General features: G+C 38.8%; 1 protein-coding gene across 4 annotated transcripts; it reads right to left on the bottom strand.

Moving 5' to 3' along the window:
• On the bottom strand, positions 14,773-120,863 carry RAD18 (RAD18, E3 ubiquitin protein ligase). 4 transcript variants are annotated; one of them, NM_001142833.1, is given in 14 exon segments: positions 14,775-15,408; positions 15,519-15,660; positions 28,344-28,406; positions 51,217-51,391; positions 55,099-55,236; positions 73,832-73,892; positions 75,162-75,238; positions 83,005-83,189; positions 87,799-87,898; positions 91,696-92,036; positions 100,169-100,239; positions 101,408-101,469; positions 118,810-118,891; positions 120,370-120,499. In NM_001142833.1, coding segments are annotated over 13 exon segments (1,509 nt in total). In that variant the 5' UTR covers positions 120,421-120,499; the 3' UTR covers positions 14,775-15,408; positions 15,519-15,557.

Consider the following 126,818-nt stretch of genomic DNA (forward strand, 5'->3'; position numbering starts at 1 on the left):
CCACAGCACATGGAAGTTCCCAGGCCAGGGGTCGAATCGCAGCTGTAACCACTGGCATACACCACAGCCACAGCAACCGTGGGATCCGAGCTGAGACTGCAAACTATACCACAGTTCATGGCAACACCAGATCCAGGTTCAAGACCAGGTATTGAACTTGCATCCTCATGGATACTAGTCCATGGTTGGAATTTCTAATGTGAGGTTTCGGTGGCCTTTTGTGAAGGATCCCCAAAGACTTTGTGCCTCCAGGGTCCTGCTCCCAAACTGCCAGCTCTACACCTCTGTCACCTGTGGCACCTTCACAGGCTGCCACCTTTGTCAGCACCACAAACCCTTGACCTTGGTCCAAATGTCTCCACAGGTATTACATTATCTACTCAGTCCATGGAGCTCCTCTATAGTGTCCTTGCCAAATACTCAGTTTGTTTACAACTGGTGATGGGGAACTCACTACCTGTAAAGGCTGCCTTTTTGTTTGTTTGTTTGTTTGTTTTGCTTTTTAGGGCCACCCCTGTGGCATATGCAGGTTCCCAGTCTAGGGGTCAAATCAGAGCTGCAGCTGCCAGCCTATGCCACAGCCACAGCAACACCAGATCTGAGCTGCATCAGCAACCTTTGCTGGACCCTTAACACACTGAGTGAGTGAGGCCAGGGATTGAACCCTCATCCTCATGGATGCTAGTCAGGTACTAAACCTGCTGAGCTACAACAGGAACTCTAAGAAATATACTCTTTATATTGAGTTGAAATCTCTCTGTAGTTTTTATCTGTTGGTCCAAATTTTATCTCTTGGTCCCACAGAAAAATCCAATTGCCCAGATATGGCGGAGACTGCAGGAATTAGAGGCAGACAAACCCAGGTTCAGATCTTAGCCCTGCAGCTCTTGGCTCTGTGACTTGGCTCTTCACCCACCCATTTTAGCCTCCATTGGTGGATCTTGCCTGTGGAAATTAGTCCTGGGGTAGACTGATGGTGATTTTCTATTTACCTGTGCTTCTGTTTCCTCATCTATAAATGGAATCCCGGGAAATTTTTAAAAAGAAAGTATGTAATGTAGTACAGTGCCTGGCACACAGACTCTCCAGTAAATGCTAGTTTTTATTACTCAAATACCAATGTCTCAAAGGATGTTCTTTTCTAGGTTAAATATCTTTGATTCATGGAGTTCCCATTGTGGCTCAGCGATAGCAAACCCAACTAGTATCCTGAGGACTTGGGTTTGATCCCTGGCCTCACTCAGTGTATTAGGGATCCAGCGTAGCTGTGAGCTGTGGTGTGGGTCGCAGATGTGGCTCAGATCTGGCATTGCTATGGCTGTGGTGTAGGCCAGCAACTGCAGCTCTGATTCGACCCCTAGCCTGGAAACCTCCATGTGCCACAGGCGTGGCCCTAAAAAGACAAAAAAAAAAAAAAACAAAAAAAAAAACCAACTTTGGTTCTTGCCATAGTTCTCAGGCCCCTCACCCTGGTCTGCAGGTGCTGAATGCTTTTGTGGCCATGGCCCCTCTGGTGGGACTTCCGTTGCCAATTCCTGCTGTTGCGCTCCACTTTGGAGGGCTAACATGCACCGTTGCTACTTAGATAGAGAAGCCAGAAGGGCTGTGCAGCAGGAACGAGCTGTGCTTTCACGTCTGACAGGAACAGGGAGGTGCCCAGGGAAGCTGAGAACAGCTATCCTGGAAGTTAGCAGGGAGATGGCACCAGCTGGTAAGGGGTGGCAGGGGCAAGGGAAGGGCAGGCATCTGAATTTCATACCGTGGCAGCTGCCTTGGCCGATGCCCAACCCAGGGCTCGCTGCTCACTTCAAACTGGCAAGAAGCAGCCGAGGGAGATCTTCAAATTATAAACTCTCCACAATTCCCTACTCCAGGCCTCCTTGACCTAGAAAACCAGGCCAACAGAGAATGGCCCCTGATCTGGAGTCACAGAGAGCACTTTATCCAGCTCTTCAGGAATCCACGGGGGGAGAAATGAAAAGGGCAGAACAACAAGGCCATGTACACTTTCAATCAGTCGCTGGCTCCTGGAATGTTCTAGCAGGAGGTGGGGTCTGAAGACCATTTTGCTGCTGAGAAAACTGGGGCCCAGAGAAGGAAAACAGTCTGCCTTGAATCACACAGGTTGTAGCAGAACCCAGCTTATGGCCCAAGTCTGCTCTGCCTCTTGCAGTCAAGCTTCTGCACTTCCTCACCCCACCCAACAAGGAGTGTGTGTGCCTATGTGCTGGACACACACTCATACATATGTATGTACACAGAGGCACACACATGGAGGATTCGCATAGACAATTTAGAAAAATGTAGAAATAAAGAAAAAAAATGAAAATTCATCCAAAATACCAAAACTTAGAAAATACATGTTGGGGTATTTTCTTTTCTCTATGCATACTCATAATGCTTGAATAATACATGTTTAAGCACTGGAATTTACATAGATATGGATTTGCAATCTCTTGTTTACTTACTATATTATCAAGTTACATCTACAAATATTCTTCAAACATTTAATAGCTTTAAAATCTGACCTCACACACATGTACCACATTTATTTAACTATTTTCCTATGGATGATCTTGAGATTATTTTTATTTTACAATGTAAATAACAAAACAATTTGGGCAACTTTCACTTTTAGCCAAAGTGGAGTCAGAGGGGTCAGATTTACCCTCTCACTTAAACAAAAAAAGTGTTAAAAACGTGCAAAACATTTTGAAAACATGCAACATGTGTAACAAATGTTTGTGAAACAGCAATTTTCAAGAAACCTGTTCAGGCAATGAAGATGGGAAGCCACCAGGTGAGTGAGCCCTTCAGCTGCCCCAGGTAACTGTCTTGGGAGAAATTCCAGGGGGCGAAGGAATGGGAGACACAGGCAGAGTTTGAACTCCCTGACTTGAGGAGATGGAGCTGGGGGTCCAAGGAGATGAACTACAAAGACAGAGAGGAGATTTCTGCACAGAGAGGAAACCCTGGAGACCTGCAGAGGGTCCACCTTGAGTCCTCAGGAGATTACTGATTAGCATATGGAAGAAACTACTGGTGGCTAGGAAAGAAGTATTTGGAAGGATTAGAGGTAGCAGTGCCCAGGATTCACATACAGCTAGAAAGGAAAACTCCTAATTCACAGGGCAGTCAGTTGAGTAGTCAGGAAAGTCTTGCCTCAATGGTAGGGAAAAATCAGCCCTAGACTAAGCCTTGTCCTGAGCCCACCAAAAAAAAAAAAAATATCTTGGAGTTCCCGTCGTGGCGCAGTGGTTAACGAATCCGACTAGGAACCATGAGGTTGCAGGTTCGGTCCCTGCCCTTGCACAGTGGGTTAACGATCCGGCGTTGCTGTGAGCTGTGGTGTAGGTTGCAGACGCGGCTCAGATCCCGCGTTGCTGTGGCTCTGGCATAGGCCGGTGGCTACAGCTCCGATTAAACCCCTAGCCTGGGTACCTCCATATGCCGCGGGAGCGGCCCAAGAAATAGCAACAACAACAACAACAAAAGACAAAAAAAAAAAAAAAAAAAAATCTTAAAAGCAAGAACCAAAAAAACCAAGTTGTTTCCACATAACACAACTGTGTCCCAATGATCAAGACTATTTATAAGGAAAGAGAAACATTTAGCACCCAACAAGGTAAAATTCACAAAGTCTGGCATCCAGTAACAACCACCAAGCATGCAAAGAATCGGGAAAAACAACCCATAATGTGGGAATGAATTAATTGATAAATATTGATCCAGATCCAATACAGATTATTCAAATTAGCAGAAAAGGACATTAAAACAGGTATTCTATCTGCATTCCATGCGTTTAGATAATTAAGTAGAGTCTGAAGATATAAAAAAAGATCCAAATCAAACTTACAGAGATGAAAACAATGTATGAAGTGAAAAGTACAGTGGATATGATCAAAGGCAGATATTTCAGGAAAAAAAAAAGATGAAGTAACCTGAAGTATAGCAATAGAAAGTATATGAAATGAAATATAGATAATTTATTTTTTTAATGAAAAGGACATCAGTGAACTATGGGACAACTCAATGGCCTAATGTAAACATAATTGGAATGACTCCTCAAAGGAGAAGAGAGGGGAGGACAGAAGAAAATAATGGTCAAAATTTTCCAAATTTGATGAAAATTATAAACCCACAGATCCAAAAATCTCAACGAAACACAAGAAAAAGAAACATGAAAAAAGCAACACCACCACATATTATTATTAAATTGTTCACACCTAATAAAAAGAAAATTTTAAAAGCAGTCCAAGGAAAAAACAGGCATATTACAAACAGAAGAACAAAGATAAGCATGACAGAAACTTTCTTACAGAAAACAAAGCAAAGGAGAAGACAATGAGATACTGGGGAAAATGTCCACCCACAATTCTATACTTAACCAACATTTCTTTCAGAATTGAAGGTGAGATGAAGATACACAAAAGCTAAAAAAAATTCATCACCAGCAGAAGACCAATAAAATTAATAAACTTCTAGAGTCAGACGAGGGGAAAAAAAAAAGAAAAATACCAATAAAAGATATGAAAAAGATAAGGATATCACACAAAAACTTTTACAGAAAAGGGAAAATTATTAAGAACTTCTGTCTGTAAATCTGATAACTTAAATGTAATGGATGAATTTGAAATATACAAAACAAAGTTCACCCAAGAAGAAACAAATAACCATAATAGTCCTATATGAGCTAGTAAAAAAATGAAGTATGTTATTAAAAACTTACCCAAAAAGAAAATTCCAGGCCCATGTGGTTTCAGAAGTTAATTCTACTAAACACTTAAGAATAAATAATACCAGTTCTGCACAAACTTTTCTAGGAAATTGAAGAGGAGAAAATACTTCATAGCTCCTTCCAGGAGGCTGGCATTACCCTAATACAAGAACAAGTTACAAATGTTTGCTCAGGTCAATTCTCCCAAGGCAACAGAAATAAAAGCAAAAATAAACCATTGGGACCTAATCAAACTCACAAGCTTTTGCAAAGCAAAGGAAACCATAAAAAAAAAAAAAACCCACAAAGACTGGAGTTCCCCATTGTGGCACAGTGGAAACAAATCTGACTAGGAACCATGAGCTTGCTGGTTTGATTCCTGGCCTCCCTCAGCAGGTTAAGGACCCATCCTTGCTGTGAGCTGTGGTGTAGGTCGCAGATGCGGCTCGGATCCTGAGTTGCTGTGGCTGTGGTGTAGGCCGGCACCTGTAGCTCTGATTCAATCCCTAGCCTGGGAACCTCCACATGCTGTGGGTGTGGCCCTAAAAAGAAAAAAAAAAAAGGAAACTTACAGAATGGGAGAAAATAATTTCAAATGAAGCAACTGACAAGGGCTTAATCTCTAAAATATATAAACAACGTATACAACTCAACAGCAAAAACCAACAACTTAATTTAAAAATGGGCAAAAGACCCAAACAGACATTTCTCCAAAGAAGATATACAGATGGCCAACAAGTACATGAAAAAATGCTCAACACCACTGATTATTAGAGAAATGCAAATCAAAACTACTATGAGGTACTACCGCACACCAGTCAGAATGGCCATCATTAATAAGTCCACAAATAACAAATGCTGGAGAGGTGTGGAGAAAAGGGAACCCTCCTCCACTCTTGGTGGAAATGTAATTTGGTACAACCACTATGGAAAACAGTATGGAGGTGCCTCAGAAAACTAAATACAGAACTACCATATGACCCAGCTATCTCACTCTTGGGCATATATCCAGACAAAACTTTCATCAGAAAAGATACATGCACCTATATGTTCATTGCAGCACTATTCACAATAGCCAAGACATGGAAACAACCCAAATGTCCATCAACAGATGACTGGATTAAGAAGATGTAGTATATATACACAATTTAATACTACTCAGCCATAAAAAAGAACAAAATAATGCCATTTGCAGCAACATGGATGGAACTAGAGACTCTCATACTAAGTGAAGTAAGTCTGAAAGAGAAAGACAAATACCATATGCTATCACTTATATCTGGAAAGGCACAAATGAACCTTTCCACAGAAAAGAAACTCATGGACTTGGAGAACAGACTTGTGGTTGCCAAGGAGGAGGGGGAGGGAGTAGGATGGACTGGGAATCTGGGGTTAATAGATGCAAACTACTGCCTTTGTAATGGATAAGCAATGAGATACTGCTATATAGCACTGGGAATTATATCTAGTCACCAATGATGTAGTATGATGAAGAATGATGTGAGAAATAGAATGTATGTATGTATGTGTGACTGGGTCACTTTGCTATACAGTAGAAAATTGACAGAACATTGTAAACCAGCTATAATGGAAAAAATAAAAATCATTTTAAAAAAAGAACCAAAGTTATCACAACAAATGAAAATTGCAAACCATTATCCCTCCTGAACGAAGATGCAAAAAATTCTAAACAAAAATGTAATTTAAAATCAATAGTTTGTAAAAACATAACACATCATAGCCAAGTGAAGTCTCTCCTATTTTTGTTTAAACATTCAAAAACGAATCTATGTGATTCACAATATTAATAAACTCAAAAAACCATATGATCATCTCAAAAACACAGAAAAAACATATGACAAAATCCAATAACTATTTCTGATTTTTAAAAAAATTCTCAGCAAGCTAGGAACAGAAGCTAATATTCCCAACATAACTCAAAGCATATCTTTGAAGATAATTTATATCTATAATAAAAAGCATCCAGATTGGAGAGGAAGAAATACAAAAGTCTTTGCATGATTCCATGTTTACATAATTCTCTATGCAGAAAAGCTAATGGAATCTACAAAAAAAAAAAAAAGCCACCAAGCTTATAAAAAGTATGTTTAGAAAGGTTGCAAGGTACATGATTAATATGCAAAAATTAATTCTATCTCTCTAATCTATCAATGCACAATCAGAAAATGAAACTTTAAAAACCATGCAGTTAACTCTTACAATAATTTTTTAAAAACCCAATTTTAAAATGAGCGAAAAATCTGAATAGACTTTTTTCTAGAAAATACATAGTAATGGCCAATAAGCACACAAAAAGATGTCCATCATCCTTCGCTACTGGGAAAATGCAAATCAAAACTACAATAAGATACTACTTCATATCCACAAGCATGGCTATAATAAAAAGACAGATAATCACAAGCATTGGAAAGAACATGGAGAAACTGGAAGCCTAATACGCTGATAGCAGGAAAGTTTTGCTGGCACTTCTGGCTTGTTTGTGCTGTCTCAGCTCAAATTCATCAGTAAGTTCATTGGTAGATATGGGGTTTTTGTGTGTGAGGGGGAGGAGGTGTTTAATTATCGTGCAAGAAAACTGCCCCTTTCTTGTGTGGTATACAGTCGTGTCTGACTTGGTCAGTGTGATCAGCGTGGGCCCCACACAGCACAGCCCACTCGTACAGCCCTCTTACTGGTAACACAAGCTGGTCTGGGCAGTCTGAGGAAGTTCTGCGCTGACCCAGACATTCAAGAAAGCAGATGCTGAGAGGCACAAAAAAATCAAGCTGAAGAATATATTCATTACTCCAACAAATACACGGCAGTGTTGATACCAATATTACCACACTCCACACTGCATTATTGAGACAGACCACATGAAGGATCTGCTCTAGTCAGTTCTGTGGGGTCTTCTGGGGTGAGTCAGACCCATGAGGGGGGAGGCTGTTCCTCCTGGAGGGATGGCATCTGATGACAGCCTGACCTATCCAAAAGTTCCCAAACACCTTTAGAAACCTTCCAGGTTGTGCTCCTCGAACTCCCAACCCACATTTTTATTATGTAGATGCAGTCATACATCTTTTTTCTTACCATGAAGCCTAAGCTTCTGAGTAAAAGGGTCAGAGCCTACCAATCATTTGGAAAGAGGTCTAAAGCAGTATTTAAGCCCAAGGCATGAGAAGTAGCACAAACCAGCAAAACCTTTGGCCTAATAGGTTCACTATTAGGAATTTATTTTATAGATACACATACACACACACATCAAGACAGTGCAAGAAGTAAGCTACTATTTCTGTAAAATACAGAGACCACATATTTTCTTGCATGTGCATAAAACATCTCTAAAAGAATGCACTAGGAGAGGTTGGCTGCCATTAGGGAGGGGAACTCAGCAACTGGAAAATGGTGCAGAAGGGAGGCTGCTTACTATATATATACTTTTGTACCTTATGAATCATGAGCCCTGATGATATACTGCATAAAAATAATTTGTTTAAAAAAATTAAAGGCATTATGAGGACATTGCTCTTCTGGTAAAAGGGCCAATACTAGTCCATGTACAACTGGACACTTGATAAAACAACCTGATAACTGTACGACCCATGCAGATTTTTCTCTGGAAAATGGAAAGGCAGGAATTGGTGTGCCCATTTTACAGATTAAAAACATGAACAAGGAGTTCCTGCTATGGCACAGTGGGTGGTATTGTCAATGCTGTAGCTCAGGTCACTACTGTGGCGTGGGTTTGGTCCCTGGCCTGGGAATTTCTGTATGCCACAGGTGCAGCCAAAAAAAAACCAAAAAACAAAAACAAAAACAAACCAAACCAAACACAAATAAAACATTTAGAGGACTCACCAAGACTACAGTGAGTACACTGGCTTACTAACACCATCTTCATGTGTCCAGATGGAATTACAGCTTTTACACAGACTCTGTGTCTCATTATGCCACCTTGAAAGAGCCTGTCCTTTGCTCTGAGGCGAGTATCTTCATTTGTAAAAAAATGGGGTTGAACTAGGTAGGCTGTAAGGTTAATTTCAAGCAGCAAAATTTTATGACATCTTGAACTTAAGAACAAGAAACCTAAAATAATATCTCAGGCCTCTTTTCTTTTATGGTCACACCTGTATTAATGCTTCAGACAACCCCTCATCTGTCCCCTGATGAGAATGAACCAATGTGCTCACAAAAGCAGAGTTTTGTCTCCAGAACAAAAACCTCTGCTCTTCTCATCCAAAAAGAGAGATAGCAGTGCTGAACACTCCCCTGTGATACAGGGACTCCGGGATCATCTGTTAAACAAAAAGGAAAGTGATTAACAAAATCCTTGAAGGCATCCGGGAAGATGGAGTAAGGCTTTTAGCATTAAGAGTTTCTTAGCCATCTTCAAATGAATATTTGTGTGTCCAAAATGTGGGTTAACACGAAGGTTCAAAGCAAAATTACGTTTAGGACCAAAGCAATAAGACACTAAATAAGCATTCCAAAAAGATGGAAAAAACTCCCCCTAGTAGAGATCCCCATTGATGTTCCTTGGAACATCAATGTTTTCTAGTTGGGGAAGCACGTCCAACTAGGAAAGTGTTAAGAAACTTCATCAAATCAGAACAGCATTTATTGTGTTAACTGACAGGCTTACAACAAAGATTACTGGACACCCAAGTGCAGATACATAAAATTGTTGAGTCATGATGATTTGGAGAAATGTGACAGTTCCCTTAAGTGATATAATGGGTGTTTTTTTCATTCAGTTGAATCAAGCATTTCTGGGGCAGCTGAAGAGCAGGCAGAAGGGAGACCCAGAGAAGGTGTAAACGACTCCCAAGGGCCCCTGACCCAATGAACCAGCCCTCTGCTTATCCAGTCAGGACACACTCAACATCTCTGCAGTACTTGCCTGCTGGGCTCAGCACTGCTCGACACTGCTTGACACATTAGGGACCCAGAGGTAGGCACCACACAGCCAGCCCCTGGTCTCAGGTATCTCGTACTCCAGACAGGAAAGACAGAGGGCAAATGGCTTTTTGTTTTCTTGCTCTTTTGCAAGTTCTGAGCACCTACTGTATACAAGACCCTTTTCCAGACCCAGAGACAAAGTAGTAAACATGATGGCACACATTACACACAATACACATTAGCTACGATTTAAGAGGGACAATCATAACTTTATATAGTCATCTTTGCTTACATCATCAGTTATCACTGATATCATTCTATCAGTGATTTGGTCTTCTTGGACCATCTCGTTTTATGTTTTCTGTTCACCATGCTTCTTAGTTGTTGCTGTTGTTGTTGCTTTAACTTTTTCTGCCTTGTAGTAGATTGATCACATTTTCCTTAATCTCGTTATCTGGCTTGAAAAATACCTTATGGTTGATTCATGAAGAGTTTCCCCTAAAGTCTAAAGTGGATCCTTAACTTACAGGGTAAAGCAGGTCAATGGCTCCTAAGCAGTAACAAGGGCCTCCGAGTATCTTTACTGTCCTGACTTCCTCTTTCATGCGCCATGTTACTGTCTAATACTTTATTTCCAACGTGTTTTGACCACCCCCTCCCCAATATTAAGTTTTTTTTTTCTTTTGGTCTATATTTAGTGTGTTTAACCAATTTCTTTGCTCACAACTGCCTTTTGCATCCTATTCCTTTCTTTTGGCTTCTAGTCCATTTGTACGGAAAAGTATCCTTTAGCAAGTGCTGTTTGCCTGTCAAATTTAACAGAGTGAAGTCCAGGTCTCTCAATCTATTCTCTCTCACATGGGGAACACACAGGTTTAAAGTCCTCGGATTCATGACTATGCTATTATTTTACTTTGCAAGGAAAAAAACAAACAAAAACAAACAAAGAAAAAACAGTCCTGAACAAGGTAGGACTTTTAGAAGCATTCATTCACCTCGTTTCCACTTTGGATAGAAATCAGCAATAGTCACAACTACATGATCCAAGACAGATCCTGACAAAACAATGTCTATAAAGCTTGTATTTCTTTAAAATTATGACAAAGTGAGTAAGATTTCAGCTCTAAGTTATGCTGTCACAGATTCTATATTAGGCCCACCTTCTCTTTCAAGCTTTTAACCAATATACATAACTCGGTATCATATACTGAAAATACAATGTAAATTGCTCTATGTAGATGTCATAGTTTGGGAAACCAATGCCACCAAATAAGAATGCTTTCAGCAGATATTCTTCACAATTCAAAGTTAATATTAAACAGCTTTACCCAACAATGAATTCGATGTTACCTAGAAGTGCCTTCTGTAGGTCAGACATGCTGTCAAGCATGGAAAAGTCAGGGTTGTTCAAAGTGATGTTACACGAAAGAAGTTATAAAATTCTTTTAAGACTGTAAGGCAGTTCTTAGGTGCTCCAAATGGAAATAATAAAAAATGCCATGTCAAAGTCTGGGGTTTCAATTATGACACTGGATGTTTCAAAGCTATAATCAATATGGGAATCAAAAAAAAAAAAAAAAAGCACCTGTTGGTATTCCTGAGCCCACCTGGCTTCCCATTCAAGTAAAGACATTCTTAAGAGTCCATCAACTTTGCCATCTGTTCATCTGGCACCCAAATCAGTATTCCTTCTTCAGCCAGCACCAGAAAAATAACAGCTCTAGAACCTTGTCAGATGTGTCCAGCCAGGGTGTGACATATTATAAAAGCATCCTCTAGCCACTCCCCTCAGAGATCCTAAATACCATATCAGAACCCCTAGTGGACCTTGGCCTTTGCTTGCTTAATACCCTATAGAATTGTCTTTTCTGAGTCCCCTTCAATTTTGGACTCTCAGCTTTAATCATTAATGGAAGCAGCAGCCACATGAAAGCTTTTGCACTTGCTATGAAATTCCCATGAAAAGCTTCAATATACTTAATGATCATTATTTTAAAAACTGCAGAACAAGTTCCCTTTAGAATTTAAATCCTGATGTCCTTTATTTTGAAAGCAGTCTGCTCATATATTTTATTAAGAGCTTATGTTCTAATAACTCCATTTCTGGGAATCTATCCTAAGGGAATAATTCTATTATTATTTATAACTGGGAAAAACTGGTAGCAACTTAAATGTCCCAGAACAGGAGACTGTCAAAGGTGGCACAGCATTCAGAGAGGGTTCATGACGCAGTCATTAAAGAGGACCCATAACACTGTGTGAAAGTGTTTTGTGACAAAACACTATCTGCTGTGTTTTAGTGTGGAGTTGGTTCTGGCGAAGTCAAATGGAACTGAGACTTGTCCAGCTTGTCTGACATAACTGTGAAGTCTGTGGACACACAGGCACGAATGAGCTGACTTCCATGAGTATTTTAATATTTTGTATGAAGGAGTCAGAAGATAACATGCACACGTCCTGGGGGTGGGGACAAGGAGGGGATGTGGTGATTAACATTATCCCCTTGGACTGATATTCAAGCTCTCTATAGAGCAAAACAAAAGGCCCTCTCTCACGTGCTTGCAGAAGGCCATGTACCTCTGCCTTGCAGCACTCGCCACAACTGTAACCTGGGTAACTATCCAGTGTGGTCTGATGTGGTCTATGCAAGAGCACAAGGCAGGCAGCGGGGGGAGAGAGGAGGGAAAAGGGCAAAGGGGGAAGGGGAAAAATGAGAGAGAGAAGAAGCAAATTTCTTCCCAAACTCACTGTGGGTTCAAGTGACAGCATTCACTCCTCCCATCAGAACCCAGCCAGGCCAAGGAGCAGGAAAATCAACAGAAGATGGAGGTGCCATGGCCCGGGCAAGGCAGGCTGTCCAGTGAGACCAACCGGGGTGTGTGCACAGGACACCGGGGCGGGAGCAGGGGGTGGGGGTGGGGGAGCAGCAGGAATCGTCAGGAGAGCAGCAACATTCCAGGCACAGACTGTCCTGTGTTCTCTATAGCCTGAGGCTGGGGCAGCCCAGACACATCGGGAAGGGGTGGGAAACGTCCCCTTAAGTCTAAGTGCGGGTGGGGCTAGAAGGCAGGAATGGGGTGGTGGGGGCTGGAGGGGTGCCTGTGTGGCCTGTTTATAGCCTCAGATGGTTATCCCGAAGGACATGGGAAACAGCCAAAGACTAGAACCAGGGAAAGGTTATCAAAACGGTCAGGAATTCAATGGTTGTGATGATGATTTGTCCTCTCTCACGTTCATAAAGAATTCACTTTCATAATAGAAAAGGAAAGGAAAAAAAGGGTCTCAGAAAGAATTTCTATTTGCTTTTAATTAGATAAAGAACTTTGTAACCACTGCTTCTGCCTTTCCCTAGTTCTAAGAAAATTCAAGTCAGATTTCACATTCAGCCATAGCAACCACATTTGTGTCGTCATCTGGCGGTGCTTTCTTCTCACTCTTCACTCCTCCACAAAGTGCTTTCTCACTATTTGACCAGCCCCACTGCCATGCAAGTGCACTGCATGAGGTTGTTTTTAAATGCCTACCACCCTCCCTACACCACCCATATTATCCTATGCGTAGGCACTACCTTTCCCACTAGAACAGTGCTTCTCAATGAGGAATATAAAGGAGAGAAGGCATGAGAGGATGAAAGGACAGCCTGACACATCAGAACATCTAGATGTGCTCCTCTAAGTGACACCCAGCAGCTCTCTGGCACCATCTGAAACCATAAGCATCATCGCCACGGTGGGGTGGAACCCCCAGGGGAGCTACTACACCCTGCAGGGCAGTGGGAAGGTAAAAGAATGAATGAGGACGGTCATATTTTCACTAAAAGGTAAATTTTAGAATCAGAAACTTAGCAGTTTCAATCCTGGATCTAACAGCCTAAAGTTCTTTATTCTCAAGTAAACATAATAACGTCATTTTCTCAGCATATGAATATTAGAGCATGCTAAGTGTAACAAACAGAGCTAGTAAGGCTCTTTGGGCCTTATTTTTCAATGGACTTGGGAATTCCTTTACACTGGGGGTTTCTAATCTCACACAACTGACATTCTGAACTTTGCTGTGGTAATTACGGCAAGGTGAGGTCATGTGGATGGATCCTGGTCCAACATGATGGTGTCCTAACAAGAGAAGAGGGCACAGACCCAAGTGAGCAGAGGAAAGACCACATGAAGACACAGGGAGAAGGGGGCCCACCCGCAAGCTGAGGAAGGAGGCCTCAGAAGAAACCAACCCTACTGACAACTGGAGCTTGGTCTGTTACCCTGCGGAGTCATGAGAAAAACAAATTTCTCTGGCAAAGCCATCCAGTCAGTGGTACTTTGAACAGCACCCTCTGTGGGGGCTGACCTGAGCCGTGTGGATGTTCCTCAGCATCCCTGACTCTTGACCCACCGAGACAGCAGCAAGGCCCACGCACTGTGACAGCCAACAGGTCTCCGCAAAGTCTTCCTCCTGCTGTGCTGAGAACCGCTGTTCCAGATGGCCTCTGGTCACCCCTGCATTCCCAGTGCTCCACACAGGGACTGTCACTTCACCAAGGAGATAATCAAATATTTACTAAATGAATTCACTTGCCTGGCTTGCTATGTGGGGTCTCACTGCTCCCTTGCAAACTCCTTTTGTTGCAATTAAAGTAGTAATTACTTCCAGTTTAATTTATAGCAGGCTGTGTAATTTTTAATATAGCAAGTAGTTTTCATTTCAGCATAATTTCTGGTAACTCAGTGACGTAAATGTCACATCAACATTAAATGCTATTGTTTGATACTGTTCGCTTACCTCACATTGGATCTTTTGAAGATTCAATGAGTGGTGCTGTTTTTAGCTGCCTTAATGCACCACTCTTGACTTTAAGCAGATGAAATGACTATGACAAATTCTTATGCAACCATTTGAAGCTCAGGGAACTCATAAAGAAAACAAATGGCCATTTAAGTGAGAAAGCGCTGAACTCCAAGTCAGAATGAGACGCCACACATTATCCAGAAACCTGAAAGCACACCAAAAGCCGAAGCCAATGGGGATATTCTTTAGAAAGGGGAAGTCACATATGCCCCTGGCATGTTCATAAATCTGTTGTCTCACCACTGCTGATTTTGCTGCTGTAGTATCTGACCAACCCCTTCTAGTGATTTGTAGCTTGTACTCAACTATTCACAGGAGACTGTTTCATGGCCTTTATTTTAAATTGATAGAGTCTGTTCATTTACAAAATCCATTTATTGCATCCTTTCTATTTAATAGCTAGATTCAAAGTGCTAAAGACTCGATTTACCCAAGTGGAAACAAAAAGACCAAGTAATCATCTGTAAGTGCCGTTTCTGGAGAATATGCCCACTCTGTTCCGAAGTCATTGTCTGTGCCTTTAGGTTACAGTACTAACATCCTACTCCAGGTAAAGGGTAAGACTCGGGTCTGATGAACGACCACTTTAAACTCAGGCAACAACCATCCTGTGATGGCCATACCAAGCTCGCTGGCATCCTGGCACTGTACACACACACACACAGGACAGGAGTTAACAGCATCTGCCTTTCCAAAAACAGAGAGCTTGAATACCCTTATTGCTCCCCGTGGTATAGGTGTTGAAGGATCCTTTTATGAAGTTGGTTTCTCCATGGAAGAGAATGGCTTAAGGATATTCTGGAATTTAGAAACAAAATCAAACAAAGCCCTTTGCCAAAAAGTCTGTGCCCTCTGCAAAGCTGGGGAACATGTGGATGCCAGTATTTTTAGAGAGAGATGTCTTAGAAGCAGGAGGTAACGGTCCAAGTGAGGATGTATTAAGATTTTTTTTCCTGGAAAAGCAGAAAAGAATGAAAATCAGTTAAATATAATATTTAGGATTTAATATCCTCACTTTGGGCATCTATGAACATGAAATCTATATGGCAACAAAAAGGACTACATTCTGATCACTGCAGTGGGAAAGTCGGCAAAGCCCAAACTAATTCCGGTTCCGTTTATTTCTCGGCTCAAGATCAACACTTTCAGCTGATCTCGTGCGACGATTCTGTCTTGGACTTATTTCTGTGTCTTGAAGATCATTTCTGAAAACAGAAAAAAGAAAACGGCAGCTTAGGCAAAGATGATCGTTATTATTTTACAGCATTTCTAGTTTATAAGAGCCTTCCCATGCATTTTCATTGAATCCTCCAAACAGCCTTCTACCCCACTGACAAGTCTACTATAACTATTACTGCTATTATTATTCTTCCCACTTTACAACTGAGAAAACAGTGACTTAGTAAAGACTAAGTCTAAATGAAATGAAAGAGCTAAGGCCTCAACCCCTTTCTTTCAAATCAAAATCTAGCAGTTTTATGCTTCTGCTTCACATGTAGAAAGCTGAAAAAAAAAAAAAAATGTGCTCCCATCCTAACAAGTCGAAGCCAGAGGTCTAACAGGCCCAGAATTTATCTTGACCTTGTCAGAGAGCTGGGGTTCTAAGGGAAGCAAGAAAACAAAGTTCCCTCAAAAGAGAGACAGGCCATGTGCATGCCCTCACTCCAGGCAGGATGCCAAAGGCCAGAGAACATGCAAGTGAGGAGATGAAAGCTGCGGTTTTGCTGGATTCTGCAATATGCCCAGGAGCCTTGGCGGTGCTCGTGTGACACTGGGAGAGGGCAGGACACTGAGGAGAGCCTGAGGTGGGAGCACAGGGATAAAGCAGGGTACACAGGGGTGACAGGGGTTAGGCATAAGCCTTGCCTCTTCCCTCCACCCTCCTCTCCTATGAAGCAAAAGCTTTAAGCTGCTGAGAGAAGAGCAGGAAACTCCCTGGGCCATGGGCTTAGGTGAAGATGCGCTGTCCCTGGGGTGGAAAGGCAAAGATTCACTGTTGCTGGGAAATGGGAGAAACAGAAACTTCCACCTCTAGAAGATGGGAAGCAAGTCATCTTGGGCCGAGGAGCTCATACAATTCCCAGCAGAGGTTGGGTCAAGGTGGTCTGAGCACCCTGGGAGGTGGGGGAGGGTGCTGGGAAACCCCCACCCCGGAGACGAGGCACCCCGGGCCTGCCTGAGACAGAGCTGGGGTGAGATGCCAGGGGGGCCCCCGTGGGCCCACCACGAGCCCAGCACCAAGCTTAGGCTGCAGCAGTAGCTGGCTGATGGAGAGGAAGGGACAAGGAGAAGAGGTGCCTCCCCTGGTCAGGGAGGGGAGAGGAAGGCACTAAGAGCAGATGAAAGGAAATGAGGGCAAAATCAGTAGGCCAAACCTCGCCATACTGTCCCAACACTAAGCACAAGGTCAAAGCAGCCCCACTGCTAGAGGAACGTGAGGGCTCTGATGCCCTGAAGGTCACATTAACAAGTAAACTCCAACCGAGGTCAACTCCCCACACGAATGGCCTAACAGGAGAAGGGGCCTTCCCAGCTCCAGGCACAAATGCTGTTTATCCCAGTCTCTATGGGCCTTCATTCAAGTAAAATAGATGATTCACAAAGAAGGTGGAAAACAAAGAAAATCTGTTGTAAAAAGTAACCAAGAGATAATACAGACAAAATGACCACATGTTGCAACTGTCAGACCAGGACCTTAAATACCTATGGTTCACATGTTGCAGGCTCTAGGGAAAAGCCCAACATGGTGAACACATGCTCCAGGGGAGGCTCATTATTACTGCCCCTCCCCCTTACCACTCAGAGTCTAAGGTTCTCATCACAAGTGGCTGCCTTGTCGCTCTTTCCCCTCCTCCACAGAGTCAGCCTGTCCAGCTCAGCAAGCAGTGTACTCAACCAAGAGTCACCACTCTTCTGAGCTAGGACAGGGGCTGGCAAACATCGTAAAGGGCCAGATATCTGGGCTTTGCCAGCCAGTCACACAGTCTCTGTTGCAACTACTCAGTTCAAGTGTAATGTGAAAGGGGCCACAAACAGTAGATAAACAAAGTGTGTGGCTGTGTTCTAATAGAACTTTGTTAACAAAAACAGCAGAATAGATGTGCCACATGGGCCATAGTTTGCCAACCCCTGACTTGGACCATGTGAGTCCAACAAGTGGATCCAGGTGGCTGAGCCAGAGTTAGGTGTGAATCCTCTAGGACCTCCCTTGGCCAAGCTGCCACTCAGAGGATGTACCAGTTAGGCCAGTATAGGGTTGCTCTTAGGAGAAAGAAAGATGCATCATGCCCAGGAATTGTCAAGAGGGAATCCTGAATTTTTAAATAGGTCCATATAAACCCAACACCCTTTTTGTCTTGATCACAGCCAGAAAGTGGCCAAAATGAGATGACCCCTTTCTGAGCACAGCAGCAATCAGTGACCAAGCTGCCTTACTAAGGTGTGTGGACCAGGAGGAGGTGAGGGAGCTGATTTTTTTCAAGGAGGCCATTCCAACATTCAGTACTAGATGCCTGTGGATTGCAGGGAGGCTAACAAATTCAGCAGGTCGCCAATCTCTTCAGAGAATGGGTCTTTCCTTCCTACCTACATGAGTGATGCAGATGCTTTGATGGGCACCCTCCAGGTGTGGAGCCCCAAGAGGGGGAGTGGTGTTTTTACTCTGCTAATCTGTGACTTTTATGACCTGATTCAACCTCAATTACCTCCTTAACAGTTCTATCTCCAGTACAGGCACACTTGGAATTAGGCTTCAATGTACAAATTTTAGGTGGACACAATTGAATCCATAACAGCCTTTGTGGGTCAGGCATTCAGTGCTGACAAGATCCTAGCAGCAAGCTAACAGCTGTTTTTCAAAAGGGATATAACTGGCAGCTATGCTAGGCTGGAGACAAGTCCAAAATCCCAAAGGGTGTCTCTCTTTGTCAGAGGCTCCAATCAACAAAATCACTGGCCATAAAGACTTGTAGCTCCAAGGGGTTTTTCGAGTTGTGGGAGTTCATGGGTATTATCACTTCTTATGTATGGTTCTTCCCCATCTGAGAATTTGCTCTGGCACTTAGTGGATGGGGAATTAAAGTATGTACACATCAGTCTCGCATGTGTTCCAATGAGAAGTAACAAATAACTTAGTACCAAGTTAGCCCAGAGGGCCTCAACTACAAGGTCATATCAGCTTCCCTTCCCCACTGTAAACCTTGCCAAACCCCATAAAATCAAGTCAGGTACTTCCTTCCCTGACAGAAGTAGGATATCAATCTGGTACCTATATCCAACAGAGCCAGCAAAGTCTGAGTCTCTGCCCTTCCCAAAGATCACTCCTGGACTGGTGCAGATGGCCTTTAATCTCCCTTGGGGACAGGTAGACCTGGGCTCCACCACTAAGCAACAAAGCCAGAATAGCCAAAACAATTCTAAAAAGAAAAATGTACACTGACAATAGTAAATGCTGGTGAAGATGTGGAGCAAAAGGAATTCTTATTCATTGCTGGCAGGAATGCAAAATGGCACAGTCATTTTGGAAGACAATTTGGTAGTTTCTTCCAAAATTAAACATACTCTTACCATATGATGCAGCAACTGCAGTCCTTGGTATTTAGCCAAATGAATGGAAAACTACATCCACACAAACCCTGAACTTTATTTATAGGTATAATAATATATAGATAGCACTTCATTCATAATTGCCAAAACTTGGAAGCAATTTAAGATCTCCTTCAACAGCTGAATACATAAATGAATGGCAGTAATTCATAGAATGGAATACTATTCAGCACTAAAAAGAAATAAGCTGCTCAAGCCACACAAAGACATGCAGCAAGCTTAAATATTACCAAGTGAAAGAAGTCAATCTGAAAAGGCTAAAACTGAAAAGGCCATAGTTGGGCTTGGGGAAAAGGAGGGGTGAATAGGCAGAGCACGAAGGACTTTTAGAGAACTTTTCCCCTTGTAAGGTTTATTACTTGCAAAAAGAGGCTTTCTGGTGAGAACTGAAGAAGGAAACCAGGTTGGGGTCTTTATGGTGGGTAGTGGGTGGGATCACCTGGGATTTCTTAGCAGTCTGTCCAGATGTAGAAGGGGAAATGGAAGATTGAGACTCAAGAGCTGTCAGCAAACACCACAAAAATGGGGTCAGATAATATTTCAGGGTGCAAACTGATGAAGAACTCAGTCCAGAGAATAGGTGTGTACAGTGGCAAAGCACTACACGTGGCTTAGGAGAGTCAAGACAATTCACTATCCTTTGGGCTCAGACTTCTTATAAACAGTGAATAGAATTCCTTCCCTACTCTGTAATCACAAGATTAAATAATAAAATGAACATGAATGTACTTATAACTTGACTAAAACATGTTAGGAATTTGATAGATGTTAGTTAATTACATTTGTCTTCTTAAATATCTAGAAGTAATTTTTGCTAATTTCATAAGATTCACTTCCTAGAAGATAATGGCACAAAAGAAAAAAAAAAATATCAGCCAACATGCAGCCCTTCTTTTTTTTCTTTTTTGTCTTTTTGCCTTTTCTAGGGCCGCTCCCGCGGCATATGGAGGTTCCCAGGCTAGGGGTCTAATTGGAGCTGTAGCTGCCAGCCTACGCCAAAGCCACAGCAATCCGGGATCCGAGTCAAATCTGCGACCTACACCATAGTTCATGGCAATGCTGGATACTTAACCCACTGAGCGAGGCCAGGGATCGAACCTGCAACCTCATGGTTCCTAGTCATATTTGTTAACCACTGTGCCACGACAGGAACTCCAACACGCAGCCCTTCTTAGGATAAAGCAATCTCTGTTTATCAGGATGGTAACAGAAAACTCTTTGAAAGGCAAAATCAAAAGAAAATGAAGAATTGATAGGTCATATGACACAACTGGTATCCAAAAAATTTCTTTGTAGGCTAGAGGCAAGAACTAAATCTCACAAGGGGAAAAGTAGGAAGACTACTATACACAGTAAGTACCCATACTTCAGTCCAGAAACAATTTCCCAAATTCAGGATGGGAAGCCATGGTTTAATGACAGCACAGGAATATTCAGTTCAAAAGGAATGGAGAGTGGAGTTCCCGTCATGTTTCAGTGGTTAACGAATCTGACTGGGAACCATGAGGTTGTGGGTTCGATCCCTGGCCTCGCTCTCAGTAGGTTAGGGATCCGGTGTTGCCGTGAGCTGTGGTGTAGGTCGCAGATGCGGCTCGGATCCCACATTGCTGTGGCTGTGGTGTAGGCCAGCGACTACAGCTCCAATTGGACCCCTAGCCAGGGAACCTCCATATGCCACGGATGTGGCCCTAGAAAAGACAAAAAAAAAAAGCACATGGCAACTGGCTTCTTCCAGAACGAGAGATCCAAGAGGGAGACAGAACAAACAAAAAGAAAGAAAGAAAGAAAGAAAGAAAGAAAGAAAGAAAGAAAGAAAGAAACACACACACACACACACACACACAAAAGGAATGGATAGTGAGAGATGGTTAATAAGCAGAAAACAGATTAAATTTAAGATTTTATAAAATCAAATCAGCAACACAAAAGCAATCAGTGATAACCTTGGAAAAGTTTTGCATTCTAACGTTTACTGAATATAGTTCTTGGAATAATACTTTAAAAAGAACATGGACAGAGACCAAAGCCTATAGAATGTGCTTGGCACTTGCAGAGCCAAGGAGCTTCTCAGTTCTTTTGTCTTAAGGGATCATCCTTCTTCCCATTACAGGTAAGGCTACTGAAAAATAAGATCACTGTGGAGGCAAGTCCACAGGCTCACTCTGCCTTTAGCTTTTTCAGTTCTTCATCCACAAAGGACTGTAAACAGGCTGAGGCCAGGCCCATCACAATAATTTTTTGATGGGCTTTTGCTCCTAACTCTAATTTTAAGGTTTTTTTGCTTCATCTATTCTGGGGCTCTGTTGTTAGGTGCATAGGAACCTGTAATTTTATATCTTCTTGATGGATTGATCTTTTCATCACTATAAAATGTCTTTCCATCATTACAGAACGTCTTTCTAGTCTCTAGTTAACAATTTTTGTCCTAAAGTTTATTTTGCCTGATATTACTATGGCCATAAAAGCTCTCTTTTGGTTACTGTTTGCATGGTAATATTTTTCTTGCCTTTTACCTTGTGTTTTTGAGTTTAAAGTGGGTCTCTTGAAGACAGCATATACTAGAATTATGTTTTTTAAAAAATCCATTCTATCAAACTCTGCCTTTTAATTGAAGAGTTTAATCCACTTATATGTAATGTACTTACTAATAAGGTAGGAGTTGTATGTGCCATTTTGGTATTTATTTTCTATATGTCTTTTTTTTCATTCCTCTATTCTTCCATCACTGCCTTCTTTTGTATTATTTTCTAGTGTACCATTTTAATCCCCTTGTCATTTCTTTTACTATATTTAAATTAAAAAAAATATTTTCTTAGTGGTTTGCCTGGAGATTTTAATTAACATATTAATTTATAACAATCTAATTTAGATTATTGTCATCTTAATTTCAAGACAATACAAAAACTTTGCTTCTATACACCTATTTCTTCTTCCCACCTTTCTGCTATTATTCTCATCTTATGTCCATCAACATAGATTTCTAATTATTGCTTTGTACAGGTTTCTTTCAAATCAGATGCGGGGGGAGAGTTGCAATAAAAAAAATGTCTATACAGTCTTTTTAATTCACCTATACTTTTAAATTTGCCTTTACTGTGGTTCTTTATTTTTTCATGTCAATTCAAGCTACCATCTATTGTCCTTTCACTTCAGCTGGAAAGATTCCCTTTATTATTTCTTGTAGGGCAAATTTCCTAGTGACTAACTCTCTTTTATTTCTCTGGAAAGGTCTGAATTTTTCCCTCATCTCTGAAGTATAGTTTTACTAGATACAGAATTCTTGATTGACAGTCTTTTTCTTTCAACATTTTGAATGTCATCTCACTGCTTCTGGCCTCCATGGTTTCTAATGAGAAACCAAATTGCTTGCAAGTGATGAGTGGCTTCCTTCTTTATACTTTCAAATTTTTCTGTCTTTGACAGAATCCCTTCAGCTTCTTATAGGTTTAATGTTTTTCATCAAATTTAAGTAGTTTTCCAGTCATTATTTGTTTGCATATTCTTTCTGCCTCTTTTTCTTTCTCCTCTCATTCATAGACACCCATCACACATGTTGGTATGCTTGATGTTGACCTACAGGTCTCTGAGACTGTTCATTATTGATCCTTTTTTTTTTTTTTTTTCTGTTCCTCAGACTGAATACACTCAGCTTTCCATTTGCTCAGGTTCTGTATTAGCAGATCAAAAATATTAGGAAAAATAATTCCAGAAATTTCCAAAAAGCAAAACATGAGTTTGCTTCATGCTAATAACTATTTACAGAGCATTTGAATTGTGTTTACAACTATTTATGTAGCATTTACACTGTATTAGGTATTATATGTAATCTAGAGAGGATTTAAAATATATGGGAGAATGTGCACAGGTTATATGCAAATATTACACCATTTTATATGAGGGACTTGAGTATCCATGGATTATGGATATGCAGCAGGGTGGGGTGGTTCTGGAACCAATCCTCCATGGATACTTGAGGGATGACTGTAATCTCAATACTGATTCTTTGTTACACATGCTTAAATCTGCTGCTGAGCCCCTTAGTGAATTTTTCATGTCAGCTATTATGTTTTTCAACTCCAGAATTTCCATTATAAAAAAATAACTTCTATTTCTTTACTGGTACTCTCTATTTGGTGAGACACTGTTTTCATACTTCCCTTTAGTTCTTTAAACATAGTCAAATCAACTGATTTTATTGGTTGCTTTCCAGCCTGCATGTATAGGCCACAGTTTGTCTTTTCTTTGCATGCCTCCTAACTTTGGTTGAAAATTGGACATTTTAACCAATATATTGTGGCAACTCTGGAAATAAGATTCTCCTCTTTCCTCAGGGTTTTTCTGATACTGGTGCTTGCTGTTGTTGTTAAATGACTTTCTGAACTAATGCTGTAAATATATAGCTTTGTTGTGTGTTACCACTGACATGTCTGCTAAATGAGATTAGTGGTCATCTAATGATTGGATAAAATTTTCCCTAAAGGCCTGGAACCAGTATAACACAGGACCCCTGTCGAAATCAGTCTTGGCCAGCAGACTGTGTGTGTGTGTTGAGACACACACTGAGTACTTGGTCAACAACTTTACCTTAGCCTCTACTTTCTGCTTTCTGCTTGCGCAGAGCCTCACGGTCAGCTGAAGGTGAGAGCTTAGGACCTTCTCAAGTCTTTTCCTGAGCATGTACAAAGCCCTAAGCATGAGTGTGACCTTCTAGAGCCACAGAAATATGTCAGCGCTGTCCAAAGCCCCCAGAGAAATATTATTTTTCAGCTTTTACTTTAAGCTTTTTATTTAGTATATTTTTTGCCTTAAATGTTATCCACCACCTTGGATGGCAATGAAGTTAATCAACTGGCTCTAATTATTTTAAACAAACATAATTTGTTTTGAGGCTTTTTGCTCTGGGTAAGCTCCAAAATGGGTAAAGAGAGTCCTGCAAGTGGGAGTCTTTCAAGGAACCACCAAATAGGTCAAACAGTAAGAATTCTCTGGGAATGAGGCTGTGACGGAGCTCCAGCTCTATTCTGCTTTCTCTGGGGGATGTCAGGCTGTTGGTCCTCATCAAGACTGCAGACTGTTGGCTCCCAAGGCCAATGTGGAGCTGCAGAGAGGGGAATGGGAACAGGGCAAGTCAAATCACCACAAAGCTCACTATTCTTACTAAAATTCAGCCATTTTTCTTTAAGAAATATTCCCAGGATTGCTACTGACTTTGGGGAATTTTCAGAGTTTTGAAAAAGTTGATTTGACAAATTTTGTCAGTTTTGCCATAGGTTTTATGGAATTTCCAGAGGTCCTCATCTCATCATTTTTCCTGACGTCACTCTTCTTTATCTTTTTAACTGTTTCTCCAGATTTTTACCCATGGTCTTAATGTCCCTAAACTTTCACATGTCAAATTTAACATCTTAATATTTCATTGCCATTTATTTATTTGGCTTCTTTTTTTAAGTTTTAACGGTATGTTCCCTTACATTTAACTTCTACAAAATTACTGATTGTTTTTTAATCTTACCTTGTTTTTAATTTCCTTCTAAAGTTTTAAGTAATATTTTCCTGCCATATTTCCCTTTTTTGATTTGCTTTCACAATAGCTGACAACAAGCATGGTTATAGTGTTAGTGCGAGAAACAGCCTCTACCGTAAGCATGGGTTTGAAGCAGAGTCCCTAGCAAGCAAGGATCTCAAGGTTCTTCTAGAGTGATTCTCTAAAACACCTCATCCCCAAAGATGCAGAAATCCTAATAGGAGAACCCACACCAAGATTTTTTTTTCATGCATTTAATATACTTGTTTCCTGGAATGATGACATGTCACAAACACAACAAGTTTTTAAATCCTTGGTCTCTGAAAGGTATAATCAATGGATTTTTAGGTTTGCCAACAGCATGCTCTTAGCCAACTGACAATATTCCTGTGGAGGATCATGGTGAGGCATCAGGAAGCACTTAATCTACTGAGTACAAAAGCTATACCCAAGAGATATGGCCATTTATTATCATCCTGCTTCCAACATACATTATTATAAGGGCGACTGACCTTTGTTCTTGGTAGAGACATAGGAAAAAACCTCTCAGTTCAGGTTGATTACAGGGAGCCTGGTCAGAACAGGAGCTATTTTAAACAGAGTTGAGTTTTTTGATTCTTCTTCTTTTTAAACATAGAACTGTTTCCCCATGGAGAGTACTTTGAATTTTTTTAAGACCTATTTGGGGCAAAAGGCCCATCCAAAATACTAGTGCATAAGCTTGAATAAAGATCAAAACCTTACAAGCATATTACATGGAAGAAAAGCTACAGGCTAGTTTCTTAACATGAAAAAATAAAACAAAATATTAAGAAACTAAGTCTAGCAACATACAAAAGTTAAAACATCATCAACAAATTATGTTTGTTTCAAGAATGTAATCTTGAGATCTACTGAACATGCTCTCTAGAAAGGCCTTGGGTTTTAAGCACAGTGCTGCCGGAGCAGTCAAGGGTTCTGAATGGAGCTGTGAAGAAAGGAATGATAACTCCCATCTGGATGAAGAAAAGGGAAAAGCCAATTCAGGAAGAAGCAACTGCAGTTGCAAAGCAGCATGACTTTGAGGGAACTGCAGTAGTTCAGCTTGGCTGCAATGAGGAGGGGGAGGGGAGAAAAGGGAAGGGGAAGGAAGATGGAGACAGGACAGTCCATGAGCCAGCAAGTAGGTTGGAGCCATAACAGGAAGAGCCATGGATGCTGGTGAGTCCTGGAGGCCTTAAAGTACCATGCAAAGAACACGACATGTTTTAGATCTCACTGGCAGAATGAGGCATAGTGATGAGGCAGAGAGACAGCTGGATGGAGGTGGCAGGAAGCTGGAAAGAAGCGCCAAGGGCCTGTGTGGGCCAGGGCACAGAGGGACTGACAGAGACAGCATGGAGGTCTCAGCATGGAGCATCCACAGGAGCACTTCTTGCTGAGGGGGTCCCTGGAAGCAGCATCAGCAACACCTGGAGCATGTTAGAAATGCAACCTACACAGCCCAACTCAGAAGTGGATGGAGCCCAATAATCTGTGTTAACCAGTCCTCCAAGTGATCCTGATGTTCACTGAAGTCTGAGAACCACTTACCTACAGGACTTGGCAATCAACTGTGAAAGGTAAGAGAGGGTGAGAGTGGGAAAGAGATGACTCCTAGGTTTCTGGCTGGAACAGGGGACAGACTGTGATACAACCACTCACTGAAGGAGGGACAGTGGAGGAAAAGCAGGTCTGGAGAGAAGGTACTCAAGACTCTCCAGGGCAGACATACCTTCCCCACATTTTATGTATAAGGAAACAAATCAGGAAACATGTAATGATTTACCTGGACCATTTTTCTTCTTATTTTCATTCTGTTCAATGTAAATATATCATGTAGCTCAAAATGGTAAGACGAACCAATATTCAGATAGAAGAACCCAAGACTAGTCTGTAGAAACAGGATTGGTTTGTTTTGTTTGTTTTGCTTCTTATGAACGTAACTGATTTATATGAGGCACCATGTTGCTAACAAAACTTCTCAATCCTTAATGGAATTAGGAGAATGTGTTGGAACTGAATTAGTATGTTCTATGACTAATATCTCAAATATGCCATTTGTGGTACCACAAAATGGCTATAAGCCTAAAATGTGTATTTGTTGGAACTGCCACATTTTGCAACCTTTTCCTGATTTTGCCTCTAAAGCTACATTGTGGCTTAAGCTTGTTTAAACTGTTCTACACTAAACTGAAACCAGGAGGCCTGGATTCTCACACTCACCCTCTTAGAGCCACTAACTAGCTGTGGACCTTGACCTTGTCAACTTATCATCTGAGGCTCAGCTTCCTTCTCTATAAAATGAAGGGACTGGACTAGATGAGCACTTACATGCCTCCAGCTTTAATATTTACTATGTGTAAGGATCAAGTGATGGGATTTATTTTCTAAGTGTGTTCTTATAATAAAAATAATGACTTTAAGAGATCATCATTACCAAGAATGGGCTTGGACTTGAGAACTGGGGCTACAGCTTGTCATAATCATTGCTGTCAGGGTTTAGTTTGAACAGGGTGATTCTTGGTTTAGAAGGAAGTAGTTAGCTAAGGAGTGGGATTAAAATCTCATCTCCATCACTTATCACTGTAGCTAAGTGACCTTGGATTGGAGATTTACTTCGTTCAGCCTCAGAGAGGTTTCCAGAAAGGTGAGGAGGTCAACAGCCTCAGATGCTGCTAAGAAGTGACAGAAGATGAGGTCTAAAAACTATCCTTTGGATTTAGCCACATGGAAGTTTTCAATGGCTTCAGGGAAAGCTACTTCAGAAGAATGATGGGCCTGGCAGAGAATGGTGAGGAGTACATGGAAGAGGAGGAAATGAAACATTAAGCAGAGGCCATCTACTAGGAAGAAGGAAACGCAAGAGCAGCTGCAGGATGAGACTAGGTGAGAGACTGAGTGAGGTGGTGGTTGGCTGGCTGACTTCAAGACGGGAAAGACGTGAGCTGGCTGAAAGCCCAATGAGAGAGAGGGAGGGAGGGAGAGAGGGAGGAGAGAGGTGAGAGAAAGAGAAGGGGTAACATTCCTGACAAGAGGGTAGGAAGGTGGTAGGAGACTCAGTGAGGAGGAGGGACAGCCCTTTCTCACAAGGAGGAAGGAATATAAAAAGAGTGAAAAATATGTAGAAAAACAGGTCAATTTATACATTTGGTGTCAGAATGATGAGGATTCCCACACAATGGCTTCTATCTTCTCTATAATGGAAGAAATAAGGTCTTCAGCTAGGCTGGACCCACTGAAAAACACTGAGAAGGGTTTAAATAATCCTTCTGAAGAACAAGACAAATAAATAATCACAGGAATGGTAAAACTGCTCAGCAGCTTTGAGGACCCGTTTGAGGTGTGAGATCTTCATGAAATTAGAGTAGAACAAGTCTGCCCAGTTGTACTACAATCTTAAGACCGGGAACATCTAGGAAAGGATTAAAAGTTTTCTAAAGACTCTGAACCAGTGATCAAGGCCCAACTATTAATTCTTGATTATTAATTGCCCATTGGAACAATTTATCTTTAGAAAAACAACTTTGACAAGTAACTAGAGTAATCATGCTGGGATTTCATTTCTGAGCAGAAATAAACAGAAACAAGTAGTAACCTGTAAATTTTACCTTGGTATGCGTGAATTATTACTTTCTTAAGTCAGTAAGTACAAACATTCTTTGGTGTGAAAATCAACTGTACAGAATTACAATCTCTCAGGTCAGAGTACATGCTTATTTCATGATTATGAGAACTCACTTGTGTGATGCTTCCCAGGCCTCCTCTTCTTCTAGAAGATCTCTTATGATGTCTGAACTGGAACTAAAAGGATAAGGACATCAATATTGCCAGAAAATAAAATTCCAGAAAATGCAAACTAACCTAAAGTGAGAGAAAGCAAGGCAGTAGTAGTCCAGTGGTTACCAGCAGGGGGCGGAAATGGGCAAAGAGGCAATATAAAGTAGCATAAGGAAGCTCTGGGAGTGATGAACAGGTCATCATCTTGATTGTGGGGATGATTTCATGCATACATATGATAAAACTCATCAAACTGTATGCTTTAAATACCTGTAATTTATTACACATCAATTTCAATAAGCTGTAAAAACAATCAACTAGCAATAATAATGAAAAAAGTCACTTAAAAAGCCGCTTAAATAAATCCCTCAATGTAAACCCTGGATTCAAATGGAATATAACTGTGAGCCTTTTCAATTTTAATTGAGGGCAACCAAAGATCAAGTCATGTCTTAAACTGCAGTTGAGTAATAAAATTCATAGGAGATATGAAGTTCTAAGTAGCTGTTAGACCTTTGTAACCAAAGTAAAGTAAAATATAATTAATTTGATCTTTGCTAATAATGAAATTTGTTATAATGCAACCTAGCTTAAAGTGATATATAATTTTTGGCCTATCTGTGCAGAGAGGCAGAGTAAATAAGGTTAAAGAGGGCATGTATTATACTTTTAAAAGTAAAAAATTGTTTTAAGGCTTTTAGCATCTTGCTCTTATCCAACAAATTCTTACCAAATATATATATTTTTAAACATGTACATTCATATCAAAAAAGCATTTCTTGGAGTTCCCGTCGTGGCACAGTGGTTAACGAATCCGACTAGGAACCATGAGGTTGCGGGTTCGGTCCCTGCCCTTACTCAGTGGATTAATGATCCGGCGCTGCCGTGAGCTGTGGTGTAGGTTGCAGACGCGGCTTGGATCCCGCGTTGCTGTGGCTCTGGCGTAGGCCGGTGGCTACAGCTCCGATTAAACCCCTAGCCTGGGAACCTCCATATGCCGCGGGAGCGGCCCAAGAAATAGCAACAACAACAACAACAACAACAACAAAAAGACAAAAAAGCATTTCTTTAGAAACCCAAGACATTGAATGTCATGGGCATTGTTTGGACAACTCAGTAACAGTCATCACTACCCTCGGGATAGAAAGCTAAAACAACGGAATAGCTAGGTCTCTCTCAAGCAGGAGACAACAGGTTTGGAAGTATTAGTGCCAATCTTTTTTCTAATCATATTCTAACAGGTAACAAAAGTTTAAAAATTATGAAGATTTAAAGTGTCAATGAATCATTCTCTACCACTTCTGACAATTGCTTTGAAGCAGCGTTTGCCTATCATGCCTGAACAACAACAACAAAGGCAGCAACAGTTACTAATACAGCTCTACGCCAAATGTTTCAGTCTAGGGATTTCCCACCCACCAAATTCCCAAGACCCTCAAGGAGCCATATGCAGGATGCCCTCTGACTGTAGTTTGCGTGTACAGAGGCCTTATGTGGGGGGGGTTCCATTCGCACTGCAATGTAGTGACCCCAACAACAAAGTGAGCCCAATGGTTCTCAGGCATTTCAGTTTGAGGATTCCCATATTGTAGCAGCAATACTTCTAGTATTTGTGGCTTGGGCAAATATATGACAAGAGTAAAGTACTCTAAATTTAGTAATACTGTTCATTTATATTTTACTCATTAGAGAGGCACATGAAAACATTAAAAAATAGTAGCACATACATTTGAGCCATTCTTCATTATGTCTACAGATAATTCTTAATGTGTATGTGCTTTTGCAGACCCAGTGCAATCCTTTCTTCAGGTCCCAGGGATGGGAACCATTGATCTAACCTGTCAGAGGACCTAAGCATCTATCTACTCTTCTACAGTGAGGATGGCCTCTTGCTCAAACGCAAGAGGCAAGTGTCCCTGAAAATAATAACACATTAATTTATCATCAGTTATTTTCACCTTAGTATAATCAAACCAATTCATAAGCATTCCCAGTAAACAACTAGTTGATATAGTTTTCCTTAGGAGGAAAGAAGGAAAAGCAGAAGACCCTTAAGGAGATGCAAGGCAGAGTCCACCAACTTTATTATTTTCCCAAAAGACAGACCCACATGGCCACTGACTAAGGAAGGCTAATATCCACTGCTGCCCCTTTCCACAGATGAAGCCTAAACCTTTCTGTTCCCTAAATCCCAACCTTTGCTGTTTTCACTTTGGTAATAACTACACCAACTTCATTAAAAAAAAAAAAAAAGTGAAGCTGTTTAACTTTTTCATTTCCTTCTCTCTACTCCCATCTATATTGATACCATAATCCACTCCTCTTTACCTGAAGAGAGCTTTGGAAATGTTTCTCAGTCGTTCTTCATTACTGTCCCCACCCTTTTCATCTAAGAAGCCTTTTCAGACTTTTTTTTTCCCCTGCCTCTCCACGAAATTTTAATACAAATATAATGTATATCTGTTTATATATTATATGCGTGTGTGTGTGTGTGTGTATATATGTGTGTGTGTGTATATATACACTTTAGATGTAGAGAAAGATTTTTTTTTTGCCATCCAGCACCGCTACCCAATTTCCACCCCCAGGGGATGAAATAACTCCTGCTAAGAACCCATGAGCTAGGGGAATGGGGTAACGGAGTGGTAGGCACATGGCTCTGGATCCTGGGAGGTATCACATAGCTAGAGAAACAGTCAAGTCAGCTTCTTGCTGACACCTCCCTCCCCAACACTCACACAGAATTTTATTTTTTAAACGGAAGGTAGCACAGCAACCCCACTATTCCAGCTAAGTAAGCAGGATGGCCACGCCTGTCAAATAACCTGGTAGTCTGAGATCAATTTACCTACAGGCTTTCAAATCACCAGTACAAATCACTGATTCGTTGAGGGAAAATATTTGCAGTGCATTAATGACACAGACCTAAGAGGTTTTTGCTACACTACCTCAGTGAAAACAGATGGTAGAGGAGGTTTACAAACAATACATCTCCAAAGTGGTCTGCAATCTTCTCTCCGTCTGCAACCCTAACACCACCAGCCAGCACAATGCATAGTTCCCAATTTCCTCAATCCTCATTCCATTTCCTTCTACTCCAGCTCATGTTCTACTAACATGACGATAACCAAATCACTAAAATCAATGATACAAAGTTTGGGAGGTTTGAAGTTTACCTAAAATGAAGTTTTAGCATATTTTGCTGTATCTGCTGTTCCAATTCTTGTCTCCACTAAGACAATGCAACTTGATGCTAACCAATACCATTAGAATAGCAGACAGAAATGTCCATTCCTTTGTAAGGTAAAGTACTTACTATATATTCTACCCAAAGTCATAGTCCTGAAATTAAACCTGCAGTCACACACATAGGATTTTACAAACAGACTGCTGGGCATTAACAGCCAGTATTACAAAAACTACCACAGATCTCTTCCTTGTGGATGGCAGTAAGTAATATTTTTGAAAGCTTAGTCATCTTAATATGCCCTGGAGATCAAAATTTCCTTTCACACATTTTCAAGACCTAAATTATCCTCCACAGGAAAAAATAAATTACTCACTCTAGCATACCCAGAATCAGGGCATACACAAGCCTACAAAGCTGCAGCTTTTAATTCTCAGACAAGATATGTTTTTCAAAGTCAACTACAGATTCTCTATTATTTGGGTTTGAAACACTACAGGAGTACATGATTTAAGAAACTGGATGGAAAAAAAAAAAAATAAAAAAAGACAGAGAGAGAAAGAAGTTCCTATCGTGGCTCAGTGGAAACAAAACTGACTAGCACCCATGAGGATGCCAGTTTGATCCCTGGCCCCTACTCAGTGGGTTAAGATCTGGTGTTGCAGTATAGGTCACAGACACGACTTGGATCTGGTGTTACTATGGCTGTGGTGCCTGAGAACTTCCATATGCTGCACCTGTACCCCACCCCCCCCAAAAAGAGGAAGAAACCAGATGAATGTGTGGAATGTGGAGTCCAATACTTGAACATTACAGCTCCCTAAAGAAGAGTGTTCAAATGGTGCTCTCAGATGTCACCATCCAGACCAGGAGAGAGTAGATATTATACAAATTAAATACAAGAGACAAAGATTCATAGGCAAAAAAATATGAACTTTGAATTCTATGGAATTCCCAATCCTTATTCAGGAAGAATCTCATAGACCTATTTGGAACACTCACACTTAATTTTCCTATCATTTAGACTTTATTTTCAAAATTGTAAGCTCAACTGTTTTTCATCTCTGTTTGCTGTGGTCTTTGTCCTAGTTGGTCATCCTATAATATTTCACTCTTGTCATTCTCTGATCAAAAGTAGTAGCATAACATCTTATAAGGCAAAGGAAAACACTTTCTTTGCTTATTTTTTGTAGCATTTTATTTTGTTCTACTAGTTATGATTTTACCACCAAAGCTGCAAAGTAACCTATCAAATACCTCTAGCAAAGGAATGACTGGCATACCATCAGAGGGAGGAAAAAAAAAAAAAATCACAGATTTCAATGTCAGACAAAAATCAGATTTCAGTCCTGGGCAAACTACTTATCTTTTCAAGTCTCAATATCCTCACCTGTAAAGTCAGGATAACAAAGCAAATAGTTCATAGGGATATTTTAAAGATTAATCGATATACTACATAGAAAGTTTAATATAGAGCTTGGCACACAATAAGTGTTCAATAAATGTTGCATCCATTTTCATAAACCAGATTTGGGTCTGAATTACTCAAATAACTGTCTCAGCACCATGCTTCAATTTGCCCTAGGAGAGCACATCACCATGTGCTCTGTTTTAATCTTTGATTTCTAGTGTTTCTATGACACCAGAGTGCAAATTCATCAAAACTTGTTATTTATCCAGCATGGCAGGTACATGGGGTACTGTGGGGTAAATAAAATGTGAACATCTGCTACAAAAATCCTGTGTATTAAAGATTACGTACAAATGGAATTTTTCTATTATCTAATAGGCACTCCCCACCAACCCCTTCCCCAAATTCCGTCTCATAAATGCAGCATTAATTTGAACATATCTGAGTATATCCAACTAAAAATAAAAAACCAAAAAAATAAAAACCTCTAAGGAAAGATCACTGGAGGACTGACAGACAGTATATAATGCCCACAGGACAACGGTACTTTAAAAAAATGCCACCAGCTCCCATGAATCCTTCCTCAGACCACTATTTCTAGTCATCTGTTCTGTATGGAGCTTATACATCAAGTATTTTAGCAGTTGGGTGACAATAATATATTAGAACAGTATACATCCTAGATTGAAAAAAAAAATCACTCGATGTGGGAAGTGACAATAATAAAAATTACCATTTTGTAAGCAACTACTTGTATAAATCATTGTGATCATTAGTTTATAAACATTAGCTTTAATTCATTTAAGAAACCTGGGCTTTACCCCTATTTGACAGGTCGACAAAGGCTCAGAGAAATAAAAGGGGAAAAGAGGGATGTTTTCATGCTCTCCACTAGATCTAGAAAAAAATAAAATGAAGAAAGCTTCACATTCAGATACAAGAAAAAAAAACAGCATCAGAAGAATTTACTTATCAAGTTATATGAGGAAATCTTAATAAGATGAAACCAAACCGTTAACTAAGTTTATGTTCAATTTGCAAAGAATTCACAATATATGATCATCTCATTTGCCTTTTAGAATCATCCAGGGAGAGCAGCCAGGCAAAAACACTATCATTCCATTTCATTAACAAGGAAACTGAAGCCCAGGGAAATTAATTCAATTCTCCACCATGTGCCAGGCAGCCTGCTAGAGGCACAGAGCCTTGGATGAGCTGATCAACACAGAAGACAAACAGTTGGGTACAGGGATCTGATAGCTGCATGTAAATGTTAAGGACTTGAGGTCATAGCACCTGAGGGGAAGACACCTTCTCCCAGAACAATGTCCATTCATCCAAAGGTCTGTAGACCTCATGTACCACCCAATTTAAGCACTTTAGAAAATGCAAAAGATACAGATAAACTATTCCACATTCCCACATTTTTTCTAGAAACTTTCAACAATCAAAATTCACCATCTGAAACAAGAGGAACCATTTAGTTTTCAGGTGTATGAAGTTGATAAATGTCCCCAGAAAAAAACAAAGGCTTGAGTGAAACACAAAACAGAAATGTATACTAGTATATTAGCAGAAAAAGATTTTGAGGCAACATTAAATCGATTCAATGACACATTCTTAACAGTCAAAAAAACAAATGTAATTGGTTAATTCCAAAAGCAATTAAGATTTTTTAATGGCCACACCCCTCATACACGGAAGTTCCTGGGCCAGGGATCTAATGGGAGCTGCAGGTGTGACATACGCCAGCCAGATCCGTTCAACTCCCCCATCCCACCATCAGGCTGGAGATCAAACTCGAGCTTCTGAAGCAACACAAGCTGCTGCAGATGAATTCTTAATCCACTGTGCCTCAGGAGGAACTCCAAGAAGATTTTTGAAAACAATGAAGTTATCACTGTGTTAGAGTAAGATACTTACACCTCAGGTTTAGTTACTTCGATAAAGTTTTCTTTAGATACTGTTTTCTCTCTCTTTCTCTCTCTTTTTTTCTTTATAGGGCCATACCTGAGGCATGTGGAGGTTCCCAGGCTAGGGGCCAAATGAGAGTTATAGCTGCCAGCCTATGCCACAGCCATAGCAATGCCAGATCCGAGCCACGTCTGTGACCTATACCACAGCTCATGGCAACACTGGAGCCTTAACTCACTGAGAGAGGCCAGGGAGTGAACCCGCAATCACATGATTCCTAGTCAGATTGTTTCTGCTGTGCCATGATGGGAACTCCCTAGATACTGTTTTCTCTTAATTTGACCAGAAACATAAGAGCTTATTTAGCAATTCTGCTAATAATCCCAATGTCCCCTATATTACAAAATCCCATTAATATATCTGTTTAACCTTAATACATTATCAAATTTCATTAACCAATTTATAATAATGACATTAATGAAGACAATGATGATTTCCAAAACTTTAAAGTACCTATCCTTTCATGCTTCAAGTAGATTAATATATTTACATGGTTCAAAACCAAAATGACAGAAGAAGATGTACAATGAGAAGCCTTACTTCCTCTCTCTCTCCAGCCAACCTGTCCCCCTTTGTCTCCAACATGCAATCTCTCATTAGTTTACTATTTATTTGTCTGGTGTTTCTTTACGCAAAACCAAACAATTATAAGTATACAACATTTCCTCCCCTTCTAAGACACAGAATGCATCCTTGCTGTTCTGAATTTTAGTCTTTTCACTTACAAACATATCCTGGAAACTCTCCCTATCAGTATGTGGAGACTGTTCTTTTTGAACAATCACATATTATCTCATGATGTGGATATACTAGCATTTAATCAATCAGTCCCCAACAACCAATATTCAGAGCAGTTTCTGGTCTTTTGTTATGATAAACAATGACTTGATGAATAACACCACATAGTCATTTTGTACATGTGTGTACCTATAAGATAAATTCATGAGAATAATGGGTAACAGGCCAAACAACAGTACTTGTGGTTATCTCCCCAGATTCCTCTCCTTAGGGACTGTATTACATAGCATTCTAACCAGTAATAAATGTTTCCCCATAGCCTTACTTCAGAGTCTATTAGCAACTGGTAAGATGTTCACCAGCCTAACAGATGAGAAATGGATTTAATTTGTATTTATCTCTGAGCAAACCATCTGTTGATGACTTCTGCCCATTTTTCTTTATGTTTGTGGGTCCTTTCCTTTTCAGTCTCTAGGAGCTCAAAAAGAATATCAAATCTTGAATGTTTTTGTTTTTTGGGTTTTTTTTGCTTTTTAGTGCCGCACCTGCTGCATATGGAAGTTCCAGGTTAGGGGTCCAATCAGAGTTGCAGCTGCCAGCCTATACCACAGCCACAGCAATGTGGGATCTGAGCCATGCCTGTGCCACAGTTCATGGCAATGTGGGATCCTTAACCCACTGAGCAAGGCCAGGGATTGAACCTGCATCCTCATGGATACTAGTTGGTTTGTTACCGCTGAGTCACAAAGGGAACTCCTTGAATGTTTTTAAAAAGGTTTTATTAAACCTCTGTAAGTAATAAGGAAATGTATTAGCATGTTTTTTTCATTGTCAAAAACATTTCTAAGTTATATCTGAAAGCTTTAAAGCTACATATTTGAAGTTCTTTTAGTTGGTGAGAAAGAATTCCAAAGCACACATCTGTTATATCTACCTTAATTTTAATTCTGACTGCCATTCAAATTAGATTTGTCTGATTCTTTCTAGTATCTGTAATCAATGCAAGAAGAAGGCTAGCGCCAATAATTACCTACCCTGAGCTATATATTAGAAGCTAAACATGCTGGAGTAAAAAATAAAAACAAAATCAACTATCTATTTAACTGACTTTATCTGCTGACTAATCTTATTTAAAATCCCTGATCACAAATCTCATGTGGGCAACTCTTACTACCAGGTGACCCTACAATATCTGGCATGTTTTGTCCGCAACTCTCAAAGACTCACACCTTCTCAAACTGCCTCCCTGCCACCTGGCCCCCACTCTCAGCTGATGAACCTGTCTTAACTACATTAGGAAGACAACAGCGACTTGCTGGGCATGCCTGGATCAGGCTCTCATACTAAGTGAAGTAAGTCCAGAGAGAGAAAGACAACTACCATATGACATTACTTCTATGTGAAATCTAATATACAGAGCAAGTGAACCTTTCCACAGGAAACAAACTCATGGACTTGGAGAATAGACTTGTGGTTGCCAAGCGGGAGGGAGTGGGATGGACTGGGAGTCTGGGGTTAACAGATGCAAACAATTGCATTTGGAGTGGATAAGGAATGAGATCCTATTGTATAGTACTGGGAACTATATCTAGTCACTTATGATGGAACATGATGGAGGATAATGTGAGAAAAAGGATGTATATATATATATATGTGTGTGTGTGTGTGTGACTGGGTCACTTTGCTGTATAGTAGAAATTGACAGAACACTGTAAACCAATTATAATGGAAAAAATAAGAATCATTTGAAAAATAAAAATAAAGAAAAAAAGAAAAAAAAATTTCAACTTTATGCAAAGAGTTATTACCATGTCAGGCCAAGACAAACACCACAGTCATCGTATAAAAGCTGAGGTGACAATCAGACACTGCTACAAGCTATGACAATGAAAGTATGATGTGCTAAGTGTGGAACCTGGAAGGAACTGCCAATTTGTATAAGCATTTTAGATACATAAGTAATCATCCCTTAAGGGGAATTGTAAAATTCTCTCCTGACGCAGTAAACCAAAGGACACAAAGTAATTTTATAGAACTTTATATTGCAGCAATTCATGAATTTGGTAAAAACAGAAATATCTGCCACATAGTATTGACTCAGAATACTGAAAATCATGTATTTATGATAAAAACAAAACCAAAAAAAAAAACTACTATAAATAAGCCCATCATATTACTCAATGAAAATGCATAATTAAAAAAATGCCTAGGAGTTCCCGTCGTGGCGCAGTGGTTAACGAATCCGACTAGGAAACATGAGGTTGCGGGTTCGGTCCCTGCCCTTGCTCAGTGGGTTAACGATCCGGCGTTGCCGTGAGCTGTGGTGTAGGTTGCGGCTCGGATACTGCATTGCTGTGCCTCTGGCGTAGGCCGGTGGCTACAGCTCCGATTCAACCCCTAGCCTGGGAACCTCCATATGCCGCGGGAGCGGCCCAAGAAATAGCAACAACAACAACAACAACAACAAAAGACAAAAAGACAAAAAAAATAATAATAATAAAAAAAAAAATGCCTAAAAGGTGCCAACATCAAAGTATCTGAGTAGAAGAAAATGCTATTATTTAACAGCAGATATCTTTTGGAGAAAAGGATCACCATTCAAATCACCTTTACAAGTAAGTATTCACTAATAAAAACATGGTTAACTGAAGATGAGGCAAACTGTAAATTGTGTAAGTTTTCTCTTGCAACGTAAAGGCTGAGTAGGCTACATCCAATGAGGTGAAATCACTCTACCATGTAAAGATGTTAGCACTAGAAAGCAAATCCGAAAAAACAAATAAGAAAAACAAAGGAAAACAAAACAGAATTCTTTCTTCATGCTTCATATATGGATTAAATTTTAACAGAGTACAAAATAATGCATTTTATAGAATGCATTACTAAGGGCTTTATTACTTATTTACATGACTAAATGTAACATATAATATTAACTGAAAGAAAAAAAAAGAATAATTCAGTAACCAAATTTACTATAACCCAAGAACTGACCAATTTACCATCGAAGAAAATGTTTCAATGACTTCGGTTTTCCCAATATTTAACACATTCTTTGAATATCTTCATATCAAGATCCCTCTTTACTAATGTATTATAATTATTAACTAAAGTTCACATTTTGTTTTTCTTTTGTCTTTACCTAATGTGCCTTCTTTGTTCCAGGGTCCCATTCATGACACCACATTTAGTTGTCCTATCTCTTTAGGTGCCTCCAGACTGTGACACTTTCTGACTTTCCTTGCTTTTAAGTACCCTGACAGTTCTGAGGCATGCTGGTCAGGTTATTTTGCAGAATGACCCTCAACTGGAGTTGGTCTGATGTTTTTCTTACAATTTGACTGAGGTAATTGAATTCAGGGGAGGAAGTCCACAGAGGCAATGTGGTATTTAGTATATAGGTGATCTTTAGTTTGATAAAAGATTATTTCCAAAGGTGACCTCTTGCCACCAGAGTCTGCTCTGTCACCAGCATGGAAGGTTGGAAGTTGCAGGGAGCAGCTTCCACCCAAATGACTGATAGATACCTCTGCCTTTTGCCCCTTGGTTGGGAACTCCAGTGGGTATTTTAAATCACTCCCAGTGCCCAGGATGATTAAACTCCAGTTGCTCAGAGTATCCTCTGGTTTAATAACATACCGCTTAAATACTGTCTTCCCTTCCTGTCTTACTTCCCCACTCCCTACAGTGTGGTTCCTTCACTTTTCAAATTAACCACTTCCAGTCAAATCCTTCTCTGGTGGTTGGCTCCCAGGAAGCCCAACCATTTCAAGAACTACTTATTTACACTCTTCCAAGAATGTGAAGCGCAAGCTGGCCTGGCTATAAGCACTATCAGTCAGAGAACTTGGGCTCTGAGGTCAACTGGGTTCTTATCCTGGTACTGCCAGATACCATGTGTAGCCCCCCAGGCAGCTTATGGAAGTCCTTTGACCTGCCATGTCCACATCTCTAAAATGGGTCTGACTATGCACTCAGTGATGTAACACAACACTCCTAGCACTCAAACATCTGTAGAAACCACACTGCCTACACTAAAAAGATTTTACATCTACTGTTCCATCGATATAGCTTAACTATTTCAAAGACTCTTGTACAAGATAAAAGTTGTAAATAGCTTTACTGCTGAGTCCAGAAACTTCCTATGAAACCCATCAGCTTTTCTACAGAAAGCATCAAAGGACATATACCCAAGGACTCTGTGAGCCCCTCTTCTCAAAATCCTCTTCCTCTACTCATCAACTCACAACTATTAGATTTACCTGCTCCTAACCAAGACTCACACTGAAAGAACTCCCTGAAACAAAAATTGTAATCTCAACACGTCTCAACTTTGCCCCTGTGGCAGAGAGGCCACTTTGATGACAGAGGTAGCATTTCCTGTTACCTTGGAGAAGCAATCAACAGGCTGCTAGTGCCAGTGCTCCACATTCCTTGGATGACTGTCACAATGACACTTTTTCTAAGATTTCCCTATCATTCTCTAGTTTACTCAGAACTAATTTTCCAACAAAAGGTAATCAAGATTTCTTCATAGGTGTTGGTTTTTGGGGTTTTGCTCTCTTGCTCTTATGAAGTCTGGACAGATAGCTCTTTGAAAAATGACTGAAAAGTGATGAAAAGTTATACCAAAACATATCAGAGGCATGGCCAATAGTTAATAAGACTTTTTGTCAAAGTGACTGGTGTTCTGTGTCTGCGTCTGTGTTGGACTTGGCCTTAGAGAAGAGGTAATGGTTTTTCCAGGAACAGTGGAAAGTTAAAATGTGTTCATTCACAGATTATCTGACCCAGGTTCTTTTATGACCAACACTGACCATCTGCAAGAAGGTTTGTGTAGGTTACAGGTTACCAAGCAGTGAAACTGGCTGGTCTTTGTGATACTCTGAGAACACTGAAATCGCCATTCCCACTTCATGAGCCCACGCTCTCTAACACCAAAACCAAGACATAACTATGTTAAGTTGGTCCCGAACAGACTGACTGAAATGAATACGGTTTCAGAGACTGAAAATCATATTCACCATCCCAGCAGACCCCTGGCTACTACAGTTTTTAGTCAATAAATCGTAAGTACAAATCTTTCCTTTAGAAAAATCTTCTGGTACAAACAACCTTCTTTGATTACGGACAAGTACTCTTTTCAAAATTTTTAAAATTTTAATAATTTCAAACATACCCCCCAAAATCACTCTTAGGCCCTTCATCCAGATTTTGCAACTCCTAACATTTTCCCACATTTGCTCTCTTATTCTGTGTGTGTGTGTATTCACACAAAAATATGTTACTTTTTTAACCACTAAGAATAAGTTGCAGCCACCACGTCCCTTTAACCGTTCAGTGTGCATTTCTTAAGAACAAGGACATTCACTTACACAATAAAATGGTCAACATCATAAAACTGAATATTGACATAATATCTCATCTATTAACTTATTCATATTTTGCTAGTTATATTAAAAAGTCTCTTTTTAACTTACATTGCCTAGAACTAAAGCGCATAAATATTTTTAAAAAATAATGATCTAAAGGTTCTTCTCAAGAACAGCATGACAATTATTCATCTCTACATGAAGATAAAGCTTCCTCTCTAGAGTCATAATCCAAAGCATCTTCTCTAATAATTTACCACTCAATAAAAATGCAGTTTTCTCTGCTTGCCAAAAATCAAGGAACAAAAGCTCTTTCTTCTTGATTAAGAAGAACAATAAGTTAATTTATAGAAACTTGGACAAGTCTCTTGAACTCCCGGAAATCATCTAGAAGGTGTACAAAAATACAAAATTCTTATCAATTTTTTTATCACAGGCAAGAAAGAATCAATACAACATTAATAATTTAAACTCTAAAAGAAGTACTTATTTAAGAGTTAAGAATCAAATTATCAAAAAACAATTTCATCCTAATAATTACTTGGATTGGATATCCCTATTGGATCTTAAAGTAAGATTATTATTAGTTTTCAGCCTGGCAAATTACATAAGCTTAAATACTGCTCTAACACTAAACCAACAGTGTTATTCAACAGTATAATAGTAAGACCTATAGTCTGTACCACAGTATGACTGCATGAGTTAAAAAACAATTCACAATGTATTTACATTCACATTAGACTTAAAACTGCATTACTTGCCTTTTAAAAAGATGGGGGGGAGCACAAAAAATTACAAAATAGTATGATCCTTCTGTCTTAAAAATGTTCCTCTGTCAATCCATGCATACATACTGCTATCCTTAGAAAGATGTACATATGAAAATGTTAACACAAAGTTATTTCTGGCTGCGAAAGTTACAGAATTTTATTTTTTGCTTACCTAAATGTTCTGTTTTTTTCACAATAAACATGCATAACATCTAAATTAAAAGTATTCAAGGAGTTCCCGTCGTGGCGCAGTGGTTAACGAATCCGACTAGGAACCATGAGGTTGCGGGTTCGGTCCCTGCCCTTGCTCAGTGGGTTAACAACCCGGCGTTGCCGCGAGCTGTGGTGTAGGTCGCAGACGCGGCTCGGATCCTGCGTTGCTGTGGCTCTGACGTAGGCTGGCGGCTATATCTCTGATTCGACCCCTAGCCTGGGGACCTCCATATGCCACAGGAGTGGCCCAAAGAAATGTCAAAAAGACCGAAAAAAGAAAAAAAAAAAAAAAGTACTCAAAGTTTAGGGCTTTACAGTGAAAACAATAAAACTATCATAAAAAAATGGTAACATTCTTGTAAACAATGAAAGAGAAAAAGATAGGCACACTTCAATATACAGGGAATAAGTATAATTCTAAAAGACTGATTCACAATCTGCAATGGACAAATAGCAAGAGAGCACAGACAATTCACCAACTATTACACTTGTCAAAAATAACATGATCACAGAATCTTGGGGTGAGGAAAGATCTGAACAAAGTCACTGAGTGCAATGCTCCACCTCCCCTCCATCTGATGCCTGAATATTACAGAAAATAAAAGCTGGACCAGACAAAGACCACTTATCTCAGAAAAGCTCTGATTTTACTAAAGGCATTTGGTTGTGATGGCTCCCTTCTCACTTTGAATTCTTTTCCTGATTTCTGTGGTGTTAATTACCCTAATCAACTGGATATCTCTTGACTATTTAGGTTTTGGAGTCACTAAAAAACACTGGCACTAACCAATGGATCACCATACTTTGTGACAATCTGCTACCAGTTTACCACCAACTTTCTGAGTATTATGATCTGCTTTATGAGTTTCCAATTAGGTGATGAAATTATGCTTAAAGTGACTCAGGGACCTTATTCATATTCAGATACTACGTTTCAAAAATCTAAGACAACACTGATGGCAAGATGAACCTTTTCTTTACCCCCCATTTTTGGTCACCACACACTATATGAAGTTCCAGGGGCAGAGATCAGATCCAAGCTGCAGTTGTGGCCTACACTGCAGATATGGCAATGCTGGATCCTTTAACCCACTGTGCTGGGCTGGGGATCAAACCTGTGTCCCAGCACTGAAGAGAAGCCACTGATCCCATTGTGCCTAAGCGAGAACTCCTGAACCACTGTTTTTTTTTTATCTTCAGAAAAAATGAATTTACAAACAAATGGACAGAATCAATCCAAAACAAAGAACAGAGGTTAAAATTCTGTGCTCCAACCCTCCATTACAAGAGCAGTTAAAAAATCTATTCCTCACTTTTCAAGCTCTAACCCCCTCTGAACCATTACAAAAACAGCTGTGCAGTTTCCCTGCAGCCACAGTTTTCTGGTCAGAGTTATTGTCTCCTGGCAGAGCCAGATTTAAGTTCAGGAATATTGGAATCCAAAGCCCTGTGCTATCAACCACTGCACCTGGGTCCTCTAATCCCTTGGTCCTCAGCTTCTGCAAAGATCAGTGGAGCTCATTTCCACTGTCTGAACCATTATTTTTAATTTTTACATACCCAGAGAGTTCTTTTAAACATATATAGAGATAGGTTTTTACCTTATACCACTGTTGTGCATATACATTGAAAAAAAAATCTGAAATAAATCAAAGTACTCCTAAAACATCATCAGATTCAGAGCCCCATTCTTCTTCATTGTGTTCTGATTCACTATCTATGTTATCTGAGTTTTCCTGCACAAAGTCATCCTCTGTACCACTGAGAGCACTAGAGATAAAGCATTTCTGAAAACTGACAACTGTCTCTAGGAATTTCATCTAAGGCACTGACACCCATTCTGCAAACAGAGCTCATGATTTTGTTTTCCTTCCTCAATCACATCACATGTGATTGGAAGAGAAGCAGTTTCTGTTCGAAGACAGGAAGAAATGTCTGACAAATTGATATTCTAGACCTGAACTTTAGTCTTTTACAATAGATGAATCAGTCAGGCTGTTACTATTTTGAAATTTTTTCCATCTATTCCAAGAGATCTGACCATTTTTCCTGCCTTCAGCAGGTCATGTGACAAACAAGCAATCCTTTGCACACAGCTCACTCACAAAACCTAAAAAGTTTTCAGATACTCACATGGGCTATCTTAAGGCCCTGTAAATCACTCAACTGTCTTGCAAGAAAACACAGAACTGCAATCATTCATCCAACAGTGAACACTACCTCACTAACATCAAACTTATACTCTGCTGTACTTTCTGTTACTTTCTTTACACATGATAACTTTTTTCTCATTATTTTGTTGAAGACGTTTAAAATGACAAACCAATGTAAAGTTAAAAATACATGTAACTCGGAGTTCCTGTCATGGCTCGAAGGTTAAAGAACCTGACTAGTAACCATGAGGATGTGGGTTTGATCCCTGGCCTCGCTCAGTGGGTTAAGGATCTGGCATTGCCATGAGCTGTGGTGACACAGCTTGGATCCCACGTTGCTGTGGCTATGGCATAGTCCAGTGGCTACAGATCCTATTGGACCCCTAGCCTGGAAATCTCCATATGTCACGGGTGCAGCCTTAGAAAAAAAAAGACAAAAAGACAAAAGACAAAAAACAAAAACATGTAACTCAACTGAAATTCATACACTTGCAAGTATATCACAACATCAACCTGGCTGGCATCAACTATAAGAAACTCTGATTATAGTACACATCACAATTTCAGACATTAAAATATAAAACAGAAAATGTACACCTTAGAATCAATAAATTCTTTACTTAATAAAGGTGTTGCCCACTTCAGATCTAGGGACACATACAGACAGAAAGTGAGGGCACAGAAGAAGGTATTACATGAAAATGAAAATCAAAAGAAAGCTGGAGTAGCAATACTCATATCAGACAAGACAGACTTTAAAATAGAGATAGTTACAAGAGACAAAGAAGGACACTACCCAATGATCAAGGGATCAATTCAAGAAAAAGCTATAACAATTGTAAATATATGCACCCAACATAGGAGCACCATAATATATAAAGCAAATGCTAACAGCCATGAAAGGAGAAATCAACAGTAACACAATAATAATGGAAGACTTTAACATCCCACTTACATCAATGGACAGATCAGACAGAAAATCAGTAAGGAAACACAGGTCTTAAATGACAAATTAGACCAGAGAGATTTAATTGATATTTTATAGAACACTACATTGAAAAGCAGTAGAATACACTTTCTTCTTAAGGGCACACAGAACATTCTCTAGGATAGATCACATTATGGGCCCATAATCAAGCCTCAGTAAATTTTAAAAAAATTGAAATGACATCAAGCATCTTTTCTGACCACAACGCTATGAGACTAGAAACCAACTACAAGGGAAAAACAAACAAACAAACAAACAAACAAAAAAAACAGCAAAACCCACAAACACCTGGAATCTAAACAATATGCTACTAAACAAACCAATGGATCACTGAAAAAATCAAAGAGGAAATCAAAAAATACTTAGGGACAAATGAAAATGAAGATACAACAATCCAAAACCTATGGGATACAGCAAAGGCAGTTCCGAGAAGGAAGTTTAGAGCAATACATTCTTTTCTCAGGAAACAACAAAATTTCAAATAAACAACCTAACACCTAAAGCAACTAGAGAAGGAGGAAAAGACAAACCCCAAAGTTAGTCAAAGCAAAGAAACCATAAATATGAAAGCAGAAAAAAATGAAAGAGACAAAGAAAACAACAGAGAAGATCAATGAAACCAAAAGATGGCTCTTCAAAACGATCAATAAAATTGATAAACCTTTAGCCAGACTCATCAAGAAAAATAGGAAGAGGAATAAAAATAAAATACCGAGGAAAAAACCAACCTAAAGAGATAAAAGACCTGTTCTCCGAAAACTCTAAGACACTAATGAAAAGAAATTAAAGATGACATAAACAAATGTAAAGATATACCATGGTCTTGAACTGAAAGAACCAGTATTGCCAAAATGACTACACTACCCAAGGCAATCTACAGATTTAATGCAATCCCTATCAAGTTATCAATGACGTTCTTCACAGAACCTGAACAAAATATTTTAAAATTTGTACAGAGGGGATCCTGTCATGGCACAGCAGAAATGAATCCAAGTAGGAACCATGAGGTTGCAGGTTCGATCCCTGGCCTTGCTCAGTGGGTTAAGGATCTGGCGTTGCTGTGAGCTGTGGTGTAGGTCACAGACATAGCTTGGATCCGGCATTGCTGTGGCTGTGGCATAGGCCAGCAGCTGTAGCTCCAATTCAACCCCCTAGCCTGGGAACTGCCATATGCTGCAGGTGTGGACCTAAAAAGTAAAAAATACAATACAATACAACACGGCACAATTTGTACGGAAACACAAAAGACCCTGAATAGCTAAAGCGATACTGAAAAAGAAAAATGGAACTGTAGGAATCAGGCTCCCTGGCTTCATCTATAATACAAAGCTACAGTAATCAAAAGAGTATGGTACTGACACAAAAACAAATACAGACCAGTGGAACAGGACAGTAAACCCAGAAATAAACCTAAGCACCTATGGTCAACTAATCTATGACAAAGGAGGTAAGAACATACAGTAAAGGAAAGATAGTCTCTTCAATGAGCAGAGCTGGGAAAACCAGGCAGCTACATGTAAAAGATGAAATTAGGACATTCTCTGACAACATACACAAAAATAAACTCAAAATGGATTAAGGACCTAAACATTAGGCTGAATACTATAAAAATCCTGGAGGGAAACATAAGCAGAACACTCTGTGACATCAGTCACAATAATACCTTGTTTGATCCACCTCCTAGAATAATAAACAAAACAAAAAAACCAATGGAACCTATTCAAACTTAGAAGTTTTTACAGAGCAAAGAAAACCATTAAAAAACAAACAAAAACCCAGAGAATGAAAGACAATTTTTACAAGTGAAGTAACCTACAAGGGATTAATCTCCAAAATATACAAATATCTCATGGAACTTTATATCAAAAAAATAAACAAATAAATAAACAATGCAGTCAAAAAAGGGGCAGAAGATCTAAACAGACATTTCTCCAAGGAAGATACATACAGATGGCAAAAAAAAAAAAAAAAGAAAAGAAAAGAAAAGAAAAGAAAAGAAAAAATATTCAACATCACCAATTATTAGAGGAATTCAAGTCAAAACTACAATGAGGTATCACCTCACACCAGTCAGAGAGACCATCATTAATAAGTCTACAAATAATAAATGTTGAAGAGGGTGTGGAGAAAAGGGAACCCCCGCCCCACACAGTTGGTAGGAATATAAATTGGTGCAACCACTATGGAAGACAATGTGGAGGTTTCTTAAAAAACCCGCCATTCTACTCTTAGAAATATATCCCATAAAAATTCATATATATGTTCATCAAAGACATTTACAATAATTTTGAGTGACAGAAGCCAGATATACAGGGATGAATACTACTATTTACACAAAATTGGAAAACGAAGAACTATGGTGTCGATAGTCAAGAGGAGAGAGGGGGTAGTAGCTGGGAGGAGTACAAAGGGGGTAATGTTCTATTTCCCTGGGTGGGTAGTTAAATATGTGTATTCACTTTGTAATAATTTTTCCTCAAATTGGTTTTGTGTGTTTTTTTCTGTATGTGAGTGATGTTTTAATAAAAAGATTTTAAAATAAAGCCACCCCCCCCAAATATAGAACTACCATATGATCCAGCTATCTTACTCCTGGGCATCTTTTCCAAAGAAAACTCTAATTCAAAAAGTGACATGCACCCCAATGTTCACTGCTGCACTATTTACAATAGCCAAGACATAAAAGCAACCTAAAGTCCATCAACAGAGTAGTGGATAAGGAAGATGTGGCACACACAATGGAATATTATTCAGCCATAAAAAGAATGAAATAATGCCATTTGCAGCAACATGGATAGACCCTGAGATTATCATACTCAGTGAAGTCAGTCAGACAGAGAAAGACAAATATCATTTGATATCAATTAAATGTGAAATGTAATAAAATGATACAAATGGACTTTTATATTTATTAAAAACAAACTCAAACATTTCAAAACCAATCTTATGGTTACAATAGGTTAAACTGTTGGGGAAGGAAGGAATTGGGAAGGTGGGAATAACAAACACACACTGCTCTGTAAAATATATGATTAATAAGAACCTACCATATAGCACAGGAAAACCACTCAATAGTTTGTAATAAACTATATGGGGAAAAAAGAATGGATTTATTTATATGTATAACTGATTCACTTTGCTGTACACTTAAAACTAATACAAAATTGAAAGTCAACTATATGCCCATAAAATTTAAAAAAATAAAAATAAAAAAGATCTTGTAGTGTCCCTAGGAAGGACATTTTTTAATAAAAAATGCATGATAGACTCAATTCTTAAGGACTTTTATGAGTAATAATAGGAGTGACAAAGATAGTCAAATAACTATAGTACAAGGTAAGATTTAATTTAGATAAACTGTTAAGGATTTCAGATTCACTGCTATAGGAATTAAGAGAGGACACTGAAATTACTTCCTGCATAGTGGGAAGAATAAAAGAAGTCAGAAATTGGATGAAGGGCTAAGAAAAAGAGGGCTATCCAAGAGCAAACTTAAGGCATGACTGATGGAGCAACGTCTTAGAGGAGGTGGATGAATCTGTCTAAAGAAAGAATATGTCTTTAGAAATGTCTTAAGAAACCTATCTTTCTCTTACAAGTAACAGGAAAGCAGAAGCCAGAAATTCTAAGAAACCTTAAAATGGAAAGATCTGGCAACATGTCAGATTCACTGCCTTGGTGAACTGGGAGACAAGGTGTTCAAAGTGAGGAAACAGACACAAAGCAACAAGGTTGGAACAGGTGCCAGGGAAGCACAACAGGGAGTAAATGAGAAGACTGTGCCTAGGGGTGAGTGGCCAGCTGATGCCAAACTAAACACATGTGAACAGAACAAATTTGGGCAGGTTCGCAACTTTCTAAAGTGCCAAAAAGTGAAAAAAAAATAAATTTGGGGTTTTAATCTATGATACAGCTTAAGAATTAGAATTAAGGCACAAAGGACTATGAAAGCATTCTTGCAATATCCAGTCCTAGAGTTCCAACTTTTGCAGTATTTTTGGAGAAAATTCAACTGATTTGGTCTTTATAAAACTAGAAGAATAACCACACACACTCACACACACCACAGGGGGTGGGGGGCACCCATGGCATGCAGAAGTTCCCAGGCCAGGGATCAAACCCATGCCACAGCAATGACCAGAGCCACAGCAATGACAACACTGGATCCTTAAGCCACTGAGCCACTGGGAACTCCAATGATCATAAATCTATAAAAGACTCTTACATCTACTATCTCATTTCGTCTTCCCAACAGATCTGAGATAGAAGATATTTATAAACGCTTTCCATAGTCATGGAAACAGACTTCAAAAGACTGACTCCCAAATCACCCAGCAGATCCTATGCTGATGGTAGTTCAACTCTGGGAACACATTAAAAATCAGTGAGTTGTAACTTGAGTTAACTGTATGATATGTAAATTACATCTCAATAAAGCTGTTAAAAATTTGCAATTAGCAGGTAGTTCCACTGGTCATGGGTATATATGTGTGTGTGTGTGTGTGTGTGTGTGTGTGTGTGTGTGTGTGTACATATGTGTAGACATATACATATATACGTGCATGACTAATTAAAATGTGGAAGAATATTAGAGCTTACTTAAAAAAATTAAATGGTTTAATAATCCTCTCACAGTCCAGGGACGCCAATCAGTCTCTCTGAGGCCAAGACTTCCAACAATCGCATGCGATTTCCCACACTCTGGTCACCAGATAAATATACACCTGGCTGCTATGTGTTCTCCTTTTCACTTTCTGCCATTTCCCCCAACTCCAACTTCATAAAAATGTCCCACTCCATCTACTCCTGCAACTGTGACTATGCTTAAAAAGCTTGCTCTTATTTCCCTGGTCTCTGTTTTTCCTTCATTTTTACCCTGTTTTCCTGTTAAGTTTTGTTTAAACTTGGAGGAAAGGCCTGATCATTCATAGAGAAACTGCAGCAGTGTCAGGCTCTTGGAGAAACCCAGGCTAACCAAGTGTTTTTCCTTTACCCAACTTGATACAATGTTTCTGACCTTGATAGTGTTAGGGACAAAGTAAGAAGATTTCTGTTTCCTAATACTTGATCCTGGATAATTTGAAGATGTTTCCCAAGAACCTTAGGAAGCAGAGGATCCTTAGGTATATTCTTCTTAAAAAAAAACTTTGTTAATTTGATGTTTTAGATTAGATATCATCTATCATTCTAGGGTACTGTTAACAAATTTTAAATCAACAAATGCCAAAGATTAAACAATTTCCACGACACGTTCATATGCCGCTGTTAGCATTTTAAATTGGTATGATTTCACTCAGAAGGTAACAACACCACCAACTATGGTCAAATGATGTTAAGCATAAGGAAACAATTCATTAGAAACAAAAGGCTCTCTGTAGGGAGAGCTTTACCACAGCTTTAGGTGTAAAGTAGAACACTGGGACAAATGTAGAAATCCAACAGAAATTGAAGAATCTAGCCAATGATGGTACAGAAACCCAGGGGAATACTGCACCCACTAAAAAAAGTAATAAAGATGAGGTTGAAACAAGGTAACATTTACCACATAAAGTGAATCTTCAGAACTCAAAATGGTAACTATAATGCAACTGTCATCTTTCAAAACACATCATCTTCTTAAATGGCTTTTAAAAAATAATTTGGAAAAATGACTCATCTCCAAATCCCCTATTTTTAAAGCTTCCCCATCCATTCTTTTTGCTTAAGTGATTTGTTCTTTTTTATTCTGGCCATCTCTATTTTATCTCTTTCACTCATTCCCCTGATAAAAATTTCACTGCCAATGGTGTTCTTTTCTAACTCTAGGAAAAACATCTATATAAAGGCTACAAAGCAGAAAACAAAGGCCCCCCTGAGGCTGCTGTGCATACTCTCCACACCCTGCCAGGCTCCCTTGTGAACCCTAGGAAGCAGCAGGAGATGGTGGAAGGAGATGAGGAAGGGCACCGAGCCTCAGGGCTGTCTTCCAGTTGTTTCTGCCTATCTTAGTGTGCACAGGAAACAGAAATCTAAACTACGACAATTTTCTTACCTATTGCATGAATCTGATTCTGATGAAGAAAGAGCTTCTTCTTGAAAATCAGTACAACTGGAAGAATCATCTGGTCTATCAGGCTCTAACTTCCCTGGGGAGTCCAGCATTAATTGAGGGAGGTGCTTTGTTACCAAGGGCGTATCTGACAATTTCATTTTATTATCTTCCGGTCCTAAAAAGAGGAAAAAGAAATGAAATGGAAGAAAAAATGAAAAAAGAAGCATTTAGGAGTACCTTAAAATTTATGACCTCGGCGTGTTTATTACTTCCACATTTAATACTGCTATTCATAATTGGTAAAATAGAAGTTTATGCAATATTGATTATATTGATATAATCTAGCGATAGCCAGAGAATAAGAATTAACATTCAATGGTGCCACCTAATTACATAATATATATTATACTGTTCACCCTGTGACATTCCAGATTACTTAATTAATTTATTCTGGCAGGGGGCAATAGTGTATTTTTTTAATTGAGGCATAACTGACATATGACATCATATTAGTTTCAAATGTACAACCTAATGATTCAATATTTGTGTATACTGTGAAACGATCACTACAAAAAGTCCATCTAACATCCATAACTGTACATAGTTACAAAAATATTTTTTCTTTTTTTCTTGTGATGAGGACTTTTAAGACCTACTCCTAGCAACTTTCAAATTTGCAGTACAGTATTAGTCAATTTAAAGCAAAATATTCCTTAAAACCTGGAGTAAGGAGAACCTCGTAATTCTAATGAGGCTTCCGTTTAGAGAATGACTAAACAATGTCTATAAATTTCACAGACCAGAGAACAGTGATAAATACAAGCATTAAAAAAAAGGATTAAAGATTCAATTAATAAGAGAACCACAATATTTGTCATTGTGGCAAATGAATCTGCGTGGCAGTGAATCTATCAACACTTTTCTGAATCTGCTGCATATAATCATAAACAATATTTGTTTGATCCAATACACATCACATTTCCACACATCCCTTGTCATATTCTCAATTTCTGAGGTCTCTTATTGCAGATAATGAAGGTCCAGGAAAGCCGGAGGGATGCAGACAGTGTTTGCAAGAATATTCGACATGTGGCTATGACCAAATATCTGCCAATCCAAGCACATAGGAGAAAATTGGTGCAGGATCCTTCAGCGTCCAGGCCTCTCCTCCTGGGGTATCTCAGAGCTCTGCTGGGATTTTAGCTGTTCTCTCTTTATGATTCAAGGACTGTGTGAGTTCTTGACTATAGGCCACATGTGCTACTAGAATAGAATCCCTCTGCTCACAGAAAAGCAGAGCTTTCACAGATCACTCACACACTTCTGGAGGCCAGTGACCTTTATCAAATACCTCTTGTTATAAAGAGAAAATTATGGGAAGAGAATAAGACAAATTGTTGAAAAAACAAAAAACACCTTTCAACTCCATACAGTCAAGATTTTTCCAGAAATAATTATAAGTATTTGTTACACTCAAGAACAGCATGCATCACATAAGAGTATAACTTCTAAAAATAAGCTCCTGATGTTGTCTGGCTTTTAATAAGCCTGATCATTACCAAAACAAAACTGTACCCTCTAATGTTCATCTGGGAAAGGCAGAGAAGCAACTAAGAGGACAATCCAGGTCATCTGGGACCCTCTCTTGTAAATGGACACCAAGAACTGGGTTAAGAGGAATCACTCACCCAGGAAACTCAGCTGGGAGAATGCAATCAAGCTGGCAAACCGGGGAGAAGGAATTCAGTATAAGAGCATCTTTTATTTTTGCATCTGATTTATATTCTTCTCTTATTTCTTCCCCTCTTATAAAAGCTTCTACAGGACAAATTCCCTCTTGGGCGCAAATATCATTCAACAATTGTGGGCAGTGAAAGTTAGTTATACTGGAGTTCCTGTCGTGGCTCAGTGGTTAACGAATCCGACAAGGAACCATGAGGTTGCGGGTTCGATCCCTGGCCTTGCCCAGTGGGTTAAGGATCTGGCATTGCCGTGAGCTGTGGTGTAGGTTGCAGAAGCGGCTCGGATCCCGTGTTGCTGTGGCTCTGGTGTAGGCCAGCGGCTAAAGCTCCAATTGGAGCCCTGGCCTGGGAACCTCCATATGTCGCAGGAGCGGCCCTAGAAATGGCAAAAAGACAAAAAAAAAAAAAAAAAAAAAGAAAGAAAGTTAGTTATCCTTTACATCTGTCCATGGCTTTCAGGACAGAATTCCAAATAGAGTCGAAAACATGAGGCCCCAACATCAAACCTCCCCAAAGACATGCAACACAATCAGATGATTTTGTTCTACTTAAGAGGACATGTATCTTGCTCACTTATATTGGAATTTTAATGAGCAAGTTTATTATAAAGAGCAAAAAAAAAAAAAAAAAAAAAAAAAAAAAAAAACTACATTGGTTGTATGGTGCTACACAAAGCTCAACGTTTCAGTCTGTGCCACTCTGTCTACCTCTCTCATACCCTCCACCTCTCCCAGACATGTGCTTTCAATGCATAACAATCTACCAGCAAAATTCATCTCCGAACCCCAGAGGGAGCAATATTTATGTGCACAAACACAGAGAATACACAATCCGAGTACAAGCATTCAATCATTTTCAAAAGAGATTCAACCAATAAACAAAAATGTTCTCCTAACTCGAGATATTAAGCAGCATTTTCTCAAGAGTTAAACTACTCTCCAACAACATTCTTTAATAACTACATGAACAAATTTAAGTTGTTCATAAAGACCATGAGGTATATATATAACACATTAGAGAAGAATGGATAAACAAAATGTATGATTTCAGTTATATCAGGTACCTAGAATAAGCAAATTCATAGACAAAGAAGTAGACCACAAATTACCAAGGGCTGGCAGAGAAACTGGAGGGAAAGTTATTATTTAATGGGTACAGAGTTTTTGCTGGAGATGATAAAAAAGTCTTGGGTGTAGATAGTGGTGACAGTGACACAACATTGTGAATGTATTTAATGCCAATGAATTGTATGTGTATGGATGGCTAAAATGATAAATATTACATAATGTGTATTTTTACCACAATGAAGAGAAAATAGTAAAGAAATTTCTTGTGCACTTTCCTCCAATATGACTGTTTTGTTCATGAGGGTCAAAGCCCTAGTAGCAACAAAAATACAATTTCTTTTTTTTTTTTTTTTTTTTTTTTGCTTTTTTTGTTGTTGTTGTTGTTGTTGCTATTTCTTGGGCCGCTCCCGCGGCATATGGAGGTTCCCAGGCTAGGGGTCGAATCGGAGCTGTAGCCACCGGCCTACACCAGAGCCACAGCAACTCGGAATCCGAGCTGCGTCTGCAGCCTACACCACAGCTCACAGCAACACCGGATCGTTAACCCACTGAGCAAGGGCAGGGATCGAACCCGCAACCTCATGGTTCCTAGTCGGATTCGTTAACCACTGCGCCACGACGGGAACTCCAATTTCATATTTTAAAATGGGTTGAAATTAAGGAATGTGCTACATATTAGCTCTAATGCTAATATATTAGCAGAATATTCCATCCAAAGTAAATACCAGTGACTTATAATAAAAATAACTTAGTCTCTTTGAGGATATCTAAGGACCTACAGCAATGAATCCTACACCTAGAAAACATCCTCAGGCTTAAACAATAGGAAACTTTTGATTTATCATTAATGGAAAGGAAGACAGACTTCAGAAACTGTGACTTCAGGACATCTTCCAATCATTTTTCCCAGAGTAACAAACATAGTGTATATCCAACAACTGCTGTGTCTAAAAATACTTTTTCCCATTTCAAATACCTAAGAAGTCCAAAGTAAATTTCCTTGGTTTCATTTTCTCTTTATATTAAAAACAGTAAAATTCAATGTATTTCTGTTTTTAACTAAAGTCTCTTACCCACGCATACAGATAAGAGGTCTTTTGTAGATTCATCATCTTTTTTCGTTACTTTTTTTTTTGACATTCCAACGGCTTTCTCGTATCCTTTTTTGGCCTGATCTACCAGAAGCTGAAATTCATTTTGATGTTTTTTACCTGAAAGTCAAAAGATCTTCTCAGTAAATCAAGGACTATAAAAGTTACAAGTCTAATACTGACAAACTAGACATCAAACAGCACACAAACTTGCTCAAGAACAGCATCCTTGGGACTCATTTCAATAAATTTAAAAGAGCTGGGGGGCCATGGAAGGTTTCTTTTATATCTTCTCCCTTCCTCCAAATTGGAAACATGACGTTCCTAGTTTGCAACTACACATTTCTTCCCAAACCCCATACTTTTTTAAAAAGGCTTTTGATAGAGCATGAAAGATGCTGTTTACTTAAATTTATGCAAAAGACACCCTTCTAACTTCCAAGACACAACAAAATACTAAGAGGAAGAATATTAACTGAGAATAAAAGCAGAAGCTTGAGGGAAGCTGATAAAAACAAAGGATATCCTTTTCAATTCCCCCCTTTTCCTTCACATTTCTTGCCTATTTCCCATCAGAACCCCTTTAACAATCTAAGATCCTTATCACTACTAAACCACCTTATTTTAGGATGTTATAATTAACCAATCAATTTACTACTATTTTAACATCTCTGAAGATAATTTAAGCCTGACCTCCAGGTCACTGTTATTAATTTAATGTACATTAATATACTAATCGTTACAGCATGGGCTTCAGGACATCTATTTGTGATTCTTTCTTTTTTTGGCCATGCTGGTGGCATGTGAAAGTTCTGAGGCCAGGAATCGAACCCACACCACAGCAGCAACCTGAGATGCTGCAGTGACAAAGCCAGATCCTTAACCCGCTGCACCATAAGGGAACTCTTATCTATTCATGATTCTGAACCATGCTTCAAATAGCTACAGTTGAACTTATTTACCTTAAACACTGAAGTCATGGTCCAGAATGATGCTGTAAATCGTGTAAAAATACACTTGAGAAAGATTCATACTGCAAATAGTTACAACAAGATTTTGAGACTATTTTCATCATGTTGAGACACCATTTTCCCTTTAATGCAATTACCATGAATTGGTCAATATACCATGAATATTGGTTTAGAGAATCTGTGCTTCAGTTAAAAACTATGCATTTTCTAGACCTCCCCTCCAGGATTCCAGTCATTCACTGCCTTTGAGTTGTATTACAGCTCTGTAAATTGTAGATAACTGATGGCAATGGAAAATAATTCTTGCCTATAGTCAAGTAGAATCCTGTCTGGTGATGGTTCAACTGACTTTCCTCCCTACTGTGAAAGAAGCCAGTTTTCCCTCATTTGCATATTCCTTTTAACACTCCTGACCTATACATGTGACTGTTCTTCAGGCATTAGGGAGAGACTGCTCCAAATTCCAATATATTACGTGTACAGTATGTGTATGAAAACTCCCAGTGAAACTAATGTGTTGGATTTTAACATATCTGATAAATTTTTAATAAGCGACTGGTTAAAATTTCTGCAAAATATAAGCTGGCTATAAAGATCACTGGAAAAAAATCAGCTCTTCAGAAACAGCTGAGATCCTGTGTAAGATACAAGCTAAGTGATTTCTCTTTAGTCCTATTTGACACTTCGCATTTCAGAATAATTACTTTGTACATTTTCAGCTCCCCAGAACCAATGGGCTAACACCACTGCCATCATTATGTAGTTTGTGTTAGGCAAGGGTGACACAACACTATAGATCGGTAAAATTTAATCAGACCCAGCCTGGACCCATTCTCCTAGTAAGACTCCTCCACTGCGTACTTAATGGATTGCGGATTTAAGAATTACTCGAGAAACTTTCCAAAGTAATCTTATAACAGTTAAGGAGGCTTAATGACTTCTGAAGTAAAAAATCCCAGGTTTCAAAGAGATTTTCTTTTTAGATCTAATTACCCCTACAGCTAGGCTGGAAACCAAAAAGTAAATGGTAACCACTGCCCTGGCTTTGGCCCAAGAAATCCAATAACCGCTGCTCAAAGGTGAACAGTGAGTGCCAAGATATTACGACTAATAAAACTGTTGCCATTCATTTCTCCATTTCATTTTAGGACTTCTGCCATTTGGCAAGGAGAACCTTAGAGTTTAAAATCTTTCTTCTGCTAGTTAGATGCCCTGAATTTACTTCTTAAAAGTTTTAAGTGGCTCAGGTAGCTATGGGAACTGATGAATGAGCCACATTCAACCAAGTGACACTCTTCCATATTTTTAATACTTGAGTCATACCACCTTTTCTGCCTTGCCAAGATGAAATATCATAATCTTTCCTAGTGCCAAGTCAAGCCCTTTATGCCCTGACCACCTTAACTACTCTTTTTCAGACCAGCTTTTATAATCTGAATAACTCTGGGTATGCCCATGAACCAAGGGGTGTACAAGACCAAAACCAGGCTCCCAAAACTGGGACAGACTCAAGCCTTTACAGTGATGTCACTGAGAAAATTACTCATCTATTTTAAATCACGGAATGAGTCTGAAGTCAGTGTCTCTCAAAGTAAAACCTTAGGTATTTTTTTCATCAACCACCTATGACACCCGCATAATTAAACGCAGATGAAGAAAAGATTAACGGGAAAGGTTAATATTCACGAAGGGCTTGTTCATTCAACCCTGAGCTGACTAGCCTCACTTTAAATTCATGATCATAAGTCTCAAAAGAGCACTCAACACTACCATACAACTTTTCTACCTTTCTCTAGTACACTCTGCTTTACAATTCTCCAAAACGACGAATTCACACTTTCTCTAACACCCCCTCTCAGCCCCTTCTTGTTGGCCTCACACTACTTTGAAAATACAGAAAATTTCTAATGGGAACTCTTGTCACCTTCCAACTACCACTACTTCATCTGTGCACACATGGTCTACTTTCCTCATAGTTAGCATGAAGTGACGGGCCTTGATGCGATGAGGGGCCAACCCTTAACTTATGCTCTGGAGTCTATCACTAAGGCCTTCGAAATGATATATTTCCTTTCCCGTATCATCAATTTCCCCTCTCTTTTGAATCTTTCCCACTGGCATATACAGAAGCCTAGGATGGGACTGTGCTTTTGAAAATTAGAGTGTGGGTTGTGAAAACAACTTAGTAGGTCCAGATCAGCATTTTTTTCTCAATAAAAAAAGAATAACAATTATGGCAGCTTGCTATTTTTATAACATTGTGATTGAGTTGAACACAATCAAAGTACAGTAACTGATCTCCCCTTCTTCCCGGGTGAGTGAGCAGATGATGATATATTCATCCTTGAACATTATGGGCAATGTTTGGCTACTGCTTCTGTTTGAAATGATGCTGTGTTTTGGTTGTGGCCTGAAGCTTTGAAGTGCTACTTGGCATCTCCTTTCTTCCATGGAGCTCTTTACATTCAGAAACATCAGAGCTGGTCAAATACTAGTTAGGTCACCTGAGTCTTGCTTGCCTCCATAGAGTCATCTTTGTATGAATCCAATGGTGGGTTTTATTTTTAAAATGGGTTTTAACTGATGTTCATGAAGAGCAGTGAGTACCTAGAGCTGTGCCACTAAAGAAAGGAAATTCTATCTAAGAAGGTACATTTCTGTACCAGAGCTGTGTCATAACCATCCTTTGGGCCCTCTGCTGGAAAAGTAGAATCAAGTCTCGAATAATGCCTTTTTAATTATATCCTCTAGTATTATAGAAGTAGGACAGTACTGTATCATACCTCTGTGAATGTAAAATATCTTGTACCTGCTTTATGATATGTAGTAGTGACTGTGCTTTATCAGAGATGTTTTTAATGACATTATTCTAGAATGTTTTCTTTCCAGATGATGACTGAGAAGCCAATAAAAAAAATGGTGCCAGGTACCACAACAGTAACAAAATTTTGTTGTTTTCTGGGGTTTTGCTTTTTACCTTTTTTTTTTTCTTTTTCTTTTTTTTTTAAATAGAGTGTGCTAGTTGTCTCTATAATTTTGTTCAGATGACTGCAGAACCTGGAAAAGCTGTTGCTGCTATTGATGCATAACATACTGCTATTGGTCTTTTTATATAAATAAATAAATAAGTCTATACACACACACACACACACACACACACACACACACACACATATAATGTGAATTTCTGGAAACTTTAGCTTGCTGTCAACTTTGGAAAAAGTATCTCAGTTGTACCGTGCTGGGTTGACATTGTACAGAAATTAACAGCCATATTGGTCTAGAAACGTTAAACATAATTTTTTCCATTTGCACAGGGGTAATGCATTGTGTTAAATATGTAAGGTCTTATCTACATGGGTTTGATTACAGAAACTAATAAAGTATTATCTAAATAATGAAAAAAAATAAAATAACAAGTGCCAGAGTGGGGTTTCTGCTGTGGCTCAGTGGTAACGAACCTGACTAGTGGCCATGAGGATGTGGCTTTGATCCCTGGCCTTGTTCAGTGGGTTAAGTACCTGGCGTTCTTGTGAGCTATGGTGTAGGTTGCAGATGCAGTTCAGATCCAGTGCTGCTGTGGCTGTGGTGTAGGCCAGCAGCTATAGCTCCAATTTGACCTTGGGAACTTCAATATGCTGCAGGTGTGGTCCTAAAAAGCAAAAAAAAAAAAAAAAAAAAAAAGGAAAGAAAGCAAGAAAAAAAGTGCCAGAGTACATTAAAAATGGAAAGAGGAAACAACTAAGATGTCCTTTAGTAGGTTAATGGATAATAAACTCTGGCACATCTAGAAAATGGCATATTACTCAAGTCTAAAAAAAAAATGAGCTATTAAGCTATGAAAAGACCTGAAGGAACCTTAAATGAGTATTACTAAGTGAAAGAAGACAATCTGAAAAGGTTACATACTATACGATTCCAACTATACAACATTCTGGAAAAGGCAAAATTACAGAGAGTAAAAAGTCCTGTGGTTGCCTGGGGTTGTGGGGGGAAGGGTGACAAGGGAGATGAATAGGTGGAGCACAGAGGACTTTCAGGGAAGTGAAAATACTGTGTATAACACTGTACTGGTAGGTACACAACATGCATTTGTCAAAATCTATGGAATGTACAACACCAAGAGTGAACCCTGAAAGCAAACTATCGACTTTGTGTGATTCTAAGTATCAATGCAGGTTCATCAACTGTAACAAGCAGACTATTCTGGGGGGGAACTCTGATATCTGGGGAGGTTATGCATTTGCGGGGTCATGAAATACAGAAGAACTCTCTGTAACTTGTTCTTAAATTTTAAAAAAGAGTAAAATGCATTACATTTTGGATAAGCATAATCAAGTGACTTTGGAGGTAAATTATCCCACAATTTTAACTTTTTTAGTCTCTAAAGAAATTTTGAGGAAAAAATGATAGAAAACAATTTTTTTCTAATCTTGGAGACATTTAAGCTCAAGGAAGAAGAATATGAACATCATTTGAAAGTATCTGAACACAATCTTTTTTAAAAAATGGGAAGATTACAAATTGTTCTACAATATTTCAGTAATGTGTATGAATATAGGTAGTGGTGATATAAAATATATTTTTCATGGTGGACTGTACTCAAAAAAGATCTGAAAATCCCTCGGTTAAATATCTCCCAACTCAAAAGGCACACTTAAAAAAACAAACAAATAAAACTATCCCTGGACCCAACACCCATCTCCAGCTACCACTTTATTTCTTGCCTCACCCTGACACAGTGAAACTTCACCTGAGAGTTATCTGCCTTCGTGGTCACACTTCCTCACTTCAGATTTGGTCTCAAGTGACTCTTAACTATTTTTGATGCCTCCTCTCAAATGAATTCTTGTCAGTTTGGTTTGTTGTGAAATCTATTATGTCTTCTAGCTCCTTCTACTCAAACTTTCACAGCAGCATTTGATACAATTCAGCATTTCTCCTTTTCCTGAAACACTCTCTTTCCCTAGATCCTCTGACACCAAACTTCCAAGTTTTCTTAGCTGCCTCCTCTACCCATCAGCTCTTCCCTAAAACGGCAGATTTCAAAGTACGCTAGTTGCCTGCTAAGGATCCCTGAGCTGGTTCCAGGGGTCAGATGAGGTCAAATCTACTTTCAAAATAACACTAACAAGTTGTTTGCCTTGTCTGTTATGTTGACATGTGCACTGACAGTGCAAAACTAAGGTGATTAAAACTGCAGGTGCCTTAGCATGAGTTACAGAAGTGACACTGAATTCTATCAGTAATCAGTGTATTTTAATGGCCATGCACTCACTAAAAAAAATCCAGTTTTACTTAATATCCTTGATGAAATGGTAAAAAATTTATGAAACATTAAATTTTGACTCATTAGTATGTATCTTTTTAATAACCTCAGTGATGACATGAGAACTACAAATTCAGCCCTCACACAAATTCAGCTACACACACAAAGTATCATGGATGCCTGTTTTGACCTGTGACCTAAACTTGGCACTTTTTTTAATGAGCGTGGCTTTTACTTGAAAGAACAGCATAGTACAATTATTCAGACCCAGATAATCTATTTTCTCAAAAATGAATGAGGTTGAGTTGTCACTTCAAGGAAAACAAGTGACAGTATTTACAGTAAAAAATAAATGATCTTCACAGCTTCCCACTTTTCTGATGACATTGGTAGATACTAAGGAATGCTTTTTTAAATTTGGAACTCAACCAACCAATTATTTTCCAAATAACTAAAAAACAATGTTACAAAATCATCCCTCGGTAAAAGATCCATTTGAAGTATACAAGAGACCGATGAATTTTAATGTATTAGAGTAGTACAAAAACCTCATTAAAATGGACTTCTAAATTTCACTGTAACTAAACTTCCTGAAATAACACTTGCCAAGCTTTAGTGTAGTATCAAAGAACAGCCACAAATATCTAGAAATCTATAAAAATACTGCCCCTCTCTTCAATTACCTAATTCATAGCCTGGATATTTTTCATACGTTTTAACCAAAACAACACACAGAACAGTTTAAATGCAAAAAGCAATGTGAGAGTCAAGATGTCTTCTATTAATTAAGCATGACATTAAAGAGATTTGCAGAAATGGGAAAGAATGCCATTCTTCTCACTAAATTTTTAAAATCAGACTTATTGAGAAACAGTTTGCACACAAGAAATTTTTAGGCAAACAATTTGATGCATTAAAAAAAAAAGTATAGTTGTGTAACTATCAACACAAACATAAAACAGATTTAAATCTCCCATTGGAGCTCCTTGTACTCAGTACCCACTTTTCTCCACTTGTAGCCCCTGGCAGTACCAATCTGCTTTCTGTTACTATACTTTTGCCCTTTCCAGAACTTTATATAAATGGACTCATACATGGGCATTACCTTTTTCGTTTGGCTTTTCTCTTAGTATACTGTTTCTGAGATTCATTCTGTTGTTTCCTATGTCAGGAGTTAATTCTTTTTTTATAGCCAAGGGCTGCTCCATTGCATCTGAATATATTGCAATGTGTTAATGGATATTTAGGCTGTTTACAGTTTAGAACAGTATGAACAATCCCCTATAACATTCATCCATAACATTCAACAAATTGTCCATTTACAATTGATGCATTTTATTTTTTGTAAATTGTATCTAATAAATCTGACTTTAACAATCTAGATGTAGACATATGTTTCCACTTCTCTTGGGTAAATAGCGAGGAATAAAATTATCAGGTTATATAGTGGTGTATGTTTGAATAGCAAATTACAAAACTGTTTACCTAAGTGGCTACCATTTTGCATTCTCACCAGCAATGTATGACAGTCCATTTGCTCTACATCCTGGCCAGCACTTGGTATTGTCCTTTTCCCCCTCTTTTATTTTTTGTCACTAAAATAAGTGTGGAGGAGTTCTCTTGTGGTTCATTGGGTTAAGGATCTGGTGTTGTCACTGCAGCAACCTGGGTCACTGCTGTGGCATGGGTTCAATCCCTGGCTAGGGAACTTCTACATGCCATGCATGTGGCAAAAAAACAAACAAAAAACCCAAAAATCAAAAACAAAACAAAAAATTAAGTGTGCAACATTATTTTATTTTCATTTAATTTCTATTTTCCCCAAAGACTCACGACTAATGACTGACAAGACTAACTATATTTATTCATGTGGTTATTTGGTACTGGAGTATCTTTTTCTGAAGAAACTGTTTAAACCTTTGCCCTTTAAAGAAAATATATCCGATGACTTATTATTGAGTTGTAAGAGTTCTTTATATAAAACAGATACTAGTACTTTGTCAAATATAAACTTAACAGCATTTTCTTTTCTTTTTTTTTTTTTGTCTTTTTAGGGAGGTGCCAGAGGCACATGGAGGTTCTCAGGCTACGGGGTGAATAGGATCTGTAGCTGCCGGCCTGCACCACAGCCACAGCAACATGGGATCCAAGCCACATCTGTGACCTACACCACAGCTCATGGCAATACTGGATCCTTAACCCACTGAGCAAGGCCAGGGATCGAACCTGCATCCTCACGGAAGCTAGCGTCCTCACGGATGCTAGTGTCCTCATGGATGCTAGTCAGATTCGTTTCCACTGAGCCATGAAAGAAACTCCTTAACAGTAATTTTTAATAATATGTGACTTGCTTTTTCATTATCACATGTGTCTTCTAAATAGTAAAAGTTTTTAATTTTAATTAAGTATAATTTATGTTTCTTTATCTTTAATGATTCATACTAACTGTGAAACATGACCATGTTGACTGAATAAAAAGCTGTAGTTCTTCTTTCAAATTTGAGTATCATTTCTCTTTCTTGTCTTATCACATTGGCAAGGACCTTTAGTACAATGTTGAACAAAAGTGGTAAGAACAGATCTCTATTCCCAGTCAGAAGAAAAGCATTCAATATTTCATCATTAAATACGATGTTCGTTGTGGGTTTTTCAGATATCCTTTACCAGATTAAAGAATTCTCAGAAGAAAGGGTGGGGGAAAAAATGTAATTGTAATGTATACATGTAAGGATAACCTGACCCCCTTGCTGTACAGTGGGAAAATTAAAAAAATTATATAAAAAAAAGAATTCTCGTTTAATGAGACTTGATTATTATTAATGGGTGTTAGATTTTGCCAAAAGCTTATTCTGCATCTACTTATAAAATCACACTGGTTTTTAAGTTTATTAATACACTGAATTACATTAATTTTCTGGCATTAAACCAATCTTGCATTCTTAGGATAAACCCCACTCTGTTAGGATATATTATCCTTTTTATGTGCTGGATTTGATTTGCTAAAATATGGTTAAGGATTTCTGTATCTATATTCACGAAAAATATTGATCAGAACTTTTTATTATACTGTCTTTGTTTTTTAGTTTCATGGAAACTTTAGCTTTATAAAATGAAGTTAGAAGTATTCCTTCCTTTTCAAGTTTTTAGAAGAAATTTTGTAGAATTGGTATTATTTCCTTCTTTAATATTACTCAGCCATAAAAAAGAATGAAATAATGCCATTTGCAGCAACATGGATGGACCTAGAAATTATCATAGTAAGTGAAGTTAGACAGTGAAAAACAAACATCATATGATGTCACTTATGTGTGGAATCTAAAAAAAAAGGATACAATGAACTTATTTGCAGAACAGAAAGAATTTACTGGTGAAGCCATTTGCACCTGGAGTTTTCTTCCTGGGAAGGCAAATTTGATACAGGGCTGAATAAGCTTGAATAGGCTTACCTATTTATTTCTTGACTCATATTTGGTAATTTGTGTCTTTTAAGAAATTTGTCCATTTCACGTATGTTACCAAATTTACGGGCATAAAGTTTTTCATAATATTCCCTTATTATTCTTTTAATATTAGTAAGATACTATTGATATAATTCCCCCTCTTTTATTCCTGATTTGGCAATTCATGTTTTCTCTCTTTTTGTCTTAATCAGGCTTGGTAGAGGTTTCTCAACTTTGTTGATCTTTACAACTTGCTTGTGGTTTCATAGATTTTTCTGTCTTCAATTTCACTGATTTCTGCTCTTCACTACTTTCTTTCTGCTTACTTAGGGTGGAATTTGCTCTTATTTTTTTTTTAGTTTCCCAAGATGAAAGCATAGATGACTAATTGAAAACCTCTTCTCTTTTCTAATATAAATATTTAGTGTTACGTATTTCCCTCTAAACTCAGCTTTAGCTGCAACCTACACTGATATAATGTATCTTTATTCAGTTCAATTTATTCCCTAATATGTTTTTACCTCATCCAGTGTAGTTTTCAATTCAAGTATGTTTGTCACCTAAGGAATTCCATTTGGGTCTTTTTTATATCATCCATTACTCACCTCAGCAAGACCCTCCTTAATTCTTCCTTCTTGACAAAAGAGGCATATTTATAAAGTTATTTTATCACTTTTACCTACTAGTTTCATCACCTCTGTCATTCCTGGGTCTGGTTCTATTAATTGATTTTTCTCTTTTCTTAGACCTTACTTTTTTGCTTCTCTGAATTCCTGGTAGTTTCAATAGGATACTGTTAATTTTATATTGTTGGTTGCCAGATTTTATTTTATCCTTAAACTGTATTGTTGTTTATTCTGGAGTACATCAAGCTACTTGGAAACAACTAAATCACTTCACACTTTGCTTTCAAATTTTATCAGGGCAGATTATCAAGAGAAGAGAATGAGAACATAAGCCTAAGACTGGGAGAAAATATTTGCAAATGATGCGTATAGTAAAGGACTTATCCAAACTATACGAAGAACTTTTGGAGTCCCTGTCCTGGTGCAGCGGAAATGAATCTGACTAGGAACCATGCGGTTGCAGGTTTGATCCCTGGCCTCACTCAGTGCGTTAAGGACCTGGCATTGCCATGAGCTGTGGTGTAGGTAAAAGCAAAAAAAGTATATAAAGGGAGTTCCCATTGTGGCTCAGCAGCTTGGATCTGGTGTTGCTGTGGCTCTGGCATAGGATGGCAGTAACAGCTCCAATTAGACCCCTAGCCTAGGAACCTCCATATGCCGCTGGTGCAGTCTTAAAAGGTCAAAAGACAAAAAAAAAAAAAAAAAAAAAAAAAAGAACTTTCACTATGAAAATGAGCAACCCAATTCAAAAATGGGCAAAAGATCTTAACATTTCACCAAAGAAGATATACAGATGGCAAGTAAATATATGAAAAAATGCTCAACATCATATATCATCAGAGAACCAAACATTAAGACAATGAGATACCACTATACACCTTTAGAATGGCAAGAATCCAAAACACTAACAATGTCATATGCTAATGAAGAAGTGGAGCAATAGGAACTCTCACTCATACCAGGTGGAAATGCAAAATGGTAGTCTGGAAGACAATTTGGCAGTTTCTCACAAAACTGAAGATACCTTATGATCCGGCAATTTCATCCCTTAGTATTTACCCAAAACAACTGAAAACTTATGTCCCTATAAAAACCTGCACATGACCACTTATAGCAGCTTTTTTCATGATTGGCAAAAGAAGCAGCCTAGGTGTCCTTCAGCAGGTGAAGTGATAAATGAACTATGGTACATCCAGATAATGCACTATTCAGCACTAAACAGAAATGAACTATAAAGCCAGAAAAAGACACAGAGGAAGACTGTATGCATCACTAAGTGAAACAATGAAAAGACTATATACTGTATGATTCTAATTCATACACATTGTGGAAAAGACAAAATTATGAAGACAGTAAAAAGATAAGTGGTTGCTAGGGATCAGAGAGGAAGGAGGGATAAAGATATGGAATACAGAGAATTTTTAGGGCAATGAAACTAACTATTCTAAACATAGCATTATACATCTGTCAAAACCACACAATATACAACCCGAAGAGTGAACCCTAAGGGAAACTGTGGACTCTGGTGATAAGGATGTGTCAACGTAGGTTCATTAACTGTAACAAATGTACTACTCTGGTGTGATATGATGACAGTGGGAGAGACTGTGCATGTATGGGATCAGGAGAAATAAAGGAACTCTCAGTTCTAGTCAGTTCTACTGTAAATCTAAAACTGCTCTAAAAGTATCTATTTAAAAAAAAAAATCTTTTTAGTAGGGAAAATTAGAGCAGCCATTAGCCTAGAGCAGGGACTGGCAAAAAAAAAAAAAAAAAAAAAAAAAAAACAGCCCAAAGGCTAAATCCAACCTCTGGCTTTTTTTTTTTTTTTTTTTTGTATGGCCCTCAAGCTATGAGTGGTTTTTATATTTTAAAAAGGATTATAAACAAATAAGAACATTTGACAGATGCAGCCTGCAAAGCCCAACCTGTTATCAGGCCCTAAGGTAAATTTGCCCTGCTAATAATAAAACAATAAATCCTTTCTGAGGGTTTTGCCTGATGCCTTATATACTAAAAAGTTTTTTCTACTGTGGCTGGTGGTGAACTCAAGCTATTACCTGCCCTGTGTGAGCTCCAGAAATTGTTTTGGAACTAATCCTTTGAAGGAGTTTTCTCCTGGTCTCAGGCAGTTTCCTCTCTTTCACGTCTGTATTGCTAGGCAGCCAGACTTGACCAGCTCTTCCTGCAGATCTTGAGAGCTCTCTTTTCTCCACAGGTCTCTTTTTTCTGGTACTCTGTCCTAGTCAACCTGGCCCCCAAAACTTGGGTTTATGTTGAACCTATGCAATGACACCACCAGATTATTTTGGGGTTCACCAATCAGGGCTTAAAACTGCTGGAACTGTAGAGCTCACCATGTTACTGAGATACAGTTTTGTGCTAACTTTTTCCAATATCTGAAAATATACCGTGTTTTATATACTGCCTCTGGTTTTCTAGCTTTTAATGTAGGAAAGTAAATACAGTCTGATATTCCATCTGAGCTAGGAGTAGAAATCTCTATTTGCTTTGATTTTTTTGTATGTGGGGGGCAAGTTATGTTCTATTAACCAAAATATGTTACTTATGATTTATATTAACATGTAATGGATTTACTGTTTTTAAAGGAGTTAAGAAATGTATTAGGATTTTCTCAGTTTTAGTTTTTCTTAGATCCATGTGCTATTTGGAAATGTATTATTCAGTTTCCATATATTTGGTGATTTCCCAGAGAGCTTGGTTACTGAGTTCTAATTTGATTGCCCTGTGGTCCAAGAACATATACTGTATGCTGAATGAACTGACAAGATGAGCCTTCTTCAGATTCCCCAGGGTTCTTTCTCCTCTCCACTATTCTGTCCTGCAAACTTCAGCTTCTTTGGTTCTCTGGTCTTTCTTCCTCCATCATTAGAGCCCACCTGACTCTGCATGGGATCCCTCCGCCTGCCTCAGAGCCTAGAAACTCTATTAGAGGGCTCATCTTATTTTTCCCATCCCTCAGAGATCCCTGTCCTTTGAATTCTAACGTCTTAGATCTTGAAAACTGCAATTCATGTTTTATCCATTTATAGTGGACATTTGGGTTGTTTCTGTCTTAGCTATTGTGAATATATGCCCAAGAGTGGGATTGCGGGCTCATATGGTAGTTCTACGTATAGATTTCTAAAGTATGTCCAAACTGTTCTCCATAGTGGCTGTACCAGTTTACATTCCCACCAACAGTGGAGGAGAGCTCCCTTTTCTCCACACCCCCTCCAGCACTTATTTGTGGACTTATTAACGATGGCCATTCTGACTGGTGTGAGGTGGTATCTCATGGTAGTTTTTGATTTGCATTTCTCTTATAATCAGGGATGTTGAGCATTTTTTCATGTGCTTGTTGGCCATCTGTATATCTTCCTTGGAGAACGGTCTATTCAGGTCTTTTGCCCATTTTTCCATTGGGTGATTGGCTTTTTTGCTGTTGAGTTGTATAAGTTGCTTATATATTCTAGAGATTAAGCCCTTGTCAGTTGCATCATTTGAAACTATTTTCTCCCACTCTGTAAGTTGTCTTTTTGTTTTCTTTCTGGTTTCCTTTGCTGTGCAAAAGCTTGTCAGTTTGATTAGGTCCCATTGGTTTATTTTTGCTCTTATTTCTGTTGCCTTCATTCAGGTCTGTTTTCACATATCATCTCTCTTTTTCTTTTAAGTTTATATAATTTTTATTTTTTCCATATAGTTGATTTACAGTATTCCGTCAATTTCTACTGTATAGCAAAGTGACCCAGTCATACGTATATATATATATTCTTTTTCTCACATTATCCTCCATCATGTTCCATCACAAGTGACTAGATATAGCTCCCTGTGCTATACAACAGGATCTCACTGCTTATCCACTCCAAATGCAATAATTTGCATCTATTAACCCCAAATTCCAAGTCCATCCCACTCCTCCCCCTCCCCCTCAGCAACCACAAGTCTGTTCTCCAAGTCTGTGAGTTTGTTTTCTGTGGAAAAGTTCATCTGTGCTGTATATTGGATTTCAGATAGAGGTAATAGCATATGGTATTTGTTTTTCTCTTTCTGACTTACTTCACTTAGTATGAGAGTCTCTAGTTCCACCCATGTTGCTGCAAATGGCATTATTTTGTTCTTTTTTATGGCTAAGTAGTATTCCACTGTATATGTGAACCACATCTTCTTAATCCCAATAGAATATAAGCTCCACGTGGGCAGAGACTTAGTCTGTTCCTTTAATGTTATATTCCCAATACCTGGAGTATTGACTGTGATACACTAACTGGTGATCAATAAATACTGCCTGAGTGAAGGCTTTCAGATTGGTGTTCTTACTACTTCTTGCTGCCTTACAATTTATTCTCTATTCAGAAGATACCATAATCTTCTTATTGTGGATAAAATCACATCACGTCTCTTTCTAAGCTCTCCAATGACTTCTCACAAGCACTAAGAATCAAATGCAAAACACACTCTTACAAGGTCTTATGGGATCTGGCCCCGCCTCCCCACACACCACTCTTCTTCTCTGCTCACTACATTCCAGTCATACCCACCTACACTGTGTCTACTTCAGGGCCTCAGTCCTTGATGTTCTCTCTGCCTGGAGCACTCATCCTCTAGCCCTCTGAATCGTTGCCTTTATTTTAATTTTTTACTCAAAACTCATCTCAAATGTCAACTCCTTAATAAAAAAGCCTAATGCCCCATAATCCCTATCAAATTACTGTTTTATTTTCTTTAGAGCATGTGTCACATAAAATCATTATTATCATCTGCCAATTTATTGTTATTTATCTGTCTACCATTACATTGTAAGCAATGGAATTCTCATCGTGGCTCAGTGGAAACGAATCTGACTAGTAACCATGAGGACACGGGTTCAATCCCTGGCCTCACTCAAGGGAAGAATCTGGTGTTGCTGTGAGCTGTAGTATAGGTCACAGACATGGCTTGTATCTGGGGTTGTAATGGCTGTGGCTTAGGCTGGCAGCTACAGCTCAAATTCGACCCCTAGCCTGGGAACCTCCATATGCCACTGGTGCAGCCCTAAAAACAAAAAGACAAAAAAAAAAAGAATGTAAGCTCTAAGATAAGAAAGATCTATGTATCTTGTTCACTGCTCTATACCTGTTACCTAGAATAGCATCTGGCACATAGCAGATGCTCAATAAATACTTATTAAATTAGTGAATGACCAAATAAAAAAATAAAGGAACAAATTAAGCTAAAATGCCTTGACTGCTTAATTACCAGTTTACTCTCAGGAAAAGTTTCAGAATATAATCCCAGAGTGTTCATTAGAGGCTTGGGTTTTCTTTGCTGTTTTTTTTTCCCCTCCTTGGCAGAGTATAAAACTATATTTTATTAGGGCAAAGAGCATGAAGATTCCCAAAATATATCTCTCACAGCAGTTAGGCAAGTAGAGTAGTTTTCCATCAGTCCAAGATTCCACCTCTTACTGGAGTAATTCAGTCTTAATTAAGAAGGCTTACCAAAGCATTTGCAATCTGAGGAGTTCCCGTCGTGGTACAGCGGAAACGAATCCAACTATGAGGTTGCAGGTTCAATCCCTGGCCTCACTCGGTGGGTTGAGGATTCAGTGTTGCTGTAAGCTTGGTGTAGGCTGCAGATCTGGCGTTGCTGTGGCTGTGGTGTAGGCTGGCGGCAACAGCTCCGATTAGACCCCTGGCCTGGGAACCTCCATATGCCATGGGTGTGGCCCTAAAAAGACAAAAGGCAAAAAAAAAAAAAAAAAAAAAAGTCAAAGCATTTGCAATCTGAAAACCACAGGTAGCTCAATAAATTCATTTGATTCAACTCTGTATCAAATACACCTTCTACAGATTTGCAACTAAGGCTCAACTGGATTTCACTATTTCTTTCCTCCACTAAAAGAGGAGTTCATGAGTATAAATATATCCAAAAAATTGCTAAAGAAAATAAAATATCGCAAAACTACCCGACTAATTTATAAAATTAAGCTTTTTTCAAGCACTGTAACCTGAATCAATAGTACAAGTAATATTTCCAGTTAATGTATGGTCTCAAAAAATATTCCTCCACATGTCCCCCTGAAAAATATATTCCACCAAAACGAAGAAAAAGAAGAGGCAGATTTGGACCCTAAAAAAAAAAAAAAAAAAAAAAAAGATGTAGGGGAGGCCAATTTTGGGAAGAGGGCCAGGAAAAAAAAAAAAAGGTAAACAAGAGTAAAGTCTGTTAATGCTGATTTAAATTAGAGCTTTCTCCACTGACATGAAGACAAAGAGGTCTATTCCTAAAGATTATTCTCTTACCTCTAGGGATAGACAGGGAAGAGGGACAGACACCATAGTAATTTGTCCTACACTTAGGCAAATGGGAGAGGGCAGGGAGCTTTTCCTTCTGCTGCTTCTCAACTGCCTTTAGCTCAAAGTAACATGCCACAGGGACACACTCTGGGGTGGCATACTCTGCTACCCTTTATCACCCTAGCATGTATGTTGCCTGGTTCAAACTGTATACAACGGCTCTAACTAAATACTGACTTTATAAAAAATGATGACAATATTCAGAGATTGGGAAGGTAGGAGCCAGGATATATAAAGGAGTTAATCTTCATTTTTCATATGAGGACTTCAGTCAGTTGTTAACATGGAAAACTGAAACAAACATTTCAACAAACAGCAGAAAGAACAATCTTTTATAAATATGCAGGTAATTACCAAAACAAAAGTCAAAAATTTTGACAGTGATTACCTCTAGGGAAGAGAAATGAAGACAGGTTGGTAGTGGAGGGGGTAGATTTGGGGTTTGTTTGCTTTCCTTTTACGGCTGCACCTGAGGCATTTGGAAATTACCAGGCTAGGGGTCAAATTGGAGCTGCGGCTGAGGCCTATACCAAAGCCACGGCAACACTAGATCTGAGCTGCATCTGTGACCTACAATGCAGCTTGTGGCAAAACCGGATCCTTAACCCACTGAGTCAGGCCAGGGATCGAACCCACATCCTAACGGCGACAACGTCGGGTCCTTAACCTGCTAAGTAAGCCACAACAGGAACTCCAGATTTGGGGGTTTTATAAGCTTTACAGAAATATGTGATTGAAAGAAAATGTGCATGTAAAATTTTAATAAAAATGTTTAAAAGAAGAAGAGAATTCAATGGCTTATTTGGATTGTGATATTAAATCACTGTATGATTTTGATTATGACTGAACTATAATGCTAAGCACTGAAGCTTTCAGAAGTACATGAAAGGTTAAAAAAATAAAAAGTACATACTGAGGTTTATTTTAGGGCTAAGTGAATTAACTCAACATGACATATCTAGTCAGGTTAAAATTTTAAAAGATATTTAAATGGTGAGCAACAGCTATCTGTGCATTTTCCTGCCTATATCTCAACCACATTTTCTTCAGTACAACATAATTATTAGCTACCATCCTTTAGTGATTTAAATTTTTTTTTGTTCCATGCAAATTGTCTGCTTTCCTTAAAGTTATAGGCCTTAGTTTTGCTACTTCCATGATCATCTGTTATGCTCTAGCTCCTGTACCAACAATGATCACTTTGGCTCCACCAACTCTAATTAGCAAGGATTGATCACAAGTGCTTTATGGTTCCCTCACCAGAGCTGCAACTTTGGTTGTTCAGCCTCTGGTCCGTGAATTGTTTAGGCTCCTTTCCCTACTCTGGGAAGGCACAGGCCACCACAATTACACCTAGTGCCTGTGCATTCTCCCTTCCCAAACATATCATGGCTGGTTCTGAACCTTCAAAGCTTAAGAAGTGAACAAAGAAAACAAAATTCTCTTAGCATAACCGAAATGTGGGGTACTCATTCAGCAAATATTTATCTACTGTTTGCTGGGCACTTAAATTTAAAATTAAACTAAAAACCAATCAACCAACCAAAGAATAAATAGCTACCTAACTGACAAAACAGTAATGTGCTAGCTCTGGGAAAGATACCTACAGCAGCCACTTAAGGAAAACGAAATGATAAAGCTGGGAATCTGGTAATAATGAGTAAGATGAAAACTATTTTCGGCACAAATGTGCAAGCTACAGAGTGCTGAAATTCTTTACAGAAACACTGTCACTGAGTGGCCTGAGGACAGAATGGCAAGTCAGGAATGTTTCCATTTTAATCCCATTTCTTCTCACAGAAATGCTCTGAGAGCAACCAATTAATATCTGCCAAGTGCTTAGTGAGAAGCTCAAAGCAGACAGTTTGTCACAAATCAAAAAGCAGGCACAGAGAGTTACAAAAAAAGGTCACTGTCTGAGTAAACATTTAACTAAAATTCAGTGTCTTAAGAAATATTAAAATGAAAGTTTATATCAAACATTAATATGAAAATATATTTTAAAAAATACTTAAGATGAAAAACTGCAACCCAAGTTCTTCAAAAATAAAGAAAACATCACACAACTTACGATATTTTCTGTGAATTTCGTCTATTTCCTTTTCTGTTTGGTCCTTCGTAAAAACCATTATCTAAAATAATCCAAAAATTCTTAATTAAAAATTCCAAAAAAGACAAAAACAGAAATTAGTAAACTATAAAACTTTCAAATTTCAAATATCAATGTTTAAAATAGAGGGAAATAATCTCACATCTCTGTTTTATATAGATGTAGGAAGATTAACTCCTGTTTATTTCTCTAGAATATCATAATTAATATACATTTTACTCATTACTTTTCTTCACCAGTAGAAAAATGCAACAGTGATTCCATTAGAATTTATGAAGTATTAACAGTGAATTAAATTTCCTACTTTCAATATTTAATTTTTCATATTCATTACTACAAGTAATACTTAAAACTACAATACTGAAGAGACATTTAGCAGATCATTAATAAGGCAGATCTTCTTGTTTGTCTTCTGTCTTTTCCAAACTAACTTTTCCAAGTCTACCACAAAGGAAATAGAGAAAATGCAGTAATACAAGATTTTGTGTGTTAAATTTCTAGTTCCACTTTTTAAAATCTTACACTCAAGAGATAAGGAATCTACTTATACATTTCATTATAGTCTTTTATCACACAGGTAATGATAAAGCCAATGAAAATCTCATTTTTTATACTATCTGATTATAAACTTACTTCCCTAAGGTCATTGCTTTCTTTACAAACACATTACCTATGGTCTAGGAAAAAAGTCTACTTGGGAAAGGACACCATGACTCTTTTCTTCTTTGGTATCCTTTCCTCAAGTTTTGGACCACAACACTAGAAGAAGGCAACAGTGAAGAAATTTAGGTCTCTGATTCCCTCAATAAGCTCAAAGGATGCTAATCCTCATAAACTCTCATACTCACTTAACTTCTCCATCATTATAATCATAGAAATCCAGGATGCCAGAGCTAAAACGGGATCTTAGAGACCGCATAGCTCAATCCCTCAGTTTTACAGATGAAGATCCTAAGGGCCACAGAGTTTAGTTAAAGCTTATCAAATGCAACCACCAGAGAAAGAAGCAATACCAAGGTTATCTGAGGTACAGGCAGGTGCTTTTTCTACAAAACTATAATTCATTAATAAACTCTACTTTGGATTGCACTTTATGCAGGAAGACTGCTAAAATATGATAGAATTTTGTGTTAAAAGTGAGCAGCAAGTAAATCAGAATACATTAAATGGAAATACGTTCTATTATATTTCCCACTGAACAGATTTAATACTGGTTTCCTTCCATCTGCAGGATATTCAGCTTTTCTTCTCTTCACTTCTACTGAGATACTGAAACAGACCATCAACATACACTTTCATTCAGTTTACTAGCTTCAAGACGCATCCTAGTCTTCTCCATATTTTCAATTTCTTGAACTATTTCAGCAGCTGTTAAAAAAAAGAACATATAGCCAATGTTAATTACATGGGGTGGTTCAATGTACTCTGGTTATATAAACTGTTAACAATGAAGTTAGATGATGCCTATACATGAATTCCCTGTCTCATCTGTGTAATTTTTCTGTAACTCTCAAATTATTTCAAAATAAGGTTAAAAAAATAAGAACACAAGGTTAAAACACTTAGCTTTTACATGCAATCACAGTTTAAAATATGCCCAGAAGAGTACAGCAAAGTCATTTTGCTCTTTCTTTGAGTATACAGGTATAAACAGCAGTCCCAATGGAATACTAAAATTAATTTGTTAGTGCGAATTCTATTCTTAGGGGATACCCACTCAGACTCCAATGTACTAAATGTAGTACAACAGACTGCTTTTCAAAGAGAGACACAGGTCTACAAAGAGCAGAGGACAATGGCTCAACTCTACAACTTCTGAAAGTGGGTGTGGTCACCAATCACATACATCAGAGAGATCTGGAATGAACTCTGCCTCCTATAAATACCTTTGAAGGCCAAAGGCATGAAATCTGCCAATGTTGTCTTTCTGTCTACTAGGTCGACGTATTAAAACTAAAATACATATGGTGTAGGAAAACAACTACACTCTCTTATACTCACTTATATGCACAAAAAAATCCTATGTCTGGAGTTTATTTCAAAATAACCCATGAGGAGAGGGCTGTAAATAACAGACAACACATCATTAGGCATGGGCTGACAACTGTTTATGCTGGATAACAGGTAAATGGGGAAAATCATTGTATTCTTCACCGTTCTTCCATATAAACTTAAAATAACCCCTACTAAAAAGTGTTTTACAAAAGCCAGTCTTCGAGAATGCAATTACCTCAATTCGAAGTTTGTTTTTCAAGCATTGAGAGGTACCTCTTGACTCCCTAATATCATAAAACCAGTAGAAAGAATATAAACAATCCCTCTCTCTGAACATGAAAAGCTAGCATAAATTTACTGAATCATGGTGTAACAGGAAAATGAAACATTTGCATTCTATCCAATCCACTAACACAAGCATCATTCAAGATAGAGAACATTTAGCATATTCTTTTCTAAGGTATTAGGGAAACTATTTTAGGATTAGATACAGTAGGTGCTTCAGTCTTTCAGGGAGACTTTGATTCTGTTTATGATGTAAAGAGCTGGATATAGTGTCCATCTCACTCTAAGAACAAGAAAAGGCTAGATAACACATAAAACTAATTTATCTTGAATCCAATACAGCTAGTCACAGGGAAACCAAAGAGCCTGAGATCAAATTAAAAGACAAGTGCCTTAGAGGAAAGCGGGGTCATGAGCACTGGCTGACATAAGGAGAAAGACTAGGATCATCCTACCTCTAGGTAAAAAGATTTCAGATTAACATTCCGATGAACTGCAAAAGGTCAAGTGTGAACCACCATGAAAGTATAAAAATCCTGGCAAGCAGAGACACAAGGGATTCACACTGATTTCAAGGTTATTTTCTATAGACCTTACTGAGTATTCTCAAAAGTGTCCCCCAAGATCGAGGCCTAGGAAAGGAGAACAGCCCCCACTGTGTGAAGGCACAAAGCCTCATAAGATCTTTAACCCTTAGGAAACAAAAGCATTAAGCCAGGGAAAATTCTAGTCCCCAGAACATACATAAATGGAGAAAGGAAATAAATGAAACTCTCCACTCTGGCAGAAGGGTAAGGGAACTGCCCTGGGCCTAGACCCCTGGAGGACCCTTGCCACTTAGGGAGGCACAAGATCACTGAGAGAGCCCTACTCCTGAGATCCACAATCATAAGACTGCCTAAGACAGAGCTCAACTAGAACAGAGAACAACCCCTTGCTCCTTACCATGGAATGGGGTTGCTCCAAGTGACAAGTAACAGTGAACTGTCACTGAGAGAGAAGTGAGCATGGAAAGAGACTCCATAAAGCACAGGCTCACAGGGAAAATCTAAGAGTAAGTGACAGGGGTACATTTAAAAACAACAACAATAAAAGGACTTCTGGTAACTCTGGCACCCATCTAAGCACAAGTGATATGAAACTGGTGGTCAACTGTGGATAACCACAGCAACAACAAAACCAAACCAAGTCAACCACACACAATAAAAACCTAGCAGAAGAGGAGACAAGTCCATTTTTTAGTCATACATAGTATTTACTCCAGTGTTTAGATTCTCACATACTAAGTCTGGCTTTCAACCAAAATTTACAAGATACATGACAAAGCAACCAAATAATAACAAGACTAAATTCAGATATCTATCACCCAGATGTAAGAACTACAGACATGGAATTGAGTGAATCACATCAACTATGATTAATATGCTAAAATATCTAGTGGAAAAGACAAACAACATGCATGAAGAGATGGGCACCTCAGGAGAGAGATGAAAACACCAAGAACAAAAGAGAAATGTCAGACAAAAAAAAAAATTAAGAGAGATAACTAAACTAAGCTATGTAAAAAAAATCAGTGAACTTGAAAATGGGATTGGTGGTATTACCCAAAGTGAAACAGAAAAAAAGAGGAAAACACACACACACACAAACAAAAGACAGAATAAAGCATCTAAGAGCTGTGGGACAGTATCAAAAAGCCTAATATACATGTAACAGAAATCCTGGAAGAAGAAATCGTTGAAGACCTGATAGCCAGAATTTGCTAAATATAATGAAAGATATTAAACCACAAATGCAAGAAGCTTAAAGAATATCAAGCAGAATAAATAATAAAAAACATAAGAAAACAAAAACACACAATATATCTACACATATCACAGGGAGAAAATTTTAAAGCCAGGCAGAAAAGGGGGTATATTACATAAATAAAAGTCAAGCATTACGTCACATCCTTTTCAAAATCTATTCAAGTCAGAAGGCAGCAGAATGAAGAATTTAAAGTGTGGGGGGAAAACATTCACCAATCCAGAATTCTATAGCAATGGAAATATTTTTCAAAAGTGAAAGAGAAACAAAGACTTTCTGAGTCAAACAAAAACAGAGAGGATATATTATTAGCAGACTTGTACTATAAAAAGTAAAATTCTTCAAGCAGAAGACACTCATCTCTTAAAGAAGAGTGTTAGAAATGATAACAATGAAGGTAAATATGAAATGTATATATTTTTTATTTTTTATTATAAAAATATCATCTGTATAAAGGAAAAATAATAGCAACGCATTGTTTTAACAGCATGACAACAACACAAAGAATTAGGGGTTGGGAGTATACTACTGTAAGATTCTTATACTACAAGCAGAGCAGTATATTCTTTGAAGGCAGACTGTGACTAATTAAAGATGTAGATTATGAACCTTAATGCAAACACTAAAACTTTTTTTTAAAGCACATACCCATGGCATATGGAAGTTCCCAAGCTAGGAGTCAAATGGGAACTGCAGCTACCAGCCTAGGTCACAACCATGGCAACATGAGATCTGAGCCGTGTCTGTGACAATGCAGTTTGTAGCAACAATGGATCCTTAACCCAACGAGCGAGACCATGGCTTGAACACACATCCTCATGGACACTCTGTCGGGCTCTTAACTCTGAGCCACAATGGGAACTCCTAAAACTTTTTTAAAAAAGAGGAAAAATAATAAGCTAATAGTAGAAATGAAATATAATTTAAAAAATACTCAATCCAAAAAACAACAAAAAGGGATAAAAGGAACAAACAGAAAACAACTAACAAGATGCTAAGCTTGAAGCCTACTGTATCAACAACTGCACTAAATATAAATGGTCTAAAAGCACTAATAAGAGCCAGAGAATGCAGAATGGATAAAAAAAGAAAAACCAAACAATATACTGTCAAAATAGAACCCATTTTAAATAAAAGACATAGATAGATCCAAAGTAAAGGATGGAAAGAGATGTATCATGTAACTACTAATGAATAGAAACCTGGAGTAGCTATATCAATATGAGGCATGAGACTCCAGAGCAATGAATGTTATCAGGGATAAAGAGGGAAATTATATATATATAAAAAGGAGTCAATTCATCAAGACTTAACAATTCTTAATGTGCTTGCAGCTATAATAGAAATTAAAAATCATACATGAACAAGACCTTCTAGTTCTAAACAAGATGGGCTAGATCATTTTTCTTCTCATTTCTCATATTCTTCCCTGCAAAGTTTAACTAAAAACTATGGACATAGCAGACAGTGATAAAAGAACTCTGAAATGTGGAAGGAGGAAAATGGACTGGTTAATAAGGATCTCAGAATCTAAGGAACAACACTGCTAAGTTTCCTAGGTTACTTTATATCTTCTAAATACCCTAGACTGGTCTCTGGTGAAGCTGCAATCCAGAACCACCAACAGGCACAGGGACGGGTGGGGTGGGGGTGGGGGGTGCCAAGAAAAATCTATCCTAAGCAAAGGACTGTGACAGGGAGAGATGAGAAACATTTTTTATAATATCCAGCTAAACTGCTGATGTTCCCAGCCCCCTGCAACATCATCAGAGGTTAACTGGGGAGTGTGGACTTCCACACCCCCTACCCAGCAGCAGCAGGAAGCCTGAGGCAGGCTTTCTTCTCCTGCCAATACAGTGTCAATGCAAACTCTCCGCTGACTAGAAATCTAGCAAGGAGCCTAGACTTCTACCCCCGTACTCCTGACTCCACCACCACCCAGCAATAGCAAGTGGCATCCTCACCCTCTCAACTAGTGACTACAGGAAGAGAATCTCAAAGAGAAGAAACCTGGAGGAAAGTATTCTTTACGCCTGCACAGAAAAACCTGGACACACCCCTAGCTGATTCACAGGGGAAACTGTCTAGATTTGACAAAAGCATTGCATTGAGAACTGAACCACAAAACAGAATACCAGATATTCAGAGTGCCCCAAGGTAGCGATTAAATGGCACAGACCAGAATAACACTGCACGGGCTCTGGACACTAAACTGTCATTAGAACCACTTTCCACAAAGATAGGCCAGGATCTGCATCTCAAACCTAAACAAGGTGAATGCTTCCTAAAACAGAATATTTAGGGGCACACTCTTCTAGTCTCTGGATGGGATACTGCCCAATTTGTGAATCACCTAATAAAGCCAAAAAAAAGAGAGTATTTAAAAAGGATCTAGAGTCTTATACTATTATACTGAAAATGTCCAGGATATAATAAAAACACTTGCCATAGTAAAAAGCAAGAAAATCACAACTTGAATGAGAAAAGATAACCAAAAGACGTTACCATTAAGATGACTCGGATGTTGGAATTACCTGACAAAAATTATATAGCTAACATAAAAATGCTGTAACAGGCAATTAGGAATACTCTTGAAACAAAAGAAAACAAAACTGCTACTGTATGTACTACTTTTATGACAGTAACTACTCCATTATACAAATACTGTTAGGCTTGAGCCACACAGGGCCCCAGCTGAAAACCCAAATACTGCTATTCCTGACAGTTATATTTGTTATTAATCTATTATAGTTAGAAGGGGAAACTAAGTAACAACAACAAAAATTGGAAACAAAGTGAAGCAAATAAGCTTCACTGTATTATTTCAAATAAGTAACAACCACAATGAAGGGGGAAAGTAACTTATGAACACAGTATATGACCATGTACCCTTAGTCCAGGCAAGGGGGGAGGGGAGAGGGAAGACTCGGGTAGAGAGAAGTGGAAAAAAAAAATCTGAAATTCTTTCTCTGTTTGCAGAGGTGTAGCAGTAGATGTATTACAGAACTGAACAAATTCTGGGAGGGAAGACTGGAGGGAGGGGAAGATTGGGAGGGAAGATACTCCTTGTTGAAAAAGGGAAATACAAATACAAATGAGAAAGATAAAGAAGAACCCTATGGGGTTGTATCGAAAGTAGGGGTACTGGTATGTTCTAATCTGTACATATATATGTAGAACACAGGGACACAGACATGTGTATGTACACACATATCCATGTATGCATAGGTACAAGAATGTATATATTTCCTGAGCTCTATCTGCTGAAAGAAGCAAAGGCACCAGGTAGCAACAAGCATAGCTGGCAGCCATATCTTGGTTTCCTCAAAAAAAGATGCAAAGCTTCTCACGGAAATGGCTGATGCCAGAGCCAGAACAAGGAATCACTACCATGTTATGCTAGTGACTTATGCTGCAGCTTGCAACAAGGGATCCTTAAGCCACTGAGTGAGGCCAGGGACCAAATCTACAACCTCAGAGAGACACAATGAGTCCTTAACCCACTGAGCCACAATGGGAACTCCTTTTTTTTTCCCATAGGGGTAAGATTTTAATGAAGTATGGGATATTTAGATGGTATTAAACTGTCTCTGTACAGATTTCTTATTAAGAGTGAGAAGGAAAACTATACATGAAGAAACTGACAAGGTGAACAAATGAGGGGCACAAAGATGTTAAATACCTCTAACTTGATACTCTGAGAAGAACAAAACATCATTTACATAGTATTTTGGCCACGAATGCATAACCCAAATGTAATTATAAGGAACATTAGACGAAGCCAAATGGGAAACATTCTATTTGGGAAAAAAACCCAACAACAACAAAGATTATTCTTTCGAAATGCCAATGCCATAAAGGACAAAGAAAGGTGAGGAACTGTTCCTAATTGAAAGAGACTGAAAGGCTACTATGACTAAATTTAACATTGTGATCATGTACTAGAGGAGAAAAAAAAAAATCCATAAAGGCCATTATTGGTCCACCGGTAAAACTGGAATCGAGATGACAGAACTGTTTTAACAAAGATGAGTTTACTCACACTGAGAACTGTACTGCAATGAAAGAGAATATCCCTTTTCTTAGGATATATACAATGAAGTATTCAGAAGTCAAGATTACAAACTTCTTCTTAGATGGGTTAGGAAAATATATGTATACATATATGTATGTATACACAAACACAAATACATTCAGAGAGAGAGAGAAAAACTAATTCATAGACCAAACAGGACAAAATGCTAATAGACGAATGCATGTAAAGGTGTGTATGTGTTTTTTGGTTTGTTTTTTTTTCTCTTTTTTGGCCACCCCTTGGCACATGGAGTTCCTAGGCCAGCAATCAGATCCAAACCACAGCTGCAGCTGTGGCAACACAGGATTCTTAATCCACTGTACCAAGCCAGGGATTGAACCTGCGTCCCAGGGCTCCCAAGATGCCACCAATCCCTTTGCACCACACTGGGTATTCTAGGGTGTATGTGTTCTTTATGATAATATTTCCACTTTCCCATAAGTACAAAATTATTTCCAAATAAAGGTTTTTGTTTTTTTTTAAGAATGCAAAATTAAGACCTTTTCAGACAAATAAAAGCTGAGAGAACTTTCTGTACTACAAGAAACATTAAATGAAGTTTTTTAGGCCAAAAGAATACAACATCAGGTAGAAATCTGGATCTAAGCAAAGAAGTGAAGACTACTACAAATAGTAAATATGTAGGCACACACAGGCTTTCCTTTAAATTTTTTAAATCTTCTTTAAAGGAAAATTGGCAGCTTGAAGCAAAAATGATAACACATTATCTCTAGAAAGACACCTAAGAAGCTGGCAGCAGAGATTGCCTCTGAGAAGGGAATACAGAGAGACCAGCTGAAAGAAGGGCTGGCTTATCATAGAACACTCTAGGTACCTTTGGAAGGAGTACATTTGCATATCTTACCTATTATCAAAAATGTATTAAAAATTTTCCCTGTGTTTTATAATCCCTAAGCCACACAAAATTGCTTTATCCAGAGAATAAACATAACTCATTGTTTTATTACTTTACCTGATTTAGGATGCAAAGCATCACACTGGGCATTGTACATGTGTACAAATTCTTGGTGCCTTTTAATGAGCTGTTGTTTATTTCCTTGAACAGATAATCCATGCTGTTTTAGCTTTTTCTTTAAATCTCGATCTGAGAGCAAGTTATATACAGTTTTGGGCAGCAGCTTCCTCTTCTGAACAGAACTGAAAAGGTGAAAAAAAGAAACCACAGAGGGTTATTGTGAATCATCAAATGTTTTTCATATGAAAGAGTAATTCGCCTTCTGACACAATACAAGAGTGACTGGGAGAATCATAGAACCATTAAGATAAAAACTGGAAAGACAAGAAGGATTAAATTTGCAAGAAAAGTTGGCAGTATTGGAGTTCCCTGGTGGCTTAGTGGGTTAAGAATCTGGCATTGTCACTGCAGTGTGCAGTGGCTCAGGTCACTGCTGTAGCGCAGGTCTGATTCCTGACTTGGCAACTTTCACATACTGCAGGTACATTCCCCCCACCCTCCAAAAGTTGACAGTACTCATCTGACAGTGATGCCCCTGAAGTGGCAGTGGGACATTCGAATAGGGGAATCTAGGTGGCAGCCAAAATGTACAGAAAGTTAGGTCTTAGAAAGAGGTCAGGCCTAAAGACACAGACTTGGGACTCATACAGAGGCTTGTGGACTAAATGCTATGAGAACTTAGGATCACACTGTGAAATCTCTATAAAAACCAGTTATCTCAGGTGATTAGAGTACAGATGCTATCAAGGATCAGGCTACAGATTTAAGAATATCATCATATAAAGCTTCTTTGCAAACAGTTCTGATGCAGAAGCAAAACTGCTCCCTTAAATCCAAGGCAATTATTTTGCAAAGAGAATTCAGAGAGTTGATGGGTAGGCAGTATTCTTGTGGCATTATCTTCAAAAGAACACAACTGAAAGCAGCAGCAAGAAAAGCAACAGAGTTTTGTTTTTTTCAATTTCCATTAATTATATTGACAAATATGTAAGGTATTCTAAGAAATGCAGTAGCAAAATCACCACCTGGCTCTTCACTGTATTTACATAATGAATACAATAAGCACCAAGCTGCAATCTTAAATTTCACAAAGCCCTGTCTTGTATTCCCTCCAAAAAACCAACTTGGCTGGCACAGCAGTGACCCAAGCTGGATCCTTAACCCTACCATACCACAAGAGAACTTCCAAAAAATCAATTAGTAAACATTTATTACATGGAATATGTAGAAGTCGAGCTACCTAAGCACATGAATGACTTGAGACAATCTTATAAATAGGAATTCTTTAGTAAATTTTAATCTATTTACTCTGATTATAGTCTGGTTCTCTGAGTACATCATCTGGCTCAATGTTATCACAATTAGGTGCTTAACAAATATATACTCAAAGTAGTCACTACATTTGCAATCATTTTTAAATAAAATATCAAAACTTCAGGTAAAAAATAATGGGAACTTGAAAGTAATAGATTTATCAAAAACAAACAAGATTTTACAAAGGACCTGAATGTAGCTAGTTGGCACAAGGCCATGCTGCCGAAACTTTAGTACATCTCAGAACCACCTAAAGAGCTTATTTAAAATGCAATTCTCGGGGAGTTCCCATCACGGAGCAGTGGTTAATGAATCCAACTAGGAACCACAAGGTTGCGGGTTTGACCCCTGGCCTCACTCAATGGGTTAAGGATCTGGCACTTGCCCTGAGCTGTGCTGTAGACTGCAGACTCGGCTCAGATCCCACATTGCTGTGGCTCTGGCGTAGGTCGGCAGCTACAACTCTGATTAGACCCCTAGCCTAGGAACCTCCATATGCTGTGGGCGTGGCCCTAAGGGAAAAAAAAAAAAATACAGTTCTCAATCACTTTGCCATATCACCCACCAAATTTGACTCAGGTCTTAAGTGGGGACCTAAAATCTCTATTAACAAGGTTCCACAGGGTAAAATCTGATGCAAATGGTCCACAGACTACACTAAAAGACAGTACAGTCAAGTACAGACTGAAAACAACCAAACATTTCTCTATTAACCAACAGCACCATTCCCTGGCTGGGTTATTTCTTTCACACTCTATAAATAAAATCTAAAAGCCAGAAATAACTAACTGCAGAAAGACATACAAACTGTCAACAGATTACATTTTTCTGAAAATTGCTCTTCCTATAATGACTGATGGGCTATTGGACTCTACAACACTGATGATGGCTAAACAAAATCACAGTAGGTAGCAAGAGCTCAAACATTTTGTAGGAGTTTATACAAGAACATTGTGAGGGACAATTCATTAAGTCTGTGTCACAACATTTATTTTATTAAGGATAGATGATTAAATTTAAGACTGTGAAATTCTAATGGAAAACTGTACTGCTCACTGGCATTTACAATGAAAAGCACTAGCAGAAAGCAACAATAAAAACATGAAGCCTGAAAAATGTTTCCCCAAAACATGAAAATGATACTGACCTTTCTTTCATGATTTGGTTTAACAGTAAAGCTTTTAAGGGTCCTCAGAACCTGAGGACATCAAAAGGAAGAGTATTCTTTTAATCTACTCTGATATGAATCTACAGAGCTGTCATACACATTAAAGCAGGGACCTGTCAGGGTGTTGTGGAGAAAATTTTCTAAATGCCAGAGACTCTTTTATGTGACCAGATCCAGGATGAGGATATAACTAAAGAGAAAGGTGGCTCAATGTCTCCCGAGGTGTATCCTTCCAAATTCTAGTTTTGCAAGATTAAGTTAGGAGGACAAAAGAGTTTGGGGGGGGGTCAAATAAATATAGGAATTATTAGATAAAACAAAATCCAACAATCATATTTGATGTAGGACTTCTCAGAGCCTTCAGTCCACTAACTTGCACAGTGAATCTTTCCCTGTGAGTATGCATTGCTTCTAAAAGCACTACAGAGCAAATGGCAGGACTTTAGCTTTCCATCGAGCACTTTGGAACCACTAGTGGAACCTGAACTTCACTATTCATGGATGTGTATGTCTTTAGATAAATTGACAGAGCTAAGTATGTTAGAAGAAATATGATGGATGTATCTGGAAAAAGAGAGACCAAGCAGGATTATCAGTGCTGATTCCTTACTGGTCAAGAAGAAAATGCTCAGCTTCCAATCTCCCAACTCATTCTCTAGGAAAAAGCATTTCTAAAGAAGTCATCAGATTCTCACAGCTTATGGGAAATAACCCTCGAGATGATCCAGCTTCATTTATTCCAAATCCCAACTAACTAGGCATCCTAAAAATCTAAATTTTATTCCTGTCAACAAACTTAGCCACTAGGACTGATTGCTGTGCGTGCAAGACTGCACAGGCATCTGATGCCAGGATCCGTCTGTGGAGGAATCTTAGGCCCTACAGGCCACTATGGATAACAGGCAGGGACCAAGGCAGGGGGAGGGTCAGGTGGATCAGCACAGGCCCAGGCCCCTATTTCTACTTTAATGGAACAGGGCCAAGTTTACCTGCTTCACATATTATGGATCACTGTAAGATTTCACTTGAAAAAAGGTTCTGCTAGGGAAAACAATATCAAGCTAAGAACACAATAATAACTGTTAATTGGTGTCCCCACTGTAAATTAAGAAAGTACCACTGTGCTTTATATGTTACCTTTCATAAATTTTAACAGCAAGAGTCTGTCCCTTGGAAACTGAACTGAATCCAGATATACTCATAAAAATTAAGTGATACTATTTTATCTTTAATCATAAATACGATAAAGTACTCCTGCCTAACCAGCATGATTTTTGGAAAAGACTCTTCCAAGTTCTTCAAAACAGACCAAATGGAAGTGCCAATTATTCTGTTCATTCTCACCTCCTAGATAGCATTGGTTTCTTCACTTTCCTTCCTCTCCTTTCCAGATACCTCTGAAATATCACTTATTCTCTCCCCTTCCTTCCTGTTTCAAATGGGTTCTTTTTGCATGTCAAGGATAGCTTCATTACTGGACTTCTGATCTCTTATACTTTATATCATTTGCTCTCTCCCTGGAGATAGTGTAAGGAAGGAGGCTAAAAGCTTATATAATTTCTATTTGAATAAATAAAATCTTCCTCGATTTTGCTGCTTATTCCTTCCCCAAACCACCATTCCATCTCTCCTCTTTCCTTCATCGCCATACTCACCTAATTTGCAACTTCTGCTTCCCTATTATCTTCATTAACCACTGACTCTTTAACACTCTCAATTTAACTTTGATTAAAATGTGATTCCTAGACAACTTGTATGTGTAAAAACAGCAGTCTAGTTTAATAAACTACTTTGACTTCAATGTATAAGAGAGGCAGAATAATGTGAGTTTAGGTACAAATATTGGGTTGACAACTTACTTATCTTACCTGGGTAACTGGAAGACAATATAGATTACAATTCAAACATACCCTTTTGTATCTTTGAACATCATGTGTGTATGGTAATTAACTATTCAGAAAAAATAAATTTTGAAAAAGCTAGATTTAAAAAATTTAAACTTCTGAGCTTCCTAAGAACTAACATAAGCTTTAATGTGTTCTATGTTCAGTCTAACCTTGCTTTCTTTAGCCAAGGGTTTTATGGTAGTTCTAAGATTCTAAGAGAAAAAAACAAATCTAAAAAGAATTATTGAATTCTAAGTCATTAATTTCTTGTTCAGTCAAATTTTATTAGCATATAATAAAGTTAATTATATTTGGCAAGATAGGAGTTGAGGAAAGAATAAAGAATGGACAGGTGGCTAATATTTTATAAAGCAGAAGAAGCAACAGCTAAAGTAGCTCAATGGTTGTGTTTAACTTTCTTACCTTCTGAGGCTTTCTTTCTTCTCTTCACGTGATAAACAGCTGTCTAAGTGCTTATTAATGTGATTTTCTGGAATATTAACCCCACAAACAGGACAATCCACTGTATTTTTCAAAAAGAGAAGAAGATTTCATTATTTATAGAAAAAGCAAAAATAACATAACCTGGCACCTTCTAGCAACTAAGATAAAAAACAGAATCCAATCTTAACACACACTTAAAAAAGTATAAGAGAAAAAGGGCAACAGGAGTGGAACAGACTCCTGATTACTGAATAATGACTATACTGTGGAAAATAATAATAATAATTAGAATCCTAGTTCTGAAGGAAGATACTGCAAAGAAGTCTGGAAATTCTTTTACTAAAAAATGCTTTAGTTAAATCTTTTCCACCAAAGCATGACCAAGCTATAAAACTAATCTTAAGTATTTCCTAGTCTTAGGAACCATTAATGTTTAGCACTGAAGCAATCATAACAACTTGAGTAAGACATACCTGGCTGGAGATGGAAGGTGGGGGAAGGGTATATGCAGCTAAATAAAATAATATATTGGCGTGGGCCAACTACTCTTCAAATTATTCATGGCTACAAATTTGTTAATTTAGCTCTCATTTGTAGCTACAGACATATTTCATTTTACTGTGCTTCACTTTATTGTGCTTTGCAGATAACGCTTTTCTTTTCTTTTTTAAACAAATTGAAGGTTTTTGGCAACCCTGTATTGTCTGGTGATGGCCAGCATTTTCTTTTTTAAACTTTAAGTATAGTTGATTTACAATGTTGTGTTAGTTTCTGATGTACAGCACAGTGATTCAGTTATATATAGATTCTTTCTCATATTCTTTTCAATGAGGTTGATTATAGGATATTGAATACAATAGGACCCTGTTGTTTAATATATTTTTAATATAACAGTTTATTACCTGCTAATCTCAAACTTCTAATTATCCCTCCCTACCCTTTCCCCTTTGGTAACCATAAGTTTGGTTTTCTATGAGTTTGTTTCTGCCATACTTCAGATTTCACATATAAATGATACCATATGGTATTTCTCTTTCTCTTTCCGACTTACTTCACTTATTATGAGAATCTCTAGGTCCATTCACATTGTCTCAAATGGTATTATTTCATTCTTTTTTTATGGCTGGGTAGTATTCTGTTGTGTGTATAAGTGTGTGTGTGTGTGTATATATATATATATATATATATATCTTCTCTATCCATTCATCTGTGGATGGACATTTAGATTGCTTCCATGTCATGGCTATTGTAAACAGTGCTGCTATGAACACAGGGGTGCATGTAGTTTTCAAATTAGAGTTTTCTCTAGATACATGCCCAGGAGTGAGACTGCTGGATCATATGGCAACTCTATTTCTAGTTTTTAAAGGAACCTCCATACAGTTTTACATAGTTGGCTACACCAATTTATATTCCCAGCAGTGTAGGAGAGTTCCCTTTTCTCCACAACCTCTCCAGCTTTTGTCATTTGTAAATTTTTTAACGATGGCCATTCTGACCAGTGTAAGGTGGTACCTCACTGTAGTTTTGATTTCCACTTCTCTAATAATTAGTGATATTGAGCATCTTTTCATGTGCCTATTGGCCATCTGCATGTCTTTGGAGAAATGTCTACTTAGGTCTTTGGCCCATTTTTTGATTGGTTTGTTTGGGGTTTTTTAAATTAAGTTGTATGAGCTGTTTGTATATTTTGGAAATTAAGTCCTTTTTGGTTGCATAGTTTGCAAATATTTTCTCCCACTCTGTAGGCTGTTGTTTTATTTTGTTTACAGTTTCCTTTGCTATGCAAAAGATTTATAAGTTTGATTAGATCTTTTTTATTTTAGCTTTTATTATTGCCTTGGGAGAATGACCTAAGAAAACATTAATACAATTTATGACAGAGAATGTTTGCCTATGTTCTCTTCTAGGAGTTTTATGGTATCATGTCTTAAATTTAAGTCTTTAAGCCATTTTGAGTTTATCTTTGTGTATGGTGTGAGGAATGGTACTAACTCCATTGATTTACATACAGCTGTCCACCTTTCCCAACACCACCTACAGAAGAGACTGTCTTTTCTCCACTGTATACTCTTGCCTCCTATGTTGAAGATTAACTAAGACAGTATTTTTAAACAAAAAAAAATTTAATTAGTGCATGTACATTTTTTTAGTCATTTTTTCAGTCATAAAGCACATAATAGATTATAGTATAGTGTAAACATAACTTTTATATGCACTGGGAAAGAAAAAAACCTGTGATATTTGGATATTTGCCTTATTACGGTGGTTTAGAACCAAATCCACAATTTCTTCAAGGTATGCCTGTGCAAGTGCAGTGTTAAAAAGTGGAAATATTATTCTCCATCATGTGAGAAAAAGAATGTGTTTATGTATGTGTGTGTGTGTGTGTGTGTGTGTGTGTGTGTGACTGGATCATTTTACCGTACAGCAGAAATCAACAGAATATTGTGAATCAACTATAATAGAAAAAATAAAAATCCGAAAGTATAAATAAATAAAAATAAAAAGTGGAAACATGATCACTTGGAAACTGATGAATTCCAGGGATATGTGGAGGTCTCTAGAGGCCACCATGGATAACAGGCAGGGACCACGTGGAAGGTCAGGTGGAGAAGCACAGCCTCCAGACCCTCCAATTCCACTTTAATGGAGCAGGGCCAATTTTATCTTCTATATGTATGATTCACTGAGAGATTTCACTTGAAAACAAAGATTCTGCTGCAGGGGGGAAATGTTATCAAGTTAAAAACACTACAGTAAGAACTATCAATTCATTAAAGAAAAAAAAAACTGAGCCAAGATGAGATACGCTAGGAAATACAAGTAAAAAATTCACATATCCACATGAAGTTTTAACACTTGAGTACTAATAAACTAATTTCAACCCAAGTTTAGTAACCACAAAGAGCCCTGCATTGTGTGAGGCACAAACACAGCAAGGATGCCTAATACAAAGCTTCTGCCTGAAAGGTGCTCTGAACTTCACTGGCTAGAAGACACGGAAACAACAGGTTAAACAAGCTGCCCATGTCATCAAAAAGTTAAGCAAACTACACAAAACAGTCCAGAAAACAAGTGCTGTAACACTTCAGTGATATGAGAGACTGATACTGTGTAACATAAGTGAAGAATGCTTAGATCTGGGTAGAGTCTAGAATGGCGGAAAATAGCCAGCAGATACTTTTCGTAAAGTGCCAGGTAGTAAAGATTTCAGGCTTTGGGGGCCAGACAATATCTGATCACAACCAATAAACTATGCCATGCAGTGTGAAGGCAGTCACAGACAACGGGTAAAGTAATGGGCATGGCTGTGTCCCCAGGAAGCCTTGTTTACTGGTGACAAGCCAAATCTGGCCTGCAGGGTGTAGTTTCCCATTCCCTGAGTATTTTCCAGGGCTGGAGGGGAGATCAGCTTGGCTAGAACAGAATGACTTTCGAGAAGGAGAAGTGAGAAATAAGGTCGGATAGCTAGGGTAGCAGCCCAGTTGTCTAAGGCTGCAAGTGCCAATCAGAACAGCTTGGAAGTGTTCAAGTACTCATATAATAAGATAAAAAGAGCTCTTTAAGGTCAAACTGGAACTGATATGAAGGATGATGGCGGAAATGAATGAAAAGCTGAAAAACAAAAGCTACTGCCACCCATGAAGCATGAACTAATTAAAACTGCTCCATTTTCCCAGTGACCAGCCTGAATTTCCATTCTGCAAGAGAGGAAGAGAACACATGTGGGAGCACCACCTACTCCCATCTCTGAGGCTGTGACAGGCTGAAATATGGTTTGTCCTTTCCCATTCCTTCCTCCTCAAAACTGCTGCTTATTTTTTCTTACGTCATGTAGGATGAGTGAGAAAATACATGAAAATAATGTCCTACCTTTAGTAACTTGTTTCAAGGCCGAGGTAGAGGGTGTCTCAGGAACAATGGCCTCTGAGGAACCTGGAGCTGATTTTTCTACAGAAGGTGGCCCTCCAGTCTTGGCAGAAGAGCTCAGCTCCTTCAGAGGGCTGAATTTGCTTTCATTCTCTTTTATCAACAACTCTGACATGGAACCACCAGTTTCTCTAATCAAGAAATTCTCCATTAACCTGCTCCCTTTCTTTAAAGAATGTCTGAAGCCTACAGGAGTACTTTGTACTTTGACAGCATGGTTCTTTGAAGAGGAGGAAGCAGGGGATACAGGTGGTGACTCTAAGGCAAACTGCAACAGATGATTCCTTGAAGCACAGAAAATAAAAAGGTAATTAAGGCATCAACTTATGGATACATAACAAGTTAGCTGACATAAACTGTCCTCTCAATTAACACTTGTTTCTGTGAAATACTGAATTTACTCCATAATGACAGCAAAAGCAGGGTTTCTTCTAGAATAAAATACAAAGCACTAAATCTGACTTTAAAAGCAGTTAATCTGTCTGTAGAAGAAAATGTAAGGGTTTCACATTCTGGCCATGGAGAATGGCTGGTACAAGACTCTCCAACTATAAATAACTTTAAAATCTGAACAGAACAAATAAAACTGTTTATAATCACAGACTATAATCAACACAAGTCCACAACCCTTGAGAGAGAAAGGAAACATGAGGTGATCCAACATTTCCACAACAATTTCTCTTGAAGATATGTTCTGGGAGCTGGGTATTGAAATGATGTTGAAACAGAGGCTGGTGACCTCACTAGGTAGAGGGAACAGGGATTACAGCTCTGGACAAAGAGCGCTAGGATTGTAGGCCAGGGTGCTGGGCAGGGGATAGCCACAGAAAGGGACCCCCAGAAGTCTGCTTAGAAATGCCCATCAATTCCAGATCATTTCCAGGGCTGCACAAGCATAAGATGAAGCCATGGGAGACAGTGCAGGAAGCAGATGCTGGGAAGCTGAGATTTTCAAGGACAATGCTGGGAAGTTGTTGAATAAAGGAGCTATGATATGGAAATGTTCTATATATTGACTGTGATGACAATTACACAGATTTATGTTTAATAACATTCAAGGGTCGAAATTCGAACTTACTGTATATATTTCATTACATGTAAATTTTACAAATTTTACCACAGTTTAAAAAAATAAGGAACTACTGAAAATAAAAATAACAATAATTTCAAAAAAATTACTGATATACTGATGAGAAAGGCTAAAACTAGAAAGACTGGGAATATCAAGTGTTAGAGAGGCTATGGAGCAACTCAAACTCTCTCCTTTGCTGGTGGAAGTGTAATTTATCTTAACCATCTGAAAACTCGCTTTATAAAGATGCCAATAAATTAATGAATGCTTACTCCCTGACCGAGCAATTACACTTCTAGATAGGCAAAAGAAATACATGCCAAAAGACATGTTCACAGCAGCAGTACTTATAACAGACAAAAACCAGAAACAGACCAGGATGTTTATCAATATGGAAATGGGGAAAAATAATCCACATAGTATCATCTGAAATCAAAAGACTCAGAAAAAGAGTAAATATTTATCACTACATTATTTGACCAGATTCCCCTTTCTCTGTTGGCCTGAGGTCAATAAAACCGCTATTAACACTCACACCACCTAGAGGTTTGTTACTTCATTGGGCAGGAATGACACAAAAAGAAAAAAAGCAGTCAATACCTAATTCTGATTTACAGTTTTACAGAAATCTATAAAACTCTATTTATATCAAGATATCCAGCTTCATATCATATTTAATTGTAGTCATAATCTGAATGCTTTGACCATTTTAAATATGTCCTGAGACTAACTGGTATATCTAATATTTTAAACATTACTATTAAATATTTTGAAATGAATAATTAGGGTTGAGAGACAGTGAGCAGATGTGCAGAAGATCAAGACTGGCTGTAAGCTGATACATGTTTAAGTTGGGAGGGTCTATACTATTTTCTCTATTTTTGTATATATTTAAACTTTTCCACAATGAGAAGTCTGAAAATAAATAAATAAAAGCTACAGTGGGAGAAAGGTTTAAAAAAAAAAAAAAAACCTAGGATCCTAATCTTTGCAAAGAAACAGAAATAAAGTAAAAATACAGAACCACAATCAATAAGTCGCCTCTCCTTCTAGGCTCTGGATTTGGCACAAGAGGTTCTAAGAAAAGCTTTCATCTCATTATAACAAAGTAAAATATACACTTTCCAACTAATGGATAAAACTGTCACTAATAAATTGCATCCACACTACTACAAAGGAATGTCTTTTCAGCTAAGTGTCTACCCTAGAGATAACTCCTTTTTGCTTTCATTTACAATTGAGAAGAATTTTTTTCCAATTTGCTCTTTTACTTCAATACAGGCTAGTAAGAGAATGTAGCAGACAGTTGAACCATCACAATAATAAAATTATGCTCCATTTAAAATTGAAATCCATTAACTTCTTCATGTGTCTGCTAATTTCAACAACAGAAATATAAAACAAAAGTGTCTGTCCTCAAGAAGCTTACACTACAGCAAGGGAAGAGAGAACAGACACATACAACATATGCAAAAAGTACTATGAAAATAAAATGAACACATTGAAGCTGTGAATGGGAAAGGGATGAGCTTGCTCCTCTTTACAGGACAGTCTCAGAAGCCATCACTGAGGAGATGACCTATGGAAAACAGTCTGAAGAAAGTGAAGGTTTAAGCCATGCCTATCTCTAGGGAAACAATGTTTCACTTGGAAATAACAATAAGTAGGAGCTCCCTTTACGGCTCAGTGGAAACAACCCTACTAGTATCCATGAGGATGGCTGTTCTATCCCTGGCCCTGTTCAGTGGGTTAAGGATCCAACGTGGCTGTCTGTGACCTACACCACAGCTCGGATCTGGCATTGCTGTGGCTGTAGTGTAGGCTGGCAGCTGAAGCTCGGATGCAACCCCTAGCCTGCGAACCTCCATATGCCACAGGTGTGGCCCTAAAAAGCAAACAAAAAACAAAATAAATAACAGTAAGTACAAAGAGGTCAGAGTATGATTAACATGTTTGAGGAGTTCCCGTGGTGGCTCAGTGGTTAATGAATCCAACTAGGAACCATGAGGTTGCGGGTTCGATTCCTGGCCTTGCTCAGTGGGTTAAGGATCCAGTGTTGCCGTGAGCTGTGGTGTAGGTTGCAGACGCGGCTCGGATCCTGCATTGCTGTGGCTCTGGCATAGGCTGGCGGCTACAGCTCCGATCCGACCCCTAGCCTGGGAACCTCCATATGCCATGAGAGCGGCCCTAGAAAAGACAAAAAGACCAAAAAAACACAAAAACAAAAAAACAAAAAACATGTTTGAGAAGCAGGGAGAAGGCCAGTGTGCTGGAGCTGAGTAAACATGGGGGGAGAAGCAGGCAAGAAGTTAGGGAGCCCACTATGCAGGGAGAAGACACTGAGAGGACATGGGCTTCTGCTCCACATGACACAGGAAGCTGCCTGTGACAATACGCAGCATGACCTACTTTTTATTTTCAAGCATCACTCTAGCTGCTGCCATTGGGAGAACTATTGGTGGGCAAAAAAGAAATAAGACCACTAGGAAGTGATCACAGTATCTAGACTGACTCTAGCCTGGACAGGAGAATATCAAGACGATGATAAAAAGCCATCAGACTCTGGAAGTATGGTAAAGACAGAGAAGGGTTTATTGATGAAATGACAGGTTAAGTTTGAAAGAGAAGGGTCAAGGATAACACCAAGGTTTTCGGCCTGAGGAAATGAAAGGATGGAGCTGCCATTTACTGAGATGAGGGAGACTGTAGAACAGCAGACTGGGAGTGGGGCTTTGGGGGCAGCAGAGGGGGAATTAGTTTAGTTTTGGCTTTAAGAAGTCCAAGTAGAGATGTGGGATAAGCAGTTGGATATCTGAGGCTCAGGTTAGGAGAGCACTCTAGCTGAGACACAGATTTGGAAGGCATTAATGCACAAATGGTATTTAAAACCATGAGACTATTTATGAGAATTCACATATCTTAAAAATGAACTGTGTGAAAATATTAATTCCAAAACTGATACCTGAAGTCACATTGAATTGGTAATTTTCCATTAATTGTCATCACTCTTATGAATTTATATTAAAGGGAAATGGCATTACAATGCCTAAGGGCATTCATCATAGACACTGTTTTAGATGAATTATAGACTATCAGAATAATTGTGACTCAGTAAACTATAGGAAAATCCTGCCCAATTTGTTAACTATACAGTAACCTTTCCTCTTCAGAATGTGGCTACGAATCAAGAGTGAAAACAGGTTTTTGAGTAGACACAGGCAGTCATAAAATCCATGCAATCAAGTCCATGGATTTCAGCAGCTAGTAGAAGTCCCTGTACATACTTATTTTGGTATGGAACATGCCAACAGTAGTTTAGCACCATCTGATTAAACAATAGAAACCAACCACAGTACAAGTTCTTATCAGCAACTTAGAGCACGCACATTTGTATAACAGGGCAACATTGTATAAATACAGATGAATCACTTAGGATAGAAATGATAGGAATATTCACTTGGGTTCCTTTGTTCCAGATACTGTGCTGGATATGTTTTAATATAACTCTTCATTTCTATTCCTTACAGCAATTTCTCAAAATGTCAACAACATTATTCCCATTTTTCAGTTGCGGAAAAGAGATCAAAAAACATTTGTGTGTGTGTGCGTGTGTGTGTGTATGTATGTGTGTGTGTGTGTGTATATATATATATATAATTTTTTTTTTACGGCCACACCTGTGGCACATGGAAGTTCCAGGCTAGGGGTCAAAATGGCCACAGAATTTGCTGCAGCCACAGCCACAACACCACCAGATCCAAGACACATCTGTGACCTATACCATAGCTCACGGCAACACTGGATCCTTGACTCACTGAGAAGGCCAGGGATTGAACCCACATCCTCATGGATACTAGTCCAGTTTTTCACTGCTGAGCACAAGGGAACTGCTACTATCTTGATCACACTCATTAAAACTAGTACAGGATTTTCCCTGGTGGCACACTGGGTTGGGATCTGGTGTTAACACTGCAGTGGCTTGGGTCACAGAAAGAAAGAAAAGAAAAGAGAAGAGAAGAGAAAAGCAAAGCAAAGAAAGAGGGAGGGAGGGAGGAAGGAAAGAAAGAGGAATTTTCATTGTGGAGCAGGAGAAATCAATCTGACTAGTAACCATGAGGACACAGGTTCGATCTCTGGCCTCACTCTGTGGGTTAAGGATCCAGCATTGCCGTGAGCTTCGCAGACACAGCTGGGATCTGGCATTGCTGTGACTGTGGTATAGGCCAGTGGCTACAGCTCTGATTTGCCCTCTAGCCTGGGAACTTCCATAGCCACAGGTGTGGCCCTAAAAAGACAGAAAGAAAGACGGGGGGGGGGGGGGGGGGGACAGAGAGACAGACAGAAAGAAAGAAGAAAGAGAACGAATGAACTAGTACAGTCAAGGCTGAACTAGTTCTCAAACCCAGTATGCTTTAAACCATGTGCTTGGAAAAGGCAAAATTTTATTCTATTTACTCTTATGCGATGCTAAGAGAATTATCTATTACAATTATTATCTAAAATGTTTAAATTCTTAAACTTGGAGCAAGCACCTAGAGAAAAATTCATACCCCAATGGTAGATAAGCCAAAGTCGTAAATGATGTGCTATACTCTCAACTTGTAAAAATAATGATATACATGCAGAGAGGCTGCTATGCAAAAATACAGAAACAACATTTTCTCACTTAGGTCAAGGATGATGTTCCACTTAGACAAAAATATTCTAAATAAATTTTGTTCAATACAATAGTTTCTTAGAATTATTTTAAATAAAACTGAGTCAAGAAAAAAACAACAAAAAAACCTGTTCCTTGAAAATAATAGGCAAAAGTTAGGAGTTCTCTTGTGGTGCAGCAGGTTAAGAATCTAGTGTTGTCACTGGAGCGGCCTGAGTCACTGCTGGGGGGCAGGTACAATCCCTGGTCCAGGAATGTCCACATGTTGCAGGCGTGCCCCCCACCAAAAAAAATTAAAAGGCAAAAAGTTAGAAGAAAATATAAGATCTATCTATCAGCCTTGTGTCTTAAAAGCTCTGGAATTATTTCCAATACCCTTTTATATTGTTTAGAATAACTAAATTTTTTTAAATCACATTATCATAAAATGGCAATGACATGAGAATGAAGGAAAAAATGAAATCAACAAACAACACAAATACCTTACATTTTACTCTTAAAGTTCTCTCCTCACTAATCTTAAATCATATTTCAAACAAATGATGAAACTGACTAGCCTGAATATCATCCCTACCAATTTTGCAAGTAAAGTACCACAGACTTTAGATATGACAAATGTCCAAGAAATGTTCACCAGAAGGCAATTCCAAGAAGAATGGCAACACAAGCAGAAAGAAGATAAACTCCATGCCAATCCTATAATGAATGCTTCCTACCCCCCCCCAGGCCAGCTATAATGAATACCTAAGTAGCCTATTTATTTTGGGATGGAGGGAGAAGGGTAGAAGGCCTCCCTTTAAGTTACCAAAAGGTTTATGAACCCAAAGATACTGATCACTTCTCTTCAACAAGCAGATGCTGTTCTCTGTAACACTCCCTTTTTCCTAGCAGGGAGGTTATTACACTTTCAACACCAGCTGAGGAAAAAAAAAAGCCTTGAAATACAATTTTACCCTGAAATACAATTTTACTGTCTCAGAGAAAAGCAAATAGTCAAACAACTCATTTCTAAAGGCAGGGCTCCATTTTTCTCATAGAATTAAGAATCTAATTGTTGAAGGACTTTAAAATAAGAAAGGCAATCACTTTATTCATGAGAATCAGAGAATCTCAGAATGTCTTAATCTAAGAAGTATACCTACCACCTTCTTATGACTTTGCTTATGCAAATAACAAACCAACCAATTTCTGGAATGTCCCATTAGGCGAGTTCAGAGCACTAAATCCTATCATTCTTAGGATACAAACCAATGAATAAACATGCAATTCTATTGGATGAAATCTCTTTATGTTTTTGGAAACAATGTAATGTACCACCAAAAATGTCCTAACAGGCTTGGAAGTCACATACTTAAGTATGCTGGGCATGTAACTGTTAAGCTGTTAAGTAAACACAGTATATTTGTTTTGTTTTGTTTCTTCCTGCTTTTCAGTGCTGCACCTGCAGCATATGCAAGTTCCCAGACTGGGGATCAAATCAGAGCTCCAGCTCCTGGTCTGCACTACACAAAGCCACATCAATACAGGATCTGAGCCACATCTGCAACCTACACCATAGCTCATGGCAACACCAGATCCTTAACCCACTAAGTAAGGCCAGGGATTGAATCCACATCCTCACAGATACTAGTCAGGTTCATAACCCTCTGAGCCACAATGGGAACTCCAACAAAATATGTTCTTAATAAAAACCCCTGCTTGGCTTGTATGATTAAACTAAAAATAATTCAAAATACTGTTTGGTAAGACATGCCTTTTTATACCCCTTTGGATGACCACTCACTATTGCAATCATGCATTTGACAGTTAAGTAATTATAAAGCAGCAGCAATTATTTATTTCATGTGACACATCATTTTACACATGCTGAGCAAATCAGATTGAGAATTAATAGATTAATACATAACAGACACAGAAACCATTAGAAATATGTGTGTACACATGAGTTAGTACACACGTATGCAAACATGCATATATTACCCAGATCTGTCCACTCAGAATTCTTAGAAGCAATGACACCCCAGTAAAAATGAGCATACCCAATTCCAGACCCTGATTCCTAAATACCATTCTCCAACGAAAGGAAGCAGAGCTCCATGGAAAAAATGGTTGATTCTAATGCTGGGGCAGGAAAAATAAAAGATGAAGCTGAAATATCTCTGAAATACCCAGAAGTAAGTAAGTGCTCCAGGGAGTTCCTGTTGTGGCTCAGCGGTAACAAATCTGACTGGTATGCATGAGGACGTGGGTTCAATCTCTGGCCTCATTCAGTGGGTTAAAGGATCTGGCATTATCAAGAGCTGTGGTGTAGGTCACAGACAAGGCTCAGATCTGGCATTGCTGTGGCAAAGGCTGGAAGCTACAGCTCCAATTCCACCACTAGCCTGGGAACTTCCATATGCCACAGGTTCAGCCCTAAAACAAACAAAAAAACTGTAAGTCCTCTAATCTGCATTTTAACTCTTGTTTTTTCATAACAGGAGATTTTCTGTTAAGAAAGAAAATCCTATTACAATTAGATTGTCCACGTGTGATTAACGACTGCTGTCACTTCCCTCCTTTCCTTCTTTTACCACCAAATATGCAACCCCGCCTTTCCTAAACCCCAAAAGTGCACAGAGTAAAGGGGGCGAAACACATATAAAAGGCAAAAGCAGTTAGGAATTAGTCACAAAACTAAATCATACCGTGCAAAATTCAAGCTTTTTACCAGTTCATCTAACACGCGGTTATTTTTTAGGTCCGGCTCTGTGACTGTCTAGAGAAGAAAAACAACAGATGGAAAAAGGTCAGAAACAATAATTAACTTGTCATAATCTTGTTTTTGAAAACGTGAGTCTCATCCTCCTGAGACTTCCCATTCTACTGAGTCTTCCAGGAAAGCCTCAAAATAAAGTTAATTTATTTCGTACTAATATGGAATTTTAAAACAGTGAATCACTATCTGCTGACTGGAAGTCTGATAAAAGCTCTCCAAAGCATCTGGGAAAAACATATGTATGCTGTTCTGACTAAGAAGAAACCTGATATGAGTTAGAATTCTCCTTCAAAATGTCAGCACTCAGCTTTCCCAAAAATTTCTCCTGAAAAGCAGATAAAGATGCTCTTTTAAGTGACAACATTGGGAAAGGCAGTAGGTGTTCAAAAAGAGTTTAAAAACAAGACTGGTGTTCAGGAATGCAAGAGGAAAATCATAAATCCAGTAGTTATTTAGCAAAAATGACATATAGTTTATCTCTGTGACAGTACCATCTTGATGACAGCAGCATACCTAATGGTAAAAAGTTTAGACTTGGGAACCAAATAAGTTCAACTACAACGTGACACAAGGTACCTACCAGAGGTATCAAACAAGAACCCAAACCCTTTAACTAGCCCCAGTGTCCTTTCTGTCAGACATTACTGTCTCTTTTTCTTCTTTCTTCACCCTTATTTATGTTTACTTTCCCTTTCTACCTACTTTTTCACCTATTTCTATCACATGAAATGTCTCAGAAACTGTAACAAATTTCCTAGTATTCTCTCAGAAGGTCTGCTTTGGGAAAGAGGTAGGGGCCAGTTAAGCAGAATCTTTGCCTTCTGCACAAATAATAATCCTTTGCAAATAATACCTACCATTTTCTACCCTAGGTAAGAAATCACAAGAAAAAAAAAAAGCCATAAAAACAGTTCATAAAATTTAAAGTGTGTTATATCTTACTCTTAGTTCTTACTTCCTAAAATACATTTAGGTTATCAGAAATCTTAATGAACAGTTGAACAAAGTCCATTTCTCCGTATATGTATTTTAGAAGTCCTTTCTAAAAATGTTTTTGATATAGCTTAATTCAATAATTATACATCTTCCCATAGGCTTTTGTGTATGCATGAAGCAGAAATATCTCTACCAATCAGTTAGTTTAAAAGATAAGGAAAGAAAAACTTACCACACAACAAGTTGGACATTGTGTCTTATAGGACAGAAATTTTCTTATACAAAGAGAACAGTCTGCAAAAACACAAATGCAACACAATGTATCAGTTAAACTATATAATAACACTGGAGGAGTTCTCTGGTGGTGCAGCAGGTTAAAGATCTGGCATTTTCACTGCAGCAGCTTGTGTCACTGCTGTGGTGTAAGTTCGATTCCTGGCCTAAGAAAGTCTACGCTGCAGGCACAAGCAAAAACAAAATCTGACTTAAGCCTTAGAATATTTCCATCACCTAAGGTATATCATTATAATCCAAAAATTCTAGGACCTCTACTTTACCTATACACATTTGCAAATATAATTAAATAGCATTTTTAGGAAATGGAAACATAGCAAATAATAATAATCATGAGTCCCTAGCACATCACAACTCTATAAGCAATACGCATCACTGTAAAATGAAGGAAATATACATTTAAGACCTAGGATGGATTTATATAAACATGTAGTGTTTCTCCACTGCCTAACACTCTAAAATACAAATTCTGAAATAAGACATATACACATGTTAAGAAATAATATATACCCATGTTATCAAATTAGGGATTTCTACATCCTAACTCTAAGGATATCTTAAATGATATCCTTCATCCCACATTTAACAAGTACTTTTGTGGCAAGCACTAAGAAAAGCACAGTATGTAAGGGACGGTTCTTGACCTCAAGGAGCTGAAATGGCAGTGAGGCAATTACAGTCCAATGGTGCATTAAGGACAATGTATTAAGTCTTAACAAGTTAAGTGGAAATTGGCATGAACGAAATTCTTCAAACTCAAGGCAGTGTAAAATAATCTCCCAAAGAAAAAAACAGATGTGACTAATAGAATGGTACCTTACTGGTAGCTAATCTGCTACGAGCACGAATTCAGCTTAGTAAAGGAGCCTCATTAAAGGATTCAGTTTAGTTAAGGAGGAAAAGGAAGAGATAGTATTATTTCAGGTACAGATATCCTGGAAGTGAACAAATCATGTCAGCCTCAGTAAGAGCACCCAGGAAAAATGAAACACATTATGAAAAAGATAAATCAGGCAATGAATAAAGTTCTTTTGGGAAGCAAAGACAAATAAAGGGGGTTTCCAGTTTGGCATGTAAGCACCTTGGAAGTTATCACTCCACCTAACAACAAGTAAAAAGCTGAACAAACTAAAAAAATCAGTATCTCTTCTTAGATCCATTGAGGAACTGACCTTATGGGGCAAACTGCTGCCCCCAAAACTGGAGAGACAGGCTGGATATAGAAAAATACAATTTACCAGAGCAGAAACCTCCATGGGAACTAGAGAAGAGCTTTTGCTGTAACCAATGTTGGGACACAAAATCTGAACTATAATTGACAAATTGCTGGAGGCGCAGTGTGGATAAGTCTGAGAGTTAAAAACTCCACAGGGACATAGACATGGGGTGGGGAGGGGTGGGGGGCAGCAGCTCACACTTATGTCAGTTTTTAACTCCAAGGGATATACCAGGTTCTCAAAGTGACCATAAGTAGGGCGTGGGGGGAATCCAAAATTCTTCTGCAGGGGAGGGGGGGAAATAATCATTTTAAAATACACCAGAACCCTCTGTTCTTAACAAGGCCTGCCCTCAAGATAAACTATTTTATTGGAGCCTATTCTATTAGGTTATTATCAGAGTCCAGCAGAACTGGCTGGAAGGGAAACAACCAACTCCAGTTACCTCTAGCCATCCTGGCCCTCCCAAGGGGGGGACAAACTGAGAACCACTTGTGGCGTTCACAGCCCAGGGCACAGGCTCACTAAAAGACACCTAATTGTAGGAATATACAACACCACCCCTCCCCCCACATCTCACAGCACATTACTAAAAGGGCTATTTACTGCAGTTGCATTTAGCCAGTACATCAATGCCCCACTAATAGGAAATAATTATAGGGCATACTAAAAGGCAAAAAACACAATTTGAAGAAATTGACAGCATCATTAGCATTGTCAGATATGACAGGAACACTGGAATTGTCAGACCAGGAATTTAAAACAACTATGATTCGTATGCTAAGGGCTGTACTGGACAAAGTAGACAACATTTAAGAACAAATGGGTAATATAAGCAGAGAGATGAAAATTCTAAGGAGGAGTCAAAGAAATGCTAGAAATGAAAAACACTGTAGAAGAAATGAAGAATGCCTTCGATGTGCTCATTAGCAGATAAAATGCAGCTGAGGAGAAAAAAAATTAGTGCATTTGAGGATATCTCAATAGCAACTTCCAAAACTATAAAGCAAAAAGACCAGAAAAAAAAAAAAAACCACACACACAAAAAAAATAATTACAGCTGATGTAAATTTTTGAAACTAATAAATGAACATAACTATTATCTAAAAACAAAACAAAATGAAATAATATTCAAGAACATTCTGCAGGGGGACAACAACAAAAGGTATACCTTTTGTTATACCTTGGTAACATCAGAAAGAGAAGAAAAAGAGAAAGAAAATAGAAAAAATATTTGAAGAATAAATGACAGAGAATTTCCCTCAGATTGTCAGACACCAAACTACAGATTCAGGCAGCCAAAAGAACACCACATAGAAAAAATGTCCCAAACCTACAATTTGATATATCACATTCAAACTGTGGAAAAAATAAAGAAAAAAATCTTAGAAAAAGTTAGAGGAGAAAAAACACCATACTTACAGATAAACAAAGATAATAACTAAATCTGTTCTCAGAAACCATGCATGCAAGGATGAGTGAAATATTAAAAGTGTGGAGAGAAAAGACCATCGACCAAGATCTTTATATTCTGCAAAATGATCCCTCAAAAGTGAAAGAGAAATAAAAACTTTCTAGACAAATAAAAATTGAGGACACTTGCTCCCAGTTGACTGGCACTGGAAGAAATGCTATATTCTTCAGAGAAAAGGGAAATGATATGAGCCTAACACTTGGATCCACTCTAAAGAAAAGAACAAATGTAGAAGAAATAAGTACAGGTAAAATTAAAACTTATTTTTCTTATTCTTAACTGATCTAACAGACAACAGTTTGCTCAAAACAATAATAGCAGCAAAACATTAGATTACTTATGCTCATATACATATGCAAATGCTTGTATGTGCATGAAATGAATGACAGTAATGATATAAAGGACTGGAGGGAGGAATTAGGTGTCTTAGAAAGCTCGGCCTGCCATACCAAAATATCATAGACTGACTGCTTAAACAATAGAAATTTATTTTCTCCCACTTCTGAGAGCTAGTTCAAGACTGAGGTGCCAGCATAGTAGCTTTGTGGTGAGGACTCTTTCTGGCTTGCAGACAGCTGCCTACTCACTGTGTCCTTACAAGACACCGGGAGAGAAAACAAGCTTTCTATCTCTTTTCATCATCAGGGGGCACGACCGCATCTAAACATAATAATCTCCCAAAGGCCCTATCTCCAAATACCATCACACTGAGGCTTAAGGCTTACGAATCTGGGGAAGTTGGGGGCGGGGTGGGGGGGGCAGGGGAAGACACTTTAGTCCACAGCATTCCACCCCTTACCTTCCAAATTCATGTACTTCTCACATGCAAAATACATTCTTCCCACCCCACTAATCTCAAAAGTCTTAGCTCATTCCAGCGTCAACTCTAAAGTACCTATATAATATAAATATTTAATTAATAGGATCACACGTACCAGAGTATATATAATGAGGCTATTACTTTCTCTTCTGCATAATCTTACATGTGTTTTGTCTTGAAATATAGAGAACCAGACATTAGTCCAAAGTAGATCAAGCCCTCCACTTAATTCAACCTACCAGTCTACTACCAAGTATATGCTGGTGAACCATGGAGCAGCATAATTTATTTTCTAGTGAGCAAGCATGGTATTTCAATCAAAGTAGAGTAACTAAAGAGCTCTAAACTGTATATTCCTAGGTGGCTTTATTTAAATCGTCCATGAATTTTGTTTTTCTACCCAAATGCCCAACCATGAGCCATGTATACAGGGTGGAAGAGGGAAGAAGCAGAGGGTAGCTTCACAGAAACACACAAGCCTGGGGAAAGAGGCATTTCTAATCTCAAACAGGATAAAGCCATCTGCTGACTTTCATATATCCAAAGAGCCTAGCATTCTAACAGTAAAACGTAAATTTCTAAAACTGAAACCAATCCTTTCTGCATGTGATCGTAAGGATTTTATGAGAAAGTGCACCATTTTAAAAATAATTGTTAAGTGTCCAAATAAAAAAAAAGAAAATCAAGGAGTTCCCTGGTGGCTCAGCAGGTTGGAGACCCAGCATTGTTACTGCTGTGGCTTGGGTCACTACTGTGGCAGGGGTTCGAACCCTGGCTCAACAACTTCCACATGCCACAGGCATGGCCGGAAAAAAAAAAAGAAAGAAAGAAAATCTAGTTAGAAGTTTGAAAGGAATAGGAGATCCTGGAAAGTTGAGAAGGCTGGCTTCTGCCTCCAATAAAGTAACCATTTAACTAACAGGAGATGACAGCCCTCCAAGCACTCCAACATTCCCCTAAGTGCAGGTCTGCAAAAGGGGAGGTCCTTCTGTATGTAGAGCTATCTCTTTTCTCCCCATCTTGTTTCACGGTGCTGCCTCCTAAGAGTGAAAAAGAAGAGTAACACAGATTATTTCCCTGAGAGAATATGACATTGCCTCTTAATTTGGCAAAGGCCAGTAAATGAAACATTTCACATTTCACTTTTTTTAAAAATTAAATTGTTTTTTATTCCAACATGAGCCTCAATTAATTTTGCGAGTCAAAATCTACCAAAGGAAAAGAAAAATGACTGCTGGCCCATCTTTAAAATAGTGGCAATTTAACAGTACCTAAAAGCCAGTGACTTCATCTAAGAGTAAATATTTTAAGCAACTCCATTGTCAAATCAGTAATACTGTGCAAATGCAAATCAAATTGGCACTCATGCAGATCAATCTATTGGTGAGAACATTTCTCATTTAATGGTATTTTAAGGATAGGAGTAAGTCTGGGCCCTCTCCCCTCAAAAGTACTCTAATAGCATGAATTTAGATTATTTTAATTGTCCTACATTCTGCCACTGCACCTCACTCAAACCTTAATAGCAGCAGTTTGTCACCCATATCTCAAATGCTAAACAGAGCAAAACAGAATAAAGGAATTTAAAATGACAAGTCTTGAAACGTGTAAGGAGCATCAAAGTGGCTAGGATCCTGGGTCACCAATTCTAGTCAATCCAAGACAATACAGAACATGATGGCTAGCTCTGGCTCCTACTAAGCTCTGAGGGCCTTTGTGTCATTAAAATAACTACAGACTCAGAGCAACTTTTAGTCTTGAAGGAAACTGTAACAACTGGTGATTAGGAGAAAAAGCCTACTGAATCATGACCGGTATAATATGAAAAATAAGTGCTCAAAAAATAAATCATCATTATTGGAAGTACTCTCCACCAACTTCCTCATATAAAGTTTCACTTCAGTGACAACTATGTGACAGAAACAAGCCAAAAAAAAATTTTTAATGGAAATAAAGGCTAGTTTTTTGGCTGAGTTCACTGAATTCATAAAAAATAAAGTTGTTTTTCCCTAAAACAACGTAATTAAAAGCTACAGAATTGACTTTTATCTTTGTTCATGAGCAAGTAACCAAGATCTAGAATTACCATCCTTCTATAAACAACTAAAACACTAGGGAAAAATATGAAACAGCTATTTTCAGACTTCGGACAACTGCAGAAATAAGAGGAGTTCTACCCCATCCCAAGGTATCTGCCCCGAGGCATTTCTTGATCACTGTTCAGGGAGGAGATACAAAAGCCCATTAGTCTTGCTAGTTAAAGAAACAAAAGTCAGAGTTCAAAGCAATCTAGGTAGCTAGAATTTGCAAGGCAAAGTGCCAGAAAGAAAGAAGCCACACATAGAAAGGCCTCCAGAAACATGAATACAGATCCACTACTTATGCAAATCTGCACATTCGCAGGGTGAAAACACAGAGGCCAGACAACTTCAGGGAAGGAACCGTAACTGGAGAAACTACACAGGGGCAAGAGTTCATAAAATGTCTAGCACCCACTTTAGAGGAACCTCGCTAAATGCACAGACATTCAGTAGACACCCTAGAATATCCCACCTTAGTATGAGAGTAAACTGGCCACAGAGAGTGGGTGATGTTAGCAAGATGGCGGAATATTAAGCCAGACTTTGCTTTTCCCATGGAAATAAAAATCAACAACAGTATGTGACCCAAATCCCTTTGTGACAAATCCAGATGACAGTTATGATGCTCCTGTACCCCAGGGCAAGCACACAACTAGCCACATCAGAGCCAGTAGGCAGTTCATGACCCTTACTTGCCAGAGTCTCTCCCTCTGGCTCAGCACCACATGAACAGAAAGAAACTCCCAATTCCCAGCTTTTCCCAGGGGAAGGATACAGAAGACTGAAACACATATGAAATGTTCACATTTTGGGAACTCTGCCCAAGGGACTGGTTTCCATCTCGCCTGACTCTAAGCACTGACAAAACAGGGCACTGGGTTGGAGTCAATGAAAACAAAGGTGATAGTCTGGATTAATACAAACTTGTTCACCACCACCCCTCCCCTGGGAGTGCGCAGAAACTCCCACTTCTCAGCTTTGCTCTAAGGAGGAACATGCATCCAACATTGCAGCTTTTCATGAGGCTGCCCAAGAGACTGGTTTCTAGCTCACCCAACTCATATAGTGCTGGAGAAACTCGTCATATTCCAGATGCCTAGACACTAATGAGAACAAAAAAGACCTGGCAGTTTGCTGCTATTGTTGCTCCAGAGACCCACAGTACAGCAGATGGAGGTCAATATAACTCTGTGACTTCTCCTTTGAGGAGAAAGGTAAAAGAGAAGAATGCAACCAATATTTCAGCTTTTTAAATGGCTGCCTGAGGGACAGCTTCTACCTTGCCTGACTTAGAGTGCTGATGGGACCTGACATATTCTAGTGCTTGGGAGGCCACTAAGAACAAAAAAGAGCTGGGCAGTTTGCTGCAGTTTGACAAGGTCTCACGTACTACATATGTAAGAAGAAGCAAAACATTGTAAACTAATGAAAAAAGAAACAAGCAAAACATCTCTAATTGGGAATTTACACTCACAATTCCAAAGAAGATACACCCACAGAAAAGGTTTAAGAGGCCCCCAGAATCTCTAGCTGGGCTGGTTGGTAAATGTGGATGCAGGAACATCTAGCTTTCCCTATATGAAGAAAGTCTATAAAGCCTATGAAAGATGACTGCTTTTTCAAATGCATGGATCTCAACACAGTGTAATGAAGATACAGGGAAACATGGCCAAAGCAATGGAACAAAATAAGTCTCCAGAAGTTAATCCTAAAAAAAAAAAAAAAAAAAAAAAAAAGTATATGAATTACCCAACAAAAAATTTTAAATTAAAAATTTTAAATAATAAAGATGCTCAATGAATTAAGGAAAATGATGTGTGAACAAAGTGAAAATATCAACAAAGAGATAGAAAATATAAATAAGAACCAAATAGAAATTTTGGAGCTAAAGAATATAACACAGGTTTTCACCACCATCTGAAAGTTAAGCATTCCTGTGAAACTTTTCATAAGCCAAAGTAGGCATAAAGTGAAAAAGCAATTACCGGAAGACACGCAGAAAATAAATAAAAATAAAGCACAGATGCTCACAGACACAGTTCAAAGCTATGGCAGCTTGATGCTGAGATGCTGAGTATAGTTGCTGGGGAAGGAACTTGGTGAAACTATCACTATTCAGGGTGCACACCTCTATAACAATTCACTATATATGCACCTTATATAGGAGCACACAAATACAAAAAACAAACATTAACACAAATAAAGGGAGCAGTTGATGGTAATACAATAACAGTAAGAGATTTTAACAGCCCATTGACATCAATGGACAGATCTTCTAGATAGAAATCAATAAGGCAAAAGAGATCTTAAATGATACAATAGAGCAGTTAGACTTAATTGATATTTTCAGGACATTACATCAAAAGGAATCAAAATACATATTATTTTCAAAAGCACATGGAACATTCTCTAGGATTAATCATATACTAGGACCCAAAACTAACGTCAACAAATTTAAGAGTATAGAAATTATTTCAAGCATCTTTTCTGACTGCATGAGAACAGCATGAAACCAGCAATCAACCACAGGAAAAGAATTATGAAAAAAATGACCACATGGTGACTATACAACATGCTACTAAAAAAAAACCAATGGGTCAATGAGGATATCAAAAAGGAAATTAAGGGAGTTCCCACTGTGGCTCAGCAGAAACAAATGTGACTAGTATCCATGAGGATGCAGGTTCAATCCCTGGCCTCGCTCAGTGGGTTAAGAATCTCATGTTGCCATAAACTGTGGTATAAGTCACAAACTCGGCTTGGATCCTGTGTTTCTGTGGCTGCAGCATAGGCCAGCAGCTGCAGCTCTGATTCAACCCCTGGCCTGGGAACTTCCATGTGCCACAGGTATAGACCTAAAAAGCAAAAAAAAAAAAAAAAAAAAAAAAAAAAGGAAATTAAAAAATACCTTGGGACAAACAATGAAAACACAACCATGCAAAATCTATGGAATGTAAGAGTTCTTTTGTAGTGCAGCAGGTTAAGGATCTGGCATTGTCATTGCAGTGGCTTGGGTCATTGCTGTGGCACAAGTTCAGTTCCTGGCCTGGGAATTTCCACATGCCACAGGTACAGTCAAAGGACAAAAACAAAAGCAAAAAACCCCAAAATATGTGGAATGCCACAAAAGCAGTTCTTAGAGGAAAGTTCATAGCAATATAGACCTTCCTCAAAAAAACAAGAAAAATCTCAAACAACCTAATCTGCCATCTAAAAGAATTAGAAAAAGAAGAACAAACAAAACCTAAATTCAGCAGAAGGAAGGATTCATAAAGTTCAGAGAGGAATTCAATAAAGTAGAGATTTTTTTTTTAAATAGCGAAAAAAAAAAAAATCAATAAAACCAAGAGCTGGTTCTTTGAAAGAGTAAACAAAGTTGACAAACCACTGGCCAGGCTCACCAAGAAGAAAAGAGACCTCAAATAAACAAAACTAGAAATGAAAAAGGAGAAATCTCAACTGATACCAGAAATACAAAAAGCCATAAGACAATACTATGAAGAGTCATATATGCCAACAAATTTGAGAACCCTAGAAGAAATGGACAACTTTCTAGAAATATATAGCCCACCAAAACCAAATCAAGAAGGAACAGATAAATTAGACAGACTCATCACTAAAAGTGAAATAGAGTCTGTAATTAAAAAACAAACAAACAACAAAAAAAACCCTTCCCAAAAAAACCCAGGACCAGATGGCTTCACAGGTGAATTCTACCAAACTTAAACCAAGCCTAAAGAGGAGAGGACACTACCAAAGACAGGCTATGAAGCCACCATCACCCCAATACCAAAAACAGACAAAGATACTACCAAAAAAGAAAATTATAGGCCAATATCTTAGATGAATATAGATGCAATTTTTTTTGTTTTTGCTTTTTAGGGCCACACCTGTGGCATATGGAGACTCCCAGACTAGGGGGTCTAAATCTGAGATGCAGCTGCTGGTCTATGCCACAGCAACACCAGATCCAAGCCGCATCTGTGACCTACCCCATAGCTCACAGAAACACTGGATCCTTAACCCTCTGAGTAAGGTCAGGGATCAAACCCACAACCTCATGGTTCCTAGTCAGATTTGTTTCTGCTGCACCACGATGGGAACTCTGCAAAAAAATTTTAATAAAATTCTAGCAAACCAAATCCAACAACACATAAAAAAGATTACACACCATGACCAACTGGGATTTGTCCAAAGTTCACAAGGATGGTTCAACATACGTAAATCAATGGAATAGGTCACACTAACAAAAGAAAAGTCAAAAACCACATAATCCTCTCAATATACACAAAAAATTTTTTGACAAAATTCAACATCCATTCATGATTAAAAACTCTTATCAATGGGGGTATAGAGGCAACATTTCTTAACACAATAAAAGCCATTTATGACAAGCCCACAGCCAATATAATACTCAACAAAGAAAAGCTGAAAGCCTTCCTGCTAAAATATGGAACAAGACATAGATGCCCACTCTCACCACTTCTACGCACCATAATATTGGAAGTCCTGGCCACAGCAATCAGACAAGAAAGAGAAATAAAAGGTATCCAAATTGGAAGGAAAGAAAACTGTCACTCTATGCAGATGACATGACACTATATAGAGAAAACCCTAAGGACACCACAGAAAAACTACTTATTCAAATTCAGCAAGGTAGCAGGATTCAAAATCAACATTCAGAAATGAGTAGCACTGATGTACATTAAAAATGAAATATCAGAAAGGGAATGTAAAATAATACCTTTTAAAATCGTACCAAAAAAAAAAAAAACAAAACAAAAACAAACCTAGAAATAAACTTAACCAAGGAGGTTAAAGTTAAAGACTTATACACTGAGAACTATAAAACATTAATAGAGGTCAGATACAAAATGGTGGAACAGAAGGACTCAAGTTCATCTCCTCTCACAAAAACACAAAAATTACAACTAATTGCTTAACAATCATAAACAAAATAGACTGGAAGCTACCAAAAAAGATATCTTATACCCAAAGACAAAGAAGAAGCCATATCAAGATGAGAGGAGCAATCCCATACCTGCTGGGTGGGAAACCTACAAACTGGAAAATAACTGTATCACAGAGGCTTTCCCACAGCAGTGAGAGTACCTAACCCCATGTCAGGTTCCCATGACTGGAGGATGGACACAGGGAGGAGCCCCCAGAGCACTTGGTGTTGAAGGCTAGTGAGATTTGACCACAGAAGCTACACAGCACTGGGGCAAACAGAGACTCCACTCTTGGAGGGGGCACGCAGGGTTTTATGTGCACTAGGTCCCATGGCAAAGCAGGGACTTCATAGGAATCTGGGTCAGCTATACCTGTGGGTCTTGAAGGGTCTCCTGGGAAAGCTGTGGCTGACTGTGGGGGAAAGACATTGGAGGCAGAGGTCCCAAAGAATAATCATTGGTATGAGCTCCCCTGAAGGCTGCCATTTTGGAAAAATCTGGTCCTAACCATCAGGGCTGAGAACCTCAGGCCAAACAACAAACAGGGTGGGAACACAGCTCCACACATTAGCAAACAGGCCGTCTAAAGTCCTCCCAGGCACAAAGCCACTTCTCATCACACCCAGAGACAAAGCCTCATCCACCAGAGTGATAAGACTCAGCTCCATGTACCAGTGGGCAGCCACCAGTCCTTCCCTTTAGGAAACCTGCCACATGCCCTTGTATCTATTTCCCCCACAAGGGAGGAGACACCAGAAGCAAGAGAGGCTATAACATTGTAGCCTGCAAAAAGGAGACCACACAAAAAGCTATACAAAATGAAACATCTAAGAAATATGAGCCAGATGAAGGTACAAGACAAAAGCCCAGAAAACAGCTAAGTAAAGTGGAAATAAGCAACCTACCTGAAAAAGACTTTGGGGTAACAATAGTAAAGATGATTGAAGATCTTGGAAAAAAACTGAGGGCAAAGAACAATAAACTATAAGAAACATTTAACAAAGAAATGGAAGATTTAAAGATTAAACAGACAGAGATAAACAACACATTACCCAAAATAAAAAATTCACTGGAAGGAACCAATAGCAGAATACAGGAGGGAGAATGAATAAGCGAGGTAGAAGACAGACTGGTACAAATCAATAATGAAGAACAGAATAAAGAAAATAGAATGAAAATAAATGAGGACAGTCTAAGAGGACTCTGGGACAACTTTAAACACAACAACATTTCCATTATAGGGCTGCCAGAAGGAGAAGAGAGATAGATAGGGCTAGAAAAAATATTTTAAGAGATAATAGCTGAAATTTTCCCTACATGGGAAGGGAATCACTCACTCAAATCCAGGAAGCAAAACAAGTACCATACTGAATAAACCCAAGGAGGAATACCCTGAGACACATAATAATCAAAATGACTAAAATTAAAGACAGAGAAAATACTGCAAGGAGGTAGGGAAAAGCAACATATAACATACTAGGGAACCCCAATAGGGTTATCAGATGATTTTTCAACAGAAACTCTACAGGCCAGAAAGGAATGGCATGATATCCTTAAAGTGATGAAAGTTAAAAACCCCCAACCAAGAATATTCTACCCAGCAAGGCTCTCAATTACCAATTACCAATCCCACTCCTGGGCATCTATCCAGAGAAAACCATGACTCGAAAAGATACATATACCCCAATGTTCATTGCAGCACTATATACAATAGCCAAGACATGGAAGCAACCTAAATGTCCATGGACAGAGGAGTGGGTAAAGAAGATGTGGTACATCTACACAATGGAATATTACTCAGCCATTAAAAAGGAATGAAATAACAGCATTTGCAGCAACATGAATGGACCTAGAAATTATCATGCTAACTGAAGTTAGTCAGTGAGACACAAACACCATATGCTATCACTTATATATGGAATCTAAAAAAAGGATACAATGAACTTATTTGCAGAATAGAAACTGACTCACAGACTTTGAAAAACTTATGGTTACCAAAGGACAAGGTTGCAGGGGGAGGGATGGGCTCAGGGTTTGGGATGGAAATGTTCTAAAATTAGGTTGTGATGATGGTTGTACAGCTATAAATACAATGAAATTCACTGAATTAAAAAAAATTGGGGCAGAGGACCTAAACAGCCATTTTTTTCAAAGAAGACATACAAATGGCCAATAACCACATGAAAAGATGCTCAACTTCACTCATCATCAAAAAAATGCAAATCAAAGCCACATAAGATATCACCTCACACCTGTGAGAATAGTTATCATCAAAAAGACCACAAATAACATATGCTGGTGAGGATGTCGAGAAAAGGGAACCCTAATACACTGCTGCAGGAATGTAAATTGGTGCAACATCTATGGAAAGCAGTATGGAGATTCCTCATAAAACTAAAAACACAACCGCAATATTACCCAGCAGTTTCACTCTTGGGTATACATCTGGAAAAAAAACACCAACAACACTAATTTGAGAAGATATATGCATCCCATGTTCAAAGCAGCATTACTGAACAAGAGCCAAGATGTAGAAGCAACCTAAACATCTATCACAGATGAATGGATACAGAATAGGTGGTATACTGGGAGTTCCCATTGTGGTGCAGTGGAAACAAATCTGACTAGTATCCATGAGGATGCAGGTTCAATCCCTGGCCTTGCTTAGTGGGTCAAGGATGGGGCATTGCCATGAGCTGTGATAAGTATAGGCTGCAGATGTGTCTTGGACCCTGCATTGCAGTGGCTGTGGCATGGGCTGGCAGCTGTAGCTCCAATTCAGCCCTTAGCCTGGAAACTTCCATATCCCACATTTGTAGCCCTAAAAAGTCAAAAAAAAAAAAAAAGAATAGGTTTTATATATGTCTATATATACAATGGAATATTACTCAGCCATAATAAAGAATGAAATTTTGCCATTTGCAACAACATGGATGGAGCTGGAAGGTACTGTGCTTAGTGAGGTAAGTTAGAAAAAGACAAATACTGTATGTTATCACTTATATATTGAACCTAAAAAATGAAAGAAAAAAATGAATATAATAAAACAATAACAGACTTACAGATCTAGAGAAAAAATTAGCAATTACCAACGGTGAGAGGGAATAGAGGAAGGTCAAAATATGGGTAGAGGATTTTATATAAACTACTATGTATAAAATAAATAAAAAAGAAAAACAAAAAAGAGAAAATAAATAAGCTATAATGATATACAGCACAGAGAATATAGCCAATATTTGATAATAACTTTAAATGTTATAAAAGCTATAAAAATACTGAATCATTATTATACACCTGAAACTAATATAATGTTGTAAATCAACTATACGTCAATTTAAAAAAAGAGAAGAAAGGCATAGTTCTAACAGTTTTACACTATTCAAGTGGCATAATATTTTTCAAAGGGAGATTGTAATAACTTAAAGATGCCTATCTTAACCACTAAAACAATAAAGAAATAGTGCTGATAAGTCAGTATTTTTAAATGTTAAATTATCTTTTTAAAAGACAGGAAGACAGGTCAGACAGAACAGCTGGACAAAAAAAAAAAAAAAAAAACAAAAAGCAAGGTAGTATAGGAGTTCCCATTGCGGCTTAGCAGTAACGAAACTGACTTGTACCCATAAGGTTGCAGGTTCCATCCCTGGCCCAGCTCAGTGGGTTAAGGATCCGGCGTTGCCATGACCCGTGGTGTAGGTCACAGATGTGGATTGGATCCTGCATTGCTGTGGCTGTGGCATAGACCGGCAGCAACAGCTCCTATTCAACCCCTAGCCTGGGAACTTCCATATGATGCACGCAGAGCCCTTAAAAGCTAAAACAAAAAAAGCAAGGTAGTATATCTAAATCCAGCTTTATCAATAACTAACCTCTGCAATGATGTAAATGTTCCATATCTACACTGTCCAATACAGCAGCCACTGGTCTCATGGGCAATTCAACACGTGAAATGAGGCTAGTGCAACTAAAGTTTTTACTTAACTTTGAGATGTTAATAGCCACATGTGGCTAGCAGCTACTATATTATACAATGTAGGTCTAAATATTCCAAGTAAAAAATAGATATTTTCAGACTAGACTGAAAGAGATCTAAAATATATACTATCTAAAAAAGCTCAATTTAAAATGTCTCAGGAAATTAAAAAAAAAAAAAACTGAAACCAGATTATGTTCTCTGACAAGAATATGTGGTCAGGCTGCAAGGGCCAGCCAATTCCCTTAGCAAGTCTCCCAAATGTGACTTGTGTGGTTTTTGTTTTTAAAAATCCTTCACTCCCTTCACTGAAGGCACTTTAGGTTACACAAGGCTGTTTATGCCCAGTTTGCAAACCTTGCAAACAATAAAGCTGTCCTTTTATTTATGATAATCCCAATTCTTTACCAGGATTTCTTTATAATTTAGGACAACATTCCTATACTGAAGACAACATTTAAAATGTCAATTACCTACAGACTGATCTCCAGATTCAGTGCAATTCCAATGAACGTCCCAGGCCTTTTTGTAGAAATTAACAATCTGATTCTAAAATTTATATGGAAATTCGGAGTTCCAGTCATGTTTCAGCAGAATCAAATCTGACTAGGATCCATGAGGTCTCGGGTTGATCCCTGGCCTCACTCAGTGTGTTAAGGATATGGCATTGCAGTGAGCGGTGGTGTAGGTCACAGACGCGGCTCAGATCCCGTGTTGCTGTGGCTGTGACAAAGGCAGGTGGCTATAGCTCCGATTTGACTTCTAGCCTGGGAACCTCCATATGCCATGAGTGTGGCCCTAAAAAGCCAAAAAATAAAATAAAAATAAAATTTATATGGAAATGCATATAAAGTGCAAAGATCCTAAAAGAACCAAAACTTTGATAAAGAAAAACCAAAATTTTGATAAAGAAAAAAAATGCTAGAGTAGTTGCTATGCCTGAGTTCAAGATTTACTAGAAGGCCACAGTAATTAAGATAGCTTGGTGTTGGCATAAGGATAGAAACAATGATCAATGGAATAGAAAAGAACCCAGAAACAGATGCACATCTAATTCCCTGGGGCCATATTGACTGAGATAGGGAGAATTCTATCAGGTGATAGAAATGTTCAGTATCTAAACTATAGTGGTTACATGCTATAAACATTTATCAAAATTTATTGATACTTGCACACTTTCCAGCGCACTTAAAATGGATGCACTGTATTATATGTAAATTAAGCCTAAATAAAGACAATTTTAACACATATTTAGAATCTCCCAAATTTATCTTAGCTACTAATATGAATCTAGCTTAGAAGGAAACTAACATTTATTTACTAAAGGCCTATAATGTGCCAGACACTGGACTTTGCATATTAAATTCTCACAACCATCTTCTAAGGCAGAAACTTCTTACCAAAGTTTCAAATTTGAAGACATGCTAGGATTTGCAATTTCATCCACCTAGTAAGTGGGAAGGGAAGAGTCAAGCCCGAATGTATCCCTAATGCCTGTGTTGCTGCCACCACTATCCTCTTATTGTCTTCTTGATAGAAAATTTTCACCAAAGCTACGACTATTCACAAAACCTTTTTTTTTTTTTTTTTTTTTTTGGCGCCACACATGTGGCATATGCAAGTTCCCACAGTAGGGGTCAAATCGAGCTACAGCTGCCAGCCACAGCAACGCAGGATCCGAGCCGTGTCTGTGACCTACACCACAGCTCATGGCAATGCTGGATCTCTAACCCACTGAGCAAGGCCAGGGATCGAACCCGCATCCTCATGGATACTAGTCAGATTTGTTTCCACTGCACCACAAAGAGAACTCCCACAAAACCATTTTTTAAGCCTAATTTTTTTTTTTAAACTTTCCAAGGTAAGACAAAAAAAAAAAAAAAAAAAGGAGTTCCCGTCGTGGCGCAGTGGTTAACGAATCCGACTAGGAACCATGAGGTTGTGGGTTCGGTCCCTGCCCTTGCTCAGTGGGTTAACGATCCGGCGTTACCGTGAGCTGTGGTGTAGGTTGCAGACGAGGCTCGGATCCTGCATTGCTGTGGCTCTGGCGTAGGCCGGTGGCTACAGCTCCGATTCGACCCCTAACCTAGGAATCTCCATATGCCGCGGGAGCGGCCCAAGAAATAGCAACAACAACAACAACAACAAAAAAAGACAAAAAAAAAAAAAAAAAAAAAACTTTCCAAGGTAAATCAACTGGAAAATAGATAATAAGGGAGATCCCAAGCCTAGATAATTCATAAACTGGAGGGCAGATCCTGAACAATGACAGGTGCACTCCTATGCACTACATATGTCAAGCTACAGTATAACAATATTTACATACTAGCCTCATAGAGAGAAGTATAGACTCAATATATGATTCTTTCCAGCATCACAGAGCAAGTTAAGTGATAATTCTGTCTGTAATACTCTTCAGTGGAAGAACTCTCCCACTGGGATTTTTTTTTAAACTTTAAATTCCATGCCAAGGACTACTTGGTTGAACCACCTATCTCTTATCCTGTTAAAAACAAAAATTCTGAAATTTAACATCTAGAAGTGTTGGATAAATAAACATACATAGTGATCAAAACCATTACTCTTGTAAATGTTACAAAGGGCATAAAAGCATTCAAGAGGGAAGTGGTAGAAAAACATCAGAGCCCATACAAAATATTTACTATTCAAGAGGGAGGTCATGGAAAAGACCTGAAAACTTCAAGACAGAGAAGCTAAATAAAAGTGAGAAATAAGTATGTGTACTAATTTTTGGTGTTAAATGAACACTACATTACATAAAAATCACACTTTTACTACCTCACAGAAGGAGTACATACTTACAGTTATGTGAACACTGAGGAATCATCATTGCAATGTTGAAATATTCAAAGCAAATTCCACACCGCAGCAAATCATCTACTGGCTGAAATGCAAAAATACGTATATGCCTATCAGAAAGCCACCAAGATTGGAACATCTGCCATAGATCTTTCTCCATCCCCTAAAAAAAAAAACTAATAATATTTCTTCATGCTAATAATAAAGATTTATTAATTTAATGCTTACCACATGCTAGATACCTTCAATCAACTAGCAAGTCATTTTTGAGCACCATTGTGTTTAGGCACAGTGAATAAGCCAGACAGCATCCCAATTCACACACATTTAATCAGCCTTATAAACTATTTATTTCTATTTCCAGTTTATAGATGAGGCAACTGAGGCTCAGAGAGGTTAGGTAACTGAATCAGGGTCACAGTTAAATATGAAGCAGAGAGCAAATTTAATCCAGAACCACTGGAACTCAAATCTGTGTTCTTCTCCACTGCACCACTGCGTCTTGGTGCCAAAGCCACCACAACTTTAAAACCACAGCTTTCCTAGATCCTTCCATGATGTCAGCTTTTCACCATAGGGCTATCTCAAGTCCCCAAGCAATAGAGATGACACTGGTGGCAGCAGGTAGAACATGGCCTTATACCTCCTTTAACCTCCCCCACGTTCCTTCACTTAATCCCTAGAGTCAGCCTTATGAGTCAGTGGAACAGACACCACAATCCTCAAATTTACCAAACTAAGGAACAGAAGAAGGTGATCCTGCTCACAATCGCAAAGAGAAACACAGAACAAGGAGAAAAACCAAGCAACTGATTGTAGCTAGCACAGCATAGTGTATTTGCTCTTAACCAAACATAGGAGAATCCAGAACTCACCACTATGGTAAATGGAAACTGGAATGCCTCGCCAAAAACAAAGTAGCCGCAAAAATCAGTGTTCTTTCAGTAAAATACTGCAATGAGATCAAAGGCTAGTGCTGGGCCCCAGTCCTGATTTCTTTGTTTAAAAGAGAGAGATGCACAACTATTAGGAGTCAGGACACATCAGAGAGGAATTAAGACAAATTAGCACTAGGCTTCTTGAAGGTAACTGGAAGAAATTAAAGAGAAATGTAAAGGAGACTACCTGCCTTGCTAAGCGATCAAGAGTTATCTGATGCAGGATTCACCCCAAATCACATACGGTGTCAGATTCTCAACTAAAGAACTGGGAGAGTTTACATAATGCATGGCACGTAGTAAGCCCTAAGAATTAGGTGTCACTGTTGTTTCCATTGTTTGGAGTAACTGCTTCCCTCCAGTTCTCTGTTACTGTTGTGGCTGACTCGGAGAATGATCGGTTCCATACGAAGGCCAACCTTGGATCACCATAATGGACCAAGGCTTATCCCCGGCACCTCCCAGGGGAGGAAACTGAAGTCCAAAGCCAAGCGGTTGGCAAGTGGCAGCGAAGAGCCAGGTACCCTGGCCCAGCTCGCCACTGGCGCCTCATCCTTTCTCCTCCTTAAGCCGGGGCTGGCCTCCTGCGGACGCCGGGCGCCCCCAACCCCCCCGAAACACTCACCTTCATGACTGCCAGCCCCGGAGGCCACCGTTGTTCGACCAAGGAGTCCATGGTCTCCCCTAAAAAAGCGGGGGGTATCCGCTACCCACTGGTCTCCAGTGCCCCACTGCCACTCGAAATTCCCCGCGCTACTGAGGTACGTCAGCATTTCGCGACGCGCCTGACACGCGAGCGGTGCCTGTTGGGAGTTGTAGTACGTGGGCGGAGCGCAGCCAAAGGTGCTCTCATTGCGCACGCGCGGGGTTTCCTCTTCGCCTCTCCACGACATCCGGTTTTGTACAGACACTTAATAAATAAATGCCTGTTGAATGTTGGGAAAAGATAGCCTGGCATCAAACGAAATCCAGGCCTTGCTAAACATTTCAAAGTCTAGGCTCACGCCCCCTCTTTCCAGTCACCTTCTCTGATTGCTATGACGATCTGTCCCTGCTGTGAGCCAGGGTTTTCAAATCCATTATTTCATCTCACCGCATCACAATACTAAGAGGTAAACATTATCGTTAGCTTTCACAAAAGTTCGCTTTGGCCCCCAAAAGTGAATAGTTTCCTTGAGTCACACGGTGTCTTTGACCAGACTACAAATAGGGCCTCTGGACTTTAAATAAGAGCTCTTTCATCAACTAGGATGGTTAACTATCTTAACTTTGGAGTGTAGCCTTCCAGGTAGTTCCTGTGCAGATACATAATTACAGTTTTTTTCCACGAATATTATTGTGGTAAATCATACTTTTGTCAATTTGAATTTTTCGGTTAACTTAGATTCCTCCTGAAACGGCTCCGTTTTATGGATTTATCTCATTCTTTTTAATAGCTACATTGTCCATCATACAGATTACTGAAATTTATGTATCCACTCCCATACTGAGGACACTTTACATTATTTCCAGTTTTTCGATATTGCAAAGAGTTGAAGTGAACATACTTACTATCTATGAAAATCTTGGCATATTTGAGCCAGAATATCTAGGGGATTTCTAGTAGATGGAATTACTAGGTTAATTTGTGTGCTGTTTTATCACTGTTATAGCTAGACTTTTCCAAAAAGGCTGTACCAGTATATTTAAACACTCACCAATCGAGTATGAGTGTCCATTACCCAAACATGAAGCACTGATCAGCACACTATCCAGTCTGTCTGTTCAACTCAGCACTGATCCCCTGCCTGATGTGGGCCTCCATCACATTAGGTTTCATGGGCAGCAAATCAGCACAGTTACATTGTTCAGGGAAGACCTCTGCGGCTTGTCACTGGCACCCCCACATAGTCCATGTACTCACTCCTTCAACAAATCTTTTTTTTTTTTTAAGTACTTACCATTGACCAGTCAGAGCTTCCCTGTAAAGTAGGCAGAAGTGAGATTGTTATTGCCATTTTACAGATGAAGACATGGAGGCTCAGAGAGGTTAATGCTTCACTCTTTCAGACTCTCTTCATAAGGAACTTCTGACCCATGAGGCAGAGATGTTTTCAATTGATTTTTCCTAACCTGTGCCCAAATCTCATTGGACAATAATAATATTAACGGCATTTGGACACAGAACTTTAACATCCATTACAGTAATAGCTGACACTTATTAGACCTTTGTATGCAGAGCACTGTTCTAGATTTTTTTTTCACATGTAGAATTATTTCAGACTCACTCCAACCAAATGAGAAAAGGGAAATAAACATAACTGGCTTAAGTATGGAAGTGGAACTAGTTAAGTGCAGGAGGAAGGATTTGACTTGGGCAATCTGGCTTAAGAATCCATTTTAACCAGAGTATTCTCATAACTACTTCATCATGAGAAATCATCTCATTTTCTAGATGTAGGAACTGAATCTCAGAGATGCAAAAGGACTCATTCAAGAACACACAGCTCGTCAGTGGCAAAGACCAGTTCTGAATCTAAAACTTTTAACTCCAAACCAGAAGGGATTATCCATTGACACTTTATCAAGGAATAACTGAGCAGAGAACGCTTCAGGGCAGAGATCTGAGGACCCCAGAATGCTGGACCTAGTGAGGCTCCAATAGGAAGGTGGGGGAATGGCAGGTTAAGGATGCAGTGGGTTTGTATCAACCAATCAGAAAAGGGCATGCAAATGAATTCCAGGCTGCCTTGGATGTGTAGCCTGGTTCTGGATGCAGGCAGAATGCGGTAGGCTTAGGAAGACAAAGGAAATGAGACCAAGACCAGATCCCAGGCCTGAGCACACACACAGTAATCATTCTTTTATGGTACTAGTTGGTAACAAGTTTGAAGGTGGTAAAGCGCCAGAGAGGTAAGAGAAGGAAAAGGAGATGAGGAAAGAGAAAAGTAATGGGGAAGGAAGAGAAGCGAGAAAAGACGGGGAAAGAAATGCTCACTTCCTATCCAGCTATGAAGACAGGCTTGGAAGCAGGCATCACTTGTTGGACCTGGGGCCCAAATTCATGGCCCATTTCTGGAGAGCCTCCAGGGTAGTACCCTGTGCTATTGTTCTCTGAGTTCCTGCCACCCAGTGCTTGGTGAGGCTGAATGAATGAGTAAATTACTGGAGTAAGCACACATTCCCATAAATCTTCTCCTTCCAGGCTGAGCAGTTCCTTTCCTGCCCTCTTCAAAAGCACCCAAGCAAGGACACCTCTGGGCCCAGGAAGGAAAGTCCACACAAGAGCACAAGCAGGCTCTGAAAGCCACTCAGGACAAGGCATCTGTCTTGCCCTCTCCAAGATATTTATCCACCCCCGGGAGCCAATCTCCCCTAACAAGCTGCTATTCCCACAGACAGTCTCCCTCTGTTAAATCAATACAGAGATTGTACTTCCTTATTCAGGAATAAAAACAAAATGTTCTGTACGAAAAAAGCAAGCCAGTGCTCAGTAGCATCTCCTGTTGCACTGGTACAGAGTGAGGATCTGAGATAGAGCTGCCAGATAAAATACAGGATGCCCAGTAAATCTGAATTTCAGATGAACAGTGAACAATTTTTTAAGGAAATCCTAAATACTGCATATGACCTACTTACACAAAAAAAATTTGTCACTGTTTACCTGAAATTCAAATTTAACTGAGCATCTTGTAGTTTTATTTGCCAAATCTGACAACCTTAATCAGAGAAACATTCTCCAACTGAGTGTGGGGCCTGGTCTGGCTGAACCTTGAGGGCCCCAGGCCCTGAATTCCTTTCCAGGATCTCTCTTCATCACACTCCTCTCCATCCTCCATTCTTCCTCCAGGACCCATCTTCATTCTAGTCACAGGAAGGGGATATTGAAGGAGCTCAGTCTTAATGTTTCTTTCTTCCCTTCCTCCCTCCATTCTAACAAATGTTTATTGAGCCAATCCGACCTGTGCCAGGGGCGAGACTATAGAGATGAACCAAAGTTGTGGCACCTGGTCTCAAGGAGCTGACACCCTGGGAAGTGGTGTGGAAACAAGAGAATGTCCTAGAGAGTGGGGGAGAGGCTGTCAATTGGATGATCTAGGCAGTCCTTTCTGAGAAGGTGATATTTGTGCTTGGGACCCAACTGATAAGACAGAGGCAGGCATGCGAAGACCTGGGGGTGCAGAAGTCCAGGCCTTGAGAAAGAGTTTGGGTTTTATTTTACTTTATTATTTGCTTTTTTTGGGGGGGGGCACACCCGAGGCATATGGAAATTCCCAGGCTAGGAATCGAACCGGAGCTACAGCTGCTGGCCTACACCACAGCCACAGCAATGCCAGGTCCCCAGTCCCAAACCACATCCTCACGGATGTTAGTTGGATTCATTTCTGCCGCACCACAACGGGAACTCTGAGTTTGGGTTTTAGTCCATGTTAACTCAGGCAAATTATTGAACCTCTCTGTGCCTCAGTTTTCACATCTGTAAAATGGGGGCAATTGTAATACTATTTGCCTTATAGGGATGTTGTGAGAATTAAGTAAGTTGTTGAACATTAAGTGCCTAGAAGAGCACGTGGCACCTCTGAGCAAGTGCTAAGTGCCAGCTGTCAGGGTGGTTATGTTGCCCTAAGCAGAGGTGGAAGCCCTTGGAGGGCTTTAGGCAGGGAAGTGGTATGATCTGATTTGCATTTTTGAAAAACTTATATTTTTGAAAAGATTTCAAATAACTCACATTTTCATTTACATTTTGTTTCTAGCTGCTGAGTGAAGAAAGGATGTTAGTGGGGAAAGTGTAGACATATCCATCAGGGACTGTGACAGGGCTGGACCAGGATGCAGCAGTCAGAGGCAACAGAGGTGCTTTGGGCCCTGTGCTTATGGGCGACTCTGTCCCTGTGACCATGCCACCCCCCCAATCCCTTCTAGATGTGGCCCCTGTCTTGTTCGTACCAGTCACTCTAACGCTGGAGCCCAGCCCCAGGGCCAGCATGTGAACAAAACCTCAGAATGCTCCTGGATAATAAGAGACAATAACCAAGTCAGCATGGAGCCATCTGTGAGATGTGACTGAGGTCATCCCAGACCATCCAGCCCCAGCTAAGCCACCTGCTCACTGCACAGAGCAACTCAACCAGCTCTGCCCATGACCTGCTTGATATACCACAGCATTACAGTAAATAATAAAGTTTCATCTACTGAGGGGGCAACCACCTGAACCTGCTAATCCAAGTTATTAGCTCACCAATCCTAAAAGGGGGACCCGAGCAGCGTGCCCACCTCTGTTCAGAGGGTGAATGGAGTACTCACCCTCTGAATCTAATCAACATTTAGCTCCACCTCCCAGAATACCAGGCTAAGATAAACTCAGTGCCTCTGTACAGGGAATGCCCAACTGCTCCCCCTGTGGCTCTCTTCCCATGGGTCTCCTTCACTAGCCTCACACACAACACTTTGCACACTTCTGCTCACCCAACGCATGGAGGTTTTTCCCCACAACAAGTAATTCTCTGTGACAATAGCTGGGTGTTCTGCAAGTGAACTCAATTCTGACACTGTCTACCTGGAGACAGCGTCAGGCCCCAACCCCCTTCAGAGGCCAGTCAGACACTCACGTTATCATCTGGGCTTCTGACCAACAGCGATAGATCAGAGGTTCTAATGATTCCCTCCTTGGGTTTAATTAATTTGCTACAGTGGCTCACAGAACTCAGGCAAACATACTTAACCAGTGAATTAAACGATGTGATAAAGGCAGCAGATGAATGATCAGGTGAAGAGACTCACATGGTGAAGTTTGGGAGGGCTCTGAGTAAGGAATTTCTGTCCCGTGGAGTTGGGGTGCATCACCCTCCCAGTGTGGGTGTGTTTGCCCACCTGGAAGTTTCCCCAAGCCCCTGCTTTGGGATTTTTATGGAGGCTCCCTCAAGTCAGCATGACCATTTATTAACACCATTTCTAGCTCCTCTCCCTCTGGAGAAGGGTGGGAACAGGCTGAAAATTCCAAGCTTCCAATCACAGTTTGGTGTTTCTGATGACCAGCCCCGCTTCCAGGAGGCATCCGGAGCCCAACTAGAGTCCTCTCATTAGAACAAAAGATGCTCCTAGTGATCTTATCACTTAGGAAATTACAAGGGCTTTAGAAACTCTGTGCCAGGAACCAGGTAGAGACCAAAATATTTATTTTCTATTATCTCTAAGCATACACGAAGTCCAGCTACCAGGGATTCAACAGCTCAAGGAAGCAATCAGACAAAAAGAGACCATAGAGTATCTACCATAAATCAGAATTCTTCACAGATCATGAGCAGAGGTCACTGTTACAGAATAAAAAAAGACTTAAGAGGCATAGCCCCATTCTACCCTTGTTGGGCTCCTAGTTTGAAGAAATCAAACTTTAAAAGACATTTTGGGGAATAACAAATTAAATTTAAATGTGAACTATGTATTATATTATACTGGGAAATTATGATTAATTTTATTGGGTGTGATAATGGGATTGTCATCAAGTAGAAAAACGTCTTTTTTAGGGATGATGCTGATGTGTTTCAAGGTAAAAGGTCATAATGTTGGTGATTTATTTGAAATTTTTAAAAGATAAATTTGGAAAATTTTAATTTTTTAAATCTAGGTGATAGCATAATAGGTTACACTATTCTCTTTATTCTGTAAGTTTCAAATTTTTGCAGTAAAAATCGGAGACCAGATTCCCACATGCCATTTTATAAATGGCCACATGAGGCAGTAGAGTATCAGGATAGATGTGGGTCCAAGCTTTCAGGAAGAAATGCAGAAGGGCAATCACCCCCATGCATTATTCCTCGTGTATTTAATTTACCTTTCACTAAAAGGCCTGTGAAGGGCCTATAAGGGCACAAAAAAGTCAAATTCAGCCCCGTCCCTGCCCTCCTGCAGCCACTTGTCTAAGTAGTGTCTGTGTATCTGGGAGCCAGGAAGGGATGGTCACCAGAAGCCTCTCTCTTGGTGGGTCTGTGCAGACTTGGGTGCCTATGTGTTCCCCATCACTGGAATGGAGGCCTAGGCTCAGCATGTTGGAAACAAAGAAATTAATGTGGGGGCAGGGAGCAGGGGTAGTGGTGA

Source organism: Sus scrofa, chromosome 13 (genome assembly GCF_000003025.6).
Source record: "Sus scrofa isolate TJ Tabasco breed Duroc chromosome 13, Sscrofa11.1, whole genome shotgun sequence".
In the NCBI taxonomy this organism is placed as follows: domain Eukaryota; kingdom Metazoa; phylum Chordata; class Mammalia; order Artiodactyla; family Suidae; genus Sus; species Sus scrofa.

Bases quoted from the DNA above. Each gene is read 5' to 3' on its own strand.
- RAD18 (XM_021068322.1), bottom strand. From the start codon at position 120,637: ATGTCGTGGAGAGGCGAAGAGGAAACCCCGCGCGTGCGCAATGAGAGC. The intron at 101,470-120,369 runs GTGAGTGTTTCG...GTGTTTTTGCAG, and splicing joins CGGGGCTGGCAGTCATGAAG to ACTGTTCTCTTTGTATAAGA. The intron at 28,407-51,216 runs GTAAGAAAATTG...TTATCCTTTTAG, and splicing joins GAATCAGATTCATGCAATAG to TTCCAGTTCAGACATCATAA.